At 42.6% G+C, this 144,179-nt stretch overlaps 1 protein-coding gene across 8 annotated transcripts; it reads right to left on the minus strand.

Annotated features, from left to right (window-relative positions):
* Positions 1–12,269: 12,269 nt before the first annotated feature.
* On the minus strand, positions 12,270–98,981 carry KTN1 (kinectin 1). 8 transcript variants are annotated; one of them, XM_040969927.1, is made up of 44 exons: positions 98,901–98,981; positions 77,745–78,294; positions 74,005–74,142; positions 71,108–71,278; positions 70,130–70,260; positions 65,795–65,911; positions 63,251–63,391; positions 61,379–61,485; positions 60,404–60,536; positions 58,601–58,688; positions 55,411–55,577; positions 54,973–55,041; positions 53,628–53,665; positions 52,838–52,928; positions 52,424–52,492; positions 52,022–52,059; positions 51,788–51,869; positions 50,506–50,574; positions 47,734–47,768; positions 47,246–47,336; positions 46,596–46,664; positions 46,070–46,107; positions 44,643–44,733; positions 44,423–44,491; positions 43,320–43,357; positions 42,665–42,755; positions 42,516–42,584; positions 42,067–42,104; positions 40,057–40,147; positions 37,936–38,004; positions 36,466–36,503; positions 34,964–35,054; positions 32,929–33,015; positions 29,358–29,447; positions 24,519–24,599; positions 23,689–23,778; positions 23,465–23,557; positions 22,586–22,657; positions 22,276–22,359; positions 22,028–22,111; positions 19,550–19,633; positions 17,823–17,915; positions 17,236–17,349; positions 12,270–12,580 (listed from the first exon to the last, which is right to left on the minus strand). In XM_040969927.1, the coding sequence occupies exons 2-43, from the start codon at positions 78,262–78,264 to the stop codon at positions 17,245–17,247; spliced, it is 4,050 nt and encodes a 1,349-aa protein (XP_040825861.1). In that variant the 5' UTR covers positions 78,265–78,294; positions 98,901–98,981; the 3' UTR covers positions 12,270–12,580; positions 17,236–17,244. The 8 variants fall into 8 exon arrangements, with proteins under 8 accessions (XP_040825861.1, XP_040825865.1, XP_040825864.1 ...); XM_040969931.1 differs by having other exon boundaries at positions 77,850–78,294; positions 98,901–98,979; XM_040969930.1 differs by lacking the exon at positions 32,929–33,015.
* Between the last annotated feature and the right edge of the window lie 45,198 nt (positions 98,982–144,179).

Genomic DNA, 144,179 nt, shown 5'->3' on the forward strand with positions numbered 1-144,179 from the left:
AATGGCTGCAATGATCAGAGCAGAGCTGAGCCAATCTGAAGCCAGGAGCCTCTTCCCGGTCTCCCACATGGGTGTAGGAGCCCAAGGCTTTGGCCAACCTCCACTGTTTTCCCAGGTCATGAGCAGGGAGCTGGATGGGAAGTGGAACAGCCAGGACATGAACCAGGACCCAATGGGATACTGGTGCTTGAAGGTGGAGCAATAGCACCGCTCTGTGGAACTTACCCAACCTTCTTTTAAGAGACCCTGCTAGTTAATGGTTGGTGCAGATTGTAGCAAAGTTGGGTGACAAAAGCAGCTGAGTCGAGGCTGCAGCTGCTTCCAGAGGACCCTATCACAGTATTGCCAAGTCCCCTGAGGGAGAGCAACCAGCCCCTACACCGAGTAATATTCAGTCAGAGCTGTAGGCGGCTCCCTATAAAACAGCAGTCAGACATCCTGGCACCAAAGACATCACCAACCGACTGCTGGACACATGTCTCTGGTTACAGCCTGTCAGCTCCAAGGAACCCTGTTACAGAAAGTCACAGCATCCAGATGTGTCAGTCTATTTCATCCTGGTTGTCTTTGTGACACACACAGCCTCCGGGTCATCTGATGGTCAGCCATTATCTATAGACAAGTACCCCAGATGGGGAAGCAGATAGCTTTTCCCAGAACAATTCAGATCCAGGATCTACAGGGATCTTGCTGATCCTCAAAGCCCCTGGGTGGGGCTCCTTCTGGCTTCTAGGGACCACAAGGACAGGGAAGCTCACAAGCCAAAGAGAGGAAGGGTGGAATTGATGGCTGGTGGAGAAAAAGATCCAAGGCTTGGGCAAAAGGGTTTCAGAACTCTTAGCCTGCTGCTGGTTCCTGGACCACAGCATCGCTTCTGTGCACAGATTAGCACTTCTCCCACTGCACCTGTACTGGAGTACAGGTCTTCCATCCTGCCTTATGTTCTTGCAAAGACAAATACTCTTCAGAGCATGCCTTGGCGACCACTACATCTGGAACCACTGCCCCAACATACCGTGTCTAGGCACGGGCTTCCTTGAAGACCCCCAGGGAGGGTCTATTTCAATGTCTCTTCCATTAAGGAGTAACTCCATGCACAGCTCTCATCTCTGTTTACAGAGCACTGTTCCCTCAGTGCACCTGTGCCCCAAGACTGTCTCCCTGCAGATTCCAACAGGGAAAAGGACAGCACTCTGTGGACTGAGCATTGCCCAGTGATTGGCACTGCCCCTAAGGACCTTCTGCATCTGCCCTCTAATCTGACCCAGCCCAGGCAACTTGGCACACATCTCCTCCCCAGCTAAAGTACCTGCTTTCATTGGAGCGATGCCTGGACAGTCTTCAGAGTGGACTTGGCAGCAATGATCATTAATGGTCAGTACAAGGACCCTGTCTTGGGGTTCCACCATGACAACTACACAAGAACTTGGGAACAACTTTTTTAAATCCTAAAGAAAGACAACACTGACTCCGAGAGATCCATCAGGTCATGAACTCTTAGGTGATGTTGCTGAATGAGAACTTCTAGAAAGGACGAGGCCAATGTCCTGCAGAGATGTCCAGTTTCTCGCAATGGGACCCCTCCACAGCCAGGGGCCAACCAATGGCGGCGCGACTCGCTAACCAGGGGCTGTCATTCCAGGGAACCAGGGCATCGCATACTCGACACTTTCTGGCTCCAGAGGCCAGAGACTTTGTGGCTCTCATTTTTCTGTTTGTTGACAAGATGCCCAGCTGTCTGCAAATCATCGGTGAAGAATCCCACTGGAATTTGGCAGCCACATCAGAGGGAGGGAGCGCTTTCTGAGCGATCAGAATGAAAAGGTACTGCTTTGGCTTTCTAATACCACACATTCACAGCAGAGTCCTTGGGGAGTGAGTCACCGCCCAGCGTATTAGAGAGGAAAGACGGAGGCTCAGCCAGAGGCGTTTGGCTCTCAGTACGGTAACACATAAAGGCCAAGGGCAGCCCTCCCAGGGCACACACAGAAGAGATAAGAGGAAAATGAAACTTGATGAGGGCCGGTGCACTAGTTCAATTGGTTAATCCTCTACCCTGCAGTGCCAGCACCCCACATGGGCACCAGTTCCTGTCCCAGGTGCCCCCTGCTAATGGCCTGGGGAAGCAGTGGAGGATGGTCCAAGTCCTTGGGACTCTGTACCCACATGGGAGACCCAGAAGAAGCTCCTGGCTTCAGATCGGCTCTACTCCAGCTCTTGTAGCTATTCTCTCTGTAAATAAAAAGTAAATAAATCCTTTAAAAAGAAAAATGAAGGCTGATGGCCAACGTCTTGACCCTCTGGTCACAGAGAAATGGGCCCCATGTGCATCTCCTATGTAACAGCCACTGGACAGGTCAGTCCCAGTGGACAATACAGGACTACGACCTTAGAATTGGACAATACAGGACTATGACCTAGAGAAAAGGCATGGAAGAAACTTCAGCAGCCTGTGTGAGGTGACCCTCAGCCTGGGAGAAGCCAGGGACCCTAGTCCTTGGCCCCAGGTCAAAACCTCTTCAGTCAGCAGGGCCACAGGATGAGGCGGAGCACAGCCAGGACTTTACAGCCAGGTAAGGCTGAAGTACCCGACACTCAGTTCAGGGAGCCCGTTTTCCCCCGTGCCCCAATTTCAGCACTGCCACCTTCCCTTCTGAGCTCATTGCTAGCCAGCTATGAAGGTCAGAAAGCTGGCTGTGCAGCACTCTCTAAGCGACCCTCTGAGAGCCCCCAGGACACCAGCTCCCCAAGAAACGTTTCCCACCCTGCACCTGCACGCACGGTACCGATGGAGGAATCCAGGCTGTGCCACAGAGCTGTTGACAGCTCCTCTCTAGACTCCGAGTCGATAATGGAATCAGAAAGGACCATGCATCGCTTTCCTGTGTACCAAGGCAGGTCAGCACTGAGCTGGGAGCTCCAGGCTACTCTGGCATCAGGCAGCCCAGTGCCTTCGCCCGGGATCACCACTTAACTGGTTATGTGACCTCTGTCCGTTCTCTCCTAGGCACCTGGGCCCTCTCACAGAGCCCTCATGAGGAGGAAGTGAGATCATCCTTGTAGCTTTGTTGCTACTGAATAGATGTTCTTTTGCCTGTTACTACAATTCATTCTTCTTGCTCCAGCTGCCAGAAGGCTGGGAGGTAAGGCAGGTGTCACCCACCTCCGTGTTTACAAGCTGGCTTATTCTCCCGGTTTCCCCTTTTCCTGGCTGAAGCAAGCAGCTGCTGGCCCACCTCAAAAGGGGTGGGTGCCTGGTGACAGGCCCCTCGTGGCAGGCCTGCATTCTTGGGAACTGGACAGGCCCCTCGTGGCAGGCCTGCATTGTTTGTGCCCACACTGGGCTGTGCCCCCAACAACTTCATCAGTAGGGGAGCAGGGCCAGGCAAAGTCCAAGCATCTCCCCAGCCGGAAGCTAAGGGCTAGCCGAAGTGGGAAGGAGGAAGGGGAGGAGCACTCAAACACAGATAAGCCACCACTACATCACCCATAGGACAGTAGGTCAACCGCCCACCCTGTTCCTGTCCCAAGCTAGCTAGGAGCAGACAGAGCTCTCCTGAAAACGACAAGTCCCCCTGCTCCCCCACCCCCACCACACACACACAATTGCTTTCCCCAAACCAGGCACTGTTCCTCTTGGGTAATGAACGTTCATGACTTGCAACTTCAAGCTGGAAGCCACAGGATACAGACTGCATTGCAGTCTCCTCTCCCGAGAGTCCAGACACCCAAGTGAGCTGCCTTTGCCCTCACACGTCACTCACCTGCACGGTGCCTTCTCAAATGCCACAGGGCCTGGAATTCGGAGCGTGGGGCTTGTCTGTGCTGGGACCCCTCTCCACCGTGGCCAGGCCTGCTGGAAAGGGCTCGCACCAGGCGTCTGGCTGCTGCTGATGCTGCGGCCCCAGCATGCTCCGGGCTGCTAATGCGTCTGCTTTCTGCAGCCAAGTCAGGTATTTAGCCTTTCCTCAGCTGGAAGAAATTTCCCAGCAGGTGTCTTGCATTCTGGGGTAAGGGTGGGGTGGGGGACCTCGTGCCTCTTAATAACATGCAGATGGGCTTCTCCTGTGCACCGCCCCCCCTTGGCGGCCATGGCCCAGGGCCCTCACAGTCACCACCATCAGCTCACAACTGACTGAGCCACTCGATAGTGCCAGGTGAGCTGAGAGCACGGGCTGGAATACAAGGTGGGTCTGGTGTGGAGAGGTCAGGGACTCAAACCCCAGCAAGCCAAGCACGCCCGGCTGCCATCTGCAGAAATGTGCTGCTGGCTTGCTTTAAGCTACCACAAAACCCAACAGATTACATCTAGCTGTGCAGACTTCACAGCTCCCGACTGAGATGGTCAAGGTTACCAGTAGTTTTGAGGGATACCGGTTTCCCTTCTCAACCTCCAGTCACTTGATCTTGTCACATTGAAATCAATGCTTTGCACACCAGTGGGTGTGGTCGCCAGCTCCACCATGGACCTCTCACCCCACCACTGCTTCTGGGACCCAGGGATCTTGTGGTTGGTCTCACTGCAGTAAGATAGGGTGCCAGGACCCCACAAGGCTGCCCTCGGAGCCATCTGGTTCTCACCCAAGGCTTCTCCAACTCTATGGGGCCAGCCTGTCCATGGGGAGCCCCAAGAAGCACATAGTGCCCTTGGGTTACACCAAGGGCAGGGAAACACAGTGCCTGATATTGGGGATCATCCAAAACTGTCTGGAGCGTCTAGCAGCACCCCCTAACCTGCGGCTTATCCCTGATGCACTCTTTCTCTGAAATAGCACTGCCATCAACTTATCTCCTCTCCTAAGTAAAACACCAAAGCCAAGGCAGTGTCTCTCAGGCAAGAAAAGATTTTCATTGGGCAAGAATGACTGTCCCACCATCGGCATTCATTCCCATCCTTTCTATTGTTTTTATATAAAATCAACTATGGTCCTTTGGACAATTTGATGCTTGGAATTCAAATAATCCTGAGGCATCACAATCATTTGAAAAGAGCAGCAACTTTTCCACTCTTGGCACAGAGCTGCCATCTGCCCTGCCAGGGAGCTGCTCTTGGCCTGGTAAGAGTCACTAGCAGCTTCTACCCTGGGTCTAGAATGAGAGATCAGAGGAAGCTCTGTATGTCTTTCTTTAAAAAAAAAAAAGCATCTATTTTTAAAAGTTGACACTAGAGAGATTTTCCATCTGTTGGTTCACTCCACAGACAGCAAGAGCCAGGCGAGGCTGAAGCCAGGAGCCAGGAGCTTCATCTGGGTCTCCTACATGGGTGGCAGGGCACAAGCGCTTGGACCATCTTCTTCTGCGTTCCTGTGATGTGTAGGGTGGAGGAAGCCCCGTGGCTAAAATGGGCACACCTCACTCCTGCTGCTCACCCAGCTGCCTGCGAGGCCCGAGTACCTGGGTTCTTCTCGCCCCATGTGGGTGTTAACAATGGCTAAGTCAGGCCAGCTTAGCAAATAGCACAGTTGCAATTCCTATCCTGGCATCCTGTTTTCCCTCTTAAGAAAAGGGAAGGTGTAGAATTCTCCAAGAATAAGAAGAGAACAAGTCACCACAGGATGAGAATGGCATTGAAACAGACACAGGGCTCTGCACACACTAGCCAGACGGGCTACCTCTGGCCCAGCTAAGGAGGCAGTTCCCTGCAAGGGCCGGGGATGTGCCAGGATCACGGCTGGAGTGCCATGAAAGGGAAGCATGAAGAGGAGCGTGCTCCCCCCACCAAGCTCTGTGTGGCCACAGCAAAGCTCAACCAACAAAGGTGAGAAGCCGGAGAACATGGAGGAAAAGTAGCTGGCTGGGCCCTTGAGGGGCTTGCGTTTGTTTCTTGGACCGTCCCTGCTGTTCATGTGTGCAGCCCCGTGGTTAGACACCTGCCCCAGATTGGAATCCCTAGCCCCAGGTCCAGCTCCACTGACCCTTCCAGCCTCCTGGGACGCATGGCCTTGGAGGGAACAGGTTGGTAGATTCCTGCCACCTGCTTGGGAAGGACTACTTTCCAGGCTCCTGATTCAGCCTGGCCACGCCTCAGGAATCTGGGGGAGTAAACCAAGGGATGGGAGATTTCTGTCTCCCTCTCTCCCTCACCCCGTGCTTCCGAGTAAATAAATAAGTAAATATAATTTGTGAGGCCAGTGTTGTGGTGTAGTGAGCTAGATCTCTGCCTACAGAGCCACATCCCAAACAGGTACCAGTTCTAGTCCCAGCTGCTCCATTTCCAATTCAGCTCCCTGCTTATGACCTGGGAAAGAAGTGGAGAATGGCCAAAAAGTCCTCGGGTCCCCGAACCCACATGGGAGACCTGGAGGAGGCTTCTGGTTCCTGGCTTCAGATCAGCCCAGCTCCTGCTGTTCCTGTCATTTGGTGGGATGAGCCAGTGGATGGAAGACCTCTCCCCTTCCCTCTGTATCTCCTTCTTTCAGTAACTCTGCCTTTCCAATAAAAATAGATTAAATCTTTAGAAAAGAGAATACCCACTCTTAAACATTTTTTAAAGATTTATTTATTTTTATTGAAAAGGCAGATTTACAGACAGAAGAGACAGAAAAATCTTCTGTCTACTGGTTCCCTCCCCAAGTGGCCTCAATGGCCAGAACTGAGCCAGTCTGAAGCCAGGAGCCAGGAGCCTCTTCCGGATATCTCACTTGCATGAACAATTGCAAGGCTTTGGGCTGTCCTCTACTGCTTTCCCAGGCCACAAGCAGCGAGTTGGACGGGAAGCAGAGATGCCAGGATACAAATTGGCACCCACATAGGATCCAGGCTCATGCAAGGCGAGGATCTCAGCCACTATGCTTCAGCGCTGGGCCCCAAACTTTTTTAAATTAATAAATAAATAGAATTTGTAAAGCTAAGACTAAGATGCCATCGTAGGAATTCTCAACAAAAGCAGATCAAAACTTGAGGGCAGTCACAGCCAGTCCACAGAACAAACCTCGACTTACTAATTGTAAATCCCTCAGAGTCACTTACAGGAAAAATATTCTTTTCATAATAAATTTATTTTTTTAAGTTGTTTACATAGTTGAGGAGGAAAAAAAAATCTTTTCCTTGCAAAGCAAAGCTTGCATATATGCGTTGTCGATTGCCTCCCCCTAGTGGCCAGATACGGTAACTACCGCGAGAGGCCACGGGTGGAGGCGGACAGCCGCTGCAGAGGCTGAAGGCTCACCTGCCCCTTTGAGTACAGCACTGCATGTTCCTCCAGGTGCTTCCACCGGCTCCGCTCGCGAGGCCGAGCCACCTGGGGAGTAGACAACTTCTTCTGACACTGCCTTGGAGCCTAGTCATCAAACACTTGGACAGTGAGCCAACAGATCCAAGATGTTTGTCTCCTCTACGTAAATCTAGCCTTCCAATAAAAATAAAAACTGAGAAAAAAAAGGAAACAGCCCCGGGGTTTGCAGTGAGGCTGCCACGTGCCCTCTGCGGTTTGAGGTCAGTGGTTTGAACTCTGAGTCTTGGCTTCTATCAGTATTGAAAGGGCATGAGACTGCATGGGTCGTGGCGATGCGACAGGGATGGAGCCACTTCTGAGTGCCATGCCTGGTGTGGGGCATGCGGCTGCCCTGTGAAACCCCATTTGTGGTCTCTGAGCACCCTGGGGAGGTGATGCCTCCCTGTAAATGAAGCACATGTTACTGTAACGACATAGCAACTGCTTGCTCTGGTTCCTCTCCTTTCTCAGCCTGGCTTGGCCCTGCCTCCCAGTTCATATCACAGAAGCCTTTCCCAAGCCTTGTGCCCTGATCCTAGGAGCCTTCTCTATCACTTCTGGCTTTTAGCTAAGACCAAGCATGGTCATCCAGGCTGGGCTTGGCCCAGGACAGTTCCCTTCCGCCAAATTCGTGAGCCCCTGGTTGTCCGAGAGGAGCTTAGGGTCCTAAGAACAGGTAAAAAATCCAGTGAGAAGTTTGCTAAGCGTCTGAATCAGGCTCACTGTCACTGGAAAAGCAGATGACTGACATTTGTGCCCAGGAAGGGAGCGGGGAGAAAAGAGGGAAGGAGGGAGAAAAGACAGCAATTACAGACTGGCAGCTTGGGGATGCTGGAGAGTAATTCCTGAAGTTCCTGAAGTCAGTTGCCTAAAACAGCTCCAGCACCTGGCCCTGGACTGCGCAGACATGGGGGCGGGGGGGGGGGGCAGCAAAACAGCTTGTTCCCCAGCAGACACCTCAGCCACAGCCAAGCATCTCAGGCAGGCCTCAGGCCAAGCTGCTAGTCTCTCCACTTCCCAGAGGAGTCCACGCTCATCTGCATCCCTCCCGTGTGGCAGGAGACAAGCAGCAAGAGAGAAGGCACAAACTCCTGGGCTGGCCTGCTAACTTCCTATGCTGGAACGAGACGTTGGCCACATGACGCAACCTGGTGAGTTACACAACTCGGGCCCCAGGCTCCTGGCTCAGTCCTGCCCCAGCTTTGGGTCTGCTCTTCTAGGTTCCACCAAGGACACACAACATTGTAACACACCGAGCACCTGCTCTGCAGATCCCATCTCTGGAGCCAGGGACCGTACTTGGCATCACACCTGAACTTCAACTCCATTATACTACCAGATGTTCTGCGTATTAACATGTACAGGACCACCGCGGGTGTGGAGGCATAGTGGGTTAAGCTGCCACTCTCAGGTCTCAGCAGGGTCCCATTGATCACAACACTAGTTCAAGTTCCAGCTACTCCACTTCTGACCCAGCTTCTTGTCAATGAAAAGTGGCAGATGACCCATGTACTCAAGCTGCTGCCAACCCATGTGGGAAACTAAGATGGAATTTCTGGATCCTATTTTTACTGGACTCAGTCCTGGCTGGAGTAGCCATTTGGGACACAAACCAGCAGACGGAAGATATTTCTTTCTCCATCTCTCTCTGGCACTGTGCCTTTCAAATACATAAATCCTTAAAACAAAAATCCAAGGAGGAAAAGGCGGCAGATGATGCTGTGTAAGAGGAATATCCATTGAGCACTTTCCCTGTGCCACGGCCTATCTCACAGCCCTTCATCTTCAGTCATCTTGATGAAAGTGCTAGAATCCCTGCTGTGCAGATGGTGCTGCTCAGCAAAGGACAGGAAAGAGCAGAGGAAGCAGGCCTCCAAAGGTACGGGGCTGGCTGTGCTGGGCGTCAGTCAATCCCTCCCTGTGAAATGGGCTGTGGGTGGCAGGTGGTTTAATAGGGCTCAATCCTGCTTACCCGGACCTGGCATGCAGGAAAAGGGTTCCCCGTGTGTTCTCGGCTGCCCCATCCATCATACCATCCATCATCACTGTGAGCGCCTGCCAAGCATGGTGACAGGATAGTCACATTCTTGCTGATAACCCTTTTATTGTAAACCAAGACTAAATATGCTTTTTCTGTGTGTAGTTGGTTTCTTTCTTCTGAAGTCTCCACACATTCAGGAAATTTAAGTCATTCAGGTCATGTTCACTTGTCCAACAATTGGAAGACAATCCTTTAGCAAATCTACAGAAGTGAAGCATATAAAACAAATACTGCCCAAAATCACACCAAAAACCTCTCTGAAAGGAACTTAAGATGAAATCTAACATTTCCATAAACTGGTGACAATCTGAGTGTCCCTTAGCAGAACTGTTGTATGTACAGTATACCATGGTTTCATGGGTCAGGATGAATAATGTGTGTGAACTGTCAGCTCCTTTGAAGCAAAGGCAGCACACGGCGGAGCTGCAAAGCTGCACCAGGCTTGTGGCTACACCCACAGGCATCAGTGTACTGCCGAGGACCAAGCCCAGGGTCAGGACAGCGCTGCATCTGGAGGAGGGCGCAGGAGCGGTGGGGGCTCCTTGGGACGCTCACCAGGGCCTCACTTCTACCGGAACCCGTAGCAGGATAAATCACCAGTAACTGGGAGAAGATGGAGGGTCTTACTTCCTACACTTTTTTGTTAGAAATAGTCATTTAAAAAAAAATGAAAAATAATTTTTAAAAAATATTCACACATCCTGGGAGGTTAAAATACCAATGTACGTGGATGTATTTGCATACAGTTCTGGTCATCTCCCCTGGTTTCCATGACTCACTATCCCCCGGCCCCGGAACTGCTTAGTTCTGTCACAGCCCTGCCCATCCCAATGCGAAGGACGGCTCTGGGTGTCCGCTGTGGCAGTGAACGGCTTCACGAGCTGTGGCACAGGGAAAGAGGCAAGAGGCTGCCAACACTGTTTGGCCCACAGATGAATATCTGGACCAGGCGTGACGAGCCAGAGGCCCCAGCCAGCCCATACCAGCCGTCCGTCTCTGCCCGCCCTGTGTGCTGTGAACATGGCCAGACAGCAGGCTATCTGTGAAAATATTCTGAGCTCTGACAGTGAATTCCATCCCTAGAGCACAACAAAGTGTTGGGCATTTTCTCCGTGTGCAGCAAACAGAACACCAAAGACCCCATGTGCTCACAGAGCTGACATTGTGGTGCAAGGAGTGACCCAGCCCAGGGGAGCTCTGGGTGCTGGACAAAGAGCAGCTGCATGAGCTCTGCTCTGGCCTGTCAGGCACAGCCATGCTCAGCGGCGCAAGGGATTGTTAATAATAATAATAATAACAACCTCTCTCAAGAAAGAAGATAACAGATGTTGACTCTGTAACATTCTACCTGAAAAGGAAATGGAAAAGCTGATTCCTACAGAAGAAACAACAGAAAGTATTCCTACTAAAGAAACAATAGCAAAAACAAAGCTGCCTTGGTCTTCCTGCGGTACAGATCCAAAAGCCTGAAAGCTTGTGCTCTGTAACCTACAGTGGGCACAGGAAGACCTCCCGACAGTGGGCACAGGAAGACCTCCCGACAGTGGGCACAGGAAGACCTCCCGACAGTGGGCACGGGAAGACCTCCCGACAGTGGGCACAGGAAGACCTCCCGACAGTGGGCACAGACAGACCTCCCGACAGTGGGCACAGGAAGACCTCCCGACAGTGGGCACAGACAGACCTCCCGACAGTGGGCACGGGTAGACCTCCCCGACAGTGGGCACAGACAGACCTCCCGACAGTGGGCACAGGAAGACCTCCCGACAGTGGGCACAGGAAGACCTCCCCGACAGTGGGCACAAACAGACCTCCCCGACAGTGGGCACGGGAAGACCTCCCGACAGTGGGCACAGACAGACCTCCCGACAGTGGGCACAGACAGACCTCCCGACAGTGGGCACAGACAGACCTCCCGACAGTGGGTACAGACAGACCTCCCGACAGTGGGCACAGACAGACCTCCCGACAGTGGGCACGGGAAGACCTCCCGACAGTGGGCACAGGAAGACCTCCCGACAGTAGGCACAGACAGACCTCCCGACAGTGGGCACAGACAGACCTCCCTGACAGTGGGCACGGGAAGACCTCCCGACAGTGGGCACAGACAGACCTCCCGACAGTGGGCACGGGAAGACCTCCCTAAAGTGGGCACAGACAGACCTCCCGACAGTGGGCACAGGAAGACATCCCGACAGTGGGCACAGACAGACCTCCCGAACAGTGGGCACGGGAAGACCTCCCGACAGTGGGCACAGACAGACTTCCCGACAGTGGGCACAGACAGACCTCCCGACAGTGGGCACAGACAGACCTCCCCGACAGTGGGCACAGGAAGACCTCCCAACAGTGGGCACAGAAGACCTCCCGACAGTGGGCACAGGTAGACCTCCCCGACAGTGGGCACAGGAAGTCCTCCCGACAGTAGGCACAGGAAGACCTCCCGACAGTGGGCACAAACAGACCTCCCCGACAGTGGGCACAGACAGACCTCCCCGACAGTGGGCACAAACAGACCTCCCCGACAGTGGGCACAGACAGACCTCCCGAAAGTGGGCACAGGAAGACCTCCAGACAGTGGGCACAGACAGACCTCCCCGACAGTGGGCACAGACAGACCTCCCCGACAGTGGGCACAGGAAGACCTCCCCGACAGTGGGCACAGACAGACCTCCCGACAGTGGGCACGGGAAGACCTCCTCGACACAGGAGGGAGACCCTGGGCTCCAGTGGGAGGGCCAAGCAAAGCTGTCCTGTCTTAGAACCTTGGCAGCTGTGGGACAAGTCAATGTTGATCCGGAGCATTCGGGATGGCAGCACAGGCCAATGAAATTCACAGTAAGTCAAGTTTGAATAAGAAGCATCCCTTTATTTGCTGCCATTACAAAAACAGATTACATTAGCAACAAAAAGTGTTTCTTGAGTTGAAGTCAGAGGAGTTGCTCCTCAAAATGTTAAGTAAAACAGTGTACAACATCAGTATTAAAATGTTAGATTTCACATGGTCTTTACCACTTTGATCTTCTGAACAATTTTATTGAGCAAAATAAAAGATAAACATGTTTATTTTCTCTTCAGGAATGTAAAGGTCTAATTATTCAAACAGTTTTTATTATAAAACTAAACTCTGAAGGTGTCTACAGAGTTGGCTTTTTAGATTTTCCTCTTGAAATCAGTAGTCTAACAAGGATTATAAAAGACAGAGCTCTGTTCAGTGTTTCTGACGAAGTAGAAAGGGTGGAAACATAAATAAGGCTTTAATTTGGCAAAATATAATACAATGCCTTCTGTTCTCCTCCAATGAACAGTTTCCCAATTACTTCATTCTGCAAGAGATCAGAAAGAAATCCATTTTAACAACAAAGCAACTAAAAGCAACCAGAAGACATCTGTCTTGTATTTATTCCATTTGATCTAATGGGGCCCTTTTAACTCGATGCAAACTAACTCATACTAACGGCAAGCAAAACAAAACAAAACAAAAAGCAGTATTCAGAACAAAGAAGTTTTTACGCAGACATTGAAAGATTAATTTACTTGATAGGCAAAGTGACAGAAGTCTTGCACCCAATGATTCACTCCCAAAATGGCCATAGTAGCCAGGGTTGGTCCAGGCAAACACAGGAGCTGGAACTGCATCCTGGGCTCCAGTGTCAGTGGAAGAGGCCCAATCTTCAGCCATCCTGTTACTTTCCCAGGTTCATTAACAGGAAGCTGAGCAGCCAGGGATCAAACCAGTGCTCCAATGAGATGCCTGTGTGCCACAACATTGGCCCCTCTACGCAGACGTTTTAACACGTGAGCCAGAAAGCCCCACTGGGAATTCCTTTTCATTAGTCTTACTCCAGGGAATGTAAAGATGATGAAGGTGGGCACGCCTGAAAAGGGAAGACGCTGAAATTTAAGTAGGACTCTGACATCACGTGTTTCCTGGCTCAGATAACTAGAAGAACTGAAATTTTAAAATAACTAGACAATAAAGTGACTTATTAATCAAACACAAGATTTCAATTTGGATACTGGCTGCCAGAAAATCAACAAAAAGTGATTCTGGGTGCAACCAAAGAAACTTGAATGTGAAAACAGTACTGGATATTCAACAAATCGCAGGAGGGAAAACGGGAAGGGAGGGGGAGGGAAGAATCCTTAACCTATAAAACTCGTGGTAAATGATAAGTTAAAGTAATCATAAAAGAATACTGTTTAACCTTGTTGGCTATGATGACAACACTATGGATTTCAAAGAGAATGCCCTGGTTCTGAGGTCCTCAAAGGCGCCATGAAGACCCAACCTCGCCTTCAAATGCTTTCACATCAGCAAAATACTCAGGGCCAGACGTACACAGAGTTCACGAGTGACACTATTCTGTCAGCTCAGGCAGTGCCCCCAGTGGCTGCTTCACTTTCCGGCTGCCCACCATGACTGGGGCCACTGGGAAGGCTGAGACCAGGAGCCAGGAAGTCACTGCAGGCCTCCCCCAGGTGGGGAGCAGCCCAGGCCTTGGGCCCCCCCGCACAGCTCGCCAGGAGCAGGCCACTGGCATTCAGATGCAGAACACAGCTGTCCCAAAGCACAGCTCAACAAGGAGCCCAAGAGCTGCCCCTACTCTTTCAGCTTGACGTGTGAACATTTTCACAATAAAAAGTAGAGAGGAAAGCAGCAATTAGATGTTTAAAAAGCAGTCAGCACCAGCTGTTGCTGAGGAGAGAGTCTACACAGACCAGTAGTTCATTAAACTCTGAAACCCTACATAAACACACTACAGTAAAATGAGGCCCGACTTGTGGAAAGCCAAGCATTAGGTATGGAGATAGAAGCTCATCTCCATTTGTAATACTAACTCTTGTACTTCAGCAAGAGGATGACAGCATCCTGCAAGAATCTACTTGTCAAAGGAGGCAGGGACAAACACACACACACACACACACACACACACACACACACACACACACACACACACACACACAGCCTCACCTCCATTTTTTATGGCTAATACTGTGGGTTTCCCCATTTCACCAATGACATACCAAGTATCGACTCAAGGAAAAAGAATGAACTGAAATGACCTTTAAGAGGCTGGCACCAAGAAATTAGAACATAGGAAAAAGAAAAAAAAAGATAAAAGGCACCAGGAAGTAGAGTGCTTGAGTCAGGGAAGGGGCAAGCCCAGCCAAGAGCAGGGACCAGAGCACTCTGACCCGCCAGGGCCTGCAGAGGGCCAGGGAACAACCCTGACAGCTGCCGACCTGATGCAGAGTGACTGCCCGCATGTTCCACGCACACCGGGCTCACTGGCACACCCACCAAGGGCCAGCGGCTGCGCCCACCCCTCTCCCTCTCAGGACTCCACAAACTGGGTCCAACGGGAGGGAAGCTGGGACAGTAAAGTTCCCGGATTTGGTCAGAAATACAAAAAACCAGGACACTCAGAAAGCAAGCTAATGTGAACAAGGAGAAAGAGCCACCTGGAACACAGGTAGCACATAACGAACAGGACTGCCATCAATCCACACACCTTAACCACTCCCTGTCGCTCCATACGAAACAGAGAGGACAACTTCCAAAAGGAAAACAAAGTTTAAGATTTTTACAAGTTATACACTAAACACATCTAACCCCTATAACAATCCAAAATCCTAAGTAAACATGTATCTGGGCTGTCACCATGCAGAGGAACCTAAGCCTGTGCCCGTGGCACCAGCTTTCCATGTGGGCACCGGCTCGCTCCCAGCTGCTCCACTTCTGATCCAGTTCCCTGCTAAGGGCCTGGGAAGCAGCTGAGGAAGGCTGCTGCAAAGGAGGCTCCCGGCTCCGGATCCAGATCAGCTCAGCTCCGGCCACTGTGGCCAATTGGTGACTCTTTTCTGTCTCTTCTTCTCTCTGTAAATCTGATTTTCAAATAAAAACACATCTTAAAAAATCTAAATTACTGGGCCCAGAGCTGTGGCCTAGCGCCTTAAGTCCTCGCTTTGAATGTGCTGGGATCCCATAGGGGCACCAGTTCTAATCCTGGCTGCTCTGGCTGCTCCACTTCCCATCCAGCTCCCTGCTTCTGGCCTGAGAAAGCAGTTGAGGATGGTCCAAAACCTTGGAACCCTGCACTAGCATGGGAGACCCAGAAGAAGCTCCTGGCTCCTGGCTTCAGATTGGCTCAGCTCCAGCCATTGCGGTCACTTGGGGAGTGAATCATCAGACGGAAGATCTTCCTCTCTGTGTCTGTATATCTGACTTTGCAATAAAAATAAATAAACAAATCTTAAAAAAATTTTAGATTACGATGTCTATTTTCATTTCAAACATTTTTCTTTATTGAACATGTACAGAACAATCCTGAATAAGTCATGCTTGTTTGAAGTGTGAATTAAAAAAGATTTCTGTGGGGTCAGTGTTGTGGCATAACATGTAAAGCCTACAACCTCCAAGGCCGGCATCCCATATGGACACCGGTTCGAGTCTCAGCTGCTCCATTCTCATCTAGCTACCTACTAATACGCCTGGGAAAGCAATGAAGTGCTTGGGAGACCTGGAAAAAGCTCCTGGCCTCTAGTTTTGGCCCAACCTGACCACTGTGGTTATTTGGGGAGTGACCCAGCAGATGGAAACTTCCTCTCTTTCATATAAATAAAAACATCTTTCTTTAAAAATAAAAAGGCTTCTTAACATCAGATATAAACTCTTCTCTACATCATGAAGATGAACCCATCTTATTCTCAGGAGTTGAACTACAGCACCGCTTGGGATGCTGGCATCCCACAACACAGTGTTGATTCAAGTCCTAGCCGCTGTTTCTGCTCCAGCACCCTCCACTGCACACCCTGGGAAGGTCCGTGCCGCTCACACAATAGACCCAGATGGAGTTCTTGGCTCCTAACTCCAGCATGGCCCAAGCTGCCTGTCACGAGATATTTAGGCAAGTGAAACAAGATGGGACATCCCTGTCTAACTCTCTAACCATTCAAATAAATGTATCTCAAAAAAAGATCACACACAGTGTTTTCAATTTAATCATCTGATGTCAGTTTTAAAAGCATACACAAAAAGATGAACTCACCATCAGTTAAAGGTAATGCCAACATACAAGGGAAAACAATAATTGTGTAGCCCTCTGCATACAAACCTAAGGAGTTACCATTGTCAGGATTGGCTGGAACCTAAGGAAGGAGAGCCCTCGGGGCTCAGCACAGCTCTGTTCTCACACCGTCCGTCACATTACTCATAACACACCACTGTTAGCCATCCTGCCACTTGTCACGTTTGGATTTACATCTGTCAGCTGGGAAGGTTGCTATGTTTTCACTTAGGGAAGCTGCCTGTCAACCACCTAAGTCATCAAGACTGATGTGATAATGTTAACAAATTATTGTGACTTCATAAATCCAGAATTAAAAAAATACTGTTATCAAAGAGAAGTGTTGTAGTTTCTAGTACAATACTATTAAAGCAAATGTGAAAATATGCAAACAAAAAAGGTTCACAAGACTTAAAATAAGTAGACCATCACAGCAAAACAAAAACGCTCAAGGTCATCCATGGGGCCAACTCCAAATTCAAGCAGCCTCATAACCACCCGAGTTCTCTACCAATGAAGCCAAGGCCCACTAACCAACTTCAGAGCACTTATTAATACATTTCCTAACCGCCCTGAGTCTCTCATCACAGGCTTGGGATCTCTTATCTGAAATGTTTGGGAGCAGAAATGTTTTAGATCCGAGAAGTTTTTTCAGGTTTTGGAAAATTTCCATAGTTAAACAGTTGAGTACCCCAAACCAGAAACCTGAAATACAGAAAGCTTCAAAATCTAAAATGTTGAGCATTATTTCAGTGTTGCAAAGGTTCGGGCTTTGGAGCACTTTGAGGTTAAGTGCACTTTGGTTAAGGGACACTCAATTTGCAAGCATAAAAGAAGAGCCTGATAAGTTATAGCAATTCGGGAATCCCAGGTGACAAGAGCAGCCCTGCAGGTGCCCCTAGCAAACCCACCTGCTCACGCTACTTGTCCTGGGTGAGCTGCTGGTTCACTCTCTGGAGCAACTGCTGCAGCTGCGTCACAATCTGATTCAGACTGACAGACATCGTCTCCTTCTCAGAAGAACCCTGCAAAGAAGCAAGCGATAGAGACCTCCACACACCAGGAGAAGGACCTGGCAGCCAAAACTAGGAAACACCAACATCAACCTCAAAAAGAACTTAAAAATCAAAATTGCTGAAAGCCAGAGAAATGCTGCTTGCTAACTAGAGGTGTAAAGTTGCTAGTGACAAAGAACACTATCCTATACACGTTATTCGGCCACAGAGGGAAAACCTTAAAGTCTACAATAAAGGAAATACACATCACTACTCCATAATTACCTCTCTACACAAATCTTAAAATCCACACAAAGTGAAAACGACAATAAAATCATTGCATTTTTGTTAAAAATAAGATGAAAAACAGATAACCTTCATGGAGAGTGCAACATGACTTATAGAACACATTTTACCAGTCTGAGATGGATCCATCTCTATTTTTTATGCTTCAAACAGTTAACAGGGCAATTAACCCAGAAATCTGAAGTTAAAATGCATACCACTTCTGGGGAAACATCACTGTTCTCAATAATGGTAGTGTCTTCAGCAACTTTAACTATTTTCGACTGGATTAGTTCCAATAACTTTTGGGCCTGTGAAGAAAGCAGAACAACAGCTACTGAATGAAACACCTGTTAAACAAACACAAGTACATGAAGTTGTCTCGCTACATATTTGGGAAAAATCAGTTTCTCTCAAAATACAAAGTTTCTTGAAAATAGTTCCCACTCCCCATCAGAATATACATACACATGTTCACTTTTTTCAAGAATTTAAAATGATAAAAATCGTGCATCACTGCTTATATTTTAGGAGAACCCTGGTCTAGAACAGGAGTTAGCCTGATGTGGCCCCAATCTGTGTACAGCTCACAGGCAGTTATTTACATCTTTAAAAGTTTATGTCAAAGAAAGAAAGGAAGGGGGAGGGAGGAGGGAGAGAGGGGGGAGAGAAAGGGAGGGAAGGAGGGGGAAGGAGGGGGAGGGAGAGAGAGAGAGAGCGAGAGAGAGAGGAAGGAAGGAGAAGAGAGGGGAGAGAAGAGAAACCCCATGTGGTTTACAACCCCTAAGACAGTCGGTGGGTTTGCTGACCCCTGTTCCAGCCCCCTCTCCAGGCTCATGTGCTTATTTTAAAAATCAGCACAAGTTTCACAGAAACAGGCTGTTTTATATTTGCTTGTTTCACAAAGCATTTGCTAACCTTTTTTGGTCAATAAATATTTATGAGCATCTCATATTGAATATCACACAGTATTTCTACTGTGTAAACGGAGGACAGTTAACTATTACCTATCATTACTATTTTAGCAATCAGAAATAACATCACAAGTTTACACCTTTGAGCACCTATTTATCATTAAAGTATTTTTAGAATTACATTGCCAAACTAAAACTGTACTTTGCATTTTAATCCAGATGTCAAAAATTAAAATAACAAAGTAAAAAGACATCCTGAACTTTTGACCATGTAAACTACGTGTAAACTAAAGTGTGATGGTCCAAAACTTTTCAAGTCCACATGTACAGAGAAACAGCCAAAAGCACTTCTGGATTCCTACACTTTCGCAATGCGATAGTTACACGCTACCAGCACAGGCAACAGCAAAAACTACTTTGTTCAATTTATTAAGAGGTGACTTCCCAAAAGAATTTTAATTCTAAAAAACAATCAATAAAAATATCAAATATTATGTATAACAATATTCAGTACTAGTTAGGAAACATGGAAACAGATACCCTCACACACTGTGCTTTGGGGCAGTTAATGGTGGAGTCTCTGAGACAGCAGACACACAAGCATACATGAATTGGACTAAAGCATTTCCAATCATACAACAAGTAATCTGCCACCTTAAGACAAAGAGAAACACATGAAAGCCTAAATATCACACATCTGTATATGAGATTAAGAAAAAAGTAGCTGCATAAAAAGCAAATAATCGGAACATAGTCTGAAATACGAGAAACATATATATGTTCATTTCTTCTTATTTTGTATCTATTAGTTTTAGCCAAAATACTCTTTGTGAATGGCTAGAAAAACCATAATTTAACCAGATTTTAAAGAAAAACTCCAATTAAATTTAAAATTTCACTGTTAGAAAATTTAGTTCCAAAAAACTGTCACTGCCCAAACTCATAAACAAGTTAATATAATGATGCCAAGGAACTGAGGCCCAGCACAGCCCCAGGGGCGGCAGCTCCAGGACAAGCTAGCGTCATCATACCTTATGGAGATCACCAGCTACTTTCTTTGTTTCGTTTTGCTCAGTTTTAAGTTTTGTGTGTGTTTCATTTAACTGTGTCTTCAACTGTAAAAATAAAGCAAAACCACAATTAGCTTCACTTGCACCCTTCTTCAATTATGCTGCCACTTCTAGCGCTGAAAATGAAAGTAAAAGATTGAAACCACCAACAGTTCCTACGCACGCTGGGTGAGCCGACACGCTGCACCGAGTGTATAGAGAAGCTAAGCAGTGGAGGCTCCCCAGCTGTAAAGCTAAAGATAAGAAAGCTACAGAGATGAATTCAAGTTTGGAGCAGAAAATTGCAAGTGTAAAAACAGAATCATTAAATACCAAGTAAACCAAATTAAAAAAAAAAAAACTACTCATAAAATACTTAGTGAAAGTATTCCAAATTAAAAGACAAACAGAAATTTTACCAATTCTCAAAGGTTTTCTTCATTTACTTCAATTATAAGTCAATTTGGTAATGTTCTTAAAAGACACTGACCTTTAGAAGTAGACACTATGCAAGACTAGATTGCTCTAAACTACATCAGAAAGGAGTATCTGTGACTTCTCAATGGCCGACGGCCGTCTGGCGCATCTGTGCACGTATATACATATATACATATATACGTGTGTGTGTGTGTGTATTCTTTGGGAATTGTTCCAATCAAATATAAATAAGGAAATAGACTATAATGCAAAAAAAGAAAAGAAAAACTCTTCTATTTCATTAAACTCATTAAGTCGATTGCTTTTGCCCTCTGACCAATAGATATGACTTTCCAGATAGTTCTGGCAATCCAAAAAGGAAAATAAGTCATTTAAACTGAAGAAAGGGTCCATTGCTGTTGCCTAGTGGCTAAATCCTTGCCTTGCACCTGCCAGGAGCTCATATGAGCACCAGTTCATGTCCCAGCTGCTGCATTTCCCATCCAGCTCCCTGCTTGTGGCCTGGGAAAGCAGTCGAGAACGGCCAAACGCTTGGGACCCTGCACCTGCACAGGAACCGTGGAAGAATTCCTGGTCCCTGGTTTCATATCAGCTCAGCTCCAGCCGCTGTATCTGTTTAGGGGGTGAACCACCAAATAGAAGATCTTTCTATAACTCTTCAGTATATACGCCTTCTCAATAAAAATTCTTAAAAGACGGAAAGAAAACTTAACAAGGGGGCATTTCACATGGAAACTTCATTTGACAAACTCAATGTAAATATCCCAATGGTAGTTTAATTCTGTATGTCAAGGAGGTTGGTTAATCCTCTGGACCGAAAGCACACAAAGTATGTACAGAAAGACAAAATTATCTTACAATGCGGCAACAGCTATCCTAAGCAAAGGAATGGACTGAAAAAAGCATTCCAAACTTTCAAGGTCAAACAAATAAAAAAATGCCCCTAACAAACAAAAAAATCCAAACAATTACCACTCAAAATGCCCTCTTCACAGAGAACAAAAACCACAAATCAGAGCTTTGAGTCAACACGGAGATACAAGAATAGCCCTGTGTGTGAACCTGGCTCTGTGTGTGGATGTCATGTGGTGCTCCTTAAGCCCTGATTAGCCTAACACAGCCGACCAACACTACAGGTGAACGTGTGGTTCTCCTTGGCACACGCAGCAGTCCTAGCTGGGTGAGGCAACTTTTGAGTAGGAAGCAAATTTAAGTAATCTTCCCAGAGCTTATTTTGATCCTTTTTTAAAAATCTAACCATTTATTGTTAACAATTTTAAGTCACAGGAAGACATGATTACTTAACACAGAGACCAAGACAGCCGTGCCTGTGTCACACTTACATAAGCTGTGAGTGCAAGTGTTCAGAAAGCTGAAGAACTGGAATTGAGGGCTTTGTGTATCTTGAGTCATGTAGCTAACTCCAAGTTCACATTTTTAGGATTAAAGAATTTTATAAGCTTGTCATTTATAACTTAGAAAAGCTACTGAAGCCAACTACCAGGTTGTGTAAATGCCCTTGATCGAAGGGCAGAGTGCAAGAAGGCCTGGCCAACTGCACCAGTCTGTGCTGTGAGCAACCTGAACTAATCGCCACACTTCTGAATTTTCTTCCCCAGCAGCATCCTGTCTACTGACTCCAAGAGGGATTCGTGGGGTTTGTAAATAGCTCTAACACTAAGCATGCATTACAAGTAATCTTCACAATTTAGCCAATCTTTGTTCTGCTTCAGTCACTGAAAATAACATCGCTCAAGAAATCAGGCTTTAGAAAACAGAAAACATCTGAAAAGGAATTGGAAGCCGAACATGCCATTGTTAAGAGCTAGAAAGAGAAGAAACATCTCAGGAGGCAAGCAAAGAAGGCTTATCATGGGAGTCACCAGAACAGGAAGAGTATCTGAAACTTCCAGAAGGTCAAGCTAAGAAGGTTAGCCAGGGGACAGTCCAGCCAGTGTCTCCACAGGTCAGCACGAGTGCTGTGAGAGCCTACTTGATGCCCGTGGAGAACAAACTGCTTACCAAAGTTAGCTCTTCATTCTGTCTCACTGCTTCAGAATATGAATCATCAAGTTTTTTCTGCAATTCAGTCAACAGATCTTTCAGCTGCAATGAAGTTTAGAGTTTAAGATTGATCTCCTTGAGTTAGTCCATGTTTTGTAGCTACTTGGAAGCTCTGCCACAGACACTTTATACTGAACTGAAGTAACATTCTGATATAAACTTAGCATGACTACAGAGGCAAGGTTGAGCAATTTTGTTGTTAGTACCTCTCTGACTTCCGTCACGTAAGTAGATCGCTCCATTTCTGCCTTCTCTAGTTCCATTTCCAAATGTTCTCGCTCTCTTCTCAGCTGGCAATGCAACAAAGAAGGAAAACTTAACACATTTAAGATTTCTTCTCATGTTTCCCCACAATGGAAAGCTACGGCTTTATATTCTTAAATATCATATTAACTCAAACACTGAAATATTAAGAGCATAATTGCAACACCAGATGCAAGTAACCTTAACATATCAGACAACCCTACTGCTAAAAAGGAGCTCACAGAGTACAAGCCCAATCATTAACGTACATACATTTTCAATATCTTTATTTTCTCTTCTTAATCGCTCTAATTCTTGTTCTGAAGATGTGAATGACGACTGCATCTGAAACATACAACAATTACAGGACCAAGGAAAAGGACCCAAAATGCCAAGCTTCTGTTTTGTTTCAGACGTTTCAAAACCTGTCTCAATACAAGTCAAACTACACTGCTAAAAGTCCAGAAAAGTGAGAGGTTCACATACTACTTGATTAAAACTGTGGTCAAAACCTATTTCATTTGCATGATGTTTTAATTAGGCCTATTTAAAATACATAAGTTTTTATTAATAATTAACAAATACATGTAATCCCAAAGTAGTAACATGAAGTAACAGCAGCTCTAAATTCTGCACAAATTGGCCTGAGAATGTAACAGATGGCACCATTTACTACATTGAAGTAAATGGGAGAAAAATGAAGACTACACAGTAACATTCAAGTCACACAAACAGAAAAATGACTAGTTTTTCTTGAATACTGTAGCAGAGATTAAATATGAGTATTTTAAGAACTAGTTTGGATCTAAAATTTATTTTGATGTTGCTTTTTTTATTATTATTATTATTCATGATGCAGTTCCATGGACACAGAGAATACCCCCTCCACTCTTCTCCCCGCCACCATTCACCTGATGTTATCACATACTAATTCTAGAACTACAAAGTCCTTTCTATTCTGTGAGTCTTACTCCACACCTCAGCAGTTTCCAGCACGGGAGAGAAGGCACAGGAGAAGCACGCAGAGACCTCAGCAACACACCGACCGCTGCCCTCCAGCCTCCTCTCGGGTGTGTGCTCCTCTGGGGGATGCTGGCACTGGATCAACACTTACACCCTGAGGCCCACTGCTCTAACCTCTCAACAAAATACCTGTTTAATAGTCTTCTGTGATTCATCAACCTTAACTTTCCATTTGTTTTCTTCTTGCTCTACACTTCTTTGTAGCTTCTGTAAAATTCCTTCCTACAAATAAAAATAGTATAGATGTTTTCAAAATTTGCATTCTAAGGTCAAAACAGACTTATTTCAAACATGAAAAAAGATACAAATTTAAAAAAAAAAACCCAAAATGTAGATTAAAACCCATTTCCTACTGTTTCTGCGAGTACAGATTTGTATTTTTCACACTCTAGCTGTAACAACGTGTGCATCTCATCAGCTTCTTTCAACTTGTGCTCTAGAACCTGCAAAGAATGAAATAAAGTTCTGTAATTTGTAACCTCGGAGTTTTGTGTTTCAAATTTGGTTCAATACCTAATGACTTATTACAACAAACAGTTTCAAAATGTCTTACGATGGAGCTCTGCATTTCAACCCTTCTAAGTCGCAATGACATTCCATGATCGTTTGGGCATTTGGTTCTCAACTAATGATATACTCACTACAAAATATTAATACACAATTCTAGAACAAATAGGCTTGTTACGCTTTAGTCAGATCATAGAATCAAAGCAGATCCACATGTGAAGGCCACGATCTCTAAGCTAAACACTCAGGAAAGGAGATTTCACTCAGACCACTTAAGATACAGCAATTCATAATAACAAATCCTCTAGCTTTAGCAGTTAAGAATAAAAACCGATTCAGTTTCTCAATATTTGTAATGACTATCTGTAGATGTTTCGGCAAGCCAACAAGAGTCTACCACCTTACTTAAACTGCTCTGCACTTTTTATAATAAAGCTAAAAAGCAAATACACAACAATTAGGCATTGGGTTTGGGACATGATTAATACAGAGTTGACTACAGAACTGGTAAAACATTTGCCATGCAAATAAATGCAAGGCAGAGTCACAGGATTCCTCCAGAGATCACCATTTTACAACAATGGGTCACTGTCTTCCGAAGCACACAGAGGCCAGCTGCAGCCCCCTCCTCGTTTCTGCTTGCTTGCAACACTGAGAGCTCCACTCCTGAACAAACCTTGACCTCCTCCGCCCCGGAAGCTCCAGCCACACACTCCTTCGCCTTCTTCTCGAATCCACGCAACCACTCACTATAACTCTGTGGAGGAAAACAGTCAAGGCTGTCAATTTCCAAATGTATTTTGAATTTGTATATACATGAAATAGAGTAAACATTCAAAAATAACACTCAATTATGACAGAAACCTACAAACACAAGGCACCACTTTACCAGAAATTTCAGAAAAGTGCTGCACAAATTGTACTTAACTAAATTTTCAAAATAGACACTAAAAACTGACCAATATGATACCATCAAAATGAAAATGTTTATCCTAACCAAGAGTGATGACAATTGAATGTTGGACTCAGAAATAAAAGACCCGAGTTTAAAGATGGGCTCTACCAATCACTAGCGCCAGAACTAACATATTCAATCTTTCAACACAGAAAGCTCAGAATGGTTAATTTTTAAAAAATGTTTTCTCTAAGCAAAATAGTTCTTGAAAGTTAAATGTTTCAAATTTATAAACTCAGAGTTCAAGTGAAGATATTTTATTAAGAAGATTCAAATCTCTGTGAAGGTGCTCCAAGGATTATTCCTTCAAGCTAAGAAACTCGGAACCAGCATTGTGGCACAGTGGATAAAGCTGCCACCTACCCATACGCCAGTATCCCATATGGGTACCAACTGGTCGCCCTACCACACCCTTTCCAACTCGGCTCCCTGCTCACAGCCTGGTAGAAGCAGGGGAAGATGGTCCAATTGTCTGGGTCCCTGCCCTCCTGGGGAGGGGGATGCAGAAGAACCCTCTGGCTTCAGCCTGGCTGAGCAATGACTGGTGCAGCCAACTGGGAAGGGAATCAGCAAACAGCAGATCAACATCTGTGTCTCTCTGTCTCTGTAACTCAAAATTCAGAATAAGTAAAGCTTTAAACAAAACTTCATGAATTATCTTTAAGATCATGAGACATATGTAGGCGCTTACTTACATAAATGTAACAAAACTTATGAAGACAAGTCAGCCAGTGTAAATAACACATAATATACTTTTAATCATATTCTTAATTTTTTTAAAGATTTATTTTATTTCTGTTGCAAAGTCAGGTATAATACAGAGAGGAGGAGAGACAGAGAAGATCTTTTGTCCATTGATTTCATTCCCCAAGCGGCCACAACAGCTGGAGTTGAAATGATCCAAAGCCAGGAGCCAGGAGCCTCTTCTGGGTCTCCCACGTGGGTGCATGGTCCCAAGGCTTTGGGCCTTCTTCTACTGCTTTCCTAGGCTACAAGCAGGGAGCTGGAAGGGAAATGTAGCTGCTGGGATTAGAACAGGTGCCCATATGGGATCCTGGCATGTTCAAGGCGCTAGGCTACCATGGTGGACTCCATATTCTAAATTTTAAAAATTTGATACTTCTTGCCTGAATTTTAAATTTTGATGAGGAGCGCTTGTCCATTTCTTCAAACAGCATTTTCTCTTATTCCTCCTATGTCTCCAATTTAGTTTTAAGACAAAAGAGCACATATGATTTCTGACTCTATATGGGACTGAATCAAGATTCACAGTAAACTATCAAAATCAAGTGAAAATAGAAAACAGAATGGAGGCTGAGATCACTCTATAACGCAATATCTCTAGTATCAAATTCGTTTCTAGAATCTGTTTTCTTACAAGAACTGTTTTCTCACGGAGTCAAGACTAAATGAATACTATTGAAATCCTACTTAACTGCTTCAAATACTGGCATTTAACATAAATTAAAAGGCAATGAAAACTGATATAGTTGCTTAGAGTCAATAAACTTTCCTCTAACTCTTCCAGTTCATACTTCTTCTATGCTCATCTGCTTAGTGAAAAAGGAATAGCAAACACACACACACACACACACACGCACACACAAATCTATTTCATACATAAAAGTCCCTTTATTTTTAATGACTGTCCACTTATGTTAATTAATCTGACTTTTATTATGGTTAACTAGCCTTCATATGTTCAAAACTTAAAATGCTAGGTTGTAGTAGATAGGAAGTTTAACACATTTTCTTAAATATTTATTTGAAAGGTAAAGTCAAAGAGACGGAAGGAGGAAGGGAGAGAGCAAGAGAGAGAGATAACTTTATCCATTGATTCTGTCCCCAAATGGCCACAACAGCTGAAGCTGGGCTGATCTTAGGCCTGGAGCCAGGAGCTAGGAGCTTCATCCAGGCCACCCATGTGAGTGGCAGAGACACAAGGCCTTGGGCCATCCTCTGCTGCTTCCCAGGCAGGTCAGCAGGTGAGACTTGAACTGGTGCACATACAGGATGCCAATATCATACGCAGCGGCTTTACTTGCCACACCACAACGCTGAGCCCTAATATATTCCTTAATTTTGGATACATGCAGAAATATTCAAACAATGTATGCATAAAAATCAGATAATACCTATTGCTTGGGCCAGGCGGCGTGGCCTAGCTGCTAAAAGTCCTTGCCATGAATGCCCGGGATCCCATATGGGCGCCGGTTAAAGTCCCGGCAGCTCCACTTCCCATCCAGCTCCCTGTTTGTGGCCTGGGAAAGCAGTACAAGATGGCCCAAAGGTTTGGGACCCAGCACCCATGTGGGATACCTGGAAGAGGTTCCTGGATCCTGGCTTCACATCGGCCGTTGCGCTCACTTGGGGAGTGAATCATCAGACAGAAGATCTTCCTCTCTGTCTCTCCTCCTCTCTGTATATCTGACTTTCCAGTAAATAAATAAATCTTTCAAAAAAAAAAAAAAAAAGGCAATGGGTGAAAACAGAGGTCCTGAAAAAAGTTCCTATTAAAAAAAAAATACCTATTGCTTATGATATTTAGTCAAAAAAGATTTGGTTCTTAACAGCAGGTTGTATTGCCATTAAAAAGGAATGCTATGGCCAGAGTGATGGCAGTCAGTTCACCTTTTGCCTGAAATGCCAGCATCCCATGAGTGCTGGTTCAAGTCCCAGCTGTTCCATTTCCAATCCAGCTACCTATTAGTTCATCTGGAAAAGTAGATTTTTCAATCCAGCTGCCTGCTAATTCATCTGAAAAAAGTAGCAGAAGATGGCCCAAGTAACTGACAGATATGAGGAAATCTCATAGGGAATTTTTATTCTTTCAATTCCATTTTTCCATAAATTTCTTCACACTCCCACATTAAAATTAAGGGCACTTTTAAAAATTAAATATTAGTATTTTTAAAAGGAGTTTTTAACATTTTTAAAAAATAAAAAATGTTATTTATTTGAGAAGTAGAGAATCTTCTATCCACTGGTTCACTCCCAAATGGCCAGAACTGGACCAGACCAAAGTCAGGAACCAGGAGCTTCTCCCTGGTCCATGTGGGTGCAGGAGCCCAAGCACTTGGAGCATCCTCACTACCCTTCCCAGACTCATCAGTAGGTAACAGGACGGGAAGTGAAGCAGCCAGGACTCATCTGTGTGCCAGCGCTGCAGGTGGTGGCTTAATCTGCAGCCACAGTGCCAGGACAAAATGGCTAGGGTTGGCCAGACCTGCACCAGGAGCTTCATCTGGATCTCACACATGTGGGCAGGGCCATTCTCTGCTGCTGTTCTCAGGCCATTAGCAGGGAGCTGGGTCGGAAGCAGAGCAGAGAAGTAACTGATACCCAGAGGAATTCCTACTTTTTTTTTAATTCCTGCTTTTTAGAAACACACAATGAGGGTGGGCATTGGGGCAGCTGGGATGCACACAGCCTTTATCAGTGAACTCGACTCCTGAGCCACTTTCCACACTAACATGCACGCTTCAAGTCAGCATGCTGGGTCTTTGCTGTGCGTGTAGGAGACCAGAATGGTACTCCCAACTCCTGGCTGCAGCCACGCTCCGCCCCTAAAGCCACTTGGGGGATGAGTCAGCAGGTGGGTCCACTAAGCTCCACCTGTCTTCCAATTAAATGAAAATAATTTTTTTAAATTTTGAGGGAATAAGTACTAAAACATTTACAAATAAAACACTGGTGTTTGAACTCCTTCAGAATAAGCCAGGAAGTATGTCATGGAAGGTAAAATAAGATTCTATGTATGTCATATTTCAGATACTGAAAATGCTGAAGTGGGCCCCTAATTCTGCCATTCTATATATGTTTTATTCAAAAATAAACACAATTTTTCATAAAAGTAAAAAAATCTACCATTTTAGGAAACTCATATGCCTACTCACTGGCTTTACCATAAACTTTAAACTTTACCATACTGAAGTTTTTTGAACAAAAGTAACTTTTTTCTTCCACTTAAAAAATGACAATCTTAAATAAGCAAAGCAAGATGTTCTATCTTATCTTCTCCTTTTTTTTTTTAAAGATGTATTTATTGATTTAAAAGTCTCTTCCTAGGAAGAGAGATAAAAAAGAGATATCTTCCAACTGCTGATTCACTCCCCAAATGGTCAAAACAGGCTGAGACTGCTGCTTGAAGAAGTTAGCAAGTAACAAACATTTTCAGTTTGGAAATGGAAAAACCCCAATTCACAGTACTGAATGTATGAAGAAATAAAGCACTTGTAAAACTAAGACACAATCACTTAAAATGAAGTCCTATTTTGAACACAGCCAGTAAGTTAATTATCGATTTCATTAACAATTCAGAAGCAGTTCTTTCCCAAATGTGACCTTAATAGGCTTTCTAAGATGTTTGATATGTAAAACTTAAGGGACGTAATAAAAGCATCATATGAATACACAGAATTTTGAGTCCAGTTACTTATCACAACCACTGGAAAGCACTCCCACATCAATAGTGAAACCAAGCACAGGATGCAAACGCTGCTGATTCACAACTTTCTTAATAATGACAAGAAAATGTCAAAAAAAGTAAGTTAATCTTACCAAATTGGAAGGTACAGACACTTTTGGAAACAATTTTTTGAGAACTTCTTTAGCCTCCAACTCGACAGCTGCCACATGTTGTTGTCTTTCCTAAAGCAGAAGATGAATGAAATCAAACCTATAAAATCACAAAATTTTCAAAAAGAGCTATGGTCTTTTAACAAGAGAAGAAGAAACTATTTAATAGTAACAAATGTTAACATTTCCTATTTTTAGATATTAAAATGCTTCAGAAAAAATCTGCAAAATCTCTAAAGCATCCTAAACAGAAAATAATGTCTTAGACAGTAACCAAGTCAAAATAATATTTGACAATAAGGATGTTTCCCTTGGTATTAAAAAAATCAAATGAAGTGTCTCTCTAGGAACAATTCAAAAACAAACATCCATGCAATGCGCCTCTTCCCCAACCCCAAAGAAATCACAAATTAAAACATACACAAGCCATTTTTCTACAACTTTTTAAGCTACACTACAAAAACTATGCACCTGAGCCTAACAGGTCCCTGATTACGGTAAGTCCCTACCAAAAACATAACAAAAAAGGAAACAAAACAATCACTAATGAATTGCAACACCATGGTAATTCAACAGTAACTTTCATTAGTTCCAGCTAAAAGGGCAAGTGCAGCTATTCATGATAAACAAAGCAAAAAGGACCATCAACATTTGATGGGTGACAGAATGGAAAGAAGAGCAAGGAAAAATCATCACTGCCTAAGACTGAACATCAAGACAAAACAATTCTCACATTTGCCAGCAGTCTCCATCAGTCACACATCTAAAGATAAGTATTCCCAATGTGTACGTCTAACTTGGCTGATTTTAAACCAAAGTCTAACGGATATCAATTGTAAACTCAAAACCAGGATTTGCCAAAAATAGGATGGTTTGATCTCACAGCAAAACAAACAAAAAAAAAATCTATTCAACCTATCTGTGCAACATTAAAAAACAAGACCACTATAAAAATGTGCATCTAAGCCACACCAAGATAGCATGTTTAAACAACATCATCAAGTTCCACAGGTGACAAGAGTGCACACAGACCAGCACAAAGGCAATTACATCTTCACCACCATTTAGATGTGATCTGTAAAGCTATTACCAGTGTAAGGCACGTCAATTTCAATTTAAGAAAATCTAATTACATAAAAATCCATGGCAGTGCAAGGCCAGATTTCATCATATTCTACAAACAAAATGTTATTATATTTTTTAAACAGGTGTTTTAATGGAATATTTTCAATAATTCAGTAAAGTCCACTGACTTTCAGAAATATACCTAACCACATGAGTTACATTAATTGAAAGAAAATAATTAGCTACTATTTCAGAGACAATGAAGAGCTCATTTTTATTATCTAACCAGAGAAATGTTAGATAAATCTTTCAAGGAAATCAGTCAGGAAAACAGACGCCATGGAACTGAAAACATCCCAAGATAAAACAATTCAACTAAAGCAGATAATCTGTATTTATGAGCCAGGGGAAGGAGAAGTGACTTCGGTTGCATCACACAACTTCAGCTTCAAGGCTGTACCTTGACAAGGTAGTTTGTATTATAACAACAGTTTTTATTCTAACCACTAGAAAAGGCCTAATATTATAATTCCTTACTATCTTTAGCTAAAATAAAAATATCTTGTATGCAAGCCTATCATTCATCGGGGAACAGCAATGTATCATCTTCTGTTACATTTTATGTAAACTGAACACTAGAGGCTACAAGTAGAGCAGCCAGGACTTCATCAAGCACTCCAATACTGGATAGCATCATAAGCAGCTCCTCAACTGGTATGGCACAATGCCTGGGAAGGCAGCAGAAGATGGCCCAAGAGTCTGGGCCTCTGCCACCCATCGGGGAGACAAGGAGAAAGTTCCTGGCTTCTGGCTTCATCTGGCCCAGATTTGGCTGTTATGGCCATTTGGGGAGTGAACCATCACCTGGAAGATCATTCTTTCTGATATGGTGTCTTCTAAATCGTTTTTATTTTTTAAATTATGTATCATAAAATACTAGAGGTATTTTACATAATTCCTTTTCTAACACATTTTTTGATACCGAATCAATCAGCATCACTTGACACCTATGCTATCCAGGGAGTGTCCAAATTGTGCTGAGATAAAATACTGTAAGATAAAATACTATGAATTCTATCTGTGTAGCCCACAGCCTACACAAGATGCCTTCAAGTGCATAAATCTAGTTTTCTTTTGGAATCGTAACATGTAGGAATGCCAAGAGCAGGTAGTAAAAACATTCTTTGAAGGAATGACACAGCTAACACTTCCAATATACAATCTCATTAACGAAATAATCATAAAGGCATTTTATAACAATTAAATCAGTGATAGGAATAACCAGAAACCACATACAATAACTACGGAAAGGACTGCACAATCGTGACTACTCAAAATTAAACATCCTACTTGACTCTGATTACCACTGCACACAAAATAATTAGAGAAAGTTTATCGCAGTCATATAGCATCTTCATTAGATCTGCAAAATACAATATTCCTTTTCCACACATTTATTTTTTATGTGAAGTGATACATTCAATTCCTTCCATTGTTTTTCCTTTTGCGTAAGGCTAACTTGTTTTTTAAAGATTCACTTATTTTTACCTGAAACACAGATTTTACAGAGATAAAGAGTGCCAGTGAAAAAGATTTTCCACAGCTGGTTCATTCCCCAAATGGCCGTAGTGGCTGCAGCTGATCTGAAGTCAGAAACTTCTTCTGGGTCTCCCACGTGCGTGCCCAAGGACTTGAGCCATCCTCCGCTGCTTTTCTCAAGCCAATAGCAGGGAGCTGGATTGGAAGCGGAGCAGCCAGGACACAAACCTGCACCCAAGTGGCATGCCGACACTTACAGTTGGAGGATTAGTTTGATACACCAATTCCTTGAATCTTTAACATCAACTTTCCCACAACTCACTGAAAATGTTAACAGCCAATGGAATGGCTTAAGCTCAAAGAGACAGAGTCATGTGTTCAAAGTGATTTACATACTCTGGTCAATAGAATATTCCCTTGTTACTAACATCGCACACTGTCTAAGTCCACTCCCTCTAGGGCACTATCACCAGGAGTCTTCTCAGAACTGACCACTTTCCTGTATTAAGAAGCCTTCGCATTTTTCTACCTTATCTGACTTCTCACATGCTCACAAAACCTAGCTAACTGTGCCTAAATCTTCAGTTTTCCAGCATGCTTGTTACTATCTGTGACTGGAGGCTACACTGCAGTTTTCCTGAACAACACAGCAGGTGCACTTCCCTCCGACTAGGGACTAAGGGATATCACACATCCTCTGTAACTCATCAGCTTCCAGTAGTGCTCACCAAAGCTCAAGCAATTAGGTAACCACAACAAATTAGCATGCCCACAACCCAAGAATCTGGGAGCAGATGGAAAAAAAAGCAGAGATGACAGAAATGATAAATGCAGATGATAAGGAGACTTGATATTTAAATTGCAGTAAAATCAAATGCTTTAGTCTGATTTTATGACACGCTGCAGATTTTCTCTGTTCAGGACTGTTTCTAAGAATCAGCATTACAACCTTGGAAGTCTTGTTCACTTTGTCCTGCAGCATTTTTTCAGTTGAGGCCAATGCTTCCATTGCTTCCCAGTTTTTCTCCCGAAGGTCCTAATCATTTTTAGAAAGAATGATTTCAGTTCATCCATTATTGAAAGATTTTTGCTTTTTACTTCATCAGTATTTTGCACTGCATTTAAATGCTGGTTACTGCAAAATTATTTCAATGGGAAAATATGTATATTAGCCAAAAAATAAAGAGCAATGTTTTAGAAGTTTGAATGAGAAAATAAAGATGCCCATTTCCATGTTTTAGTACACACCAAAATGCCAGCTTTTAAAATAATTACTTTGCACACGTGGCAGGGAAGAATGCACTGAGAAGTAAACACACACAGCAAGATTACCAACATGATTCAGGTGCACTGAATTGAGAATTGAAGACACCAACACTGGAAAAAGCTTTTCATGTGATTTTAAAAGCCCAGGATCAATCCGGGGTCAATCCTCCGCAGCACCCCGGTTCACCTGGCCAGTTTAGTGTAATTACCACACTTCACACCCACCAGGAGCGACGCAGCAGCAGCTCACTGTGCTCTGCGTCTTTCTCCACGTGGTCATAAAGATCAAACTGCCAGGAACTGCAGGACCGAGTTGGCAAGGCAAAGGGGGAGGCCAGCAGGCTAGCAAACATGTTCTCTCTTCTAAGAAACAGAGGCCCCTGCAAACCGAGAGGCCTACATTCTAATAGCATTTCATTAGCAAAAATAAAGGCACTCTACTACAGTTCAGTCTTGCTTCACAATGAGAACCCTAAACATAAAAACCAAAAAAGGCAAAAGTCACCATGTACTGAATGCTGAATTAAGTGCCAGACCCTGCACCTGAGGCACCACGGAGTTCCCATGAATCCTTACAACCATCCAGCGAAGCAACTGTTTGCATTTTACAGACGAGGAAACCATAGCTTGGGCCAAGTTTACACAGCGAAAGAAGGGCAGAACTAGAAGAGAGAAGTGCTCCAGTCTCCTGGCCTCATGAGTCCTGGCTCTTCCCTCATGCTATCACACTTCCAACACTACTGTTGTCCTAGACTGGCATCACCCTGCCCTCCTCAGAACCCCAATAATGAAACATCCGTTAAGGTGTTAGCAATTTTTTAGCAAGTTCACCTCAAGTTCTATGGCCAGCAATGCTGTTAGTGATGTTATCCAACGCACAAAAGGGCAATGCATGACCTAATTTTGACAAACTCAGAGGTGCAAGAAAACAAAGTAGTTAAAATTTAACATAGCTTTGAAAATATTTCACATTATAAAACATACATCCTGCTTACTAAAAATATTCCCTCAGATTTTAGTAACATTTAAGTTCTGCTCAAGTCATCGTAATCAAAATTTTGCATGTGAAAATTCTCTGTGGCAAGAGAATGCTTGGAATCTATCTGCAGGTGTTACCTCTAGTAAGAAAGAAAGTGAGGGATTCACTCAAATGTTCTATTTGTGAATTCAGTAAAAGCATTAGGACCTTTATTTCGTAACGTACCTTCTTTCCCACACTAATAACTACAAGCAGATTCTAAAGCCTCTAACACATTTAGTCGCCAGTATTTGCACTCTCAGCTTAAAGGTTTCAGAAACCTTCAAAAAATAATGAGCATACTTGGTCTGGATACTAACATTATATTCAGTCTTCAAAAATGGCTAGCATAGTCATCAGGAAATATATTTGATTTTAAGTAGTAGGTTGGAAAAGTTATTTGCCCTAATAAAAGTTCAACAAAAACTCAACTGCATTTTTAGTTAAAAAGAAAAAAAAAAAGCCTAAAGGTATAGTTTAACATCAACACCTATAATCAAATTCATGTGTAAAAACTGACCTGTTCACTTATTTTTAAAAATCTACTCTGCAATGAAACAATAAGTACTGTCCTCTCTCCAAAAGCCACACATAGCCTCAGAAATCTAAAGTCAAAGGTAGATTCAAAGAAGGATTCCGAACTGCATTTCAGTGGTGAAATAACAAAACAAAAGCCTGGCTGCGACCCAGATCTGCTTACGTTGTTTTTCTTCCTCTGGTGCTCCACAGCATCCTTCAGGGATTCTAACTTGCTCTGGAGATCAGCTATTTCTTTTTCTCTTTCCGAAATTCTAAGCCAAAACATTAATACATAGAGCAAGAGTTTAGGGGGAAAGCTAACACAGTTTAATAACCAGTACCAACATTTGTTACTCTAAGTGACCAACAGATAAATGATGCTTTGAAAAAAATGCACTAATTTAACAACTAAGCTACTAGCATTGCCACAAAAATCCCCACCTCTTGAGTTCTCAGTTTCAGAAATAATGTTTAAATTACGCTTTTACAACAGATGTTGAGGTATATGCTAATAAGAAATCTCAGCCCCTAGGAAACTTCGTGAATGAAAACTGTACAGCTGTAGTTACTTCTTTTTTCAGCTGGGTCAATGCAGTAGCTATTTTCAGAGCAGTGAAAATGATATAGAAAGTCAGTTTCTGTGTGTGCTAAGACTTTATGTGGCTAAAGAAAAATACTACTGTGACTAAGTGTCCTCTTGCCATGCTTACACATCTTAGGATTTAGTGGTTTTCTAGTCTTGACCAACAATTAGAAATTTCCAAGAAATGCAAAATTCAATGGCAAAGATCCACAATGCAGTTTTCTTACCACTGCTAATCGGTTGGGGTAAAAACTAAATTACAAATAGCTATTTCCTAAGAATAAGAAGTCTAGCCCAAAATCTGTTGTATAATGTTCAAAGTAAGGACAGTTTATTTTATAAAGTTGTTCAAGGATTATTCTAAGTAAAAGGTAACAGATATATGTTGCCCCACAAACTCTAAAATATATACAATTAAACATTTAGCAGCAAATGTTTATTGGCCTTGGCTTCATATAGTCAAATTCAAGACTTCATTTAAAAATCACAATTCAAACCTAGTAGCATTTGCTTATAGATAAGTCAACAAGAAAAATATTTACTGTTTTTATAACCTACTGACATGACTGGTAGACATTAAACTTCTTGAAACATACAACTTCTCTGAAATGATCTTAATTAAATGTAGCTTCACAGACAAACTACAAACTGGCAAGAAAAACATTTTTCAGTACAAAAATAAATTCTCCTTAATATAGCAATCACACAATTTATGCATTTCCTAAAATACCAAAGTTAAACAGAAGTTTGCATAATTCAATTCCACAATGATATCAGAAGACAGGACTCAGGAGAACAACTGAGATAACCAAGTTAGCAAAGACCCAAAGAACAGTATACTTTGAATGTTTTTTGAATGTTTAAGAAGCAAGACCAAGAACCTCGTTCAAAACAAAGAAATTCATATATACTTTAACAAGGAGAATGAGCCAGCCAAAGGAACATTTATATTCTAGTAACCTGTAGTTCAAGATATTCAAACAGAACTATAAGAAATTTCTACATCACCACTTGCAGTTACATTCACTGCTTACCTGAAAGCCGACAGAACATAAAAATAATTACCACTTCCCAAACTGTGAATCAAGCTTATTACTTACACTTTTAATAATTCTTCATGAGGGGGAAAAGATGATGTCTGTTAAAAAAAACAAGCAATATTTCAAAACAAAGCTTTCTAGAAGATTTTAAACAATTAAATTCTTAGATATAAACTAAGACAATGCCAAAGGTAAAAATATCACATTAGAGCCTTATCTTTAATCAATAAAAAATGTACATATATATATACATATGTACAAATCTAGAAGCTGCGCTAACTGCTAAATCCCATCTTGTCACTACATAAATAATTAATAAGTATTAACCAATTTTCTGTGTAAAGTACTGAGATATTTCAAGTTTTTACACTCTACAATTCATATTTGACTACAAGCATTTGAATTCTGGATTTCCAGATACTTTCAAGTCTATTCATCAATTAATTTGAAGGAAATTGTGGGTAATGTATCTTGAAACACACACTTTCATTGCTTTTTACAAAACAGAATTATCCTTGAAAAGGTTATCTTAAATAGTGTCAATGTACTACTACAATACTAACCATGTTTAGTTTCCCTACAATCACTGTTCCTTTCTTTAAGCAAAGGGCTGAATGGGTCATACACATACACTGAAACTGATCATTATGAGATTTTCACTGACTTGCTAAGAAAAGCACTCAAGGGGGTCAGAAAACTCAAACACACAAAACAGAGCTAGAGAATAGACTGCAATATTGCTGCACATTTTAGAATCACAGAATTGTCTTTAGTGGAGACAGAGAGAAACAGAGCACACTCCCATCTACTGTTTTACTCCTCAGATGCCAAATCAGAGAACCAGGAATCTAATTCAAGTATGGCACACACATGGCAGGAGTCCACACTGAGCTGTCATCAGGTCTCTCAAAGTTCCCTTTTGCAGGACGCTGTAGTCAAAAGTTACACGTGGACATCAAAATAAGCTGCAGGCAGAAGTTGTGGCATAGCCAGTTAAGTTTCTGCCAAAAATGCAAGCATCCTATATATCAGAGTGCCAGTTCAAGTTCCAGGCATTCTACTTCCCATCCAGCTTCCTGCTATTACACTTGGAAAGGCAAGAAATAAAGACTCAAGTTCTTGGGCCTCTTCCACCCATTAGAAGAGTGGCATGGAGCTCCACTGTCGTGGTCTAGACCTGATGTTACAGCTATTTGAAGAATGAAGGATGGAAGATTTCTCTCTTGCTGTGTCTCTCCTTTTCTCTCTGGGGCTCTGCCTTTCCAATAAGTAGGTTTTAAAAAGAAAAAAAAAGGGTACTCAGACATGGAAAATGGGTTTCTTAGCTGGTCTCATAACTACTAACCCAAATGTCTGCCCAAAATTATAAAGTGTTTTATAGTGGCTATGGCATAACTTTTATAAAAGACATGGATTAAAACATCAACACTTTATTCTCAATGAAAATGAAAAAGTGACAATACCTATAAACAGAAACTGGTTAAATAATTCATTACATAAACAAAAGGCAAGATATCTAACAGTACCTACCTCTTGGTAGGTCTGTTCTTTAAGCTGTTCAATTTGGGACTTCAACAATTTGTTTTCACTCTGCACTTCCTATGTAAACAAAAACTAAACATGAATGCCTGAACAGATTTTTATTTTCCATATAAACTTCTGAAAAGTTCCAAAATATGACTTTCAAAGGTAAAATAGGCCCTATAGTAAAATACAGTGTACAAACAAAGCAATCATATTTAGTACTAGTCTGGGAGTGGGCATGCTGCAATGGGACCAAACAGAATCCAAAAACGGATCCAAACACCAGCAGGAATCTCGTGTAAGATGACACTTCCAATCACCAGCAGAGCTAGGCTTTTCAGGTGTGATGCTTGTGGCATTTTATGTGAAACGTTTCTTTGACATGAGGCGCCATCCTGTAGGACATTTAACAGCATCCATGCTCTCTACCTGCCAGATGAAGAACCCTCTTACCCCGCTGGGACCAGCAAAGATGTCCCTTGGGGAGGACTACTGTTGTAATGATTAATTATTTAGCAACATGGCAAGCCCTTTTCTAAAATAAATAGGAAGTTACAATATTATGACACAACTGAAATAAAATACTTAGGCAAACAACAGTTGTCAACATATTAGAAGAAAGCATGTAAAAAGATGTTTATGACCAAAGTGAACAATACCTTTCTTCCCAAGACTTAAACCAGGTAACCACTTACATTTGAGTATAAACTTGAACAGAAAACTACCAAATGAAGAGAAAAGCCATAATGAAGCCAAAATAATTCACCTCACATAATAAAGGCTAATCTCTTACTATTTAAAAAGAATCTTATAAATGAATATAGGAAATGAAGGAAAACAAGAAAGAATGATTCACACATACATGGCTTAAACACAGGAAGAGCGCACAGTTCCTCTCAGTCAAAAGCAAATCACAGCAACCCCAACAGACGGCAATGGCTCAAGGGCTGGGGTCCTTGCCCACCACACGGGAGGCCTGGATGGAGTTCCAGGCCACTGAATCCTGGCCTAGCTCAGCCTGGCTGTTGAGGACACTTGGAAAGTGAACCGGTATACAGAGAATCAATCTTTCTCTCTTTCTGGGTTTCAAGTTGAAAATAAACATTTCAAACAACAAACACCATACCACCACTTTAGGCATAGCATCAAATATCCACATCTTTGTCACAGTTGGAGAGGAGAAAGGTATGGCTCTCTGCTGGCCAGAGGGTAAGCCAGAACACTTCTGGAGGGCAGCTGAGTAGTACTCAACCCCTAGAGACTCAGGCATTTGGGACAGGCAGTTAAGATGCCACTTGGAACACCTTCATCCCATCTGTCTGTCTTCCAAAAAAAGTACACAACTTACACACACACCTGTTTGGGAGTAAGAGGAAGTATGACATAATAGCCCCTGGAAGGTGAGATGGGAGCAAAACCGGCCAATACGTAGCACTTACGTACCAATACAAGGTACCAATACGAGGTACCCACAAACCAGCTGTCCCCCACCCCCATGTTCCCTACGTATCTTAAGCACTAGATGCATGAAGGGGGGGGAGGATTATACCAATTGTCCGAGATAAATTATTTTATTCTTCAAAAAAATAAATACAAACACCTCCATATGCCTTTGACCAAGAATTCATTTTATACATTCACTTACACATTATGCACTTAAAAGGATTTTATAATAGAGATATTCCAAAAAAAGTTATCAAAACATGTGTGCAAAAAATATTAACTGCAACATTTTTGTTACAGAAAAATAACCCAAAATAATCTAGGTATCCATCAACTACATTGCTATATAAATGATGATAAATCATAGTGCCATGACGCTAGTAAAAGTTAAAGCTAGAAATGTGCTTACAGAGAAAAGACCGCAAAGGCATTGTAACTTTGGGAGGAAACCAAATAAGTGTGGATATAATTACAGTATGTTTTTAAAGTAAGTCTAAACCTGTGCACTTATTTGATGCACAAACACTTTCTCAAAGACATATCAACAATTGATATGTTATTTCCCAGGAATAATACCCAAGATAAAAACCTCTGTATTTTATTTCCTTTTGTAGCAGTTAAATTTCTGTTTATAAACATGCAATGTTGATAATTTACACAATAACTTGAAGTAAACATATTCACCTGTAACAGCACTGTTTTGCTGGAAAGTTCATTCTCCCTCTCTTTTAGTGTAGTTTCTACTCTCTTCATTTCATTTTCTTTTTCTTTCAATCTAAATTTTTGACAAAGAACTTATATTACTAATACACATTAAAAAAAGAAAACTATATCTTAATATCACTCCTAAGTAAAAATCTAATACAAACAATACCTTCCAGCTCCTTCTCTCCACATTACACTAACTCACCCTTTTGCATAAAGATAGTACATCCGGGGTCACTAATCAAAGTCAAGTACATTCTAAATTGTTATGGCTGACTTATTTTTTATGCAAATATAGCCTTATCTAAGAAGAAACTCTAAAATAAAGGCTAAGAACAAACCTGTATGTCAATGTATCATAAAAATTACCACTGAAAAGAAGTGTTGGCCCAGAGCTGGGTTGAGCTGTTAAGATGCTTATAAAAGACGGCCAGCTGAGTTCCAGTCTCTGATCCCTTCCTGATTCTTGCTTCCGCCTAATGTACAGCCTCAGCAAGCCAACAGCTAATGACAGAAGTACTTGGGTCCTGTCATCTGCATTGTTGGAGACTTGGGCTGAGTTTCCAGTTTCTAGCTCCAGCATGGCCTGGTTCTAACTGTTGGAGGTACCTGCAGAGTGAACTGGCAGCTCAGGGCACATGTGTGTGCTTTTCCTCTTTTTCTCTATGTGTGTGCACATGCACATTTAGACACACATCTCAATCTCTGTCCCACCAATAAATTTAAAAAGAAATCAGTTTTGATCCCAAAAATCTTAGCCAAAATTCATTGGTTCTGGAAATTACAACAGCCTAATCAAGTAAGCTAAAGTGATGCTGTATGTATTATACTCTGGTTCTTCCTTATGCAGGCTAAATATAAATAACCTGTCAAGTCCAAGTGAGTGCCGTCTGCAACCCTAAGCAAGAGACCTCCACTAGAATAAACCTGACACTACCAAAGAGATCTGCTGAAATCAGGAAATCACCTTCCGCTTTTCAGCACACCCAGGATCAGAATTCACATCCTACCTCTAAAGTATTTGCTAAGTTCAACGCTAGTTCTATCCCACACGGGAGTGCCTGTATACTTCCCTTAAGTTTTCCTGCAAGTATACAACTACTCCTTTCAAAATAGTCAGTTTTAAAATGAAAAAGAAAGGGCAAAGGAAATCTGTACTTCCATGATCTATAAACATATTACTAAGAAACCACAAACAAGCTTCTAAGGTTCTTAGTGGCAAATGAGAAGTTTAGTACCTCAACATTTACACAAAGGGGTAAGCGATAAACACCATTTTCACAAACCAGCAATCCTAGTGCCAAGAATAGAGTTGCCCACTTTGTTGCTAGAAAGACAGATGATCTAGTAGCTATCTTTAATATTTCACTTTAAAAAACACCTTCAAATAGGCACTAAGACCAACAAGCATTAGATCAAAGAAAACACCCTTGCAAGTGATTTTACAGGGAGCCCAAAGGTAAGGTCCAAATACCCTTCATCAGCACTGTAAACAGGTTCTACAGATAAAATATCTTCTATTATTACCATCCACAATGACAGACATTTCCTATACTCATCAAACTAGACAGGATAACTGATAGAACAAATTCTATTTTTCTTATAAGCAAGTTACTATTACAAAAAGGTTAGTCATTATCAAGACAACATCTAAGATTATCATCTTCTAATTACTTCATAAATATTGTTCTTTAAAATACTAAAGTGGCTTTTAACTTGAAATAAATTTATTCTCTCTTTATACCTTCATTTTCTTTTAAAAAACAGATGACCATTTCATACTTGGAAAAGACAAGGTTTCTGGTACTTAAAAACATTTGAAGCACCTCTTTTATTATTACAAAGAGATTTAGCTTATTTGTCTCCAGACAATAACTCATATTTCACAATCAACATAATGGCTTAGAACAAGCTGATTTCAATACTTAAGCAAATTCTGGAAACCAAGGAAAAGTTCTTCATCAAAATGCTGGATAAAAACATACTTACACAATCTCAAGTTCTTCTAACTGTGATGCAGAACACGCCTAAGAAACAGATTTGCATTTTTAATACCAATAACAAAGAAAATCAGAATACAAATAAAGGCTCAGCAATTAAGTAAAAACATAATATACGTAAACTTATGATTGAGCCACGTATGAAACAAGATACTCCGTAAATTTTAGGATCCATTTCTTAAGGACTATTTGACCAACGCACTGCTTAAACAGACCTTCAACGATGAGCTTACAAGCTCATGCTAAAACATAAGGACAAAGAAATACACTTAGATTGACAAATTAGTTAATGAACCATGTCTGGGTCATATAAAAGTTAACCTGCATTTAGTAGTAATAACAAAGCTATAGTATGAGATCATTTTTCTGGCTCAGAATCCCACACCACGTTCCCGCCTGCCTTCCCAGCAGTAGGCTGGCCATCTGTTTCTACCATACCTCTTGCAGGTTACGCTGTGCTATCTCCTCAATATGAGCTTTTAAAGATTCATTTTCTTCCTGAAGATCCTTAAACAAAATAGACGTGAATTTAATTAGCATTCAAGTATCCAAAAAGTGACATTTTTACATTTATTTTGTCTTCTCACCTGTATCCACTTCCCTCTGTCGGCCAGGTCTCTCTGCTTCTCTTCTAAAACTGCCTTTATTGTATTCATCTGTTCCTCCTTTCCTTTTAACCTGACAATAAATTACAAACAGTAAATGAAAACGCTACAACCTTAAAAAAGCAACAATGCTGACATTAAGAACAAAAATACTATATTAGAGTAATACTCAGAAACAAAGCTAACTAAAATAAACTAAAAAAATTTTGTTATAAAGGTATACAAAATTATGAAAAATAATCAGATTGAAACAATCAAAGAAAATCACTCTAAGACTATTTAAATTGTTCTACCACTGATGATCTAAATATTAAAGACATCAGGACAGCTCCACTATCGCCTAACACCCTCTTTAAGTCAAGATCAGCCACTTCAGACATTTTATTAATTATGACTAGCTTTGGCAAAGAGAGAAGTATCTCAACTTACTGTCATATTCAGACTATAAATCATAAAAAGTTAGACTTTCCATCAAAAAACTGATTATGTTCAACAATAATGAAAAACTTAAAGACTATAAAGCCTTTTGAAATAATTTGGTATTTTCTAAAAATATTTCTTGAAATCAAATAGAATTACACTAGCATTTAACTTGTGGAAGAGGGTGATTAAGGGGAATGAGAGCAGCAGTACTTACAAGTGCTGAGGCTCCTGACTTTGGGAAGTGAGAGATAACTGCAACACAAAATGGAAACGCAAGCAATTCATGAGCCACTCAGTTTACCTAACTAAGCTTTATGATAAAAAAAAAATCCACAATAACTACATGTCAAAGTACACAGACTCTAGGGGAACTTTTCACGCCAAAACGAGATGTGTTTTGATTTCATCTTCTTTGGATTGCAATGACCATGAAAGTAACAAACTAAATATGTAAGAGGCATTGAGAATAAGGAAGAACAGTAATGAGTAAGTCTAAATAATGTTATATTTCTAGAGTTGTAAAAAGCAGAAACATTAACTAGTCATACATTTCTCCCCATCATGTCACAATTCTCCACAAAAGGCTTCAAGGCCAGTTACTCTTCAGTACTAGTGTTCATTTTTAACCTCCTCATTCTCATTCACACAGTCCAAGAGTAGCTGTGATCCCCAACTCTCATCTCACAGCCTCTTCAAACCTTCTCTTCAATTTCAGTTCCTCTGAGGAGCCTTTCTCGAACTCTCTCTGTTAGACAGGTATGATCATTCATCATGCCTCATTTCATTTGCACATCATCTTTAATCTGCAGCACAGTGTTTCGACATGGAGGAGTAACTTAAGTATTGTCTAATCATGAATGAATCATCTCTTACATGAAACTACACTTTTTTTTTTTACCTTATCAAAATAGATTCACCAAAATCTATCCATTTTCAGAGGTTATCACATACACCTCTGAAATCCCAAAGCAGAATTTGTACTTGATGTTCAACACACAGAAGTTAAGCAATACAACAACATTTTGGCGCACTTGGTTTTTTAGAAAAAAAAATCACCAAGAGTTGTGTTTTCAAAAGTTGGCAATACATCATTAATAAAAAAAGAATTTCTAGGAAACTGCTTCAAAGCTCAATATTTAAAGATAAATGAATGAGAATATCAAGAACATAAATTTAGATAAAAATAAATAAAAACCACATAACCCAATAAACCTACAGCACACCACTAAAGAGTTTTCCTGGGAACTAAAAAAAAAAAAAATCTCATAAACAACACATACTAATAAATCTGTCATGCCACGGCTCTGGGAGTTTTACCTGTTGAGCCTTTTCAAGCTGGATATTTCCTATTTCTTCTTTTAGAGCCTCTATTTCCTGTTTCAAATCCTTGACAATGACAAAACAGACAAGATTGGACAATGGAAACACAGAAATTTCACATAAAATGCAATGCACAGACAAACACATGAAATTCAATGATATTAACTGAAATTGATAGACATAAAAATGAAATTTACAGCTCCCTCTCTCCCAATACCTGAACTATTTTCTCCTTATTAGCTACTTTCAGAAGTTCAGCTTCCAGAAGCTCTTCCACAGACTTGATCTTCCCATCTTTCTCATGGATCCTAAAATGAAGAAATGCAGTATTATACTGCATAGAAATCAATAAGACATACCAACTTAGAATCAGCACACAGAATAATGAAGGCTTGCCTCCATCTTTCCATTTAAAGTAAAATAGCAGTATCTTTTTTAAAATTCTATTTCTTTGAAAATCAGAATTAGAGAGAGAGAAGACAGAGAGATCTTCTATCAATTGGTTCTTCCCAAAACAGCCAAATAGAATGGCCAGGAAAACCAATACCCATAAGCTTCCTCAAGGTTTCCACATGGGTAACAGGGTCCAAGAAATTGAGCCATTTTCTGCTGCTCTTCTCAGGGCACTAGCAGGTTGCTGGATCAAAGTGAAACAGGAGGGACATGAACCAGTGCCTATATGGGATGCTGGCTTTGTAGGAAGTGGCTTTTACTTACTATACCACAATATCATACCTTGGCACGATGGGGGGAGGGAGAGAGACTAAAATCTCTCCTAAATGAGAATTAATCAACAAGTACCAGAAAGCTGAAGTTCGTGTGCCCAAGGAATTGGTGATATGCTTAAAAAGCACACAGGTATATATGATTTGCATTCCACAGAACATAGTTTAATAAGTTCCACTTAACAATACTGGCTTCCAAGGCTCTGAAAGCTACGACAGAACTTACAATTACGGCAGCTAACTTCATAAAAGTATCTTAAAAAAACCACAGACAGTTAAAAAAAAAAAACACAGACGGAAAATTGGAAGATCTTCCTCTCTGTCTCTCCTCTCTGTATATCTCACTTTCCAATAAAATAAATCTTTAAAAAGAAAAAGAAAACAACATTATCTGCTCTTTAACAGTTCTCACAGCAGAGTCAGAAAATCAGCCATTCAATGCCATTAAAAAATAAATAAAATGATGGAAAACAATTTTATTATGTGAGAAGCAGAGGGAGAGAGAGGCAGAGACAAAGACCCTGGGCACTAGTGCATTCCTTAGATTCCCAAGTGGCCAAGGAGCCATCCAGTTCTCCCAAGGGGCAACAGGGGTCCCACTGTGCATGTCATTGCCTGACACCCTCCAGGTCTGCACAGCAGAAAGCTGACCAGGATTCCCACCAAAAATGTGGTGACCCACACAAGCAGCGTTAACTATTAGGTCGAACAGATGCTCCCAGAGACAGACGATTTTCTAAAATCATTTTAAACTTGTGTAATCATAGCCAAGCTCCCTTATCACATCAATGGAAAATTCTAGAGGATTAAACTAATGTACATTGGCTGTCCCAATTACACAATAAAACAAAACTTATAAGCACTAAAAATAATGAATCAAACAAGAAGGTCCAGTTTTAGTAATATTATTACTACTTACACTTTCTTAAGTTCTTCAACTAGAGTTGCAAAGGAAACCTAGAAACACAAAGATACTGTTCTTTAGTCATACGGTCAAAATATAAACGAGTCAGAAATGGAAGAGCACACCACTGTTAAATTTTCCTCTGTATGAAAATCCAAATTTTAAAAAAATGTATTCTTTGTAGATTTAATGAAGAAAACAATCATTTTGAAAGTAAAAAGCTTTCAGGCTAATTACAAAAATATGCCAAAGGAAAATAATTCTATCCATATAAAAGAAAACTAAAAAAACTGTCTAACTTCAGGCAGCCTCTTTCACTACTGGACACAGCTGTCACCTGCCTTTACAGAGTACGCTACACCTGCCTGGCAAACAGCAGTACTCAATCAACTCAAGTTTCTATTACTTATACTCAGAGTCCCACAGTCCACAAGATGCTCCCCAGAAGAAGGAAGACAGACGAACAGCAGATTGGTCACACTCAAACAATGGGCTTGTTGCTGGTTAGAAGAGCAGTTACGGGATCTCCCATACATATTACCTGATCATTTTGCTTGGCCTTTAAGTCCTGCACTTCTTTCGTGAGAGACGAATGTTCTGTTCTTATTGCCTTTTTCAAAAACATACAAGCACAACACATTTACTTCCTATGTCAAAACAGATCACTCCTCACTTTCCCTTAGCTGCTCCTTTTCCTTCCGAGAAGACCTGAAAGCTCCACTTGTTCTGCAAATCTCTATTTTCTATAGATATCAAAATGGATTACTAGTTTAATTATCCCCACAAGTATTTTTCCCTGTATTTTCAAAATCTCAAATGCACTCATCATGTTGACTAGTAACAGGCTCTCCTTAACATACTCTCCCAGCAAACATATCTTAGTTATGGCTAATGATAACAGTAAGAGAACTGCAGTCTCTTCTTTGTCTGGCTTTCATTTGATGACCTGGGGCACCCACCAGCTATCATTACGTGATAATTAGGACATGGATTCAAGCAGAAACATATGCTGCTCCACTTGACTAAGGACCTTTATATTTTTATTTCTAAAGAATCTTTAAAATAATGAAAGATTATCTAAATCCATTAAAATGTGAATAACAGAATTTAAAAATGATAAGAAAAACCTTACACAACCCCTTCATGTTCACTGAATAACCCCACAAAAAAGAAAGCCATAAAATGCTTTACATTCAGTTCTTCCTCCTTAGTGGCCACCTGAATAAGTCCAGTTTCAAGTAATTCTTCTACAGTCTTTAACTTCTCATCTTTTTCTTGGATGCTGGAAATTATAAGATAAAAAAATATGTCTGAGATGTGTAAATTACATCCCAAAGTCAATGATGTCATTTCAAAGTCCTATACAAGGAAGAGCTCTCTTGGTCATCACCCTTTACCAGCTTTGATTTCCAGAAGTCTGTGAGGATCACGGCTCATGGCCTCTCTTACCATTACCACAGTGTGTTCCTACGCTGCCTGTCACACAGCAGCCTAAACAAGTGAAACACTGCACCAGAGGCGCCCACAAACTGGACTGTGGCCTCAGAGCATCGGTAACACATATTTTCTTCCAGTACAAAGAGAATTTTAAGAATCCATATTATTGTAGTTAATAATTTTATTTAAAATTTGATACGAATCAGTTATCCAAATATTAAAAGAAAATTCAAAAACCTTACCATTTTTCCATCTGTTCCAAAACATCTTTACTAGGCTAAAATAAAAATAACAGAAAGTTTACTTTTAATATATTTGAATGAGGTAAAAACCAGATGAGAAACAAAATTCTATTTTAAAAAAATGCTTAGGGATTTGAATAATTTCCAAAAATCAGGAAAATGGCCCTATTTGACAGTTGCTAATGGTTGCTGAATTATGTAACTGAAAAAAAACACAAGAAATGCCTCTTTACAAAGGACACACAAAAAGCAGTATATAATCAGGCAAAATGAGTTAGTAACACGAATAATTTTTTCAACATAAATTTCTTAAATATTTACATTGCACTTGAAGGGCAGAAAGGAAGAGAGATCTATCCACTGACTGACTCCCCAAATACCAACAGCTGGGGCTGGACCAGGCCAAGGCCAAGGGTCTAGAAATCAACATATACATTTCCAGAGGAGATTCAAGCACTTGACTTATCAACTGCAGCCTCCCAGGGTGCACATTAGCAGGAAACTACATCAAAAGTGGAGTGGGGCCAGCACCATGGCATAGCACATTAAGCCTCAACCTGTGGTGCCAGCATCCCATATGGGCCCTGGTTCCAGTCCTGGCTATTCCACCTCTCTTCCAGCTCCCTGTTTATGACCTGGGACAACAGCAAAAGACAGTCCAAGTGCTTGGGCCCCTGCACCAATGAGGGACACCAGGAAGAATCTCCTAATTCTTGGCTTCACACTGGCCCAGCTCCTGCTATTGTGGCCATTTGGGGAGAAAATCAGCAGATAAAAGATCATTCTCTTTCTCTCACTCACTCTCCCCATTTCCCACTCTGTAAATATGCTTTTCAAATGAAAACAAATATATAGTGCGGCTGGCATAGTGGCATAGCACATTAATCCTCTGCCTGTGGTGTCAGCATCCCATATGGGCACCAGTTCCAGTCCCAGCTAGTCCACTTCAGCTCCCTGGAAAAGCAGTGAAGGGTGGCTTCCCTGTTCCCACTTGGGAGACCCAAAAGAAGCTCTAGACAGGCTCAACTCTGCCCATTGCAGCCACTTGAGGAGTGAACCAGTAGATGGAAGATTCTCTCTCTCTCTGTCATTCCTTATCTCTTGTAACTAATACAAATAAAAACAAATAATAAATCCTTAAATAAAAAAAGTCTTTAGAAATGTGGCCTCGGGCCCGGCGCGGTGGTGCAGTGGTTAAGGTCCTCCCCTTGCATGCCCGGGATCCCATATGGCCGCCGGTTCTAGTCCTGGCAGCTCCACTTCCCATTCAGCTCCCTGCTTGTGGCCTGGGAAAGCAGTCAAGGACGGCCCTAAGCTTTGGGACCCTGCACCCACGTGGGAGACCTGGAAGAGGCTCCTGGCTTCGGATTGGCTCAGGTCCAGCCATTGTGGCCGCCTGGGGAGTGAATCATCGGACGGAAGATCTTCCTCTCTGTCTCTCCTCTCTGTATATCCGCCTTTCCAATAAAAATAAAATAAATCTTTAAAAAAAAATGTAGCCTCACAGCACTCTGATACAGAATACAAGCATGCCAAGTGCCAACTCAATGTCTCTGCCCCAATACTACCCTCTGAATACTTCTTTAATTATTACTATGTATCAGCAGTTAATATATCGGTTTAAATTAATCCAATCATTCAAAGATAGTAATTTCAAGACTTTAGAGCCTCACAAGTCAAGTAAGAGGCAGCCACTTATTTTCTAAAAGACTGTATTACATTTACACAGCTAAGTGCAGCTCAGTGCAGGCGAGCGATTACACAAGCACCATCCAGACCAAATAGAGAGTCCTTTAAAACTGAAGGTAAACTACAAAAAGTAACCAAAAATAACTTCTCTTAGAAAAGAAGGAAAACATGAAATGGAAGCTGGTTCCCCAACACACCCCGACACTTCTCACCACACCCCCTTAAACACGTTCAAGTCCACACTGCTAGGGTTTATTTGATCCAGTGCAAATTCCCCCTCAGCACTCCCACACACAGGACAGCTGCAGGATGACAAAAGGAGTTGGGAGTTTTTACCCCTTCCCCGCCTCAACCCACTCTTTCAAATCTATCTTCTTAATTTTGTCCCATTCTTATTGTAAACATGTTTCACAAATCAATTTTTCCACTGCCAAATCCAAAGATTCCACTTTTCACTTATTTCTAAAATAAACCTCTTCTCTTCGATGCCTAAGTTTAACTTCCGTAGTTAGGATAACTTGCTAAAATATGTAAGAAAGAAAAGTGATGGCATAGGGTAGAGATGAGATAGAAAAAGCAAATACTAAAGCAAAAAGTATAAAACAATCTTAAAAGCTTCTGTAAGTATTCTATAAGTATATTCTAGAAGCTTCAACTTAACCTAATGCAACTTAAAAGATGCAAGTACAATCTCAGTGTGAATGATATATGGCAGGAGGTGTCAGAGATGTGGAACAATTTGATCAAAAGCACTCTGATTTTTCAGTGCTGATTACATCTCAAGTTCATTCTCTTAGTTAAAAGAACATGCTGCCTGAAAGAGAAAACTGAGGCTCCAGAAGTCTAAGGTAGAACCTGCAGCCTGAGAGCCAAACACGCAAAAATGGCTTCAAGAAATCCCTCTTCATCTCAGGAAGGAAATTTCCCTTAATTTAGATACATGATAAACACAAGAGGAACATAAACTCGGTTAAAAGACAAATCTAAGCTCCAGCAAAATTTCTCATGAGTAGATAATTAAGAAGAAATCCAGTCATGTTAAAGAATAAATATTTCAACTTTTTAATTCTTGAAAACTTTTACCTGTTCAGAAATAATCGTCTGTAGCTTCTGAACTTCCAATTTTAAAGTTTTGTTTTGGTCATTTAGGATCTGGAAGAAAGAATATTAATTTACCAATTGTTAAGGAAAAGGTAAAAAGCAACCATCTGAAAAGGTTCTTAGACAATCAAACCCTTATTATTGGTTTAAGTTCTCATGAAAACGTAAATTATATTCAGGCATAAGAACTCAAATCTAGGGCCCAGCACAATAACCTAGTGGCTAAAGTCCTTGCCTTGTAACGGCTGGCATACCATATGGGCGCCGGTTCATGCCCCGGCTGCTCCACTTCCCAACCGGCTCCCTATTTGTGACCTGGGAAAGCAGTAGAGGATGGCCCAAAGCCTTGGGACCCTGTACCCATAGTGGGAGACCTGGAAGAGGCTCCTGGCTCCTGGCTTTGGATCGGCTTAACTCTGGCCATTGCAGCCAGTGGAGAAATAAACCAGCAGATAAACGATCTTTCTCTGTGTCTGCTTTCCTCTGTATGTCTGCTTTCCAATAAAACATAAATAAATCTTAAAAAAAAAAAAACTCATATAATGGATACACTGTCAAACCAGTTGGCTCTGACCAGACTAGTACTACAGCAAGATGGAGAAAGGCAAAACTGTCATAAACACAAACCAGCAGCTCAAAGCTCAGGGAACATGGATAAGCACATCTCAGACACCTATCTTAAGAACAGAATCTGCTGGGAAAAACAGGTTTATTAAAAAGGCCTATTTGCACACACCCCAAAACGAGGTACTGAACCACTGTTTCAGAGCGACTTCTCCTACGAGGAACACGTCAGTTTATGGAGGAGTGGGCCCACATCCCACATCAGAGTGCCTGGACCCAAGTCAGCTTCTGTTTCTTCCACCTTCTGACTTCCACATCAAGTCAGCTTCTGCTTCTTCCACCTTCCTGCTAATGCGCCTTCGAGGCAAAGGTGACAAGCCAAGGTCCTGATTTCTGCCACACTAAACGGAGGACCTAATGGAAGTTTCAGGTTCCTGGCTTTGGCCTGGCCCAGCCTCAGCTTTGGGAGCATTTGGCATGTGAAGTACAAGGATGTGAGATCTCTTTCCCTTTTGGGCACTCTGCTTTCCAAATAAATAAATAAATATGTTTTTTTTAAATATCATGAGAAATAGACATATTTATTTAAGTATAACAAAGTTTTTAAATCTAAGCACATCTAGATTTTGAGATTCACTTCAATCAAAAATTGTAAAAAATTATTCTAAGGAAGCGGAGTTCGTAAGCGTTAATCATGTACCTTAAATTCGTCCATTTTGTTTGAAATTTCACGTTGTAGCTGTTCTTCAAGCAATCTTATTTTATCATCTTTAACATGAATACTATAAGAGAAAAACATCAATTAAAATAGTTTACACACTCAGAAATTTTTACAAATCACATACATTAGCTATGAGTTACATACAGTAATATTTTTATAACAATTACACTTAAACATAAATGTTTTAATGGCTTTATATGAAACTTTCATCACCTTTTTTGCATCTTCTCCAATTCATGAGCAGCAGTAGCCTGTGTTAGAAATGAGAACTGTATCATTTCTTAGGAAGTACTTAAAATTATTCTTCCATTTATTTTTACATATTAAAGTTGTTCTCTTAGATTTGGAATAACTTACAAGAATAAAAAAATCTGTTTTGCTGTCTGATTTTTACTTCTCACTAGTCAATTCTTATCCCAATAAAGCATGTCTCCTTTTCAGATTCAACAGCAAAAGCAAAAACAATTCAGCACATGAACAGTTTTAAGACTCCTCTGTAAACACAGAAGTGACAGCTCTCTGAACCAACATTACGTCAGCATCAAATAACACTATCCATGAAAATAAGAATAAATGGGAACTTTGAAGTAAGTGCTCAAAGCAATGAACATCCACCTGCTCAGTTGCCAGGGCTTGTAATTTCTGTACTTCAGCTTTTAGTAAGAAATTCATATTCTGTATATCCTACAAGAAAAAAAGAATACCATGTTAAAACTAATGTAACCAACTTTAAAGCTGTAATTCATCTTTAGAGCTTCAAATTATAAATTTCCCAAATCAGAAAGAGAAACCATCAATTCTCATTAGTCTTTTCCTCAAGTTATTGTGAATTACATCATGTAAGAAATCCTTTTTTCCTTCTTAGTAATCTATAGAATGGTACAGTTTAGCAAACAGATACACCTTCCAAGTTAGTTCTAAGGTCTTTTTTTTTTCCATGTCTCACATGTACGTGTTCACCTAGAATAGACACATGCGTAATTTAATTTCATCTTGTAAGCTACTGAGCTTTTATATAAATTACCGTACCTTAAGTTCCTCCTCTTTACTTGCTAAATGATCATGTTCATTTGCTAAAGAATCTTCAGTCTGTTTTATCTGCTTATCCTTTTCTGCAATCCTTTAAAAGGAAATATATTTGTATATTCAATAACCATCAAAAGTCAAATCACAAATAAAAGGTTAAAAGTCTTAAATAGCACTATCCTTAAATAGCTCCTTACAAAACTGTTGCTTCTTTCTATCATCCCTTTCAGCTTACTAATAAACACAAAGCATTAATACTACTACTTAAAACACATACTTCTATTTTAAAATTCAAAGTTAAAAAGGTTCATTAACTTAAGTTCAGAAGGCTGGCAATACCAAAACCAGATTTCAGGTTCCAAATGTCTGAATTTTAGTAATCTATAAAAAACCATACATGACATCCAGACACACACAACCATAGGACCTTGTTTTGGGTACCTAACCACGTAGTTAAACCCAGAAAGACTACAACTACTTACTAGATACAAAAATGAATTTACTAGCACTACTCAAATGCAATGACCTCTTCTACAACTGCTAACAACCTCAATGAAAGAAAGCTTCCCTTTTCTCGTAATGAATACACAGTAACAGAATATATAACGTGTAAGGAACCAACTTACTAAAAGGGGGAAAAAAAAAAAAGCAAGAAAAGAAGTTGGTCCAAATCTAGCTCACAGTGTTTTCCAAATGGGACAGAGTATCAAGCTGGTGGTAAGCACTAAACCTCGCAAGGAGCAGTTAGTGGCGACCATATGATTATAAGAGAAGTGTGGGAAGGTAGGCTTACACTTTGTGTAATTCCTCTGCAAGAGCTGAAGCGGAGTTCTAAGAGAGAAAACAGTGTCAGCACACAACCATTTGAGAGAAAGCTTAAAATTTGCATAATAATCATAACAGAGCTTCAAAAAATACGACAAATTAGTCTACAAAGTTGTCAGGAGACACATTGTGAGTGTTCAACAAAGATGAGCTACCATTCCGAAAGCATGTCTGACTACCAACAGCCAGTATCAGGGAATTAGCTATAAGACATTTAGACCAGAAGTTGATAGGCCTGGGAACTACTTAAATGACAAGAAACAAATTTATAGGAAAAATAGCCACAAAAGCATTTCATTTGATCCCTGGGCAGCTTGACTCTTAACTAACAACTTTCAATAATGAATGATCTACTTCATGAATAAGGTCATTAAATAGCCTGGTAAAGCACATCTTCATTTTTATTTTCAAAAGCAACTTATAGCATTCTTACATTAGTTGGTTCCTGAGCTTTCTGAAGCTATCTCACCACAGATCACTAAAGCCCTCGGTCCAGGGTAACTTGATAATACACCCACGTTTTCCACACCCACACTTTTGTCCCCTAGTACATCACCTATAGTTTCTACAAACAATTCAATTTAAACAAAAAAAAAAAAAAAAGGTATGCTTCTGACCCAAAGCTTTGAGAATCTGAACTTGTCTGATGCTTCTGACCCAAAGCTTTGAGAATCTGAACTTGTCCGAACTTCAACTTTCAAAGTCAGACTTGGGCTGACTAAACTTGGGCTGACTAAACTGACTAAACTAAACTTGGGCTACAAACAATGGCTAAAATTTTTGAAATTTAAATTCATGGTACGCATACAATGGAAACAAGTACTTCTTGGAGGTTTTCACCCTTTTCTTAATGTTACTTACATTCTAAATAACAGATGAATGTTGCCAAAGAACAGCACATCTTACAACACAGGTAGAACACTTCAGAAAGTTCACCAGTTACTACAGGGTAATTGTACCCTTTTGCAAGCAAAATCTCGGGATGGTTACACTGCGAGGCTTTAACTTAGTGGATATTTTAGTACATAAACTACTGTTCTAGACACCATTTGGCCAACTCCCTGTTTTATGACAAGACACAGACAAATGTTCATCATATGGTAAAAGCTCTCTAACACTTTCCTTACCTGTCGACTGGATTTTAATTTCTTTCTTCCATGTTCTCCCCAAGCCTGTGTTTTTTACCAGAGCATCATCACTTTCTAATTCACTAACTAGTGTCCCTACTATTAACCTAGACTTCAACACTGCACAAGCATACAAATGGCTGTTTAAATACTTGTGAACGATAAGCAGTAAGAAAGCACCATTACCTGAGCTGCAATCTGGGAATGGAATTGTTGAATTTGAGCTTTCAAAGCCTCATTCTGCTCCAAAATATCCTTTAAGATTTTAAATCAAAAACATAAAGTATGTTATTAATAAATATCTCAATGTATATAAACATAATGAGTTACATCTATTCATCTTCAAAGAGGCATGCTTAGATTCAAAAAGCATCACTATCAACAACTAGGAATTGTATTCAGGGTCCACTGTTAAGTTAGAAATTAAGGGTATGTTATGCCCTTCCTAATCTAATACAAGGAGCATAAACTAAGGACGAGCACAGCTGCAGGCATACTGGACAGTGCTCAAAGATTAGGCAATCATCCATCAGTACTCCAGAGTGAGGGTGAGGCACACCATGCTCTTATCTACGCTCAATCCACCTATGTGTTTTGGTTTTTTAAAGAAAGAGAAAGAAATACCTGAACTTGCATTTGGAGAGATTCTTCTTTGTTCACCCTTTTTTGCTCTGACTCCATTAACTGCATTAGTCTTTGCTCCAATTGTTGTTTTGAAACCAAGTTATCTGTAAGCTTGCTATGCAGACTCTGTACTTCATTTTCCTTCGCCACAAGTTTACTTTGCAAATCTGCAAAAACGTATTACTTTTTCATAAAATGTCATAAATTAACTCCTAGTTACTCCTAAAGAATCTTTATGATAGACATTGTTTCCTCTAGAAACTCTAATCAAAGCACCTGCCACACTGTACTAATCCATTTCCTGTCCTAGGGAGCAAGCATCTTGAAACCAGGCATGGCCTTCTTTCAGTATCTAAGACTGTCTATATATTCAATAATTATGTATTAAAAACCTGAAGAGTACACACTAAAATGAAATAGTACATAAAAACTATCTTCTGTTTCCCAAAAAGAGCTCTGACAAAGTCACTCTTTACATTTCTGCAAATTCCTTAAAGTTCTGCTACCTGGAAATATCTCATACTCAACAACATTAAAAAATGCTTAAAAAAAATCCCATTATCTAAAGATACACAAATTTTCCAACTAAAATGTTGTGATTTTTCTATCTTTAATGAGCCCAAACAAGAAGGAAAGCAGGAAACAAGTACAAATTATATTCATGCAATCAGAAAACAAATTGAAGACATAAACACAGTAACACAAACTAAATAGTGATGATGACTAACTTGGCAGAAAAAAATGAGAAAGTGTTCCAAAAAGTTATCAGCTATTTATTGTAAGAACAGCCTCATAGCCTTATAAAACAAATTAAAAACTGGGAGTTAGTGGTGAGGGCAATAGAGAAGATGTATGAGAGATCAACACCAAAGACAGAAAGACAATGCAGGAAAGAAGAGAAAACGTGTGTGTACCTGTGTGTGTGTCTCTCAAAATGTGCTTGTTTTCTCTAAACAAAACACTAACAGCAATACAACCCAATAAAGAACTCCTAAAACTTAAACACAAATGGTGATAAAATTCAGATGACAAGAATTCAGATGAGAATATTTAACACTAAAAAAATTTTAAACATTGCAAATAATTTTGAAGATATTAATACAGACTGAAAGTTCTATTTCCAATCAAAAAGTGTGAAGGCAGGAATAAAAGCATTTTCATTCACACAAAATACAACTCAACAAATGTACCTCAAGGCACACTCTCACGAAGTTACAGGAAGATGTGCTCTATTAAATGAATGAGAAAATCAAGAAAGATGGCAATACACAGGACCAATCAAATAGGGCAGAGCAACAAAAAACAAAATTTAAGAGACAGCCAAGAAATCAAGCTAACAAGCAGCACGTGCTAGGGCAGAACAGAAGCCTGTGAGAGGGAGATCACCAGGAAAAGCTGACAGACTCTCTACCTTGTGTTTATTATGCTGAGATGGGTGGGTGGGTGGATATGGCAGTGTGCAGGTCTTAACCACAGGTAAAATAATACACAGTGAGACAAAAGATCAAACAGGTGCAAAGTAAATCAGAGATTAGCTCTAGGAAGTAATCATTAGTTCAAGGAACAGGGAGGAGATTCCTCGATGGGCACAAAGCCACAGACTACAGGAGGAACGAGTTCTGGTGTCCTATTACCCGCAGTGTGAGCACAAGCAATGCACTGCACTGCGCAGCTCAGTGACTAAAAGGGAACACCATGAACTACCTCATCACAAACAAATCACGAATGTGAGGAATGGTGAGTAACTTAAATATCCTGGAGTCGACTGCTACCCAATGTGTAAACACACCAAGACAGCACACTGTACCCTACAAAGATGTCAACAAAACATTTTAAGGAAAAAAATCAGTTCTTATGTTTATCTTGGCTCAGCAATAAATTACTATCATAATGATATAAACAAACAACAAAGATTTAGTGAGTAAGTCTGTGTAACCAAGAAATGAGTAGAACAAATGGTGTGTTAAGGCCTCATTTCCTGCAGCAAAGGTGGATGCCTACGTGTGTGAACACTGCATTTGTTTAGAAATACAAAGTACAATACTGAAAGCAAAAGGCAAAATTCTAGAGCAATTCCTTCTGGTAAAAGGAAGATATCATCTCTATAGTCATATATAGCTCATCAATGTAATCTTTCCAGGAAAATCTTTATTCTTTATTGATGAAATGTGAAATATTAAATCTAGGGGCTGTTGTGAAGGTATCATAAGCTAAGCCTCCACTTGCAGCACAGGCATCCCAATCTAGCTCCCTGTTTATGGCCTGGGAAGACAGCGAAGGATGACTCAAGTCATTATAACCCTGTACCCATGCGGGAGACTGGAAAAAAGCTCTTGGCTTCAGATCAGCCCAGCTCTAGCCATTGCAACCACTGGGGGAGTGAACCAGTAGATGGAAGGTGTTCTCTCTCTCTCTCTCTCTCTCTCTCTCTCTCTCTCTCTGTAGCTCTGCCTTTCAAATAAAAACAGATTCTCTATTGCTTTAAAGCAAAACATTTTTTTAAATATCAATTTTTTTAAAAAAAATAAGCTAATGTTCTTCATTTAAAATTTACATAAAGAGAAATGGGTCATCAAATATCTTGGATGCATTGAATTATTTCAATCAGAGGTTTATTCCTGAGGTGGGAGACAGAGGAAGATGTCTAACAAGCCAAACTTGTGCATGGTCTATCCTTTCACCTGGTACTATACTCTACCAGCTCACACTTTCATAGGGAAAAACAGAGCACCAGACACATAAATGTAAACGATACAAACCCCACAGTCTCCCACATGGAGCTACGAAATCACAAGTCAGTAGTAAGTTAGTATTTACTAAGCAGGCACAGTTTTAAGTAAAATGCTAAGACTGGTAATAGTCTACTTTTCTCTTCATCACATAAAATAGAGTCTTTTCTTAGAAATGAAAAATAAAATAAAGAACTATCAAGGAACAAAGGGAATAACTACGTAAAGACAGCACACAATCGATGATCCTATCATTTTATTATGTTCCATACAAACTACTGCTTCAGTCTCCAAAGCTAACAGGTTGATTACAAAATGCTAACAAATGTCAAAAAAATAAAGATTTTTGGGGTAAAATCCGCTTTTATTGCACTATAACCAAAACACCCAACTGCACTTTGTTCACAGAGGGAAAGGAAGAAGAACCTCCACCCCAGTTCTCTACCCCGTTGACATGTTACCTTGCTGTGCAGCATCATGCTCTGCGGTTCTCTTCCTGATGTAGCTCTGAACGTCTTCCCACCTTCTCTCAGCTTCTTGTAGTTGAACCTTAATATTTAAAGGGAGGGTGGGAAGGGTGGGGAAGGTGGGAAAGACAAGGTAGCATAAACTCAAAGGTTCAAATCTAAAAAGAAAAATCTTCTACTGCTAGTTGAGTCTTATAACTGCCTAGTGCAATGAGCTTCCCATGTTTTATCGTAATTAACATAGCATGTGCTTCAAAGGCTTATTTAGCAGCCACAGTCATCATGCCTCCTAGTATACAAGACATGCAGATTAGAGATTGGTTCACACACTCAGTATTTTCAGAATTGGATCAAAATGGCTAGCTATTCCAGTGTACAAATTTGATACACTTAGCTATGACCTGTTTTCCACTGGTCTTCCAGCTGATATGTTTCTAAAAAATGAGACAGTGCCTTCATTACTAAACCTCAGCAAGTCCCTAAATTTGTATTTTGAGGTACATGTATTTTAAGCACAACACTCCAATTACGAACATAGTCTTTAAACTCATTATCTGCTTATCTACATTCATACAGAATTACTTCCATCCTTAAACACCAGCAGCAAACCTGCCAGCAGGGTTAACATGAAACAAAAGGGCATTTAATGTTTGTCAGAAAACACCAAGAAAGCACCAAGAAATGTTAAGTTCACTACTTTCCATTCAATAATTCTCAAAATCCTCAAAACTGTGCTACTCTGCAATTGGCAAACACAGGGAGGTTATACTGAACCTACACAAATTCAACTTTGCTTTCCACAATTTCTTTCCTCAATAAAAAGAAGGGATAATTTTCTATCATCTCATGCAATGTGCACATGGTCCAGAGTGCATGCAAAATGATACAGTAACGTGCTTCTCCCTCAGCTGCTCTAAGCAACCCTACATTTCTCCTTCCAGTATCAGCATCTCACTGAGCCAAACACCACTTTGCTGGCTGAAGACCCAGTGAAGTAATTTTTTGTATATCACCTCTCAAGCACAAGCCACTGGAACATTCTCTGGTCTTCTATACAAGCAAAGAAAAGCTACTTATCCAACAGTGAAAGAAAAATTAGACTCTATTGGACTTAACTTATTAGACTTTTTGCACTTATAGATGATAAAATAGATGTTAAAGGTAATTTTACATTTTTTTATAAGATGAAATTCTATTACTTACACTGATCAATCAGGTAATTTTATTTAAAAAAAAAAAAAAGATTTATTTATATGAAAGGGAGAGCGACAGAGATATATCTTCCATTTGCTGATTCACTCCCCAAGACGACAACAGCCAAGGCTGGTGCAGGACACAGCCAGAAGCTCAAAGCTTCATCCAGGTCTCCCACATGAGTGAAAGGGGTCCAAGTACTTGAGCCATCCTCCTCTGCCTTCCTGGAGCATGAGCTTCGGGAAACTGGATCAGAAGCAGAGCAGCCAGGACTCGGGCCAGCACTCCAGTAGAGAATGCCACCATTACAGGTGGCAGGGTGTGTCACTGAGCTGTAATACCAGCCCCTAATTTATTTCAAACCTAGTCTTTAACTTCAAATACAAGTGCATGCACAATTCTTTCATCAGAGTATGCATTTTTCAGCCCCACTAAGCTACAAACTATGCTTCTCAAGCTTACACACTTACACATGCAGGTCACTGAATTACATGTCAACATTATCCGTGAAATAATAAATACATGTAAAGATCTATCACCTTCAACTGAGTGACCGCTTGCTCATTATCCGTGAAATAATAAATACATGTAAAGATCTATCACCTTCAACTGAGTGACCGCTTGCTCAGCATTCTTCTTCTGCACTTCCTCTTGCTGGAGCTTTCCCGTCTTCTCAGTCAGCTCATTCACCAACCTCGCATAATCCTGGCGCAGTTTATTTAGTTCTGCAGACTGCCTAAAAACAGTAACTGGATTAGGAATTTCCCAGTATTAGAAACACATACAAGGAACAAATAAAATGGTTCTGCTGAGCTAGTAATTCCATTGACAGTCAAGTGAAAAAGAACATAATAACAACTAGCAATGAAAAGTGGGTTTAATTCCTGAATAAATGTAGCATTCACACAAATTATATTTTAAAAAAAAAAAAAATATATATATATATAGCAAGAATGGATGACCACAAACTCATGCGCATGAATAAACAGTGCATCAAAGGGTCTTCTGAAAACCTATTAAAATAAACCAGAGTACTGACTCTGGATAAGCAAAGTAGACTCTCGCAGGGACTGCTAAGCACGGCTCCAGAACTAACCACGCCACTATCACAGAGAATGTGCCTTAACACGCAGGTTCCCAGGCTCCTCCACATGGCCACTGGAGCACACTGGCCTAGAGACAGGACATAACATGCTTTTTCAACCAACACGCCAGGTGCTTTTACAGGATAAGGAAGCTGGAAAACCACTGCTGCAGGGGGTAGACGATTTAAAATTTGTAAATTCTGTCTCATAAATTTGTATGCTGTTCCACTGGTAGGGCTAGTATTTTTTTAAAAGTTTAAATATAATATATAAATACATCTATGTAAACATGTAATTTTTCACATAAAATATAAATACACAGAATTTTTATACAGCTGAAGTTCTCCACATGGAGAATTGTTTTTGAAAAATAAATCACTCTAGAAACAAATTGTAAGAAACAAGACCAGCCAATTACTATCAAATACCACTTTGAGAATTTAAGAAAATAACTCCCGTCGCTCAGTTAGAAATCGAGCAGTCAGGAACATACTTGCTCTCCAGCTGGTTCGTAGTGTTGCTGACGGCGTCCCTCAGAATACCATTCTCCTGCTTCAGGTGAGCTATCTCGGCTTCCATCTGTTCACGAACCTGCTGAAACTAATTGTTTTACACACGTGAGATTTAAAAAAAAAAAAAACATGGACAAAGCTACCTTTTAAAAATCTCATTTGATAAGACTGTGAAAACGCCATCAGAATGAAATTTTGAATCACTTTTTCCAATTAAAAACAAACCTGAAGAATTATATTTTTAGCAATGAATGCAAAGTAAATATAAAGTGTACATAACATAAAATTAGGTGCACAGATGAATGAAATAACCAACTAAGAAGCAATCTAAGCACTGATATCAAGAATAATCAAAAATAGTCTCTTTAACATTTCAGACCAAATTATAGACTGTGCAAGAGAGAACAAAGCCAAAGGATTCAAACTAGCTCATCATACCTGAAAATAAAAACAACCCGAATCACAGACAAGCCTGAGTTCTGACTAGTATTAAATTGGAGGTAATGGCAGACCTTGCAATTGAAGCATATACTAACAGATGAATAATCATTTCAATAAAACACGAGTCCAGAAAGCCCAATTAAGGAGAGCATATACACTCACTTGGCAAGCACATCTAAGTCATCATCTTCAAAACAACACCAACAAAAAAATACAAATTCGCTGATCCAGTCGTACCTGGATTCACAGGACAGTAAGAACTGAAGCTCCCGAAAAAGTGATGGAAGACAGATCAGTGAGTACAGACAGGCAGTCCCTTAGCCCAAACCCCTGAGGACCTGCTTCGCTGACACCTCTCTCCTCCCACATCAAGCTCTGTTTATTTCTCATGTCATACTTAAACTCATCCCCTCACTGACCACACAGGATTCTAGGGCCTTATTCTATGACTTAAACTCCTACAAAACCTTCCTTTCCACCTTCCTTTGCCTTATTCCACTCTCCACAATGTTCTCATAGTAATAACTTAAAACACTAATATAATCACACGGCTGGGTTACTTAAATTTCTCGTCTGGCTCCAGTCTTCAGCACCTAAAACCCTTTAAGAAGGATCCCTTATTTCTTTCTCCAGATCTGTTCTCAGTGCCAGTCCTGATTCCCAAATATTACATTTTTTAAAGAGTTATTTATTTATCTGAAAAGCAGAGTTACAAAGAGAGAGGGAGAAATGGAGAGAAATCAAGAGCTATTTTCTATCCATGGGTTCATTCCCCAAATGGCCACAATAACCAGAGCCCAGCAAGGCTGAAGCCAGGAGCCTAAAGCTTCATCAGGGTCTCCTACAAGTGCAGAGGCACAAGCTCTTGGGCCATCTTCCACGGCTTTTCCAGGAGCATTAGCAGGGAGCTGGAGAGAAGTGAAATGGCCGGACTCATACTTGGATCCATATGGGATGCCAGCATCACAGGCAGTCGCTTTACCCGCTATGTCACAATGCCAGCCCCCAACCACCACCTCTCTCACAGCATTTCTCACAAACTGTTGACACTGCACAACCTACAGCAGAAACGCCTAAAGTACATTCTTCAGGTACCCACCACACTGAGCCACCAAATAACTTCTACACACAGTGCCTAGTTTTTAACTACCTTGCTTAACCACACCTAACTGTTTCAAGAGGTTCTACATAACCGCCCTCCAACCCCACACTGCTCCCAAGTATCCAACACTGCACTTAACTGTCATGGTCTACTTGGGTTACTGCTTCCAGCCTCCCCAGCTTATCCTTACCCACAAAAAGCAGCGTACTGAGGGAAAAGAGTTCATTTGTCATTAGATGTTAATGGCAGAGCACAGGGTCTTGTACATACAAGGCACTTAAAAGTTTCCTAATTGAAAATGAAACTATACCTTTATCTGCATCTGTTGAGCCTCCTGATAACTGACACGCATTTTGTTTTGAAACACGTTATGTTCCTTTTCCAATGTTCCAATCCGATCTTTCATCCTTGCAATAACCACATTGCTTCGTTCTTTCTCTGTCATTATCTCCTGGGAGAGCAAATCAGAAAATAATAACAATAAGAACATTTTAATATCAATAAAATGATCATAAATGCAGAACCATTAAGTGCATACCTAAAAAGCCAAAGGTTAAAAAATCTACACATATCACCAGCTCCTCAAACCAGTTCCATTCAGAGCCACTGTATCATTCTGTTCCCTATTATTTCAAATGTACTACCTGGTTTAAGAGTTACATGCCACGTACTTAGAATACATCTGCATTCTAACTGGATTATAACAAAATTAGCACCGGGCCCAGCGTGGTGGCCTAGCGGCTAAAGTCCTCGCCTTGAACGTGCTGGGATCCCATATGGGCACCGGTTCTAATTCCGGCAGCTCCACTTCCCTTCCAGCTCCCTGCCAGTGGCCTGGGAAAGCAGTCGAGGATGGCCCAAAGCCTTGGGACCCTGCACCAACATGGGAGACCCGGAAGAGGTTCCTGGATCCTGGCTTCAGATCAGCTAAGCTCCAGCCGTTTTGCTCCCTTGGGGAATGAATTATCGGATGGAAGATCTTCCTTTCTGACTCTCCTCCTCTCTGTATATCTGACTTTGTAATAAAAATAAATAAATCTTAAAAAAAAGAAAGAAAGAACACTTTAAAGCACACCATCTAATTTTCTATTACTCTCAGAGTCAGTCCTTTCTAAGGTAAAGAAAAGGTCTTGGAAAAAGGTCAAGAAAGGCAAAACAGAAGTAATTTTCCCAGAGGAAAAGACTGGGACCAGTCTATGGCGGAATAAAAGCTTGCAATAAGGGTTAGTCAAAACCAAAAAGAAAAGTTTTACCATCTTCCCAAGCACTGCAAACTCCTGAAACACTCATCATCACTGTACATAAAAACCAAGCAGCTTTAAAATGATTTGCAGTGACAGTTAGTCCATGTCTCCACTCTAAGAAAATGTTTAAGAAAACTTAAAACTTTTAGTAACTTATGGCTATCTGTGTTAATTTAGACATTTATATGGCCATATTAATACATCTTTACATTGATATAAGAATACACATTTTAAGAAAAGAGTTACCTCAAAGAAAACAGTTCATCTATTTCCTTTTTTTTAGGGGGGAGGGAGTTTATTTTTCTCATCTCAGGCAGAATCACAGAGAGAATGGTTATGCAAAAAAGCGCAAGAGCTCATCCGCCCAAAGGTTCACTCCTCAAAAGCCTGCAAGAGTCAGTGCTGGAGAAGGCTGGAGCCGGAGGTCTGGAGCTCCATGCAGCTCTCCTGAGCAGGTGGCAGAGGTCTACATACTTGAGCCATCTTCTGCTACCTGACAGGATGCGTTAGCAGGAAGCTGGACTGGAAGCAGAGCAGTGGGGATGCCTATAAGCCACGATCATGCGGGATGCGTTCACCCCAGCAACAGCTTCACCCCTACCTCATATTCACCTACTCCTAATTTTTTAACTGCAGACAAAAAGTAAGAGTTACATAATTGTAAGGGACACTTACTTTCATTAGCAGCTCTGATCTTAATCTAATCAGGTAATTCCAATGACTTTATTTAGCTTCAAAATCACAGAAATCATTTACCTTCAAATAAAGTCACTCTCTGAAGTCATTACCAGCTAAGTGAATGAATCAGAAAGTTCCTTTACTATTTCTAACCTCCAAAAAGGAGAAACAGGCAGTTCAAGAAGAACATGATCACATTTGTATCACAGACACAAAATGTCTTTAAAAACAAAAACTGTGAGTGCTGGTTTGAGTCCCTACTATTCTACCTGTGATCCAGCTCCCTGCAAATGCACTGAAAAAGGCAGCAGGAGACGGCCCAGGTCCCTGGTACCTGCACTCACCTGGGAAACCCAAAGAAACTCTTGGCTCCTGGCTTCAGTCCAACCAGGCACTGGGCATTACTACCATTTCAGGAATGAACCAGCAAATGGAAGAACTCTCTCTCCCAAAATAAGCCTTTCAGATAAATCTCCAAAGAAACACAAAAAAACTTTAAAATCTTCTCAGACCAAAACTTCTTAGAAAAACTTGATTGAAAATAGCAAACAGACATCACAAGGACCTCTGTGTAAAGTATCAGTGCACAAGGCTCACTTTTATCCTATAATGAAGATTTAAACAAGATCCCACCAAGTACTGCCAGAGAACAGATCTAGGTCAGAGCCAATTAAACTCCCACACATCTGAACAGAATGCCTCTGCTATTTTGAAAGTAGGATATCTATAAGTACTGTTATCCTGAATTCATAACTCCATGATGGGATAGAATATCGTGACAGAATGAAGCACATCCCTTCCCTCCCAAAATTCCGAAAGTGTTTTTGTACAGCACAAACTTCCTATTCAGGTGAATAAATCAGGAATTGTGGACAATTTCCAAGATGCTTCACAGCCCGATCAGCAGGTGTCTGGAGCAGCAAGGTCCTCACCTGTGCCAACTGTTTACACCGATCCTTGGTGGCGGCAGCATCCTCCTTCACAGCCACCAGTAACTTGTCCTTTTCCTGAAGCTGATGTACAAGTGCAGTCAGTTCGCCCTTACTGGACTGCAATTTAAAAAGGAATTGTAGAATTTGTGAGCAAGAGCTAATGAAACCAAATGCAGTATCTGACATCAAGTTGTGGGCCAATAAAATGATAATGAAATACTATAACATTATTTATTCTGTTTGGCAAAATATATTCTGAAAGTATCAATCGAGAAACAGTTTTACAAAGAATTACAGAACTTGAAATTCTAAATCCAGAGTCAACACCATGATTTCCCCTATTTTTGTCCTAGGAGGCGAAAAGACAAACTATCAAACAAATGGAAACTTTCATCAAGGCAGCAGTTGCCGTCACCTCCAAGAAAGAGCAAAGCTGTGAAGTTCAGGCAAAGCTTTACAAAACTATATCTGCAGTGATACTGATACACAGACATTTCCTCTCCCTTGTTTTTGATTGTTTTTATTTTATTTTAAAATTTTATCTCCCAAATTTAACAACATGCAGTGTTTGTCTTCAGGGGTCTGGCTTATTTCACTCCACGGAATAAGTTCACTCCAGTTGAGTTCATTTTGCTGCAAATGGTACAATCCCATTCTTTATTATAGCTGACTGATAGTCCATTGTGTATATACACCACATTTTCTCTTCATCCATTTATCTGACGATGAACACTTGCGTTGATTCCAAATTTTGTCTACTATGAAGAGTGCTACTATAAACATGGTGGTATAGAGATCTCCTTGATTCATTGTCCTTTCGGTATACACCCATTAGTGGACTTACTGAATCATAAAGCAAGACTTTCCGGTTCCGAAAAAACATCTCCAAACCGTTTTCCACAGTAACTTCACTAATTTTCATGCACGTGAACAGTATGTACATGTTCCCTGTTCTCCACATTCTTGTCCGCATTTATTACTCTGTGTTTTGGATTTTGGCCACTCCAACAGGAGTGAGGTGATACCTCACTGTGGATTTGATCTGCATTTCCCTAACAGCTGGTGATGCTGAGCATTTTTCCATGTATTTGTTGGCCACCTGTATGTCTCCTTCTGAAAAGCTGCTTAAGTGCTTTGCCCGTTTCTCAACTGTATTGGTTGTTTCTTCCATTGCTGAGTTAAACCCACTTTTTCCATTCTTCTCTACTTTGTCCCCTTTACACAAGAGCACAAGTGACCTTTCTGCCCATCCCTCCCTAGCCCCTGGACTCCGTGTCTTCACAACTCCTAGCATTTCCCTTCCTTCCCTCCTCAGCATCCCTTGCAGTGATGTTCCTAGCTGTCCAGCCGCTGGCCCTGACCAGGATCCCTTCCTCCTCAGCATCCGCTGTGGTGACATTCCAAGACCTCCAACGGCAGGTGTTGCCCAGAATTCCTTCCTGAGCATCCTTCTCACTTGCATGTGTTGCTTGGTCTAGCATAAATCCGCTATGAATGCAGCGATGACAAAGGACTACTTTCCTAAATCACTGCCTTTACAGCCTTTGAACTCTAGAGAAATACCCACATACATGGCACAAAGGATGCACAAAATGCCTTTCACAAGCCACTACTCACAACACCGTTATCACAACATGCTACCCAGTTACTTACAAGAGGGTACAGTTACTCTAGATTCTGTTAGCCACCGTATCGAACTGGTCAGCAAGTCCTCTAACTCTTCTCTCTGGCATCTACCAGTCACTGGGCTGCCCCTGCTCCACGCCTTTACTAAGCAAGGGAATCCACTCACATCTGGACTTTGCAACCCACTGAATAAAGTATGGACAAGATTCAGTTTCTATGGCAGGAAGAGGAAGAAATTAAACTCTACTAGGTTTCCTCAGATACAGGAACACTCGAGGGTAGAGTTGCTTCAGTAGAGAACAGAATCAGCCTGCTAGAAACCAAGAACAAGATTTTAAACAACTCCAAGGAGAAGGGAAAATGGGAACAGTTTCAGAAACACTGGATCTGTTTCACTCACTCTTCACAGACCTGAGCTGCTTAGGTCTGTCTCATTTACCACTCAGTCTCCAGAACTCAAAGCTGTCTCAAACAATGAAGCACTACTCCTGCCTCCCGGGCCACTACTAACACCCTTAGTCAGGAGACACTTCAACGATTTTTCTTTCTTATTTTAAAAGCAATGATTTCCAACACCTAGATAGTAATATATTAACTTCGGCTAGAAATTTTTTTCCTGCTTAAGAGCGTTTCCCAATTTTCAAAATAAATAGCTAACAATTCTTTTTAGACAGGTGCTCACCCAATTTCAATAAAATGAGCCAAAGGACAGATTCTTCACTCAAGAAATTTCTTTGGAACAGAACAATCGAACTGTGTAGTCAAAGTCATATAGAGTTATCAATTTACTCTGAGTACCCTCAAACTCCTTGTTTAATCCAGTCAGGCACCACTGGAAGCTGTCTGACAAGCATAGTACGTTACAAAATGCCATGGATTTCTAAAGCACACTGTTAACACTTGGAAGTAAAGACAGACTTATGCTGCTATGAAAAGAAAAGTCCAAACAGTTGTAAGACAAAACAGCAGGAAGAACAATTTTGACTGTGAACTCATGTTTGCCTTATAGAAGCAAAAAGATGGTTCTGTGACACCACCCCCAGGTCCAAAGCAGGAAAAAGTTTGTCCTGGGGCAGTGGTCATTTGATTGATTGGTAGGTGGGTGGCAGCCACGTAGAATGGGGGTGACGTGCTTCCAACTCTAAACCAGTGATCTAGCTGACCCATTTCAATCCCTCCTTAAAAATTCCTGACCCTTAATCTTAAGGGTTGCTGAAACATGCAGATTCATCACATCTTCTATAGTTACTTTTTGCTGATTAGCAGCATAGGGCTTATGCGTCCTGGATTTGGAAATCTCTCTCTAATAAATCCTTCTCATAAGCCAGAAAATGTCCTACCAATGTCAACGGTTGTATACCCGGCATCATTATCATCATTGCTCTGAGAAACTGTTGACTTGTTTGCACATGGTCAGCAATGAAAGTGGCCCAATCAAGGGACGTGTGTACCAAGGCCAGACCAACATCCACAGACTCTAGTCATTGAGACTGATGATCTTGACAAGCCTGAGGCCAGTACAACTTGAAAGCATGGGCTGCTTGCAGACACCAAAAGCCATTACTGCCCCTGCCAGTAGCAGGTGCTGTGGCCTGGACCAGGGAGCCTCGATGCACCAGACTATCAAGATCTCACATTTGCTGATGGACGCAGCAGCCTGACCCAGAGAGGCCGGTGGTGCCAGCATCAATAGCCCTCAGTGAACATCACCCCAGCCTATCTCCCTAGTCCCAAATGACCCCAGCCCAGACTCAGATTATGTCTTAAGTACAAAGAGAAAGTCACGAAGATTAATTTTTAAAGTAGTGAGTAATTAAACTTGCTTTATCTGTTACAGTCACTTTATAGTTATGTGGAAAAAAAAAAAAAAAAGAAAGAAAAGAGAAAAAAGAAAGTTAAAAGGAAACATGAATCTGAATCTGGAGACCATATTAGAAGCACAGAGGCAATAGGTTGGATTACAGCAGTCTTAATGTTGAGGGAAAGAAAAACCAAATTACCAAAGCTTTTACAGCAGGTTGATGGTTATAGGGTGGAATGGGGCCTAAGGATGTGTACACTACACATCAGAGCAAGAACAGTTAAGTCCATCCCCTAGTACTAAATACTACATACCATGTCATCTTATTTTAATAAGTAATACTGGAAACCTTATCACCTTTCCCAGTATTTAAATATACAAGTGGTATTACAGTGAGCATGACTCATAGGAACAGTGACGTTAGCTTCAGGGGACTTTTGTTTTGAGATATTTTACAAATTTTTCATTACAGTAGTGATTCTGGCATCTAAAAATCATTTCTTTTAAAACGGTACTATTACAATCACACACATACACACACACCAAACAACAATCCTTCAGGTTTTAATGTGCTATATTCAATCACAAAAACATTCTACAGGTATTATTGATACCACCTGACCTTGACATTAGTCCTTCAGTCAGAGCAAAGCAAGTTATACAATGTCCAACTGCCAAAGGCTAACATCTTCTCACTTAAAGCAATGATTCAAGAGACACTTGATTCAACTGCAGTAGTACACTTATTAGGAGACACGTGAAATAATTTCCGAAGTCCTAGGGAACCTCTAGGGGTAATTACATGCTTTGGGGCATTAGGGATGAGAGCAGACCACCATCCCTCTGGCAAAAGTTGTTTGATGAACTTGTAATTACTGCTCACAAATATAATCAACAAACACGTTTACCTTCTTGAAAGCCTCTTGTATCACACCAGACTTCTCCTTCAGCAGGTCCACAACACACACGGCCTCATCTTCAGAAAACATCATAGTCTTCAAGGACAGAAGAAAATCTTTAAATTTCACTTCAGCATTTTCTTAATTAAGAAAAAAAACAGGGAATTGACATTTTAAAAGACTTAAGTAGTGACTTCAACAAAGGTAAGCACTAAGAATTTCTGGCCCAGGAATTCATTACCAAGAGAAAGTACATTTATATCTTTGGTCAAATAATAAATGCTCAAATCAAGAGCAGGAGAAGTGTTTATCACCTATAACATGGGATAATTACATTAATCAAAATGCCAGCATGTCTTCACTTATATAACATATGCTAGTATCTACACTAGATATATAACAATATTCTTAACTTAAATAAACCTGCGACATTTAAACCAAAGTACACGGATGAGAAAATAAACTCTAAGATAATGGTAATAAATAAATCTGATTCTAAAAAGATTAAATACATACATACAAACATGCATTCACACACATATACACAATCCTGACAATAAAATCCTTGGGGAGGGCACTGTGGCACAGCTGGTTCCACTTCTAATTGAGACACCCACATCTTCCAACCCAGCTCCCTGCTAATGCAATCTAAAGAGACTGCCACTCCTCAAACCAAAACACATTAGCTGCATCATAAGCTGTAAAAACCTACTGGTTGCATGTGTAGAGACTAGAAGCACATAATTTTATGTCATCCTAAAACAGCTTTAAAAAAAAAATCATGCTTTTCAAAATAGATGAAGGCAGTTGTGAGTGATTAAAAATCTCATAGGAGGCCAAGCAGCTGAGGGACCCTGTGCCCCACCCCCGCCAGAGTCCTTCAGCACCGGGATTCCAGCAGCATGCACCATGCACTGCTGGAATGTGAAGATGCACTTGGCCCTCTCAGAAGTCAAGTGTTTTGAAAGCTTTCCATTCTTTAATTACCTTTGTCTGTCTCTGTCTTCAGTTTTTTAGCCCCAGGTTTCTGGATCCCTTCTACGTGGTCGGCTTTAATCAGATCAATAACCTCTCTCTTATCCATCCCAGGATTTGAGTTAGCATTGTCCATCAAAGGAACATAAGTGGTTGCATGAATAAGGGGTTCATCTATCAAGACTGCAATTTAAGTTCAACAAAACCATAATAAGAATTTGTAAGAACCAAAGAACTAAACAACATGCAAGAAAATGGTATATGCATTTTTTCAAAGCTCTAATACTAGCCATTTTAAGTTTCTATTTCATCATTTAACAAAGCAAAGCATTTCTAAATAAGCAGTATCGGCTTAATATTTTAAAGTAATGTTAAAATTTTAATAATCAAAAAATGTGTAGTATCTCCCCTCTAATAGTATTTAAAGCCTTCTTTCATTTCTTTAACATTTAAGTTTTGTTTTAATGGAAGTATCAATTCACATTCAATCAGTGTTCAAAAAAACAAATATTTATCTGTGTTGGTACTTTGCCTAATCCTTCATGCACTTAAGGAATTTATTAAGTTCCTTTTAATTACTAACTATAAAAGTCACAGTCACTGTTTCTTGAAAATATCTTTTCATTCTAACAATTATGCTTCTAATTCCCAAGGTACTTCTTACTACATCTGCCAAAACTTCCAGAACAATATTAAAAGCAGAGGAAGGAAGCCTACTAATTTTATTCCTGAAAAACTTCCAAACCTGATGTTTCTTGGTTAGAGATCCAAATTTCCAGGCCTAAAAGCAAATCTCTACACCCTACCTTTTCAGAGACAGCTTTGGTGTGCATATAATTCTCTCATATAAAATTAAATGCATCAAACACTTGTGGCACAGTGAGTTAAACCACTGTTTGCAATGCCCACATACCACATCCAGGCCAGCCCTGGCTGCTTCTGATCCTGTTTCCTGCTAACGTAGCTGGAAAAGGAGCAGAGAATGGGCCAAGTACTCATACCACTCAAGTGAGAGACCAAAATGAAGTCCTGGGCTTCTCGCGTCAGTCCAACCCTTTAGCCATTTAGTGAGCGTGACACAGTAAGTGGAAGAGTTCTCCTTCTGTAGCCTATCTTTCAAATAAATAGATCTTCTTAAATTTAAATACTGGGGCTGGTGCCTCAGTGTAATAACTAAAGCTGCCTTCTGCTACACAGTATCTCATTTGGACATCAGTTCAAGTCCTGGCTACTCCACTTCCAAGCTAGCTCCCTGATAAAGCACCTGGAAAAGCAGCTGAAGATGATCCAAGTACTTGGAATTCTGTCCCCACATGAGACTCAAGGAAGTACCTGGCTTCAGATGGGCCCAGTTCCAACCTTTACAGCCATTTCGGGAAGCTGACCACTGAAGGGAAAATCTTCAATCTTTCTACTTCTAACAAATAAATAAATCTTAATATATTCAGGTAATGTTTCTTACAGACCTGATTGTTTTACAAATTATAATTTTAATGCAAGTAATAAAATTTCACTTTTCTTCTTTCCAAATTTAGTGTTTCTAACACTGGTTGAAACCACAATCCAGTAATATCTGAAAATCACTGCTTTCTTTTTTTTTTTTTTTTAAGATTTATTTATTTATTGGAAAGGCAGATATACAGAGAGGAGGAGAGACAGAGAGGAAGATCTTCCATCCGATGATTCACTCCCCAAGTGACCGCAACGGCCGGTGCTGTGCCGATCCAAAGCCAGGATCCAGAAACTTCTTCCAGGTATCCCACATGGGTGCAGGGTCCCAAAGCTTTGGGCTGTCCTCAACTGCTTTCCCAGGCCACAAGCAGGGAGCTGCATGGGAAGTGGAGCTGCCAGTGTTAGAACCGGCACCCACATGGGATCCTGGGGCTTTCAAGGCGAGGATTTTAGCCGCTAGGCCACGCTGCCAGGCCCTGAAAATTACTGCTTTCTTTAGAAAATTCCTCACAAAAAAGACTGTTCCATTACTGTTAAATTAGATGCTAACTATAAACCCATGCATACCTTTCCTAGGAAATAGCAGAGAATGCAGAGTAATCCAGTTAGCATCCTCAAGTATAACATTTGAGTGGTATTTAAAGGTAAAAATATTCAGAGACTTTTTCTTATATATGGTTTGTATGCTACTCACATTTTTGAAAAGAAAAAAAAACTGATGCATTTAACTTAAAAACCAGTGAGACAGAAAAGAGAGCACTTCCACTTGCTGGCTCACTCTCCAAATGGCTGGACAGTCTGGGCTGGGCCAGACTGAAGTCAGGAGCTTGGTCTCATAGCAGGGGCCCAAGGACGCAGGACATCTGCTGCTGCTGCTTCCCCAGGAACTCTGCCAGGGAGCCCGACTGGGAAATGGAGCAGTCAGGACTCAAACCAGTGTTCATTCAGGATGCCAGGATCACAAGCAGCAACTTAACCTCAGTTTTCTAAAACTGAGTTTAAAATGAATATAGTTTAAAGGCTTGGCATTTTTTAAGATTTCAAATAATCTTTGCATCACAAATTTAAATTCTGCCCATCTGTGAAAGCACTACAAAGCCACAATGCTTTGTATTGTACATTACAATTAGCTGCTACAGCACAGATTACTGGAATGCCTAAGTCACAGCTGTACTGCCCTAGGTTAATCCTAACGCAGACCTGGGGACCCGGCAGGTGGTGGGTCAAGCAGCTGGGCACCCACAGCTCACGTGGTACTGAACTCTCGGCTCCTACCTTCACCCTGGTCCTGCCCTGCATACTGCAGGCACTTGGGGAGTATACCAGCACATACAGGATCGACCTCTACGCTATCTGTTCATGTCTCAAAGAAATAAATACTGAGGACCCCACAAGCCCGGTCCTACCATATTTTTCTAAAATTATCATTTATAAAACAAATATCTACACATTTTCACCATTTTCTGTCTTCTGCTTCTTTGACGAAACTTTCTTCTTCGCCGTTACAATTTCTTGCTTAGTCTCTGGATGGGGGGGTAACACTTCTTGTTTTTTTGAAGGTGCCATGATAGTTTCTACCTTTTTTTCCTGGTCATCTTCAGCAAACAAAAATGGAAACAATCATCATAGCAAACCATGAACACAGCACAAAACATGCAATTAATAATAAATCTCAGAATGCTTTACCACTACAATTTTAAAGTCTGACATAACATTCACCAACAACTTACATTCTAAATTTTTTCTTACTCTACTACATCACTTCTTCCATGTAACTGCCTTTCTTTTATAACTCATCCCAAAGCCACTTCCAGCTCAATTCTGCAACAAGCCTAAAAAATTAAAACTCCCCCATCTTGTTATCCCTGGCTGCCAACACCCTGGTCTGCACTGTTTCAATCAATCATTTCTCAACTACTGAAACCTTATTTTTATCTCTTGCAGTATATAAAAGGATGAACTCAGAACCCTCATGTTCCAAACACCAATACTCTGCAAATAAATCTCATTAATCCTTACCTGACTAATCATTAGCATTTCCTTCTATTGGTCTCTAGCTCTTAAAATTCTCTCCTCCCCACTATGTTAAGTGAAATAAGCCAGTAATAAAAGAGTAAATAATGTATGTCTTAATGAACCTCCTACAGGATGGGATTCATGAAGTCAGAAAATAGGGGTGGAGAAAAGGGGAATGAGGAAGTAGTGTTAACTAGTGCAGGGAGCTGAGTTCAGAAGACAGCAGGAGGTGGTGACTACGCAAGCATGTGAATGAACAGGACACTTAGGGGAAAATGGAGGCAGGCATTTGATGCAACGGTTAACGTGCCTAATGATACATCCACATGTCCATAACAGAATGTCTGGGTTCCACTCTGGCCTCGGATCCCTCTTGTAAACTCTAGGAGGCAGCTCTTACAGCAGCTGCAGCCAATGTGGGAGGTCCAGACTCAGTGCTCTGCATCGCCCCTCACCCAGCTGCTTTGGCTACTTGGGGGAGTAAACAAGTAGGTGACAAACCCCTGTCCTATCTGCTTTGCAATATATTTTTTTAATGATTAAAATGGTAAGATGCCATGTTTTCTTTATCTTCCACAAGAAAACAAAAAATTCCCTATCAGCTCCCCTGAGAATGCTACATGGAATATTCCTTTGCAGCCTCCCATGTATCGCCCCTACAGAACACCTCATATCCTCATCCCCTTGGAGGATCTTATCCACACTCACAAGTACAACTCCCTTTATGCTAAGGCCTCTGAAAATACACTGTGACCTTAAGACTCTGCCCCAACCTATCCTATCCTTGTTGCTCTCCAAGTGGATGGTCCCAAAGGCACTTGGAAGACAAACTGAAAGCTTTTATTTCCACAAACACATTTAGCCTTTAACAGCCCCTAAGCTAGTGTTTGCTGCAACCAGGGATTGCCAAGGTTTTTTTTCTGTAAAGGGATACAGAATGAGAAGGTTAGGCTCTGTGGGCCACACAGACTCTGTCACAGCTATTCAAGTCGACACTGCAGTGTGAAAGCCCTCACAGATGGATGTACTTGAACAACTGCTACAGCACACAATAAACTTCATGAGGACAGGCATCTTGTCTAGCTATCAAGACATCCATCAGGATGCCCACGTCCCACATCCAAGGGGCTATCTGCAATGGCCAGCTCCTGTTCCTGACTCCAGCTCCCTGCTAATGAGGGCCCTGGGAGGCAGTGGTAACAGCTCAAGTGGTTGGGTTCTTGCCATCCTCCCGGGTCCTCTGAGGTGGGTTCCCAGATTCCAGCTCCACCTCCAACTCCTCAGGAACTGAGGCGTGAATCTACATGAGAATGGTTTAGCTCTTCCTCTTGGCCTCTCAAATAAATTTTAAAAATAAAAATTACAGAGGTTTGAGTCAGAATTTCCACATTTCTCCAAATATTCTTTTGGCCTTTCTTTACCAACAACTTAAAATGTAAAAGCTATTCTCAGCTCATAGGCCACTGAAAAAGAGAGAGGCTGGCCAGATTTGACTCACAGATTTCAATTTACCAACCTTGACCCTTTGTCTTTATTTTCCACACTGTATATAACGAGGTTAACCATATCATTTTCCCTTTGTATGCCTAATTCATACCTTTTAGGTCTACATCCTAACTTTGAGCAACTATAATTATCTCTTAAATGGTTAACCTATATCAAATAATGTCCCATGAAAACTATTCTCACAAGTTTTCTGACAAGGAAATCTAAGATACAAATATGCTTGGAAATATAAACATGGCTACAACCTATAAATCCCAGCGCCTTAATACAATCTACAAAAACCATGATCTAGCCACTGCTACCTTTTCCGTAATATTCCCTACCACTCTTCACACTTGCTCTTAGCCATTTTACATGGCTCAATAACACGGTACTGCATTATCTCTGCGCTTTCACTCAATGCAAAACAAGACTCCACTATTTGCATGATGAAGAGATTCAATCTTAATGACCCAACTCAGGCACTGTCCCTGTAGGGCATAGCTGCTTTGGCTTCTCTGTTTCTCCTCTACTGTGTATGTCTCTTATATAAATCACTTTTTATTAATAGCTTTCATGTCCTGTTACCCCACTAAAACATGGGGTGCTTACTTTTGCATGTGTATTGCCTTGCCTTGGTTATAGCTGGCAAGCCAATATCTAAAATTCAATACACTTAATTTTCACACTCCCCAACTTAACAGTAAGTTCTTTCATACAAGGCCCACACAGCACCATTCACAAGCCCTTTCTACTGTATAGCTGTCCCTTGGAATATTAGTCTCAGGATCTCATACCCCGGACATGAAAACCCATGGGTTTTGAAGTCCGTTATATAAAAGCATCTAGAATTTACACAGAACCTACATCCATCCTTCCATATACTTTAAATCATCTCTACCATTACCCTGAGCACCTGATACAACATGAATGCCAATGGTGGTTTTACTGTATTGCTTAGGAAATAATAACAAAAAAGAGAAGAGTTTGCACACATTCAGTATAACACTTTTTCCCCAAAATATTTTTAATCTGGGGCTGACTGAATCCAATAACGTAGAATCTCATGGATTCAGAGTGATGACTAAAATAAGAAAATTAGCTCATACTTAAGCAAAATCTAAAATTACTTTTAGGTGGTCCATACTATAACTGGGTACACCTCAGAATTCTTACATTGGTGCAGACAAACCTAGATCATGATACTAAATGTTTTTTTATTACAATGACCTATGTTTGTGCCTACATACCATTTCCTTTATAGCCATACTATTTAGTATCCTATCAAAAAATAATTACATGACAAATGCTTGTAAAGTGAAATCAAAGAAACTATGACTTATCTTTTCATCTTTAATTCTAATTACATTGATTATAAATTGTTGGTTGGAATAAATAGACTTTTAGCTTACTGATATTTACAGGTCCTTGGTAGCTTTAGTAAAATCAGCTAAGCTATATTTTATAGCATTTCATTAAAAGCTTTCTTTATATTTACAATATCAAGTTTAGTTTTAAATGCTGTTTTGTAAGCAATACTAATTTCTACCACTAATCAATATTAACGAGAACAGTGAAAAGAATAATCCTTATTTCAGACTCCAACATGCTCATGTCACCAACTATCTGAATTGCAAAGACCTAAAGTTATTAAGAGAAACGGAATCATGCAGTAAAGTCAAACAGATTCTAATACCGCTTCCATTTTTAGACTTCTTCTGCCCTGGTTTCTTCTTGAAGATGGCTGCTTCAGAGGGCGGGGTGGGCTGCTTAGTAACTGGGACGGGCTCTGCTTTTTTACCAGGATTCTTCGATGCATCTCCTTCTTTGATGACCTGATCTTCAAGGACGGGCTTTGCTTTCTTTTCCTTCTTTTTTCTTTCCCGAACACTAGCAGTTTCAACCACATTCAGTGGAGCAGGTACAACCTGCTCATCTTCTACAGCCAAAGCATCGGATAATTTAAAATCTCGAGCCACGCTCTCAGAATCGGACTCATGGAGGTTTCCATTTTGTATTTCTTTCTTTTTATTTTTCTTCTTTTCTGCTTTCTTTTTATCTGTTTTGGTAGGAATAAGCTTTTGTTCTCTCTTCTGTTTTGCAAGAACTTCATCATACAGTGTTTCTTTCATGAAAAGCCAGAAGAAGAGGAAAATTACTGTAATAACAACTGAAGGAATAAGGACAATAAAATATGTTGACTCATAAAACTCCATGGTGCTTTCGTTACCGTGATCCCATAAAACCTAAATGGGGAAGGGTGGGAGACAAAAAACAGAGAAAAATCTCAATCTCTGAAAACAAATTCACACATTATTTGCTCTTTTAAAGCAGAGTTTCAGAAATACCTGCCTAATCTACAAATCTACACAGGTTACTAGTTGTTTAAACCACATACTTGATCATGCTGTCTATTACAACTCAAATCACTGTGAAAGAAATATGAATATGAGTGGTAACTATGAAGATAATTTTAACAAGCCCTTCCATTTTCAAGTTATGCAAAAAGACCTTAGTACAAAGAAACGAAACTTAAATGTTCATTGTCCCCACCAAATGTCCATTTTTGGCTGGAGTATTTAGCTTTTTCCTTTTACTCCATAATGATGATAAATCCAACATGAGAAAATAAAGAGGGATTAACTATTACCAACATTTGTATAGTCATCAGAAATACCTACTCTTGAAGGCAAACATAAAATAGGTAGTTTATTCCTTCACTAACAGATTTAAGACTACTCACAAACAAGTAATGACTAGATAAAGAAATCAAATTCCACTTAAACAGAGAAACATTATTCAAAGGATTATTTTAGGCTTTCTAAAACACTTGCTTTTAAGTTGGATAAATCTGTGTTTGTGCATTATGAACTTTACCAGAACTCATGAATTTTACACGACAAATAAAACTACTGTCACTTGTCTGTTAACAACCAAGACAGTGTTAACATTATGAACTTGAACTTACTAAAGCCTTGTCTTTCAATTAATTTATATCTCATTGAAAAATGTGTTGCAAACATGAGAGCAATAGTTCTCAACATGCGTATTATTAAACTTTGTGCATGCACTGTCATTTAACAGTCAATAGTTCCCTACACAATTTCTATAATAGCATTAATATATCCTGAACTTACTAAGCCAAGCTAAAGAGGGAATCATGTGCTAATAAAATGCTAAAAGAAACCTTACTCAACATTGTTCTTCTCTGCTGATTCACATTATTTAATACAAACTATCCAGGCTTCACATTGATTAAACATATTTAATGCACCTAATTAAGTACTACTGGTCAACAGGAATGCTCTTTTTGTTGTTGTTGTTGTATTACTGGATTTTTGTTTTGGGGGCTATGTATTTGTTTGTTTGTTTTTTACAAAGAGACTGTTCCAACTTCTCTAAGGAGGGAAAGGTGAGAACAGTGAGTTATTCCAGTTTTTTGCTTTAAGGAAATAGAAGGCTAAAGCAGTCAGAGAAGGGGGGGGGGGCGGGCAGGTGAAGCCAGAGTTAGAAAAGCATGATGAGTAACAGCAAGCTATAGCCCCAGGAGCTTAAGAACAGACTCTAGGATCAAGCTGAATCAGAAAAGTCTAGGAGGGCCCCATGTGGTGGCGCAGTGGTTAAGGTCCTCGCCTTGCACGCCCAGGATCCCATATGGGCGCCGGTTCTAATCCTGGCAGCCCCACTTTCCATCCAGCTCCCTATCTGTGGCCTGGGGGAAAGCACTCGAGGACGGCCCAAGGCCACCCGATGGGAGACCCAGAAGAGGCCTGGGAAAGCACTGGAGGACGGCCCAAGGCCACCCGATGAGAGACCCAGAAGAGGCTACTGGCTTCAGATTGGCATAGTATCGACATCTACCTTTGTGCTCACTTGGGGAGCGAATCATCGGACGGAAGATCTTCCTCTCTGTCTCTCCTTTCTGTATATCCGCCTTTCCAATAAAAATAAAATCTTTTTTTTTTTAGCTTTTACTTCTTTATTTCTTTTTTTTATTATTGTTAATAACATTGTATTATGTGATACAGTTTTATAGGTGCTTGGATTTCCCCTGCTCCTCCCACAACCCTCCCCCCACGGTGGATTCCTCCACCTTGCTGCATAACCACAGTTCAAGTTCAGTTGAGATTCCTTCATTGCAAGCACATACCCAGCATTGAGTCCAGCATTTTATTGTCCTGATAACTTTCACGGCTTCTAGGATAAGACAGGCCACAAGACCACATGAACCCTGAGACCAGAATTCCTCAAATGTTCTAATAGCTTTCTACTTTACTTTGTAGGTGCCAGACCGGACTGGTGGGATCAAGCTTTCTGTCTCAATCCATGAGATTCCCTTCACAAAATCCAACTTCCTCCTGAGCTCACCTGAGTAACTTCCTGAAATGAAGCCTAATCCAAAGGCCAAAGCATGAAGACAGAAAATGTCTTTATTCCTATGCCACGATAATCCCAATTCTTTATCCCATCAGCATGGTTTATGAAAAAAGTACATAAAGTTGTTCAGAGCAACATTATACTCAAAATTGAACCTACATAAAATACATTAAATTTACAAATATTAATTCATAATAAACATCAGAAAAATTAGAAACACTAAGACTGTTAAATTCGGTGTTGCTAAAAGTCAATAATGATTTTTCTTACATGATCAAAACATATTTAATAGGTTCAATAACCTAAAAGTTAATAGAGTTGTGCCAGAATCAAGTGTATGGTCTTACCTGCCTTAAAATTTGCTTTAAACTGTTAAACAGAAATGCCTAAAAACATTCCATTCTTTTAAAAATGCCAACTATTAGGTTGTTACACATGCTAGCACACATGAGAGCCAGAATGGGTGTGGGTCAGCTGGGTTAGGCCACAGCACTAACTGGTAAGTGCCAGGACTGGGTGGGAGTCACGTCAGGCTGGACCACAATATCTCCTGGTGGGTGCAAGATCCAAACCTGGGAGCATGCCTGGTAGAACTGTGGGCACTCCCCTGTTAGACTGTAACTACCACTGGTGAGAATGAGAGACAAAGCTGGGTGCCGGCCACACTGGACAGGGCACCTGTCAGCATACATGAGGACTGGATCTGGGGGCTGGTCAGCTAACTCTCAGCACCTACGGGTATGCATGAGAGACAAGTGGGATACAGGTTGGGCTAGGCTGAGCTGGGCTGGGGTAGGCTTGGGTAGGCTGGGGTAGGCTACAGCATGTGCAAAATTCAGGGCTGAGGGTGGACTTGGTGGAAGTTAGTAGAGGTCACCCCGACTAGGCCATGGCACCCGCTAAAATGCATGAGGACTGAGTCTGTGGCAGGATGGCTAGGCTAGGCCACAGCACCCACCAGTTCATGTGAGATACAGGGCTGGGGCAGAATTGACCAGGCAGTTGCATCCACCTGTATGTACACTGGCTGTTGCAAGTGATAAACCAAATCTGACCTTGTACTGGCTGTGGCACACAAGAGTCAAGTCTGAGGTAATCCCAAGCAAGATTTCCTGGGAGATTCAACTAGACTGCTGGACTCAGACTCCAGCCACAGGGAAAATCACAGGATGTGTGCTCCAACCTTGGAGTGCATGTGTCAGCACTGGGCCACCTCAGTTGCTGATGCCTGTACAGTGCACAACACGCTCAGATTCACATCAGGAACAAGACAGCCAGCACATCTAGGCCAGCAGGGAACATCAGCTGCCCCATTAGATGATGGAGGGTAGAACAGGTTGGATAATTCTCATGGTTAAGCTTTGTAGCATGTTCCTGGGCCTGTAGCTGCACTAAAGGTGGAATTGGTCAGCCAACAGACTGGGAGGGATTTCCTCAACCATGCAGTGATGAAGCTGACAAACAACACAACTCCTCAGGTAGACCCTCGGAACACTGCTCCCCACACCAAGCTCTCCCAAGTGTCATCAAATGCGTGTCTCCCATCCCTAGCTTCTGATGTTGTCCGACAGCAAGGAGCAACCCCCAACCCCCCTCCCCTGTGGATCTATGAGGAAAAAAATATTGAAACATTTATCCCACCCACCTTTCTCCATACCTGACACTCTCCACCCTAATCAGAGGCCCCCATGGCCATGCATTCCTCTCAACTACGCAAACAATTTTTAAAATATAAGATAACTCAAGAAATAGCAAAGTGAATGCTTAAGGCTTAGTGAATAAATACAGTATCAATTAATATATCTGCATGATTAATCATGGGATCAGAGTATTTTAAAGAAGAAAAAAAGAGAAGGCGAAAGGACTGAGAATGAAATAGGAGAATTCTCTGAGGGGCAAATACAGCAAGATATTTAACAGTTCAAAAGCAAAGAAAAAACAAAAGGAAGAGGAAAGAGCAGTAGAGGCAGAGTCGGCTTAGTTCTAAGTGTAGGGACTAACATACTAACTTTCTCCTAAGTCCACACTAGACTGTACTACATTGTTTAACTGACAAAAGTGAAAACCCACAGAGATGAAAATAAGTGAAACTCTTCATAATTTCTCCCACATTATCACACATCCTTTGTTTTAATACTATCTTTTTAAATCTAATCACATCTAAAGCTTAATAGATTCCATTGTGGATAAACAGACAATGTTGGCAAAGGGATTTCTCTGTCAAATGAGGCAGGAGTGAAATATCCTGGGATAAGAGATCAAGTCCAAACTATTCTCAAACCGTATTCTAGATGCCAGTGACTTCCATCTTGTACTCCTAAATTCTTTAAGCAATCAATGAAAGACACAGACCCATTTTTCACAAAGATTAAAAGGTATACACACTGCCTCCGGTTTGCACATAATCACGGGCTCTGGATTTGCTAGAGAGGCTTAGGTTGAACGCCCTGCTCTAAGAGTAAGCATTAGTTCTCCCCCTGCCCTAAGCTTAAGGAAATCCAGCAAGTCAACAGTATGGGGGGAAAAAAAAGTTGCATGTTAACAGTATTATTATGAATGCTAATCAAATGGGTTTAAAATTCTTAGGTAGGGATTGTGGCACAGTAAGTTAAGCACCTTAAGCTAGCATCCCATATCAGCACACTGGTTCAATCCCAGCTGCTCCTTCCAATCCAGTTCCCTACTAAAGTGCTGGGAAAATCGTGGATGCCAGCTAGCCCAAGTACTTGTACCTCAATAAGCCACCCAAAAGAAGTTCCTGGCTTGAACCTGGCACAATCCCAGTTGATGCAGCTATCTGAAGAATGGACCAGGGCATGGAACATCCACCTCTCCCTCTCTTTCTGGGTCACTCTACCTTTCAAAAAATAAAAACATTAAAAAAATTATTCACCTACCTATGACTTACAATTGTTCATACAAAGCTCATACTACATCACTGAATTAAATTATGTAAACTTCTTGGAAGGAACAACAATCTGTTCCTATTAATAAAACAAATATGTGAAATCTAAAATCTAATATATAAATCTTAGGCGCAGGGCCCAGCATAACGGCTCAATGGCTAAATCTTCACTTTGCATGCACCAGGATCCCATATGGGTGTCAGCTGATGTCCCAGCTGCTCTACTTCCCTTCCTGCTTATGGACTGGGAAAGCAACGGAGGATGGCCCAAAGCCTGCACCAATGCTGGAGATCCAGAAGAAGCTCCTGGCTCCCGGCTTCAGATTGTTCAGTTCCAGCCATTGCAGTCATTTGGGGAAGATCTCTCTGGCTTTCCTTCTCTTCATATATCTAATCTGCCTTTCCAATAAAAATAAATATATCTTTTAAAAAAATCTTAGGGCAATTATTAAATTCAATCACCTGCTTAACCAAGAAGGTTAAAACATAAAGGTTATTTTATGAAGGTAAAAAAAAAAGGAAGTATTACAGTGTAGGACACAGAAACAGTACACAATATAGACTAATTCAACAACAGATAATACAGAATTAAAAAACTAAATTATCTTATGAGCATAATTATATATATAGTATAAAATTACATAAAAAGATGAGAAGTACATTCACACGCTGTTAATTGTTCAACTTTTTAGATGCCTTTCACACAAAAAGAATTTTAATTATTCCCTAAGTGCATGTTACACTTTTAAAGTTTTAAATATAAGAGGGACAGTTCACGTCCCAGCTGCTCTACATCCAGCTCCCGCTTCTGGCCTGGGAAAGCAGCAGAGGATGACCCGAGTGTCTGAACCCTGCACCCACACGGGAGACCAGAAAGAAGCTCCTGGCTCCTGGTTTCAGATCAGCTCAGCTCTGGCCACTGCGGCCATTTAGGGAGTGAACCAGCAGACAGAACATCTTTTTCTGCCTCTCCTCTCCGTAAATCTGCCTTTAAATAAGTAAATCTTTTTTTTTTTAAGTTTAAATATAAAACGTTCAAACATAAAAGCGAAGAATTACTGCTTACGCATTACAAATAAAAAGATCAGTTCCTTACATGTTAAAGGAAAAACCTGAAGGTTTATTTAGTATGTTTTTAAATGTCAAGCAACTGTTAGAATGTATATTCTATTTTCCCACTGCTGGAATGTTTCCAATGCTCTTTGTTTTTAAGAAAAAGCATTTACAGGGCCAGTACCGTGGCATATGGGGTTAAGCCACTGCTTGCAGTGCCTGCATCCCGAATCGGCACCAAGTGCTCCACATCTCATACATCTGGGAAAATCATCGGCAGATGGCCCACTTACCTGGGCCGCTGCCACCCACGAGAGACCTGAATGAAGCTCCTGGCTCCGGGCTATGTGGTCAAATTGGGGTGCACCAGAGGACAGAAAATCTCTCTCTCTGCCTCTCCTTTTAATAAATAAATCTTTATAAAAAAAGAATAGATCATTTACAACAGAAAATACACAAACTAATTTTACAAATCTTTCGATCCTTCCATTGATAAAACTCTGTTTTCTCTCTCTCATTAGGACTGGCTTAACAATTCAAAACGCAAGACTGCAAAAGTCAGTCTTTTTCCACTGGTGTACAGCCTTTAAGCACTCAAGCACAGCAGAAAATACACTGAGGGAAAAAAGTTTGCAACCTAGGAAAATAAATCACATCAAAGTTCTTGTAAAACAGTAACACACTGCTGACCAAATGAAAACACATTTTAAAAGATATAAAGGCTTGCAGACTCATCTATAAGAGCTTTAGTCAATATCCCATAAGTTAAAATATTACTAAGGCTTTGAGTTCTAAGCTGAATGCTATTGTAACACGTTCTTTGTTTAAAAAAAAATTGAAAAGCCTATTAAAAGGGAAGAATCCTTGTAATCTGATCACCTGAAACTAGATATTTTGCATTCCAAACATGCCATTAATCACACCAAATTTCCCTTCCTTTAAATCAACAAAAAAAAAATTGTATGTTGCTTTTTTTTTATTGTAAATAGGCAAGTTGATCTTTTTTTTAATGATTTATTTAATGGGCAGAGTCTACAGTAACGAAGTCTGTAGCTGGTGGCCAAGTATCATTTAATCAGATTCTCATTGTCCATCAGAATTCACCAGTGTTTTATGAACTCCTTTCGCTAAAATTAAAGATGAAGCACTGAATTGCTGCTAACCTTCAAACAGAGTTCATGCTATCTATCTATCCAGATACATCCTGAACAAAAGTAAACAAAAGACTGGTAAATAGCATGATAATAAAGCACTAAAATCAAAGTCAACAGTCTTGGGGTTTGGTCAAATTTTGCCTTTGCTCGGGGTCTTCTCTAAATTTGGTGCCCGAAGATTTCTTCTTACACGATGTTAGGGCCCAAACTTCTTTCACCCGCTTGGTAAAATCCTCCCTCCTTAAGCCAGGATTCTCCAGATTTTCAAAGATTATTATCCAGAGTGAGTGCCCAGCCAAGTGAAAGAAGTCACCGTGACTTCAGCCGAGCAAGCTAAAGAATTAGATCCCCAAAGACTCAAGATGCTAGAATTAACAGGCACAGATTACAACATACATACATAGACAGACAAGAAAGTACAGGGGACAGTTGTTCAATGAAGCTATTAATATGGCAGTTGGCATATAATATGGCAATACAGCACACTGGCATGCCTGTATTTGGGCACCAACTGGGTTCTCCTTTCAGCTTCCTGCTGATGCACACCCTGAGAAGTAACAAATGGCATTGCAAGCACCCATGGGAGACATCATCAAATTCCTGGTTCTGGTTTTTACTTAGCCCAGCCTGAAGGTCACGGCTGGAGGATGAACCAGCAGGCAGGAGATGAATCTTTGTTTTTCAGTCTACTGCCTTCAAACATAAAAAAAAATTTACAAAAGAATTGGAAAAATAAGCAAAGAGACAGGTCAGATATGAATGAGGACACTCACAAATAAAAAATAATAATAAACAACATAAAACCCAATAGATAAATTAAAACCAAGTGAAACCAATTAAACTAGCTTTCCATGATTCACATATATCTAATGAAATAATATTTGTGTGGGACAACTAGCAAGAAAGGCAACAACCTAAGAGTGAGAAACTTGATAATGCCCACATTTCTAGCTTGGCAGACTTCCATAATCAATGAAACTACTTGATCTGGGAAAGCATCAGAGGATGGCTCAAGTCCCTGAGCCCTACACCCACGGGGGAAACCTGAAGATGCTCCCAGCTCCCATCTGGGGTGTAAGCCAGCAACTGGAAGATCTCTCTTGCTCTTGCTCTGTAACTCTTTCAAGTAAAATAAATGAATCTTTAAAAAAAGAAAAAAGATGTCAGAGACTTAAAGGAAAACAAAAAGTAACAGAAAAAAAAAAAAAAGCAAAATCATTTTAATCAAATCCAGACATGGTCACTAACTAAAAAATGTAGGTATAGCTACATCAAAACTCATCCACCATAAAGCAGTAAATATGAAAAAACTATCCTACTTCTTTTTTTAAATAAAAGCTTTATTAAATCAGAAAAATCCAATGCATAATAAATAACATCTGATTTTGGCAGAACAAATATAAAGCAGGACATCTTTGGAGACAAAATAGCTAACACCTGAACACTAAATAACACAAATTGGAAAGCATTCTACAGATTGGACAGTCATAACCCAAAGCTGTCACTTAATGGTTTACAAAGTATCTTAGTCATGTATCAAAAAGCTCAACATGTTCATTTCCTCCAGTTCCTGCACCCGCGTCCAGAAGCCCAGAAGCTCCTGGTCCTGGCTTTGGATCAGCTCAACTCCGGCCGTCCACCACTCGCAGAAGATCTCTGTCTCTCCTTCTCTGTAAATCTGACTTTCCAATAAAATAAATCTTTTTTTAAAAAAATGAATCCTAGTCAATAAACAAATGATTTTCAAACTTCACACAAAAACCAGTAAGAGTGCAGATGACAAAGGATACCAGTCCTGCTCCTTAAAAGAAAAAAAAAAAAAAAAAACCTCCTCGTCTTGAGTTGGACTAGTGACTTTCAGACCGGAGAAACATGAGCGAGATCAACTTGCACCAACAACAGCACCTAAAGCCTCAAAGATACGAGTCACAATCATAAATCAGAGTGATTACTAGAATCAGATTTCCACAAGAGTTAAATAACATCTAACGAGATTTTAAAAGGACACATTTGACCGAAAGAAGGAAATGACATTACCCAGAATGTATCAAGCCAAGCTTCAGGAACAATACAGATACAAATGAAGATGAAAAAACTTCAAGTATCCTTCTATGCCAACACTTAATAATTGCATGAAACATTACAATTATTTAAAAGATGGCTCAACTCAAAAGTAAGATAAATATCTCCCTGAATCAAACATGTACTAAAAAAATATATATATCAACACAATAATCCAGGCCTATATTGAAACACAAGAAAGAACTGACATAAAGACTGAATACTGGCTCTCCAAAGAGAACGGACTGCTGGCAAGCCAGAGGCACAGCTCCTGAAGACACCCAGGCTCACTGCGTGACACTAAGTGCTGAAGGTGGGGCGTGTGGACAGCAAACACAGGAAAGCAGGGCTGGCACTGTGACAGCCTCCGTGGCTTTCCCAGGCCATTAGCAGAGCGCTGGATGGGAAGCAGAAACAGCTGGGACTCAGCCCAGGGCCCTTAAGGAATGCCAGTGGCACAGGCAAACGGTTTGACCTGCTGTGCGACGGCACCAGCTCCACGCTCTTCATCGTTCTTTGACTACTGCTGTCTAATTTTACCTCTACTTCACTATTCAGTTCTTGGAAATCGGAGCTTTGGAAAGGAGAAGACGGTTAGTCCTCTAGTTTCCAGGCTGAATTTCTTTTATTATTATTTATTTGTTGTATTCACCTAACAGACAGACAAAAAGAACTCCCCTCTGCTACTTCACTACCCAGATGCCCTCAACACACAGGGCTGGCCAAGCCAAGCAAGACCCAGGTTTGCACTTAGATGGCAGGGAATCAACTCCTCGGGTCATCACCTGCCTCCTCCCAGACTGTGTTTGGAACAGGGAGGGAGCAAGGACTCAAAATCAGGCTCTCGGATACAGGAGACAGGCATCCTAAGTGGCTTCTTCATTGGTAAATGTCACCCCCAAATCTCAGGTTTTTTTAAAAGAATTATATAATTTTATTACAAAGATATACAGAGAGGAGGAGAGACAGAGAGGAAGATCTTCCATCCGATGATTCACTCCCCAAGTGACCACCACAGCTGGAGCTGAGCCAGTCCGAAGCCAGGAGCCAGGAGCCTCTTCCAGGTCTCCCATGCAGGTACAGGCTCCCAAGGCCAGGGCCCTAAGGCTTTGGGCTGTCCTCGACTGCTTTCCCAGGCCACAAGCAGGGAGTTGGATGGGAAATGGAGCTGCCAGGATTAGAACCGGCACCCACATGCGATCCCGGGTACGATCAAGGCGAAAACCTTAGCCACTAGGCCACTGCGCTGGGCCCCAAATCTCAATTTTATTAATGACAGCCCAGTAGCCTTTAACAAGTGTTGCCATTTTTTTCTGTCTGCTTCCAATTGCTACTTAGGCGTGCAGACTCCATCAATATGCCTGGGTTTTGATTAGGGAGCAGACCTAAAGTAGAGCTGGTGTGTCATCCTTCCATTCAGAAATACACCACGTTGGATCTGTGGTGTTACCAACTAATGCTCATCTTGACCAGAAATCATTCCTTGAGAGATTGAAATGGTGATTTTGCTTATTTATTTTTATTAGAAAAGCAGGTTTTACAGAGAGGAGAAGAGATGGAGACAGGTTTTCTGTCACTTCTTTTCACTTTCCGAATGGCTAAAATGGCCAGAGCTAAGCTGATCAAAACCAGGAACCAGGAGCTCCTTCTGGGTCTCCCATCTGGGTGCAGTGTCCCAAGGACTTGAGCCATCCACAGCTGTGTTCACAGATCTTAAGCAGAAAGCTGGTATAGAAGTGGCGCAGCCAGGACTCAAACCACTTTCCACATGGAATACGTGTCAGAGGTCAGAGGATTAATCTGCGTGTCACCTTGACTTTTTTATAATCTATGTATTTATTTAGAAGGCAAAGCAACAAAGAGGAGTGAGACAGATCTCTTTTATGCTCTGGTACACTCAGCAAACACAATACCTATTAGCACAATGTTTCAGATCTGACCAGGGCATACGATGGTCATATTTTTACATCATACACATGCCTTATAAATGCTTTTTTTCAAAAGATTTATTTATTTTTATTGGAAAGGCAGATCAGATTTATGGAAAGATGGAGATGCAGAGAGAGGGCTTCAACCCACTGGTTCACTTCCCCAAATGGCCTCAACAGCCAGAGCTAAGCCAATCCAAAGCCAGAAGCCAGGGGCTTCTTGTGGCTCTCTAACATGGGCGCAGGGGCCCAAGGCTTTAGGCTGTCCTCTATTGCCTTCCCAGTCCACAAGCAGGGAGCTGGATGGGAGGTGGAGCAACCAACACATGAACCGGTGCCCATATGGGATCCCGGTGATCCATATGGGATCATATGAAGTAAAGATTTAGCCATTGAGACATTGTGCCTAGCCCTAAACGCTTCATTTAAATAAAAAAAAATTAAAGCTAAGAGAAGCACAAACTGGTGCATAAAACACAAGTACTCATATTTAATCTTTCAACTATATATGAACAATGATGGATATCTATTTTTATATATGAATCTTTCGAAGATTAATTTTATTTAAAAGGTGGAGGTACAGAGAGAGAAAGAATCTTCCATCTGCTGGTTCATCCCCCAAAAGCCACAATGGCAGGAGCAGGTCCAGCCTGAAGCCAGGAGCTTCATCTGGGTTTCCCACATTGAGTGCAGGGTTCCAAATCCTGAAGCCATCTTCCACTGCTTTCCCCAGCATATAGCAGGACAAACAGTCAGGAATGAAACCCATGTCCATAAGGGACACTGGCTTTGCAAGCAGGGGCCTTACCCAATATCCCACAGTGCCAGTCCCTGAATCATATATTTTTAATATTTATTCATTCAAAGAGAGAGAGGAAGACAGAGAGAAATCTTCCATCCACTGATTCACATCCCAATGACTGTAGCGGCTGGACCAGGCCAAGGCCAAGAGCTTAACACAGGTTTCCCAGATGGGTCCAGCACCCAAGCTCATTGGCCATCCTCTGCCTATTTTCCCAGGAACATAAGCAGTGAGCAGCCTTGAACCAGTACCCATATGGGATGCCAGAATTGCAAACAGCAGCTTAACTTACCATACCAAAATGTCAGCCCCATGACTGAAACATTTAATATTTAACATTCAACAAAATTGTAAAGGCAAGTAGGGAAAGATAAATGTAAATTAAAGAAGGTACAGAGTCATAAACTTCATCCCTAATTTATACCTTTACAATACTGAATACTCCTAGACTTTGGAACAGATTTCTCCTCCCAAAAAAGAAATAAAATACTTAAAGAAATCCATAATAAAATTTTTTACAGAAAACTTCTTGGGTTTTATCAACGGTTCAAAGCAGTTTTAAGAAACTGCATGGGGCCCGGCGCGGTGGTGCAAGTGGTTAAGGTCCTCACCTTGCACCCCCGGGATCCCATATGGGCGCCGGTTCTAATCCCGGCAGCCCCGCTTCCCATCCAGCTCCCTGCTTGTGGCCTGGGAAAGCAGTCGAGGACAGCCCAGATCTTTGGGACCCTGCACCCGCGTGGGAGACCCAGAAGAGGCTCCTGGCTTCGGACATAGCATCGGCCGTTGCACTCACTTGGGGAGTGAATTATCGGATGGAAGATCTTCCTCTCTGTCTCTCCTCTATGTATATCCGCCTTTCCAATAAAAATAAAACAAATCTTTTAAAAAAAAGAAATTGCATGAAGAGGCCAGTGTTGTGGTTCAACGAGCTAATCCCCCACCTGCAGGTGCCAGCACCACACAAGGGCAGTTTGTGTCCCAACTGTCCCACTTCTCATCCAGCTCCCTACTGTAACCTGGGAAACCAGCAGGATGGCCCAGGTCCTGCAGGGTCCTGGATCCTAGCTTCAGATCAACTCAGAACTGGCCACTGGCGGCCATTTGGGGAGTGAAACAGCAGAGAAAATCTTTCTCCATTTCTCCTTCTCTCCGTAAACCTGTCTTTGAATAAAAATAAAACAGATCTTTTTTAAAAAGTTTTAAAAAATAAATCGGATTAAGTATGTTATTTTAAATGTTGTTGGGACTTTATTTTTGCTTAAAAAGCTTATTTTTTTTTCTTCCTGTTGTTGATTTTGTTTTGTGGCTTTTCATTTAAGTGGTTATATAGTAATTGTGTAATGGAGTCTACCATATCCAGTTATGACACAATGCAGTATGCATCTCTACTTCCAGATCAAAGATGGACTCCAAATGAAATTGTTTACTATATTTGACAATAGGATGCTGGACTCTGCCATTGTCCATGCCTGCAATGATGGACATATGACTGTGTATGAAGAACTATACTACAGTAATGATATAGGGGAACCCAGTGAGTGGGAAGGGAATTGGGGAGGAGATAAGGGAAATCCCAGAACCTATGGAACTGAATCATAAAATCATAATAAGAAGTTTGTTTTTTTTTTAAAAAAAAAGCTTAGATTAACACTGGGGGAATAGGGATACCTATTCGAGCCAGATAATCTGCACTAAAAGAGTAGGTAGGGAATTAAGTCACTGCCTGACACCAGGATCCCAAATGAGCGAAGTTCAAGTCTTGCCTGCTCCATTTACAGCCTCTCTACCTTCCAATGCAACTGAGAAAGCTGCAGAAGATAGCATGGACCCTTGCCACCCAGATGGGAGACCCAGATGGAGCTCCGTGCCCCTGCTTTTGGCCTGGTCCAGTCCTGATCTTTGTTGCCACTTGCACAGTGAACCAGCAGATAGACAATCTCCCTCTCTGTAATTCAGCCTTTCAAATTAAAAGAAAGAAACAAAAACAAATTCTTTTTTTAAAGAGCTTGCACCTTTTATAACTAATTTACATTTATTAATTATTTCTCTCCTCCAAATCCAGACAATGTAAACACATGGGCTATATTTTACACATAATTGCAATCTGTAAATATATGCTTTATTTGAAAAGTGTTCCAAAAATTTCAAGCTCTGAAACACTGTCTCTAAGTCAAAACTCAACTAAAGTTGGTCTCCTGCCCCCAAGAAAATAGAAAGAATTAGGCCATTTTTACAAAGGGTCCAGGTTAAACTTAAAATTAGTGTTAACACTGAAGTCAAACTGGAAGCTATTTGGTAAATGACGCCCCTCTCATCAGCAACAGTACACCAGTCAAAAACACTCCACAATGCAGTGTCTGAAAGGATACCTAGAAATAAAAAATTAGAGCACTAATAACGACAGCCTCAAGAAGCACACTTTAGGGCCCAGCAGGATAGCCTAATGGCGAAATCCTAGCCTTGCACATACCAGTACCCCATGCAGCCACTGGTTCATGTCCTGGCTATTTCACTTCCCTTCCAGCTCCCTGCCTGTGGCCTGGGAAAGCAGTAGAGGATGGCCCATTGCCTTGGGACTCTGCACCCACATAGAAGACTCATTGGATGCTCCTGGCTTTGGATCAGCTCAGCTCCGGCCATTGCAGCCACTTGGGGAGTAAACCAGCAAATGGAAGATACTTCCCTCTGCCTCTCCTTTCCCCACCCCCGCCCACAGATTGATCTGCTTTCCCAATAAAAATACATAAATGTATTTTTTTAAAAGCGCTGCCTGGAGTGCCTAGGTTTGAGTCCTACATCCACTTCCAATTTCAGCTTCCTACTAATGCCCTACTCCATAGACAGCAGGTGAGGGACCAGCATGGGCAACCGGGATTAGGTTCTGGGTACCTGGCATCAGGCTGACCCAACTGGCTGTTTCAGATATTTGGAAACTGAAGCAACAGATGGGGGATGTTTCTCTCATCCCCTTCAAATTAATAAATAGAAGAACGTAAAACATTTTATAGCATTTGGTTTTATATAGTTGTTATTATTTTCCCCATTTGCAACTCAAGTCTCCTAATTTAAGTCATTACTGTGAACATTTAATCTTCTAACTTCAGAAGGAAAATCTTATAAATTCAATTTACAAGATCACACATACAACAAATGGTACTAAATATGAAGGCCAAATTCAAACTCCAAGGACCAACAAACGCTACGTAATCAAAGAACTAAGTAATAACTAACTTGCATAAGGGACCAACGCAGTGGTAAAACAGGTTAATCCTCCACTGTGGTGCCTGCATCCCATATGGGTGCCAGTGCAAGTCCAAGCTGCTCCACCTGCCATCCAGCTCTCTGCTTGTGGCCTAGGAGAACAGCAAAGTAGACTCAAGTCCTCGGAACCCTGCACCCCGTGAGAGACTCAGAAAGAAAGCTCCAGGCTCCTGGCTTCAGATTGGCTCAGCTCCAGCTATTGCGGTTATTGGGAAGCAAACCAGCAGAAGGAAGATCTTTCTCTCCTCTCTGTAAATCTGCCTTTCAAATAAAAATAAGTAAATACTTTTTAAAATAATTCGCATAAAGTCAGAGTTAACAACACCCAAGACCTGTAGGTCACCCAGCTACTGACTTAACTACACCAAATCAGATCGTTTCCTTGGCAATTCAAATGACTCATACATAAGAAAAACAACTGTCCCACATTTCCCTGTGAGAATGTAGCCTAATGTCACATCTCTTGATCGACAACATACTTAAAGCTCATGTAAATTCTGATAATCTAATTGTACTTGAAAATATTATTCAGTCAAAATAAAAGAGTAAATGACATTCTCATATTCTGCTTAAATTCTATGGCTCCTATGGAGTTCATTCAAAGGAGAAGCTACTTAAAGGATCTTTCCCACTTTGCAAAAATTGGCCTATCTACAGAAAGCTGTTTCTGGCTAACAGCAAGCTCTATTGCAATTAAGTGTACACTGACTTATGTAAATAAACTAGGAAAGGAATGCCAAAAGGTGTTATTTCTAAGAAAATTAAGCTAAATCCTAAGGAAGACCTTAATGAAGATTGCTAGAATCTAGGATTCTGTACCTAGTTTCCCAGGGCCTACATTTTCATCCCACTTTCAAGAAACCAATACTAGATATCATTGACAATGCCTCTGGCATACAATTTATGGAAAGATGACCAGGAAACTCCATGGTCAAAGAAAGAGATGGGGCCAGTGTCAGGTGACAGTGAGTTAAACCGCCATCCGTAGTGCCAGCATCCCAGAGTGCCACCTGAAGTCCCAGCTGCTCCACTGCCACTCCAGCTCTCCATTAATGTGCCTGGGAAAGCAGGAGAAGATGGCCCAAAATTCCAGATAAAGCTCCTGGCTTTGGCATGGCACAGCCTCTGCCATTATAACCATATGAGGAGCAAACCAGAAGTGAAAGACCTGATTCTCCTTCTCTCTGTAACTCTGCTTTTCAAATAAATGTATCTTTAAGAGAAAGAAAGAGCAGGAGGGCGGGAGAAAAATTGGTCCAAATAAAAAGACAATCAAATAAAAATAAAATTGAGTGTATTAGGTGAAAAACCACTTAAGGCACTCATGTATTTTGAGTCCTTGTGAACTGAGGTCCTAACCATGTGAGGTGGGAACAAGGATCTCAACCCCACTCTCACGTCACTCTCCCTAGCAATGGGTTCCCAACAGCCTTGCAGCCACTTGCAGCCACACTGATGGAAAGAAGCAGGATGAAAACTCTGCATCCAAGAATGAGGCATTTCTCAAGGAACTGCAGGGCAGGAATGCACGCAACAAATCCTTACTGGCCGTCTACTCCTAAACCGTCCATGCATCCTAAACAAAAATTCCCGCCCTCACAGAGGTTGCATGATAGTGTTTGGGATTAGGGGAAGAGACCACACATGTAACCAACATGGAAATTATACTATGACAAAAGGTAGCAGCAAGTGCTATGGAGAAAATAGCAGAGCCCAAGGATTGAAAGGGGAGGGGATGCAGTTGTATTTAAAAGAGTCAGGAAGAACTTCACGGCAGTGACATCTAAAGAAGCAAAAATGAAAGCTGACAGGAGAGTCAACCATGCAAGAATCTTGGGGGGCCTGGGAGAGGGGAAGGGGCAGGCTGGAGGGAAACAAGCAGGGGAGACTAGCTTGTTAACTTGAGTAATCCGGAAAGATGGAACTAGTAGGATCTGGCAAGCTTCTACAGCCACAGCACTTGTCTTTATTCTGCAGGAGGAAGCGACTGCAGGAGTTTGAGGACAGGATGATTTGATCCGGCTGCTGTGATGACAAAACAGTAGAATGCCAGGACAGAAGCCGGATGATCAGTCAAGAAGCTAAACAGGACTGGGCATTAAGCCCAGTGCAAAGGCACCAGTTAGGAAGTTTAAGATCTCCATCCAGTGCCTGGGTGTCTGTCCCTGCCCAAACTCCCACCTTCAGCTCCCTGCCAAAACAGAAGGGGGGAAGCACCAGTGGTGGTTCAGATAGCTGGGTTCCTACTGTCCACCTTGGAAAACTCAACTAAGTTCCCAGCTCCCAGCTTTGGGCTTGGTCCAGTCCTGGACATAACAGGCATTTGGGAAGTGAAACAGCAAGTGACAGCTAGTGCTGTTGCCAGCATATGTGCTGATAGTGTTCTTAAAAAGTGGCTACCTGGAAAATTTAATCAAGACACAAAGAATGCCTTGCACCAGGATTCTGGATTTGTTTTCAAGAAGAGAAAAAGCACAGACTCCTACTTTTGAGGAAGTGCTGGACAGAGCTGCCATAAGATACAACCGTTAGACCACACCTAAGTTTTAAGACAAATTTGGAAGTTTGGGTTGACAACTGTTCATTCAGCTGGACAGATCGAGCAGGCTTTAAGGAGTGTAGGAGGAAGCCCTGACACAGGAGATGGCCAGAGGAAAACGATGCCATATTTTTCTCAGATACCATACCAGAGCACCTGAGCTCTGGCTCCAGCTTTGCATTAATACAGTCGAGATGACTCAAGTGACTGGCTTCCTACTTCATCACGGAATACCCAGCTGGAATTCCCACCTCCAGCCCGCCCAGCCTCGGCCATTGCAGGCCTTTGGGACTGGCCCAGCAGATAGGAGCACTGCTCTGTCATCTGTGACACCAGTATCCCATAGCAGCACAGGTCAGAATCGCAGCTGATTCACTTCCAATCTAGCTCCCTGCAAATGGCATGGGAATGCTGAAAGCAGTCAGATTACTTGGACCTCCACAGGATGGAGTCCCGAGCCTGGTCTAGCTCCAGCCACCGTGATTATTTGCGAAGTGAACCAACAGACAGAAGGTATATCTCTATCTGTCCCTTGCCCTGCCCCTCCCCGAAAAAAAAAAAATTACCAAAAACTCTATATGGGGTTTGCAGGGGCAGCAAGACAGCTCAATTAGTTAATCCTCCATCGGTATCCCATGCAGGTGCCAGTTCATGTCCTAGCTGCTCCACTTCCCAGTCAGCTCCCTGCCTGTGGCCTGGGAAGGAGACGAGGGCAGCACAAAGCCTTGGGACCCTGCACCCACATGGGAGACCTGGAAGAAGCTCCTGGCTCCTGGCTTCAGATTGGCTCAGCTTGGGGCACTGAGGTCATTTGAAGAGTGAACCAGCAAACTGAAGAGCTTTCTCTGTGTCTTTCCTTCTCTCTATAAACCTGCCTATCCAAAAAGAAAAAGCACTCTACATGGTAATATATCAATAATGCTGCTCCTTATATATATATACATAGATACATATATTTATATGAATCCAACGGGAAACTAATGGGTCTTTTATTAATACTGATGCCTAATCATCATGAAAGGGTTAAACACTTGGAATCCTTAACAATTTTGAAGAGTTTAACATACTTAAGAAAAATGTTCAGTTACAAAATGTTTAGCCTGTGACATGTTAAGTGGCAGTTTAAGATGAATGTAACATCACGTCTCAGAAAGGTAAATGTAACACTATATTCTGCTAACTGTAGTTGACAACTGAGAAAGTTAGCTCTGTTACCAGCCACACAACTAGAGGAAACGTCTGGGTCAACGTCAGGATGGTGTGGTAATGCATTTAGAATCTACAAAAACATGCCCACCCATTTCAGCTGCGTCTTTCGGGGGGGGGGGGGAAGGGTAGCTTTTATCAGAGAACACATCCAATATGAGTCTACGCAAGGCACCTCCACCAAAAAAAAAATTTACATATATCAGCTTTAGGCAAGTTTAGCTCAAGTCTCAGGCGACTTGTCTTGAGCCACACCGAAGCTGCATTTGCTGCAGCTACCCGCGAGCCTACTAAGTGAGGTTGTGAGAACAAGTGCCACCTAATTCAGCCAAGTTCAAACTTACAAGTGAACGCCCACACCCTTTCGAGGGTGGAGTCGACCCGAGGAGCTTATCTCTGGCAGGGCTACTGGACACCCGCATTTCTCAAGGCGTCCCACAAAGCACCTCAAAAAAAAAAAAAAAAACCCACAACTTCCAACACTTCACGTCAAGATTAGGTCGCTCCGCACGGACTGCAGGCAGCGCTCCTTCAAGCAGCAGCTCAGGAATCCGCTCCCGGTTCAGGCCCCACAGTTAGGAATCCGGTCCCTCCCTCCTCCCGGAAGGGATGGCTACCGAGGGAGCGCCCGCTTCCAGCCCCTTCCAGGTGCAGCAGGGCGAGGTTAGGACGCCACGCCCGCGTAGCGTCTCCAGCGCACCCCGTCCCCCTCTGCCACCCAGCCTCCCCCAAGCCGCGCCGCACGTTCCACACCAGCTCCGATGGCCCCGTACAAGGCTCTGAGCTGCCCATTTGGTTTTGCGGCCCAGGTCCCCAACACCAAACATCCCATTGTTGGGCGCAGAGGGGGAGGGGACGCCCGAAGAGGACACACCCCTCGGGGAGAGGAAGGCTAACTTGGGCCGTCTCGCGCGGGGCCGTCCACTCATTTTTTTTCCCCAACTCCCCCATCACGCTGCTCTGCCTGCCACGGCGAGCCCTGCTGTGCACAGGGCAGGAAGGGCCAGGGAGAAGGCGGCCAATGCCCCCCCAAGGACCCGGAGGGCGCGGCGAGGAGCGAAATTCCAGCATGGCGCAAGCGTGGCCCAGCTCTCCGGCCGCCCCAGCCACGGGACACGCACGCCCTCGGGCCCCCGGCGGAGCAGGCGGTAATCCGCCTTCTCTCCCGGGGGCCCTCGGGCCTAGCTAAAAATAGGCGCCTCGGTCACCCCGGGGCCCTCTCCCGACCTCGCCCTCAGGAGCCGTGCCCGCGGAGAGTCCCCGGCCACGCTCCCTGACGCCGCGACACAACTGGGGTCGGGCCCAGCCAGGCCCACGCGGCCCCCGCCAAGCCCGCTCGCCAGGGCGGCCCGGCGTGGGCGGGAGCCCGCCGGCGGCCCCGAGACGCCCAAGGCCTAGCCGGCGGGCGGCGGTGCTCCTCCGGCTCCTGCCCGGGCCGCGCCCCCCACCCCTGCCCGGCGCGGCCCGGCCGTCCCGGGTCGCCCCCACGCCCAGCCCCGGGCGGAGCTGCCCTCCCTCCGGGATCCCCGCGCCCAGGCCCCTGCGCGGCCTGCTCGCCCTCACCCTGAGCGGCTGAGGAAGGAGATCGCGAAGACGCGGCGGCGCCGGCTCCGCAGCCCGAGATGCCTGCTCGAGGCGCCGCCGCCGCCGCCGCCGCCGCCGCTGCAGTCGCTCAGGTGCCGCCGAGCCGCCCCGCAGGAAACAGGCGGCTTCGGGGCGGGGCGGCTCCCGCACGTCCCGGCGTCTGGGCCGGCGGGGCCCGGAGACCGGCCCCTTAAAGGCACAGGCGCCCGCCGCCTTCGGGGGGACACCCCGCCTCGCTCGTCTTGCTCCCGCACCCGGGACGTGGACCGGCTCGTGGCCCCCGCGGTTTCCTCACGGCGAGTCCACGGCCCTCAAGGGGAGGACTGAGGAAACCGGAGGCTCGGCAGTCTCTCCTGTTCCTGAGGCCGGCTTGGTCTCACGCCGCCCCGTCCCCGGAGCAGACCTGGCCCTCCACACCGGGTGATTTCCTTCAGCCAAGGGCCCCGTCAGGCTTTCTCCACAGAAATCACTAAAAACCGTAAATCCTCCGCCGTCCTCCTGCTGCTCTTAAAGTTCTCCTTCCGGCAGAGAGGGGAAAAAAAAAGAAACCGACACAGAGAAAGTGTGCAATATAAGGGAGCTGATGTGTCCACCTGCAGGGCTTGAGCCGGGGGTGAAGCACTGAGGGCTTAGCGGGAGGCCCCCCGGTTTGCTGCTCGGGGAAAGGGGGCGACGGTCCTCCCGGCTGATTCCCATCCCAGGCTTCTTGCAGGGGAGACCGCTCGGTCCTGCCCCGGGGCTGCGATGACCCGCGGGGCCCCACACACTTCCAGAGCGCGGCTCAAGATCCAGACCGAGCGTGGACCAAGTGCGGACGGACCAGAGCGGCCCTGCAGTTTCTACAGTTTGAAAGGGGCTGCTGTGCCGTGCACTTGCACTCTGTGCTAATTGTCGTCGGAGTTTCCAGGAGCACCTGCAAAGTGCAAATAAAAACTGAGCCATAAGTAGTGGCAGCCCCCGAATTGCAGAGTGGCCTGCCCATCTCTGTCACTGTATTCTCCAGAAAGTCTGTCGTTGAAACTCCACCAGCTGCCTCCTTTTCCCTTCTCGTTAGATCACTCGGGGATCCACTGGCTGCGCTCCAAGCGGGTGCCGTAAAACCCGCTTAGTTGCGAGGGAAGCCACCAGATTCTGAACCTAAAGGGAAAACAGCATTTCTTCAGTAGAGTTCAGGGCTTACAACCAACCGTGACCGTGTCATGTCCTCAGGTTAGTACTTAAAAGCACCTTTTGACTTAAATGCACACACACACACACACAATGTAATTTCAGAGATGGTATTTAGATACAAGTAAGTCAAGAATCACTTCTGCATTTCACACTTTTTTTAAAGATTTACTTATTTATTGGAAAGTCAGATATACAGAGAGGAGGAGAGAGAGAGAGGAAGATCTTCCGTCCAATGATTCACGCCCCAAGTGAGCGCAACGGCCAGTGGTGCACCCATCCGAAGCCAGGAGCCAGGGAATCCCACGTGGGTGCAGGGTCCCAAGGCTTTGGGCCATCCTTGGCTGCTTTCCCGGGCCATAAGCAGGGAGCTGGATGGGAAGTGGGGCTTCCAGGATTAGAACCGGTGCCCATATGGGATCCTGAGGGCTTTCAAGGCGAGGACTTTAGCCGCTAGGCCACGCCGCTGCTGGGCCCTGCATTTCACACTTTGAAACAATGGCTACAAATGTGTCAACTACAAAAGCACTTCAAACATTTCTTGTAAAACTAATCAAAGGGCCTGGCGCAGTAGCCTAGTGACTTAAGCACTTGCCTTGCATGCACCAGGATCCCATAAGGGCACCAGTTCATATCCCAGCTTCTCTACTTCCCATCCAGCTCCCTGCTTGTGGCCTAGAAGAAGCAGAAAAGGATGGCCCAAGGATTTGGGATTCTGCCACCGAAATGGGATACCTGGGTTCAGATTGGCTTGACTCCAGCCATTGTGGCCACCCTGGGATGTGAACCAGTGCATGCAAGATCTTTGTCTCCGTCTCTTCATCTCTCTGTAAATCATGATTTCCAAGAAATATTTCAAAAAGAGAAACTGGGATTGAAAAACAAACTGGTTTTTGTGCAAAGGAAAAGTTTTAATCCAGGCGTATTTTTTCCATGATAAACATTTTTCATGAAACTTTTAAAGACCTGTCTGTTATGACTGAAAGAGGTCCCTGAAATAAGGCAGACTTTGGAAGTTTGAACCCCAGGGTTTTGGTGGATGGTGCCGGGAAGGGGGAAATCCTGAGTTGGATGGTTGAGACAGTTGGGCTGTTGGTAGACCTTAGGGCACCGAAGCACTCCTTGGTCAGGTGGCCTTCCTGGAGGGAAGACCTTAGGGCACCTAAGCACCCTTGGTCAGGTGGTCTCCCTAGAGGGGTCTCTGAGGGCCTGACCTGCCCAGTTGTCCTCTGGTTCCTGGTTCACCCTGTGATCCTCTCTCCCTCTGCACAGGCTTCATAGAGCCATATTGGGCTTCATCAGACAGTCTGCTGAGTCCATGAGGACCCCTAATCTTGGACTGTGAATCTTCAAAACCGTGAGCCAAAATCAACCTCTTTCATCCATAAGTAGCTTGACTTAGGTATTTATACTGAGGAAAAGCTAACACTTTGGTCTTGCAGCTTTTCTGGGTGAGCGAACTTTGACTTTTAAAGGAAAGTGCTTGATTGCCTTGCTGTTTGGAGGCTTTCTGTTTATTCATATCAGAACAAAAAGATTTACTAGCCATGCTCTACATGGCAAGCCTCATTAGATATTAAGAAAAACCCCTACGTTTTGAAGTATAGTATAATATAATTAACTGCAATTAATATGTAATTAACCTAAGATATAATTAGCTTTGGCTACTGTTTACTGCTCTCCAATGTTATTGAAACCAGTAACTAATTGTTCAAAAGATTAGCACACCTGGCATCTGAGTTCTCATTGCAATAGCTAATAACATTAAATTTTATTGAAAAGTGTAAAGCATGACACCTTTACTTAAAAAGTGCTCATCTCTCTTCTTTAAAATGTAACAAAAGTGGACTTCTTTCTGAGTTTTGGGAAAGTTTAGGAGGAAAGCAGATGGAAAGAAAGCAACCTACTCCGGTTTGCCTGTAGATTTCCCAGAAGTGCTGGGTTATAGAGCGATTTCATTAGCACATGAGTGATAGATTGTAGCTCCTGGCTCTGCCGGGTCAGGGCTGAGCAGAGAAGCCACTCCCAGAGAAGCAGAAGCCATTCTCAGAGTTAGATGTGCAAGGAAGACTCCAGGTATGCCTTGTCTTCACTCTTGGCATGAGGCGGCTCATATTTTCTCCAATTGCAGACCTAGAAGTGATTAGCTGTTTTAACAGAATATCTGGTGTGTGAAAGGTTCCCTTGTGCCCCTTTGGTAGATTCTTCAAATATGGTGCGTTCAATTGTGTTTGTAACAGGTTAGAAATGATGAGGAATGATTTGCACCGTGCTCATGAAGTGAAGGATCTATGTCCCCTCCTTGTGAATCTGGAAGTGCTGGGTGATTGCTGTGACCCATAGGATAGAGCAGAAGTTGTGGGCTGTAAGAGATAGGCAGTTCCACTTCCTGCATCTTAGAACCATTAGAGCCCTGAGCTACCATGAAAAAGTTCCAATACCTTACTATAGAGACCACATGGGAGAGGCCCTGAGCCTGCTGAGGAGGGAGACAGGCATGGCCGAACCCAGCCTTCCACCTGTCTTCACTAAGAACCAGGTAGATGAATGAGGCCATTGTGGACCTCAGACCAATTACACCACAAGTTACCTCCTGCCAGGTGACCACACAAAACACCAGAGTATAAAAATCACTAACCTAAACCCTGTTGGAATTTCTGGCTTAGTAGATACAAGATAATTTTTGTGATTTTAGGTGGTCATGCAGCCATAGATAAATGAAACAGTTTTCTCCCAGTTCCCTAAAGAGGTGCAAGAAATCTCCCATAATCAGGAAGGAATTTTGGTTTTGTTTATATGACCTCAAGACATCGCTGGAACCTGCCAGGGAAATATGAGCAGGAGTGGATGGGTAAAGTTAGAATGTGGCGTAATTGAGCATGCTTGGAATCTCCTTAATGCCGGCTCTCTTCAAAGGCTGCCTGATGAGTTGGAAACGGGTGGGTAAAATGGGGAGAGAAGGGCCAGCCCATGCTTCCTGTGTAGAAACACTGAGTCAGTGTGTAACGTACGATAGCTCACCTAGTGTGTTGTAGTAAAAGCAGCATACAGAATAACTGAGTAATGCCAGGACACATGGCTGGCAAAATAACACTTGACCCCAGATCTGTTTAACTCCCAAACAGATACGCCATGTTTGAACACCTACATGTAAACTACTGGCATGTGAATATATACATTTTTACTTACTCGTGATATCTTTGTCATTACCACAATAAGATATATGACATGAAATCCAATCTACAGTGTTACTTCAATAACTGACAGATTGGCTGAATGTAATGCTGAAATATGTACCTTTTTGTCTAAGTACCCCTAGCAATTGAAAGAAATAATTAACTAATAGAGGAAGATATCACCACTTGCTGAGTCTAAGAGATAAGTGTCCAAGTGTGCATTACATGGTTATTCGACCTTTCTGTGCTTGAAATTTTTCATGATTAAATACTGAGGGGAAAAGTCCAGAAGAAACTTATTACTACTGTATAGCACTTGCAGAAACTAAAAAAGAACACATACGGACAAAAACAAGTGTTGTTTTCTGCTTTTTATCTTGTATGATGGTCACATTTCTTAGTGAATAGAGTTTGTGAAAATAAACCTTACAGTATTCTTTTTCTCTAATGCAATTGCTCTCAAGTCTTCCTTTTCCAGTTCTCAACTCTGCTTTGGGGTCCTGTCATAACCAATTGTTATGGCTCTTTTATTTGTGGGTGCTATCCTTTTATTAGTAGGGTGCATGGCCTGGGGAGTAATGGAAAATTACTCCATCATTCTTTCATCCTCACATCACAAGTTGTTGTTTGATAGGTTTTATCAGTTTTGATTGTTTATCATTAGATCTTCGGTAAGGCTTAAATAAAAAATATGGTCACCATGCGAGCTGCTCAGTGTCCCACAGCCTTCATGCTGACCATCCCTGCTGAGCCATGACACATGGTTTATGGATTCAGGCAAAAGGACATGAATGGGTCAGCACAACCCATCACTGTTACTTAAGTGACTGTTAAGAATATGACCTTACAGGTCCAATGTGGTAGCATTGCAGCTGAAGTCTCTACCTTGAACATGCCAGGATCCCATATGGATGCCAGTTCTAATCCCAACATGTCTGCTTCCCATCTATCTCCCTGCTTGTGGTTTAGGAAAGCAATTGAGGATGGCCCATAGCCTTGGGACCCTGCACCTGCTTGGGAGACCTGCAAGAGGCTCCTGGCTTCGGATTGGCTCAGCTCTGACCATGGATGCCACTTGGGGAGTGAATCAACAGACAGATTGATTCACTGTCTCTCTGTGAATCTGTCTCTCCTCCTCCTGTGTATCAGACTTTCCAATAAAAATAAAATAAATTATATTTTAAAAAAACCTCTCCTAGTGGTGGAGAGAGAAGAGAGCAGATGGTGTGGTGCTCGCTGGGGCTAGGGTAGGACAAGCATTTAAAATTTTCTTTTCAACTTTGAGTATTGGTTGTTAGGATATATCACAGAAACCAGAACCAAAGGAGGGAGTATGCTGCCAGAAGAACCTCAAGGAAAACTACCACAAACAATAGAAGTAACGTGCTCTAAAGGAAAGGGTGGAGACATTCAACCAGTTAGTATGAGAGTTGGAAATAAAGTTCTACCAGAACATGGAAACAGGAAAGTAGTCCTGAAGAAAAAGGATTATTATTTTATTTAGAGATGGTGATATTTGGGGGAAATATGTAGATGGAATCTATTGGAATGGTATCACATGAAGCTACTCATCCACTGAAGTTCTGAAATCTTTCATCATGTAAATAATTTGCATTTCATTTCTAATAAACAAATGCTGTCTAACAGTAGAATAAAATAGACTATGTTCTGATTAGGGCAGACCCATAGCAACAAATCAAATCTAGTCAGTAAATATTCCATCATACTAAATGTTGCAATAGAAATGTACACTTAAAATTTTTATTCTTCAAAATTATGTTCTCTTATTTTTATTTGGAAGACAGGGAGACAGAGAGACAGAAAGCAAGTATCGTCAGTAGCATCCTACCTGCTACGCCAAACACCACCCCTTCTTCCCTGTGCTCGCTTGTTCAACCATGCTTGGGGTTATTAGCTCTTGTTCAGTTCTTCTATGCTAACTCCTGGTCCCAGGCAGTCCTTGCCCACCATTTTTCTCCCTGTGATACAAGCCCATGATTCACCTTTGTAAGCTCTGTTCCCTTGACATCTGACTATAGTTATAATTTGCCACTTCATTTCCATCTGGGCCAACAATTTTTTAAAAGCTAACTTTTAGTACATCTGCATGTTGTTTGGTAAATTTTATATTTGTGAAAACAAGTAAACAGACTTCTAGTTCTGTGACAAACTGTTATTCTATGAAAGCTCTAGAATAATTTCTCTGAATGCCAAAGAACGTGACTCAGAGCACTGGATGGCAGCGCTCTCGGCCTCCCCAGGGACGTCACCCATCAGCAGCAATGGCCCTCTTGTCTATCTCCAACCCCTTGTTCTCTCTCTCTGACAGCCTTGAGTGCATCCAGGACTCCCTCTACTTAATGGGAAAAATGTTCCTTCAAACTCCAGACCTCGTCTTTCTACTTCATCTCCTATAAAGACATGTTTTCACTTGGTTGATGGGCTAGCTAATAGACATTCATTTGACTATTTTCACTACCCCTTCAAACCTATCTGCATTTATATCTGCAATTCGGTCCTGAAACATTTCCTACCACATTTACCCATGGCATGCTTGCTGCTAACTCCAGCAAAATGTTTCAGTGTTTCAAAGAATCTCTCTGTTGCACATGACACCACTGATTACTGCTTGAAAAGTTTCTCTTCCCTTGATTTCAGTAACATCACCCACATGGTTCCTCTGAAATGCTGGGCAAAATTGCTTCTGACAAGGGAACTCGTTCTATAGCAGAAAGCGTGAGGCAATGAGTTAAGGCCTAAAGGACTCAGCGAAAGTAGCAGACACCACAGAATGGCTGGGATGGCTATCCAGATTGAATTGGGGTGACAAAAGAGAGACCAAAACAGTGCTTATGAAGATGAGAATGTGGTTCTACCAGAGGCAATACAGGCCACAAGTTAGCTTCCCATACCTAGACAGAATCTGTAGGTACAGACACCAAGAGGAAAAGTAAGAATGGCTCCTCCATTGTTATGCCCAATGATCTACTTAAAATTTTTTGGCTTCTGATTGTTGCAGATTTCAAGGTCTTAGTTCTCAAGGGAAGAATGTTTCTAGCAGGAGACATAGTCCTGTTTAACTGTGAGTTGAGGCTTCCATTTCTCACACAACTGAAGCGTATTACAGCAGTGGATTGAGCCGCTGCATACTTCCCTCACAATGAGGGTAGCAAACTTGTGCCAGGTTGCCTGAGATTCTTCCTGTTTAATAATTCAAAGTCTCGCATCTCAGGAAATGCCTCCGTCAGACCCTGGCAAGTAGGATCACTAAACCAATGTTCCCGAGTCCTTGAAATTACTCAGTGGAAAATACTCAGTAAACTTCCTTCCAGGGGAGCTTACAGCAAGCAGAGTCTGTCCCCAGACTCCCAAAATACATCCTGCGGGACACTCAAGCTTTCTTTGCATCCCAAAGAGAAATTTGTGGTATTAAGACTAACTTTTCTTTTGTTTTCAGACAATATCTTCGGGGGCTTGGGTGTATCTGAGCGACAATGATGCCCCTGGACAAATTGGAGGGAAGGGGCAGAAGTGCCGGCTAACATACACTCCAGTTAATTCTTTGTAATATACTCCTGTTGTCTGGAAATGATGCGCCACCTTGATCTTTACCCTTCTAATTGATTCTCATTCATCTGATCTTCCCAGCAGTACAAAAAAAGTTTTTGTCCTAGAGGGACCGTAGAAATCATCTAGTCCAACCCAAATATTTCATTTTTTACTTGTAAATGTTCTTTTTTTTAGCTTTCTATAATTTTTCTAATTTAATTTTTAAGTCGTTAATGAAAACATAAGTGTGCGTGCATTTAAGGACTACCATGTGGTGCCTTGACACATGTACAAATAACATAACTCTGTCCTCGAACATGTATAGTTTTTTATGGTAAGAACATTTGAAGTCCTTTTTTCAAGTTTTTGAAAGAAGTATTGTCATAACCCGTAATTACTCCACTCTATTGTTTGTTTGTTTGAAAAGCAGAACGACACACAGAGATGTTTATGTGCTGGTTCACCCTGCTGTGCCACGAAACACCAAAGCTTACTCTCTGACCTATCACTTAATACTTATTAGTCAGCCTTTTCCTCTACTATATTATTGCCCTATAATTTTGGTTTGGGTTTGTGATTTGTCATGTTTCCCAGGCATTTATTTCCTCAAGTGACCGAAAATTACACTTGGAAATTTAGCCCACTGATTATGTTCACGTCTGTACTGATTTTGAACTTCAGCTTTCACAACCACAGCGTTCTCTAGCATCTCGTAAAAGTCACTACTCAATGAGAGCTTGTTGAGAAGGACCGTGATCTTGTAAGTACTGTACATTAGTCTCATTTTCTATTGTGTCTTCGTAATGAAATCTGTGATTGTTAAAAGATCTGCTTCCATATGGACTGGGCATATGGTGCCAAACACGGAGTAGAACTCAAAAATCACGATTAAGATGCATTTCATTTCAGAAGAGAAACAACTGTGATAAAACAATGCCCTCCCACAAAATTTCCACTTATTTGGTGCTACTGTTCACCAAATAATAGGGGAAATAGACCACCGGTCTTGCATTCCATTCTTATGAACCAAGGGCAACAGTAAAGAGAGAAGAATTTGTCAGAAACAATCAGCTAAGGTTTTAAATACTGTGGAAGCAAGAAATAATCACTGTGCCTAAAATCTCATGTTAGTTTGTTAGGATTTACCTTCCATATATTTGCCAGGAGAAAAAAAAGGGGGAATTTATAAAGAGAGATTTATTTTTTAAAGATTTATTTGTTTGTTTTTATTGGAAAAGCAAACTTAGAAAGAGAAGACAAGACAGAGAGAAAAATCTTCCATTCGCTGGTTCCCTTCCAAATTGGTCACAATGGCTGAAACTGAGCTGATCAGAAGCCAGGAGCCAGGAATTTCGTCCAGGTCTCCCAGGCGGGTGCAGGGTCCCAAGACTTTGGGCCATCCTCTGCTGCTTTTCCAGGTCACAAGCAGGGAGCTGGAAGGGAAGTGCAGCATCCAAGATACAAACTCATGCCACACCCATATGAGATCTGAGCGCTTGCAAGATGAGGATTTAGCCATTGAGACAATCATTTCAGACCCTACAGAGAGATTTTTTTAAATCCATTTTTTTTCCTCCTTTGATTTTTAAAGTCACTGTACTATGCCTTTACTTCTCCTATTGCATGTATTAGGCTTGCTATAGGAGATCTCAATTCTCATTGGCTCAGGAGTTTGTAAAGAAAACAAGTAGAGAAATACAAATGTCAGCAGGAACTGATTCCTTTCAGCTTCTAGCCCAAGAGTAGAATACACAATGCCAAAGCCTCCATCCCAGCAGTAACGCTGCACCAAGAGGTTCTACAAATGCTTCCATTTGAAAGTTATTTAGTATTGAGAAAGGAAAAGTAAAAGAGATTTCTGAAAAGGGGAAAAATGAATTAAGAGGAGTTTGAGAATGTGGAGAAGAAATTGGAATTCATGTGCATTGTTACTGAGAGTATAACATGATGCAGCCTCTGGAATATGATGATGCCATAAAAATTAAACATAAAATTAGCACATATTCAAACATTTCTACTTCTGAGTCTATGCTTGAAAAGATCGAATGCAGAAACTGAAATAGAATATGTGTACTCCAGTGTTCATAGCAGCATTATTTGTAAGAGGCTCAGAATTATAGAGAAGGGAAGAGAAGGGAAGAAAAGGGAAGAAAAGGGAAGAAAAGGGAAGAAAAGGGAAGAGAGAGAGAGAGATCTTCCATCTGCTGGTTTAATCCCTAGATGGCTACAAAGAACCAGGACTGGACCATGCAAATGTAAGGAGTGTAGAGCTTCTTTCAGGTCTCCTATGTGGGTTCCTGGGACCCAGGTAGTTGAGCCATCTTTATCTGTTTTCCCAGGCCACTAGCAGGGAGCTGGATTGGAAGTAGAGTATCAGGCTGAGATACAGGGACTAAACATCTGATGGGAAGGGAGCTCCCTACTTGGAGATGCTGTAAAGGGAACCTTATTACATTCTGCTGGTGCCCTGGAGCACTTTGCTGCATGTCCCAGCTGGCATTTCAGAAAAGTAGCAAGCACCTGGGTCAGAGATTGGCTCAGATGATTGTGCCCTCAGTGTTGGCATGAGATTTGTACTGCCCACTCCCTCCCTGTTTTTGTCCAGAGGCCTCATAACATACAGCACTGGCCCACAGTCTTGTATTGTGGCTTTTTATCATATTGAAAAATTATGCTGAACAAGAAAGAGTCATGTTCAGCTCACTGGAAAGTTGTGTTCCCAAGAGTGAGTGCGGTTGGAAAGATGAATCAAAGGTCTATATTTTGGTTTGTGGCTCTGATTGCTGCCTGCCTCTGTACCACTCAAGCTGCTCATTTCAGTTCAAAGTAATCAGTGTTTCCCAGACTGTACGTGCCAGCGTGCTGTACGTGCAGCTGCTGCCTTCCATCCATCACAGCCTAACTCACCCTGTTCCAAATTCCAGGTCAGCATTTCCTGATTGCATTCCTTGTCCCCGTTATGCTTCAAGCTGCCCTACTTCTAGCCATTCATCATCCAGCAATTGTTGCTGTTAGCTTTCTTGCATGACCAGTCCTGAAAAGTGTGCCACAGAGGAATGCTGTATGCTAGGATGGCACCCAGGATCTGTCAGTGATATTAAGCATCACAGACAAATGCCACTGGTGAAATCTGTGCTGAAGCTACATGCAAGCTACATCCAAGGACATTGAATGCTCAGTTTCTTCTCCACAGAAGCAGAAAGTATCCTAGCTTCCAACTCCTGTAATGGACTAGTGGTTAACATCCAGGCTTTTAAGTCAGGCTGCAGGGGGCCTGGCACACAGTTGAGAAGTTAATTCAACTTTCCTCTGCTAAGCACCTCTTGCAGTCATTCCCAGGACTGGAGGAGTTAATGCAAATAAAATAATTAGCGGATGCCTGTCACATTGGTGTTTGCAATTGCATTTTTCTGCTCACTCTGCTTACCTATGCTTGGGCTGACTGCATCAGATCATTTATTTATTCCTTCGATCAATATTTACTGAGTGGCTGTGATGTTCCAGGCACTGTGGTAGGGATCCATCTGCTTTACAGTAAGCCTTGACATAGTCATCAGGGAGACCCCCTTCCCATTCAGGGCTGTGCTACGGGAGAGGCAGTAAGAAGGAATCCTGGGCAAGGTCTCAGAACAGGTGGAGTCAGAAAGCAGCAGACCAGGTACCACATGCGTCTGCCTAGAGGCGCATCATCTGCCTCCTGGAGCCTTGACATACTCCGAGGCAGGGGGAAGCTTGCAGGAAGGATGGAGCTGATGGAAGGGGAGGTGCACAGGATGCTTGCCAATGACTGAGCTTAACTTTCTAGCCAGTGTGCCAAGGTCGAGGTTCAAAATAGAGTTAAATTGATTTAAAGAAAATTACTAAAGTGAAGCATATGAAATAGTGGCTATTTGAATGTTTTGGACAGGCAAAAATATCAAATTTCATATGGCTCAACATCCAAACTGTGATATTTCTTGTACCCCTGAATTTGTAGACTATATTCAAAGGTGTCACACCTGCTTTAAATTTATTAATTGTCTGAGAAAATTTTCAACACAAGAATCCTTATCAGGAGCCTTTGATGTTAAAAATCAAAACAAGCCCAATTCGTGTCCCAGCAACCCTGTTTCCCATCCAGCTCCCTGCTTATTGCCCGGGAAAGCGGTTGAGGACGGCTACCCGCATGGGAGACGCAGAAGAAGCTCCTGGCTCCTGGCTTCAGATTGACTCAGCTCTGGCCATTGAGGTCACTTGGGAAGTGAATCATCAGACAGAAGACCTTCCTCTTTGTCTTTCCTCCCCTCTGTATGTCTGACTTTCCAATAAAAATAATAAATCTTTGGGGAAAAAAAAAGCAAAGATAAACTGGCCACCTGTGTGAAGAATTTAACAAAAGCTGACCTGTAGGAAGGCTTGCTTATTTGGTGCTATAAACCAGTATCTACTGACCAAATTTTCTTCCAACTTCTTACCTGGATAATATTTCTTCACAAAACAGACTTATTAAAAGCTGAGGTTTGTAAAACTTTTGAAATATCACAATACATGGTGGTCTGTATTCCTTGCCAACTTCCTTCTCCTTAATAGATCCTTTAAATATATCCTCATCTGGTTGGATCTAGGGTGCAGCTTACACATTTTGGAAACAATGACTTTCAGTATTGTGAGGATCATAGGTAGTTGATCTGAAATGAATGTCAAAACATGTATCACATATCTTTTAAGCAAGTGTACTCAATGCTCTAGAAATTTCTCTTTATAAAAACTTATTTGAAAAAAATAAAGATATACATAGGTATTTAGGTGCACAGGTTAAACCAGTCAGAGAATAATGGCCACGCTCGAAATAAGATACATGAGGTCCAATGGTGTGGGAGAGTTTCAGGAAGACCACAGGAACGGTGTAGGTAACCAGGGCTAACAGCAGCAGCAGCAGAGCTGGTCTCACCATTAAGTCCAAAAGAAAAGGACCAAGGAGGGTCCTGACCGAATGCAGCTAGAAGCCGCAGGCATAAGAGCCTCAGAAAGTGGCAGAGCAAGGAAGTAGAGGATGTATCTGAGAAGCAGCACCACATTTTAAGACTCCTGGATTCTTTTTCTCTTGAGGCTAGCACTGGTTTAGTAGACTGTTTTCAGCTTGCTGTTAAAGATAATGAATTAAACAGGCCCAGCACGGTAGCCTAGTGGCTAAAGTCCTCGCCTTGAATGCCCAGGATCCCATATGGGCGCCAGTTCTAATCCCAACAGCCCAGCTTCCCATCCAGCTCCCTGCTTGTGGCCTAGGAAAGCAGTCAAGGACAGCCCAAAACCTTGGGATCCTGCACTTGCGTGGGAGACCTGGAAAAAGCTCCTGGTTCCTGGTTTCTGACTTCGGATTGGCTCAGCTCTAGCCGTTGCGGCTGCTTGGGGAGTGAATCAACGGACGGAAGATCTTCTTTGTCTCTCCTCCTCTCTATATATCTGACTTTCCAATAAAAATAAATGTCTTTTAAAAAGATAATGAATTAAACAACAAACAAAAACTCAAAGTAATAATACACCTTGCAATGAGATTGCTTCAAATATAATGCAGCTGTTGCTTGGTTTCCATTACCCATTCAACCCTGATTGTCCAATCCAGCTAAAATTCTTATCTCCTGCAGAATCATATGATAATAACAGGCAAACAAAATAAAAACTGTACAATTCCGATCTCTGAAGTTTCTGAATCCACAGTATATTCTTGGACTGTGGATTAATCCATCCAAATTGAGCTAACCGACCCGGAGATGCCTCGTGCCTCACCAGCTGTTGCAGCAGCTGCAGCCAGACACAGTATTGTCTGTCAACGACATCAAACTCCAGCAGGGACAATGACAAATTGAATGGCAGAGCTGAAGTCTTAGCACGCTCAGCAGCCCTGTTTGTGACTTGCCCTCTGTCAGCGTACTAGCCAATCAGTAATAAAAATTCAGCTTTCACTGCTTGGGACGCCACAACTTAAAGGAGTGACATTTAGTGTTTCAAACCTAAAATAACCATTTTTGACAAATATCTTTCAGCATCTAACTTGTCTTTCATTCTCAACCCTGGATGGCCATAATGCCAAAAAAGAAAAAAAAAAAAAAAGTCGCTTCCCTTTTGAATTTTATGAAACAGCAGAAGTGCTGCCACTAGCAGAACCAGCACATGGCCTGAGAACACCACACCCAAACTTGTTCACATTCACAGTGCATTATCTGTGTCACAGGGAGAGTAAGATTCCCTCTAAAAACATCCAGTTCCTCTGGAGTGAAAACCTTCTAGCGACAATGACATGAGTGAGAGTGGAGTCCGCTCTGGTCTCCTTGTCACCTGGGGCTGTCTAACCTGTCATGCCTCTTGTGTCTCCTTTCATGTAGATCTGCAGGCAGAAGGCCGTCACTTCCTGGCATCTTTGGCCCTTTGCAGGAACTCTCAAATTTGGATTGTTTCCAATTGGTCTTGAAGAAGGCTGCAGGAACTCAAAAGATAACTACTCCTCTCTCTTCTCATGGCCTAGGAGCTCTCTCTTCTCTCACACAGGAGCTCAGTTCTCTCTCTGGTCACCCATGAGAATATGCTCTTGTTTCAGTTACTTTCTTTCTGCCCATAAAGCGAACCTCATAGGGTTAACTTGTGGAAAGAGAAATTTCCTGATTGAGATCTGAGCTGAAACCAAGTGCCTATTTGGGCAGGGACTCGTGTTATGTGACCTTTGAAGTTCAACACTTCAACATTTTTTCCTGGCTGCTAAAGCTTGAGTTATTTTTAATTTTTTATTTTTAAACATGCATACAGTAAAATTTACCTCCCTTGGTATGCAGTTTTATGGCTTTAACAAGCACGAGAGTATTTAAGCCACCATCACAATCAAGACTCAGAAGTTTGTCACTCCAAAATAATTCCTTTCAGCTACTCCAGGGCGACTACCCGGTGGCCCTGATGGCCACCAGTCTGTTCTTTTTCCCTGTGCACCTTACTTGCAAGAATGCCACATACGTGAAATCAGTGTGTGGCCTCTGCATCGGATTTGTTTCACAAAGCGCCTGTATCTGTGACTCATTTGCATTGCTGTGTACCACTTGATCATTCCTTTTCATTGTCAGGTGATAGCCCACCGGTTGGGATATTACTATCCTATTTCTGCTATTACAAATGACCACAAACATGGTGGCATAAAGCAACAGGAATGTATTCACCTCTGGGGAAGTCAGACATCCACTGCTGGGTCAAAGTCAAGGTGTGAGCTAGGACCCTAGGTCTTCAAGGTCAAAGCCCTTCCTTGTCTCTTCCATTCCTTGACTTAGAGCCACATCATCTGCCTCTGAGGGGCAGCGCCTCCCCTCCGGTCTGCTCAGAATTAGAACGCCATGTATCCTCCTCATAAGCACAAATGTGAGTCTCCCCATTCTAAGGTCCTTAGCAGTATTTCGTCGGAACAGGCTTTTGTTTGTTATGTTTTGCTGTATATCAGTTCTGTAACTGTTGTACAGCTTCTTCTTCAGGCTTCAATGTGCATATACTACAGAGAATATCCATTCTCCCACACAAGATACTTGAGATAGTTATATAAAACTGAAATGAATATTTGTATTTGCGATTTTTAAGAATGTCAATTTTTCATTTCTCTTGGGTAAAAACCTGAGAGTTAGATTGCTGGGTCAGAAACTAACATGAAAGTTGATGAAAAAAATAAAGAATTGAGTTTATTTTGGTGCAAAAAAAAAATTTGAAATGCATGCCTACAGGTCAGTAAGTTCACAAAAATGAGTATCATGAAAATCTGCGTGGATTCTAAACAATTTAGGACCAAAATAAGCTTATCTCTTAATCTCATTTTCCAAAAGTGAAACACATGCAATGCATGTTCAACTTCGTAAATTGTCAAACTGTTTGACCAATATTATATGAGAATTTTAATTCTTCCTACAGCCTGGTCAATAGTTACATTGTCAATTAACAGATTTTTTTCTTTTGTTTTAGACATTCTAGTAAGTGTATTTTCTTTGTGGTTTTAATTTGCATTTCCTACTATGAGCATTTTTTCATGTGTTGAAATTTTAATGTTGCATCATTTCATGTCCTCTCTAACTTGGCTATTATTTTAATTAGCTGCTTAGTTGCATAGTTATTGCTTAGAAACAATTAACCACTGGGTAGGTGAAATTCTTAGAATTATTAGCTTCTCATTAAGTTAAAACTACTGGGTAACTTTCTTTTAAAAATTTTTATTTTTTATTATTTTATTTTATTTTATTTTTATTGGAAAGTCAGATTTACAGAGAGAAGGAAAGACAGAAAGATCTTATATCCACTGATTCCTTCCCGAACTGGCCACAATGGCTAGAGCTGAGACAATCTGAAGCCAGAAGCTAGGAGCTTCTTCTGGGTCTCCCATGTGGGGGCAGGGTCCCAAGGCTTTGGGCCGTCCTGGACTGCTTACCCAGACCACAAGCAGGGAGCTGGATGGGAAATATAGCAACTGTGACATGAACCAGCACCCATGTGGGATCCTGGTGCATGCAAGATGAGGATTTAGGCCCTGGCACCAGGCCCTAAGTAACTTTCAACATAGAGGAATTTTAACTGTCAAAATCAACTGCCATGATATTCATAAACTATACCTGAGGTGAGTGTTTAGTGTAAGGTGATTAATAATATTGGCGAAGAATATGTCTGCAAAACACATGTGTGCTTTTACTTCCTTGCGAACCTTTTTCGATTAACAATCTAGTTCCACCAAAATAATTTAAGGAATTTTTCCTTCAAAAAATGTGGGTGTAATGTGATATCTCTCAATCAGGAAGTCCATGTAATTAGATCTTTGGGGCATGCACAGGCCTGAAGTCCAACAAAGTAAGCTCTCTTAGCAAGTTTCTTAACCGTGGGAATACTGCCCCGAAACTGCCAGGAATTCGAAATGTCAGCAGTGAGAGCCATTTGAATAAGAATCCCCTTCTCTGGAATGCCAGATCTCCCACTGGCTGGTGGCTGGTGCTCACACTCCCCTCTCAGGCTTCCTGTAGCTCCAAGTAGAAATCCTGTGCCAAGTTCACAAAGACAGGGTCATTGCATGAGGAGACCTGAAGGACAGCCTTGGTGCAAAGGATCTAAGTGTAACAGTCTACTCTTCTTTTTAAAGATTTATTTTTTTATTTTTATTGGAAAGGCGGATATACAGAGAGGAGAGACAGAGAGGAAGATCTTCCGTCCGATGATTCACTCCCCAAGTGAGTGCAACGGCCAATGCTATGCCGATCCGAAGCCAGGAGCCTCTTCCAGGTCTCCCACGTGGGTGCAGGGTCCCAAAGCTTTTCCGGGTCTCCCACGTGGGTGTAGGGTCACAAAGGCTTTGGGCCGTCCTTGACTGCTTTCCCAGGCCACAGGCAGGGAGCTGGATGGGAAGCAGGGCCGCCAGGATTAGAACCAGCGCCCATATGGGATCCCGGGCGTGCAAGGCGAGGACCTTAACCACTGCGCCACTGCACCGGGCCCTACTCTTCTTTAAAAAAAAAAAAAAGCTTCAGAATACTTTAAGTAGCAGAAATCATGTTCATGAACTCTAGTGATATATGTGTTGATAAAGATAATTATAGAGGCCAGTGCAGTGACATAGCAAAATAATCCTTCACCTATGTCTCTGGCATCCCTTATGAGCACTGGTTTGAGTCCTGAATGTTGCACTTCTGATCCAGCCTGCTGCTAATGGCCTGAGAAAGCAGTCCTTGTGCCCCTGTACCCATGTGGGAGACCTGAAGGAAGCTCCTGGCTTTTGACCAGCCCAGCTCCAGCTGTTGAAGCCATTTGGGCAGTGAACCAGCTAATGGAAAATTCTCTCTCCTCCTCTCCCTCATGCCCTCTCCCACAGTAACTGCTATTCGAATAAATACGTAAATCTTTTAAAATAGTAATTGTTACTATAGTAACTATTTTATTGGGTGTTCACACCATTAAGCCAACAGCTTGAAGCCAACATTGTAAGTAGTTCAGAAGCTTGTCAGCTGATGGGGCTTGTGTACCTGAGTCATGACCTGGCTGACCACAGAACTTCTCAAAGCTCTGAGTCTCAGATTTTGTGCTGGGACTCTGGTTCCATCAGTCTGTTCTTTGAATTGCCTCTGTGGATTCCCCAGGTGATTCTGAGCATTGGCTGGGTTGTCAACATCAGCCTGCTTTCTCATTTAGCTGTGCTGTTTGGATGGTTGTTAAGGTTAGTTTCTCCTTAAGAAGATGAGGGGTTAGGACTATGTGTATTCCAGAATAACGCAGATGGGATTTGTCATAAGCAGGTGCCTAATTCTTGTAAAAGTCTCAAATGCAATGAGCAGGAGTCAGAAGAGTATTTCACTTGCATGCAGCATCTCTCATACCTGGATTCATCTCCTGTTACAATGAGTTTTATTATGTATAGTGTTCACCTGTATTCCTTCAATAAGATAATCTCATTTACTTTCATGGTTTCCCCCAGATACCAGTAATGATCACATTTATATTTCTATGCCAGACTATGAACCCCTGGCCTGATTATCAAATCACATATTGGACTTTCTTCCTGGAAGTAATTCAACTAAACAAGTCTGAAACTGATCCACTCCACCCCAGCCAAACCTGTTATTTCTCCTACATTCCCTTTCTTGGTGATTGGCCCCGCCACCCACTCAGGAACACCTGCCAGAATGCCAGGAGTCATTTGGATTCCACTCGCTCCCCTTTTTCATGGACTGTTCCATGACCCAAGCATCACCTCCTTGCTGTTTCTCATGGCCTCCCTCTTCCCACAGCCATGGCATCAGTTCACAGCCCTGGCACCCCCTGCCACGCCCTGGTCGTGGTCTTCCAGCTCATTGTTCTCAGGCTGCATTGCTGAGAAAGCACTTTCTCTTTTCATCCTTTCTTTTTTTTATAGGAAGTATAGACTTTTGGATTCGAACTTCTCAAAAATGTTATATTTCAAATATACATTTAAGTGTAGAGAATAATAAGCAAGTGTTTTCTGACCGCTAGTTTCTATCGGTCTTCGCTTGATCATAGCCAAAAGGCTGAGTAGCAGTAGTTTTGTCAGCCATAACATTGTTGCAATTGCCTTAAAAAAAAATAGACAGGGGCCTGGGTTGTTAATACCGGGTAAAGCCACTACCTGTTAACACAGGCAGCCCATATGGGCTTGTTATCCCAGCTGCTCCACTTCTTATCCTGCTCCTTATTAATGGCATTGGAAGGCAGTAGAAGATGTCCCAAGCACTTAGACCCCTACAATCCATGTAGGAGACACAAATGAAGCTCCTGGCTCCTGGCTTTGACCTGAGTCGGTACTAGCCTTTGTGGCCATCTGGGGAGTGAACCAGCAGGTGGAAGAATCTCTCTTTCTCCATTTCTCCCTCTTTCTGTAATTCCTTCAAATAAATGAATACAACTTTCTAAAAAAGAAATGTAGACATATGAAATATATAACATATTAGCACAAATTATGTTTAAGCCCACCTTGACTGGCCTGGCTCCTCGATCCAAGTCCCTGTGCCCCAGCCTCCCTGATGAATTTGCTGTCATTCACACATGTTCTTTGTTGTCTCTAGATATTTATATAGCCACAAAATAATTTAAAGCCTTGCTTTTAAGATTTAACACTTTACTAAAAAAAGGACATCACAGAGAGCATATCCTCTAAAACCTTTCCTAATTTCTTCTTCCTCTTGACACATGTTGCCCTAACACAAGCATCTCAACACCATATGGTGTTCCATCATGGGCCTGAACTACAACTGACCTACATACTCTGTGTTGAAGGGCGTGAAGCACTTCCTGTGAGCACAATGCTGCACGGCTCTCACTGAGCGTGTATCTGAGACATTCTCTTGGCTGCACTCCCTGCAGCTCATTCTCCTGAGCTGGGCACAGACGCAAGCTTTCCTGCCTGTCTTGCTTTAGCCCACATTGCTGCCATATATCATTCTGAGAGATACACTGAATCTTGTCCCTCCTGGGTTTGAATGCTTCTGATGGGAGAAGCCCACCAGTCCGGTGCTCTGGCTCCTGCCCCCTCCTCCACAGCTGTGTGCCCCGGGACTCGTCGTGGCTTCCCTGGGGATCCTGTGTCCCATCCCCTGGCATATTCTTTCCTCTTTCCAGGAATGTCCTACCTCCCCCAACTCCCCCTACAGGAAGCATCCCATTGTTTTTCATGGGTCATCTTCTCACCAGCGTGTTCTCGACTGCCAGAGGTCCTTGGTTTGAACCCCAGTGCCACTACTTACTAGACTTTGGGCAAATCCTTAAACTTCCCTGAGCCCAGTGTCTATAGAAGGAGGGTGATACTACTCTACCCACGTCACATACCTGACATGACATGACAGTTCAATTTGCTGATACTGACTTGGGTTATCGATCCTGATCTTTGACCTAGAATATGTCCTCTAGTACTTAACAGTACAAGTCAGCTCTTGTTAATTCATCTGTTAAAACATTTTCCACAATTACTTTGCTGTTGTTAAATATTTCTTTTATATATTTCTCTCCCTGTGCTAGCAAGAAGTTCTTCAAAGTCAGGGACCATGTCTACGTCACAGGTTCCTCACCAGTCTAGGAAAAGCACATAAAATCAATGTTGGGTAAATCAAGGGATGATTTCTGGGAGCTCTCAAGCTACTAGTTAGAAAAAATTTTTAAAAAGATTTCATACTTTGTTATATAGATGGCATTATATTTCTATAACAAATGCTAACTTTTGGGACCATTGAACTTATTTCCCCTTCTACAGTCAAAACTTTCTTTAAAAATGGGATTTCTTTTTAGGTTGGTAATGATGTAAGCATATTGCTAAACAGTATCCGAAGAATTGAGGTTGTCATTTGGCTATTTTGCTTTAAAAAACAACAAAAGCATTATGATTCATTTGGCTTTGTTGCTGATTTAGAATCTTATTGAGGCGTGAATTAGTACCTAGAATTGCCATGAAAAAGCAGGACTGGGATAGCAATTTATCCTAGTGGTTAAGACACCTACATCCCACCTCTGATAGCCAACGTTCAACAACCCAGCTCTGACTCCTGACTCCAACTTCCTGTTAATGCAGACCCTGGAAGGCAGTGGTGATGCATCAAGCAAGTGGATTCCTTGTACTCACACGAGGGACCAGGAGTGAGTTCCTGGCTGACTTTGGCTTGACCTGGCCCTGACCATTGCAAGCATTTAGGTAGGCAGTAAGCCAGTGGACAGGAATGTGTTCTCACTTGCTCTGTCTCTTAAACAAATCAATATTTAAAAATCCCAGGGACCATTTCTGACATTGAAGCTCTATGAGTAATGTAGATTTACTGGTAGAAAATATACACAGAATGCTTCTGGCCTAACAGGGAGCGTGATTGGAAAAGAGAAACAGGAGTTGGAAGACAGCATGTTTTTAGACTTGCTGCCTTTGTCTCCAGCTCCTTCGGTACTTGACATCCAGGGCCCAAACCCCGAGACTAAATCTTGCAAGGCTCCTCACGTAGTCTGTGCTGCCAGGCCAGCTGAAATTCACCCTGACTCTCTGCTCAACAGCCCTGTGCTAGCATGCTGCTGTCTTCCTGCAGCCTGCAGCCCAATCTGCACCCCATGGGAACAGAGGCTAGCTGGCAATGTCTGCTAACTGCCTTCCTCAACCTGCCACTGCCCCTGCTCCACTAAGCAGTGCCTGCCACTGTGACTTCTGCACCTGCTGCCCTGCTGTCCTGTCATGCTGGGTCTCCTGGGACTAATGTCAGTGGAACTTGCCGGAGGTGCTCCCTGCTTACTGTTCAGGGAGGCCTCCCTGGATCACCGCACTCTCCCCATGCCAGCTCTTGGGGCAAAAGTGGTGTCCAGGCAGGGGACTCCTGCTCATTGTCCTTCTCCCTGCTGCCCCAGGTGGCTAAATCATAATACATAGTGTTCAAGAATTTGCTTCATCCACAGTGATCATGCTGTGGGTGGATCTTGGATGGCTCTGAGAATGCTCAGGACCATGACTCCCCCTGCCACCACCATGTTGGTGGCCAGAATCCAAGTAAGTCTGGACAGAGGCATGGGTGTCTGAATCTCTCAGCCACGTGGCTGTGGCTGGGGCAGTCTGCACTGGGCCAGGCTTCTTGCTGGGGATCCTCCTTGTCCACTACTGCCAGGTGGTGGGCAGATCCTGAGCTTGCAGGCAGCCAGAGCATCAGTGGCATCGGGCTTTGCCCACTGGTCGCCTGACGATGAGCTCTGGAGTCTTGGGGTGGAATTACTACCTAGGGACATTCGTGGATAACGCCACTGTACATGTAGGTGAGGAATGAATCCAGAGGGACAGCCAAAGACAGGGCCACTGTGCTTGCAGGTAAACGAGGGGACTGAGACCTGGTGGTTTGGAGGAGAGAGACCTGAAGATCTATAGGCGTCAGACTGATGTACCAGCTCACATGGGAGTCCTGAGAAGGGCTTGTTAGCATAGAACATGGCTGACTACCAAACATCAGTACATGTGGAAGCTAGGGCTGGGGCCTGTCTAGCACGGCTAGATCCCAATACCTGACTGAATGTCAGAATAGGGGACGGGTCACATTAGTCAGGGCCATGACACTGACCAGCATGTGAGAGAACCAGCTCCAGGGGTAGATTCTGTGGGGATATGTGAACCAAACCCTGTGAAAATAGAAGTCCTGCTGATTAGCTCAAGAGTTGGGATGGTAAGGTAGTCTGTGTCAGCCAGTGGATTCTGGTGAGATTTAATTGTGTTTGGAATGGCAAGACTGGCAGCAATCCAGAACTGTTGAACTATCTAAACCACTTGAGCAGGACCCTCAGAACATGCCCCACACTGGGGACCTGGGATGGGTGGGAGGCTGGGTGAGGCTTCTCCCTTTATTCTCCCCTTACCCTAGATCTAGAAAAAAAAAATAATAATGTGGAAACAGTGATCTTACCAACTTTCTTGTAGCCCTTGACCCTTTAAATATAAAGATTATTTAAAAAAAAAAAGTTGGGATGTTGATGGGCTGAGCCAGGTGTGACCATGGAACATGGCAACATTCATGTTTACAGACTGATATTAGTCTGAACAGGTTTAGGCTGCAGCACCCACATATATATCCTAAAACTGGGTGTGGGGCAGGCCAGGCTGCAACATTCACCAGTTCATACAAGGTCAAGATGGAGGGGCAGGCTATGCCAGGTATGGGCACTGCACCCACTGGCAAGCATAAGATCTGGGTCTAGGAGTGGGCCAAGTGGGGGAATTTGGGAAACTCTCCTAATGGGTCATAACTCCTGCTGGTGATCACATGGTCCAAGCCTGGGGACTGGGAAAGCTGGGCAAGGTAGTTGCAACTGTTGGCAAAGGTGTGGGTTGGTTTTGGAAGAGGGTGGACCGGGCAGGGCCAAACAAACCTTAGCTCACTGGCAAGTGCAGAAATCAGGCTGGAGTGCAGGTCATGCTGGGATAGGCTGTCACACCTGCCAGTTTACATGAGCCAGGGATGGGAGCAGACTGAGCAGGGCCAGGTTGCAGCACCCACCAGTGAGATTTGGGACTGGGGATAGGTTTGGTCAGGCCAGACTGTAGCATCCAGAGCAACCACTTGGACACACGAAATCTATGACTGGGAACAGCCTGGTTGGGGAGCAAAGGTGATACCCTGGCTGGGTTATGGTTCCCACTGATGCATGTGAGGGCTGGAGTGAGGGCTGCTGTCTGGTCTGGACATGCTATCTGGTCTGGACATGGTTGCAGCACAAGAGTGAATTGGGTCTGGGGTGAGCCAGACTGGGCTAGACTCCAGCACCCACTGGTGCTCATGAGAACCAGGGTAGATGTAGGACAGGCTGTGCTAGGTCTGTGCCCTGCTGAGCCATGTGTGAGCTGTGTCTGGGTGTGGACCAGGCTTGACTGGGCTATAACATACAACTGTTAAAACCAGGATGGGTGAAGGCTGGTCAGGAATGGCCACTGTTCCTGCTAGGAAAGGAGGTTGACTAAGTAGGCCTGGCCCATGGACCCACTGGTGTGTGCAACATCTGACATTGGGAGAGGTTCTGGTGGAGGAACTTGGGAAACTCCTCTGTTGGGACACAGTCCCTGCAGGTGAGCGCAAGAACCAGGGAAAGCAGCAGACCAGACCAGACCAGAAAGGTGCCCACTGGCATACATTTGGCATAGGTCGGGGGCTAACCAGGCTGGGCCAATTCATATAACCCGCTTGGCAAATCTAACCATCGGAATGAAGCGTGAGTCAGGTCAGGTTGGGCCACAACACAAGCCAGTTCACATGAGGACTGGGAATAAGGGCTGGCTGGGTTGGGCTAGGCTGTAACCCCCACAGGCATTGGTGGGACTGGAATTGGGGGTGGTCTGCGCAAATGCCTAGGTGAAATGGGCCATGCCAGACTGGGCCACAGCACCCAATCATCACATGAGAGACCCAGAGAGGAGGAATGAGCCAGGTAGGGGGTTGCATGGGGCTCCCTTGCTGGACCACCACTTCCACTGGTGAGCATGAGAGTTGGGATGGGGGCAGACCAGGCTGGGCAGGGCTACAACACCTGTGGGCCTCACATGAGCTGGATCAGGAGGAGCCAGGCTGGGTTGACTGTGCTTTCTGCTGCATGCATAAGTCAGAGTGATTGTGGGTTGGTAGGGCTTTGCTGCAGCATCAGCTGGCAGATGTTGGCATGGGGGGTAAATTCTGTCAAGTTCAACTGCAGAAACACCCGGAGTGTATAAGATCCAGGAGTGGGAGTAAGCCCAGTAGGGAAACCTTCCTCTTGGGTTATCACTCCCACTGGTGAGCAGCAGAACCAGGACTAGGGCAGGCATGACTAGACAGAGAGTGGTACCCGCTGGCATGTGTGTGGACTGGATAGTGGTTCAACTAAGCTTCAGTGTCCACTGACATGTATGAGAGCTGAATAGGATGTGGACTAGACTGGACCAGTCAGCTGTACATACTGGCAAGCATGGGAACAAGGGCAGAGGTGGGCCTGGTGGGTGTTACTGTGAATTGCTCCAACTAGACTGCAGCTCCCACTGGTTTGTGTGAGGGCCAAGTATATGGTGGACAGGATCAGGCTGTGCTACAACACCCATTAATTTGCAGAGAAACAGGGCTGGAGACAGAAACTGACCCAGCAATTGTAATCACCAGCATGTGCATAAGCTGACTGGGGCACCAGACTGTGCCAGATCCTGTATGGGCAAGCACACACACAGGTCTGGGATCACCTCAGATGAAATTTCTTTGGGGATCCCCCTAACTGAGCCACTGGACTCAGAATCCCAACCATGAAGAGAAGTGCAGGTTTCATGGTCTGACTGTGGAGTGCCTGTGTCAGGGCTTGGCTGCCTCAGTGGCTTAGATGGAGCAGTGGACAGCATATCCAGGTGCACATGGAAGATATGGCAGTGCATTGGAGTCTGCAGAGGACACCTGGTACCACAACAGAGGACAGAGGATAGAACAAATCAATCAACTATTCCAGCCAAGTGTTGACAGTGAATATCTGGGCAAGTAGAGACTCTAAGGTGGACTATGTCAGTCAGTGGATTCTGGAGAAATTTCACTGTATTTAGAGTGGCGAGATCAGCAGTAGTTCAGAACTGTTGTACTATCAAAACCTCTTGAGTAGAACCCTCAGAGCATGCTCCCACATCGGGGATCCTGGGTTGGAGTCAGGTGGCTGTCCTCCATCCCAGGGTACAGAGGCACTTGGTAGGCTAGATGTGACTCCTCCCCTTATTTCCCATTCCCTCATATATAAGAAGGAAAAAAAGAGAATGTGGAAATAATGGTCTCACCCACCTTCTTATAGCCCTTGACCATTATTACCCTACTCAACTATGTAAAAATCATCAAAAATAAAAATAATTACCGTAAAAAGTAAGATTATTTATTTGAAAGTCAGAGCTACAGAGAGAGAGATAGACAAGTCTTCCATCCCTATTCATTCCCCAAATGGTCAGAACAGCCAGCGCTGAGCCAATCCAAAGCCAGAGTTTCTTTTAGGTCCTCCACATAGGTAAAAAAGGCCCAAGCACTAGGGCCACTGTCCGCTGCTTTCCAAGCATCATTAGCAGTCAACTGGATAGGAAATGGAGCAGCCAGGATTCAACCAGTATCCATATGGAATGCCAAAGCTGCAGGTGGTGGCTTTACGTACTAGGCCATAGCACTTGCTCTTCTAATGCAGATTTCTACTAGTGACTGCTGTTATCTCTAAAGATTTATAATCCAACAATGTGTAGGCACTCATGATGCATTATTTAAAGCAGATCAACTGAAAAGACAGTTTTAATCTCTCATGATTATTGACAAGTAATAAGACAAAGTCATCATATGAGAAGTCCATGGCCACGTAAAGAACAACATCCACAAAAAAAGAAAAATAGAAATCTCTGAGGTGCAATAGATGACTTTAAAATGTGCCTCCTGATTTTCACTTACAGCCTTCCAATATCTAGGGAAGTTTGTCTATACTGAACACTCAGGACTTTCCTTCAATATTAAGAGCAAAGTTTGTAGCACATAGTCCCCACCTACGAAGTTCACCTTGAAAGCTTCTGTGACCTTGTGATACGGTGCACCTGGTCAGTTAGTAAAAGTGTAGGCGAACTGAAACTCTGTTCCCCTGCAAAGTAATGTTTGCCTCTAACAGCCGGCTTCATAAGTCCACACACCCAGGTTGTACCCATCTCGTTGCGGATCAGGCTGCAGGCTAAGACCTCACCCTACTGTGTAGCTGGTAGACAGGATCACTAGCCCTTGCTTCATAAAAAGAGGTGGAGAGCAGGAGAGAGTTCTCTTCACCACCGACCATTGCTCTCGGTTGCTCTCTTTCACAGGCAACGATGTGGCCTGCTCCTGTTAAGTAATCATCCATGTGGGGTGGCAGGCCACACTCAAATAGGAAATCCTGTTCCTATGTGCTTACATTGCTGGTCTCCACATAGACGTTTTATCTCTGTGTGGATTGGAAATTAATGCCCATGCCCAGATCACTTGTCTGGATTCTTTGCTCTTGGCAGTTTTTAAATTACCCATAGCATCTTTATCTCTTGCTTTTGACTCTTTTGAGTGCCTTACTCATAGCATGACATAATTACCTTATTCTGCTCAAATTCATACTTTTTAGACATGCACCCTCTTCATGAAGGAGCACATATCCATGTCATTTTATCAGGGAGACTTAAATGTCATCCCAGAACATTCTATAGACAATCTTTGATCATTCAGCCCATTTTTAAACTTTTTTTTTTTTTGCTTGCTCATTTATTTGGAAGACAAAGTTACACAGAGAGACAAGACATAGCAATATAGATCTGCTCTCTGCTGATTTACTCCCCACATGGCACAACAGCCAGGACTGGGCTAGGTTGAAGCCAACTCCAGGAGCATCATCTGGGTCTCACATGTGTGTGCCAGGGGCCCAAACCCTTAGGTCATCCTCTGCTGCTCTTTGCAGGCCGTTAGCAAGGAGCTTGATCAGAAGTGAAGGAGCTTTACTCACTGTGTCACAATGCCAGCCCTTCATTCCTTATTTTCAAAAAAGATTAACTTTATTTGAAAATCAGGGTGACAGTAAAAAGGGAAAGAGACCGAGAAAAAGATCTAACCACTCATTCACTCCAGAAATGGCTGCAATGGCCAGGTCTGGGCAAGGCAGAAACCAACCAACATAACTCCATCTGGGTCTCTCAAGTGCCCAACAGATGCCCAAGTCCTTGGGTCATTTTTCACTGCCTTCACAGGAGCATTAATAGGGTTCTGGATCAGAGGTGGAGCAGCAGAAACTCTAGCAGCCACACTGCCATCATTCCTCATTTTTAAAAAAGATTTACTTATTTTTATTGGAAAGACAGATTTACAGAGAGAAGGAGAGACAAAGAGGGAGATCTTCTTTCCACTGGTTCACTCCCCAAATGGCTGGAACTGAACCAATCAAACCAAGAGCCAGGAGCCAGGAGCTTCTTTTGGGTCTCCTATGCTGGTGCAGGGTCCCAAGGCTTTGGGCCATCCTATATTGTTTTCTTAGGCCATTAGCAGAAAGCTGAATTGGAGGTGGAACAGCTGGGACATGAACCATCACCTCTATGCGATGCAAGTGATTGAAGGTAGATCAGCCAGTTGAGCCACTGTGCCAGCCTCATTATTATTCCTCATTTTAGGAACAGAGGCACAGTGACCAATGACCTCCTGTCACCAGAACAATGATGGAGGGGAGAGTAATGGAGAAAAGCAATCTTTGTGGCACTTTCAGTAAGTGATATTAAAGATAATATGAGATATGATGGGGAAGGTTTTGTAGCACAGCAGTTAAAACTTCACTTGGGATGCCTACATTTTGAGATTAGGCACATTCAGGATGGTATGGCCATAGATGACAACCAATGGATGCCCACATTCCATATTGGAGTACCTGGGTTTGAGTCTTAGCTCTACTTTCGATGGGAGCCTCCTACATTAGTGCCCAGGAAGCAGCAGGTGAATGGTTCCCCACATGGGGATCCAGTTGGAGCTCTAGCCTCCTGGCCTCGGCCTGGCCCAGCCCCATCCATTGTAGGCATCTGAGGAGCAAACCAGTGGGTGAGAGATACCTGTGTGTCTCTCTGCCCTTCAAGTGAAATGAAAAATAAATGAATAAATCTGTTTTAAAGGAGATCAAGCCATTCTCGATTTTCCTGAAAATAGCCCACAAGGGTATTTGCATGGTTTGGGATAAGACAGGATGAAGGCTTGCATAGTGTTTCTGTGCTTATAAAAGATGCCTACCATCTGAAAATGTGCTGACTTGGTATACTGACTGCTTTAGGTTGGAAATGACTTGAAGAATTGTAACTGCAGGAAGGGCTGTTTGGCCTGTCCTTGCCTACATTCATAAACAGAAGGCTTCTTGGGGAAGGCATGTCTTCCCTTTAGTAGGGCCAGAGGACAGGCCTGAGCCCCAGACTGGGTTACTGGGTTGTGTGAGCCTCACAAAACTCTGAGAAGTCACCTGATCCCTCACTCACTTCTACACCCCTCCCATCTGTTATGGCATCCCTAGAATGGATCACCCTGGTAAAGAGATCCATTTGTTCTGTCACTCCTTTACAAATGTGTTGTTTTTCCCCCAGCCTCTGCAGGCACAAGAGGGAGAGCTAAAACATTGATCTCACCCACCTTCCTTGCCAACTCCCACTCTCTCCATTGTAATAGGGGCTCACATGGGCCTGTGACCCACTCCCTTTTATAATAAATATTACAATTTTTTAAAAATGTATTGTCCTTTGTTTAAGAAGTATAAAAGCATCATGCTTTGGTTATTTCTTCACATTTCACTCTCTTGAAGACTCCATGTACATATAAATCTAATAAAGCAATTGTGCTTTTCTTCATTAATTTTATCTTCCTCTGACTCCTGGGTCCAGCCAGAGAGACCACATAATAATTAACAATAGAGGGGTTCTTTCTCCCCTACAAATAATATAGGATTCACTTCTTAACCATTTATAAGTGCACTGGTAGTATTAAATATGTTCATATTGTTACACAACTATCTTTAAAATTTCTTATCTTGCGGTGGGTATTGTGGCACCATTGATGGAGAACGTGACCCCAGAGTCCCCACACAGCTGACAGGTGCACCCCTGAAGTCAGGATGACACCAAAACCCAACTGCAGCTGCTGCATCGTGCACCTCAGTTCAGGGTGTGGAAGGAAATCATCCACTGCTCAGTTATGAATTATTAAATCGCACACTGTGGAACTGCCAAGATTTGCCCGATTTGACAAAACAGCCCTTCCATATCATTCAGCCTAATGAAACTTTTTCTCTGTCATGTGTCAGAGTATAAATGTCTTCCTCTCTTATAACGGAAATCTTACCTTAACAGTGAAGGGTGCCAGGAACAGATTCAAAAAGCACTCGAATGAAGCCTGGCTCTGTTTCTCTGTAGATGTGTGGACTGGGCGCAGTTCTTGCACCTTCCTCCTCTCCCTACCTACTTTATAGTGAAATAAGAATAGTGTCTTCCTTGGAGGGTTGTTGTAACAACCACTGGGACAAGATAAGAGAGAGAAGCATTGAGTGCAATGTATAGCATGTAATCCTCGCTCAATTAATGCTGCTTGTTACTCTCATCACAATAAAAAAAAAAAAACTGAAAAGTTTCACAGATTGTGTAATGGTGATTGAACTCAATTCCCCAACTCTTGCATGGCTAGAATGAGAAACACTGAATTCAGAGCAGAGCACAGCAAGGCCCTGCTTCAAGCTAATTTTCCCAGCTCTCTCACTGGCCTCCTTTCTGGAATGTGTATCCTTTGGGATGTAGGTGCTGGATTGGCGTGTTAGTGCCGACTTCCCACATGCTGACATGAGAAGGATGTGGAGTGGAAGGCAGGAGTGGCTCTGTTGCAGCTTTCAGGTCTTCTCTTTTTGTGGAAGTCAGCTGGCTTCTACATGTTGGGCACCATCCAATACAAAATGAAATACCCTGTTAGGATCTAAACATTCAGCATATCTCAGAGGGCCCGTATACCCCGTGCCTGGCAATGTGTAACAGACAACCTGGGACCAACCCCAAGGACCCACAGCAGCCTGCAACCCTCTCCAAGGTCAGAGCTAGTGTAGGTGAATCACAGATCATGTTCACTTAGCTTCATGTACTCCACGGGAAGGGAGCGAGCAAGCACCAGGGTGCTTCAAACTGTTCATGGAGAAATGAATTACAACACAGTACACATATTCCATGGATTTCTTTGAAGGCCTCTTGTATTTTCTTATCAGGGCCTTTCATGCTGGCATGATCCCCATCTTAGTATTTTGCGGGGTGGAGAAGGCTGTGAGCCAGTGAGCTGACCGGCAGAGTCTCTCTGGCCACCCAGCTCTGATTTGGATGCACAGTGCATTTACTGCATGACCCTTTGCCGGGTTCCTTGACCTGCCTCTGCCTCTGTCTTCTTAGCTATAACTGGAGGTGATGATAGCAGCTGTGCTATGGCAGGGTTGAAAACATTGAATAAATGCAGACCAAGCCCTGAGAAAAGATCCAGACAGAGCCTGGAGTGTTTACCACTGCTGTTACTAAAATTTACATTGCGAATTTATTTTTTTTTATTAATAAAATTTATTTTGATATTCTTTACATACTTAGTTAGAGTAAGAAGGTTCAAGGGCTACAGGAAAGTGGATAATACTAGTATGTTTTCCATATTGTTACCTTCATGTTTAAAAGGCGGGTATTAAGGGAGAAGGCCCACCCAATTTCCCACCCTCCCCAAGTCCCGGGTGTAGGGCATGCTCTGAGGTTCTTGCTCAAGTGGTTTTGATATTGCAACAGTTATGAATCGCTGTCAATCTTGCCACTCCAAGCACTATGAGGTCTTTGAAAAATCTACTGGTTGACATAGAATTTATTTTTAAGATGGATTTATTTGAAAGACAGAATTGTGAAGAGAGACAGAAAAAGAAATCTCCCTTCCACTGATTCACTCCCCAGATGGTCACCAGGCAGGAGCCAGGAACATTCACTGAGTCTCCCATACAGGTGCATGAGTCCATCTTGGGCAATCTGATGCCTTCCCAGGCACATTAGTAGGGAACTAAACTGAAAGTGGAGCAGCCAGGACTCAAACTGTAGCCCATATGGGATGCCAGTATCACAGGTAGTGGATTCACTTGCTATGCCACAAAGCTGGCCTTTTATAATATGGGGATAAATTAGTCAGATCAAAATGTAAATAATATTGTTTTATGGGTCTTTGGTCTTTTTTTTCCGGTGAAAATATGCTCATGATCAGTGGCTCAGATGGAGCAGAGGACAGCATATCCAAATGTACATGGAGGATAGGGCAGTACATTGGAGCCTCCAGAGGACACCTGGTACCATGGCAGAGGATGGAGGACAGAACAAATTGATTAACTACCAAACCCAATCGTTGGCAGTGAAGATATGGGCAGACGGAGACACTAAGATGGACTATAGCAGCCAGTGGATTCAGGAGAGATTTCATTGTGCTTGGAGTGGTGGGTTCGCCAGCAATTCAGGACTGTTGAACCATCAAAGCCTCTTGAGAAATTCATGGCATTGTAAATTTCTAGTTTTCTTCCTGTTGTTGATTTTGTATTGTGGCTTTTCATTTAAGAGGGATGTGAGGTGACTGTGTAATGGAGACTGTCATGTCCAGAGGTGAGGATGCAATGCAGTGTGCATCTCTACTTCCAGGTCAAAGATGGACTACTAATAAGACTATTAGCTCTATCTTGACAATGGGAGGCTGAACTCTCTGCCATTGTCCATGCCCGCAATGATGAACATGTGACCGAAGAGCTATGCTATAGTAATAATATAAAGGGATTTGGTGTGGGGAGGGAATTTGGGGAGTGGGCAGGGGAAATAAAAATAAATAATTAGTTAATTTTAAAAGAAAAGCCAAAGCCACAGTGTCTGAATTCCCAGGCAGCATCCGAGATTTATGAGGATTCAACAGGCAGCACTTTTGAACTCCTCAGACAAAACTGCATATTGATGAAGAACTCAGAGAGGCAAGCAATAATGCAATGACACGAGTAGCAGGATTAGATCACACAGTGACTGGCCCACTCGATGAGGCACTGCTCTAAATGGTTGACAATGAGTCCTCACCAACAGTCCTAGCAAGTAGCCAAACAAGCAGTGATTGTGCAAAGTGAAAACTCAGGTATAGATGTGTACAGAGGGTCAGCATTGTGGAATAGTGGGCAAAGCTGCTGCTTGGACACTGCCATCCCGTATGGGTGTCAGCTCAAGACCTTGGCTGCTCCATTTCCGATCCAGCTGCCTGATGATATGCCAGAGAAAAATGGCTGAAAGAAAGTGACTGAGAATGTCAAATGCTAGTGAACATTCATGTATTGCTGGGATGGGAGGGAATCAAATGTTATGGTCACTTGAGAAAATGGTTTGCCAATAGCCCAATAAGTCAAACATGCCAGCACATTTACCATAGCACCTAGTAGTCACACTGGGAGAAATAATTATTTTTTTTTATTCGCAAGAAATAAAAACTTATGTCCACATGAAAGCCGATTACCGATAATAGTATATTCTTCATAATTACCCCAAACTGGGAACAACACAATGCCTTCCACCGGTGAATGGATACCATGGAACATCACTCAGTCACTGAAGCCAAGAACAGATTCAGGCATGGGGCAAGAATCCAAACTGAGCCCAGTCTTTGAGTCATCCCAGCTCAGTCAAAGGACAACCGAAAGAAGCTACCAAATCAACCCCAATCCCCAGCGAGTGTGTTCCAGCCAAGGCCACCAACGCCACAGTTCGGAAACAAGCCTTTTCCCTCACCCACAGCCCCTGCATGCATCAGACAAAACTTCACATCATTAAGAAAGGGGTGGTGTGTTACACAGCAGTGTGTAAATTCTACACATAACAAACAACTAAATCAGGTCCTTGAGAATCCAGGTAGTAGTCATTGGATTTAGAGGGTTTTTTTCTGGCTTATATTTCCCAATTTCTCTGTAATATAGATTACATGTAAACCAAATAACATTTTAGAAATAATTTCAAGAAGAAAACCTTGAGGATATTGTCTTCTGACTGATTCTCTACTTCTTACCCAAGTTCTCAATTCCGAACCAAGACTGGATAAACACTACAGTCAATTCTGAATTGCACAATGCCTGTGAGAGTTGCTTTGCACCTACATGTCATTACTTCCTTTTATTTTAGATCCCAAATGATTAAACTTGTTTTTTCACAAATTTTTAAAAATACAAATGATTAAAACAGATAACTCCTGCATACCCAGAAAGAAGAAAATTATAAAGTTACATTTGGCACAGTAAATGCCATCAATTAATTATGCAAACAAGATAGGACACGCCTCAACTTATGTGAGGAATGCGTACAAGCTTGTAAACTGTCTTTAATTACTATCCAGACTGTCCCAAAGGGAGAATTTGTGTATCATTCTTGGAGCAAGAGCTTGGCAGATGTTTTTTAATACTTAAAAAAAATAAGTTATACTTGTTAACTACTGAGCAATTTAAAGATTGCTTTTCTGTGCCTATCACATTTAAGCCTCACAATACGGGTGCATGCATTATAAATGTTACCTTAGAGGGCCCAGGCTCAGTGGCTAAAGCCCTTGCCTTGCATCTACCGAGATCACATGTGGGCACTAGGTCATGTCCCAGCTACTCTACTTCCCATCCAGCTCCCTGCTTGTGACCTGGGAAAGCAGTTGAGAACGGCCCAAAACCTTAGAACCCTGCACCCATCTGGGAGACCCAGAAAAAGTTCCTGGCTCCTGGCTTCGGATTTACTCAGCTTTGGCAGTTGCAACCACTTGGGGAGTGAAGCAGTGGACAGAAGATCTTTTTCTCTGTCTCTACTTCTCTCTGGAAATCTGCCTTTCCAAGAAAAATAAATAATTTTTTTTAAAGTTACCTTAGAGACTTTTAGAGAGTTGGCCAGGGTTATACAGTAGCAAGTAAATGACATAAAACAACAAATTTAAGTAATCTGACCTGGAGGAGGGATATGGTTCTTATCAGATTTCCCACGCAGACGGCTTTCCACAGCACCTGCAGAGGTCAGACTCCATCCAAGGTGGAAAGGAATGTTTCCTGCCCCGGCCTGTTAAGGCTGAAAAGTAAAAGGCATCTGCTGTACTTCAGGCAAGGAGTGTCAAAAGCAAGAGAAGTCTCTCAATCTCTCTCTCTTTCTTTCTCTCTCTCTCTCTATTTTTATTGGAAAGCCAGATATAGACAGGAAGTTCTGTTGATTCACTCTCCAAGTGGCCTCAATGGCCAGAGCTGAGCCAATCCAAAGCCAGGAACCTCTTCTGAGTCTCCCACGCGGGTGCAGGGTCCCAAGGCTTTGGGCTGTCCTTGACTGCTTTCCCAGGCCACAAGCAGGGAGCTGGATGGGAAGTGGGCCCACCGGGATAAGAACTGGCACACATATGGGATCCCGGGGCATGCAATGCAAGGACTTTAGCTGCTGGGCTACCGTGCTAGGCCCAAGAAGAGACTTGATTAAGTAGGAGCAGAAATCTGTAGGGGAGAAATCAGCCCTCTGATGGAATCTTTGGAAGGCCATGAAGCAGACCTGGAGCAGCTCAAGTGAAACAGTTCACATGTGAAAATCCAAAATGCTCTGAATCCAAAAGCTTTTGAGAGGCAACCTAATGCCACAAGTGGAAAACTGCACACATGACCTCACAGGATGGATCCCGGACACAACGCAGGTGCCTGAAGACACCTTATACCATTACCCTCCATTGAAATGTATAAGGTGTCTATAAGGCATCGTGCATTTCATATTTAGTTTTTGGGTTTCATTCCGAAGATAACTCATTAGATAAATGCGAGTATTCCAAAATGTAAGAATAATAATGATCACCGAAGATGCTACTTTTGTGCCTCCAAAAAGCTATCAGAAACACTTCTGGTGTCCAGCACAATGGCACAATGACTAAATCCTCACCTTGCAAGTGCCGGGATACCATATAGGCACTGGTTCATGTCCCAGCTGCTCCACTTCTCTTTCAGCCCCTTGCTTATAGCCTAGGAAAGCCGTAGAGGATGGCCACAACCTTAGAACCCTGCACCGCACCCACCTAGGAGACCCAGGACAGGCTCCTAGCTTCAGATTGGCTCAGCTCTGGCCATTGCAGCTATTCTGGGAGTGAACCAGGTGATGGGAGATCTGTCTCTTCAGTCTCTGCTTCTCTCTGTAAATCTGATCTGCCTTTCCAATGAGAAGAAATCTTAAAAAAGAGAAGAAGAGGAGGAGGAGAAGAAATAAAGAAAGAAGCATTCTTTTTTGTGGCATTCATTTTCAGTTTGAGATCTTGGACACATGTTCTGATTGGTAGGCATTGCGCCTCTGCCCTGGCTGCAAAATAGGCTGGAGATCGCCTACAGATACACTTACACCTGAATTCTCTTTATAAAAAGGTTGCTGGATCCAAGGGGCCAGGACAAGTGAGGGGCTCTGCCAAGCGGAGACAGAACAACCACCGGCCTACACCTGCTCTATGGCAGGGAAGAGGCCCGGTTGGGGAAATAACGGGACACCCTAGCTGGGTTGAGTTTCCCACCAAGGAGCGCATGGGCTGGAACTGAGGCTACATTCTGATCAGGATACGATCGTAATCTCACTTGGCACAATTGTGGACTGGGATGGGAAGCACCAAGCCAGGCCAAATTCCAACACCATCTGGTGCTCTGGAGGACCGGGGAGGGTTGTGTGACAGACTAGGTTAGGTCTCAGCCCTTACTGAACCATGTGTGAGCTGGGTAGGGGTATGGAAGAGCCATGGATGGGTTGAAATATCCAACAACAAGAACCAGCTTGGGTCGGAGGCCAGGCAGGAAAAGCCACTGTTCCTCTTAGGATAGCAGGCGAACTGAGTAGTGCTGGCTCATGGACCCACTGGTATGCGCGAAAACTGGCATTGGGAGAGGTTCTGGTGGAGGAGCCTGGGCAACTTCTCTGGCAGGACACAGTCCCATGCAGGTAAGCGCAAGAAGCACAATAGGGAACAACCCAGAACAGGCAATGAAAATTATCCCACTGGCATACACATGGCATGGGTTGGGGGCAGACCAGCCTGAATCTGTTCACATTACCTTCTGGTGAATCCGAGCACCAGAACAGAGTGTGGGCCGAGCCAGGTTCGGTTGCAACACATACCAGTACACAACAAGTAATGCCAAGGTGAGATGAGCCGTACCAGATGTGGCTGCAGCACACAAACAGCACATGTGACAATCAGGGAGGAGGCAAAGCCAACAGGGGAACGTGGGCACCCCTGCTGGATAACTACTTCCATTGGAAAGTGTGAATACGGATGGGGGCAGTTCAGACTAGGCAGGGCTATAGCACCTGTGGGCCTCACGGTGAGCTGACTGTTCTGACTGGTGCAAGTTAAAATTAGAGTGGGTTGAGGGGTGTTTGGGCTTAGCCACAGCGTTAACTGGCAGAGGCTGGTACTAGGAGCCAATTCTGACAAGTCAAATGCCAAAACTACCTGGAGACGGCATACTCTGGGAGTGGGTGTGACCTAGTAGGGAAATAGTGGGCACCTCCCTCAGGGTTACCACCCTCACTGGACAGCATGAAACCCAGGCTAGGAGCAGGGGTGGCTTGACAGAAAGGCACCTGCCAGTGGGTGTATGGGCTGGATAATAGGTTGGTTGGGTTGAACCAGGCTTCAATGTCCATTGACGTGTGCGAGAGCTACTTGGGATGTGGGACAGACTGGACAAGCCTGCAGTGCATACTGGCAAGCATGGGAACCAGGGTAGGGGGCAGAACTGGTAGGGGTTTTGGGGAGTCGCCCCAACTAGGCTGTAGCTCCAACTGGTTTGCATGAAGACCGAGTATGAAGTGGGTAGAATCGAGCTGGACTACAACACCCATTGGTTCACAAGGAAGACAGGGCTGGAAGCCGAACGGACCCAGCAATTGCAACGACCAGCATATGCATAAGCTGATTGGTGTGACGAACAGTGTTGGAGTCTGTACTAGCAAACTCACTCAAGAATCAGATCTGGGATCAACTCAGATGAAGTTTCTTTGGATATTTCTCGAACTGAACTGCTGATCTTGGAACCCCAACCATCAAGAGACTGTCAGCCAGTAGACTCTGAATAGGTTTCATTACGGTTGGGACGGAGAGATTGGCAGCAATCCAGAACTGATGAACTATCAAAACTGTATGAGCAGGACCCTTGGAGCGCGCCTCATGTTGGGGATCGGGGATGAGTGGGAGGTAGGGTGGGGCTTTCCCCTTTGTTACTCCCCTAACCCTAGATACAGGGCAAAATGATTATATTAGTGTGGAAACAATGATATTACCCACTTTCACCCTGTAGCCCGTGACCCTTTGTACCCTAATAAACTAAGATTATTAAAAAAAAAAAAAAAAGGTTGCTGGGCTCATTATCATTCCCAGCTTCCCTTACAATTGTGTCAATCAGATCTGGCTGCCTAACAACTAAGTCCTAAAACTAGGTGGCTTTCCACAGCAGAGCAGCAGACTTGAAGGTGAGATGCATCGCTCAGATCCCTCCTGGAGGGAGAACTCTGCTGGGCAGCCAGCAGTACAGTTAGCTGGAAGCTTTTGCAGTCAGTCTTTCTCATCTCCAGGGAGCCCCTAATCAAAAACTGAGAGAGGCAATGGTACAGGGGCCTGGCCATTTCTACCCGGTGTCGGACTCTTTGATGGAGTTTAGGATACGCTACTCAAAAGATAGCACCTTGGTATTTGAAAAAACAGTAGAAGCAGAACAGTCCCTGACCTTCGCCCACTCTTCCCCCCTTGACGCAGATCATAAAAGGATTCTCTGACCTTCTTCCGCTGCAGCAGGTCAAACCCTTCTCTAGTTCTTACTAGGAAAAGCTACAAACTCACATGAAAAAGGGCAAAATGAAGGACTGTGGCCAATGTGCAAATTACTACATCAGACGCAGTCATTTGATCAAGTTGTCACCAACAAAATATTAGCAGAAGCGAAGTGTTCATTTACGAGCACTGGTCTGGTAACAGCTGTGTGTCCTCCATGCCTGCCCCTTCCCTCTGGAATTCATCTGCATTTGTTCAGCGGATGAGGTCAGTACAGAGTGTTGCCTTCCAAAGAACCTGGGTCAGAGCTGTCTTGCTGACCAGGAGCATTTATATCCTGGCTGTTGAGAGAGCACCTTTTCTTTCAAACTACTGCATTTTCAGCCTCTCTAAAGAGCCTTTGCATTCCCTTAACAAATACCTAAATAAATTAATGTAGGTACTGAATTGGGGATGGGAAGTAAAAATGCCTAAGGGAGACTTTTACTATTTTTTTTTTTAACTATCTGAGAGACAGCTAGGCAGGCAAAGCTCCTAGCAACTGGTTCACTCCCCAAATGCATATCATAGCTGGATTTGGGTCATGACCAAAGCCAGGAGTCAGGAACACAGTCCAGGCTTTCCATGCGGGGAACAGAGATGAAGCTGCCTGAGCTATAACCAGGAATCAGACCCAGGCACTCCAGTGTGGGGTGCAGATGTCTTGGCAGCTAAGCCGAATATCCATTCCTAAACAAGAGTTCTAGAAAAACTTGCTTCTGTGAGTAACCTTCAGTCAAGGTCTTTATTATTTTCCATGCAGATTTTAGCATATTCTCCCCCCGCCCCGAAATGTCAGTACACTGAGCTGAATCTTAAGTAAGCTTGGGATAATTCAGCAGAGCCTGTTTGCATGTGGGTTACAGGATTATTAGTGCAATTTCAGTTAGGGAAATTGAAGTTACACAGCAGACAAGTGATGAAAACAGGGTTCCAGTCGTGACTGGCACAAGCCCATTTCCCAGCTAACCACTGATTAGATTTACTTTTTAAACAGATGAGGATAGGAGAGGCTTTATTCCCGGCCTTATCATCTTTAGAGAAAGAAGGAAAATCTCCCACTCTGCCTGTGTCAGGCAGCAGGCCACTGGGAAGCAATCCAGCTATGTGGACAGGAATCCAAGACCCGTATCCTCCTGGGAGAAAGACAAGTGAGAGAGTTCAGCCAAGTCATCCTAACTATTTGGATCAAATTATGCCTCATTTGAAATCCTTATTAATTAATGTGATGAAGGAAGCACTGGGCTGAAGCCATCTCTGTACAACGATAAAAGTGGCCCATGCTTCAGCCAGAGCTCCAAAGAAGAATGAGAACAGGTTTACAATGGACGCGGTGTTGCAGGATGCTGTCACGGAAGGCTGTGTTTCAATCCAAATCGGTGTTACATTTCACACTATTAGCATATCCCTTCAAATGATTTATGGGTGCACATGCACAAAGGGTATATAAACTAGATAACATTTTATAACTGTACTGCTAGGCTGAGGTTTTTAGTATTTTATTTTCTTCTGAAGCTGAGAAGGAAAAGAGGGGGAAAAAATCAAATGCCTGACACTAAATTTTGCTTTCAAATCCTGAATAACAGTTTTAAATCTTTCTTTTAAATTTTTTATTATATTTTTGACAATATTTACATAGTTAATTAGGGTAAAAAGGTTCAAGGGCTATAGGAAAGTGAATAAGACTATTATTTCCATATTGTTTCCTTCATGTTTAAAGGGGGTTATTAAGGGAGAAAGCCCACCCAATTTCCCACCCTCTCCAGGTCCTGGATGTAGGGTATGCTCCGAGGTTCTTGCTGAAGTGGTTTTGATAGTTCACCAGTTATGAATCGCTGCCAATCTTGCTACTCCAAGCGCTATGAGGTCTTTGGAGAAGCCACTGATTGACATAGTCCATCACAGAGTCTCTGTTTGCCCCGTATTTTGCTGCCAACATATAACAGTTTTAAATCTTAGGGGCCTACACAGCAATGTATTAAAAACAGAAGTTTATATGCATAATTAACCACATAACTGATTAGACTTGCCTGAATAAACACTTGATTAGTGTAGTCTATCTCAAGTATACTGGTTTCTAAGCTGCAAAACATGTGGTGAATTGAAACAGGAATAAAGAATAAAAATTCACTGACAGTTAAAACAAGCTTTTGTAAACATCTTCATTTAATTCAAACTTACACTCACAGAAGTAATTCTTTTCATGTATTTTCTGCAAAGCACTAGAAGCAATAATGCTTCCAGAAATATTTCTCCTAGACCAACACTGAAGTTAGTGTTGACTAATGCTTAAAGCTGGGTAGTAAGTGTCTTGAAGCATTCATGATATGTAGCACAGCTCATCATATTCACAAGGAAGAAGCTGAAACTCAGAAGCACAACTGGTCAATCTAGGATTATTGGTTTTCTCACCAACCCTTATAATCTTATCTCTCTGTGTCCTTAGTTCTTTGATTTCAACATTTTCTTAACTAGTTACTGAAATAAAGAGGAGAAATGAACTCTACAGGCAGAAATTATCTCAGAGGCATAAAGTGCCTATACAGTTGAAGAATATTTAATACAAGTTCTTTTCAGCTGCAGGATTTTAGCTGTGCCTGCCACGCAGCAAATTCTGAACAATGAGCAAATTCCTCCCAGCTGAAGGGAAAAAAAAGAAAAAGAAAGGAAATTCAATCTTCCCAGCCTATGGTTTCAAGTCTCAGTCTAAAATAAAAGTCATTGTTTTAAGAAAGCCATTGCCATCCCAGTCCCCAATCCCAAAACGAAGGCAATTGTTCTTCACAGCATGAGTCACAAATTCATTTTAATTATGTCCCTGTATGTATACATCATACATTGCTTCACAATGAGTTAATTTCTGAGAAATGCTGCATTAGGTGATCGTGTCATTGAGAAAACACCATAGAGTGTTCTAACATGACCCTAGGTAGTGTATACCCTAAGCTGTCTGGTGTATACCATCGTATATGCTGTCCATATATGCTGCCTTGCCTGGAGGTGTTTTTAAAAAATGGTCAGAGACACTTTTTAAAAAATCACAATGGAGCTTTGAAACACTGAGTCTCAGATCGGGCGAGTACAGCCAGAATTGTAATGAGGAAATAAAATGGTTCTAAGGCAGCATATCCAGAAAAATATGACTCTGGTAGGACATTGAAAAAAACAGCTGCATTTCCCACAATAAAAAGGAGTAGGCATCTTTCAGGCAAGCATAACAATGGTGAGGCAGTGAAAACACCACACAGCAAGTGCATAGCGTCTCAGGACAGGCGTTAAACTGAGCAGTTAAGACCATGTGTCCCACATTGGAGTTCCTGGATTTGGTATCTGATTTGACTTCTGCCTGCAGATTCACACTGAGGCCGATCCTGGAAGACATGGGGGATGGCTCCTGCCACAGGTGCCTGCCTCCCACACAACAGGTTCAGTTCCCAGATCTCAGCTTTGCTTCAGCCAGTTATGGGCACTTGGGAAGTGAACCAGTGGATGTTTTGTCTCTGTCTTCTTATCTCTTAAATAAATAAATAAATAAATAGTTTTAAAGGAAAGTCTTGGGTGCATTTTCCTTCATCCTCTGTGTTGACAACCTCTACAGAGATCAAAGAGGGTCAAGAATAATTTGAAATTAGGTTTTAAAGGCTTTAAGGCAAACTGTTGTTGAAAAATCTCCATAGCTACTCAGTTGACTTATTGGTTGGCACCCAGAAGTGAATTCAACCTCATAACTGTATCCATAATAATAAGTGAGACAAGAAATAGGAAACAGCTTGTTAAAGGGAAGCCTAAAGCTTCCCAAGTAAAAAGGGAACTCTAAGCCAAAAATTAAAGGCTTTGACAGTGAACAAAACCACGCTGACTGTTCTTTCATGAACTACAAAAATAAACAAGAGGAAGCAGCTTACAATGGTTTGTATACACTCTTTAACACAGACCTTGAAACAGGAAGAATAGAGATCAAGCAGAAGAAATTTATAGACAGAATGGAAGTTTCCTCATCAAAGGCAGAAGCAGGCTCGTTTTATCAAGGCTTTTAGAGGCAAGGATCAAAGAGAGAATCCCCGAATAAAGGTCCCTCATTATGTCATCAAAAGGAGCATTATCCAAGAAGACAGGTTTCAAAAAGCAGCATGGGAGTTGGCGTTGCGCGTAAGATGCTTGCATGCCCCCCCCCAGTAGCGCCTGAGTCCAGCTCTCTGCTCAGGTCTGTGCTGATTGTGGACCCTGGGAAGCAACAGTAAGGGCTCCAGTAATGGGGTTCCTGCCAACCACAGGGGAGACCCAGGGAGCTCCTGAACCCCAGTTTCAACCCGGCTCAGACTCAGCCCTCATCAATCCAGGGCACTTGTGAAACAAACCAGTGGGTAGTAGTGTCTCTCTCTCTCTCTCTCTCTCTCTCTCTCTCTCTCCTCCCCTTCCTATCTGTTTCTCCCTTAGCCACGCTGCATCTCAAATTAGTTGTCTTTTACAAGATGAAGTTATTGTAATAACCTACTGAGAAATGCTAAATAATGAAAAAGTTTATAGTTTGTTCTTCAATGTTTAGGATATTTATTGTGGTGGGAATGAAGAGAAAAAAGAAAGAGGGAGAAAAAGCACCTTGCAACCAGGAAATATAAACTTCAATCTAGTGAAGTGTCATCATGCTCTGCTCTGGTTCACGTTATGCTTCTAAAAACAGTTCTCTTTCTTTGTAGTTTATATATTCTTCCAAACTCTACGTAAGACATCAGTGACTTACTGGCACTCTGGAAGTAGCCAAAAAGAAAGCCTTCTATTTTATTATTTTAACATATCTCTTTAAAAGTACATTTATCTATATTTATTTATTGAAAAGGCAGAGCATTAGAGATGGAAAGAGAAAGATCTTCCATCCACTGGTTCACTCCCTACAGGACTGCCATGACTGAGGCTGAATTGGGTCAAATCCAGGGGCCAGGAGGCAAAGAACTCCACTCCAGTCTCCCACATGGGTGTCAGGGGCCCAAGCATTTATCTTCCTGCCGCCTTCCCAGGTGAATTAGCAAGAAGCTGGATCTGAAGCAGAGCAGCTGCTCTGATATGGAACGCTGATGTCTCCACTGGCAGCTTGACTCACTGTGCCACAGCACCGACCTCAAAAGAGAAAACAAAAATCTTTAAAATGTGTTTGTTTATTTGAAAAGCAGAGTTACAAAGAGACAGGAAAAGACAGAGAGAGCACTTCCATCTGCGAGTTCACTTCTCAAATGGCCAAAATGACCTTTTCCAGCCAGGCGAAAGCCTGAAAGCAGCAGCTTAATCCAGCTGTCCCACATGATTGGTAGTGGCCCAAGCAATTGGGCCATTTTTCATAGATTCTCAAAGAACATTAGCAGGGAGCCAGATCAGAAGTGGGACATGTGAGATAGGAACTGGTACACATATTGGATGTCAACTTGCAATCCGAAGCTTAATCCACTGTACCACAAGGCCAACCCCAAGAGAACCCTATTAAAAAGAATTTACCTTAAAAAAATAAATAACATTGAGATACCACTCCTGATTTAGCCCTAGTCTAAATTTCCCTGCATGTCCAGATGACCAACAAACAAACCAGCATGATGCTTTGTTTTCATAAAGCTGATTCTTTAAGTGTTAAAAAACATCGTACTTGGGCCTGGTGCAGTAACCTTGTGGCTAAAGTCCTCACCTTGCACACACTGGGATCCCATATGGGCGCTGGTTCATGTCCTAGCTGCTCCACTTCCCATCCAGCTCCCTGCTTGTGGCCTGGGAAAGCAGTATAGGATGGCCCAAAGCCTTGGGACCTTGTACCTGTGTGGGAGACCAGGAAAAAGGCCCTGGCTTCAGATCAGCTCAGATCCAGTCATTGCAGCCACTTGGGAAATGAACCAGTGGAGGGAAGATCTTCCTCTCTGTCTCTCCTTCTTTCTGTAAAATCTGATTTCCCAATAAAATTAAATAAATCTTAAAGAAAAGATCATGCTATACTCTCAAACCGTTGCCTTTTCACACATTTATGTCTGTGTATGAGAAACAATGGAGAGAGAAGAGATGTATTGAGATTGTTTTTGTCTAGATGCCTTTGTGTACGAGTTATTGAGGAATGGCATAAGTGATAAAGGCATTTGTTTCATATAGGGGAAGTCTACACGTCCGCTTTCACCACCACACTGTAATCCTCAGCATGTTGGCTTGTCCCCTACAGCTGCCTTGCCACACGGTCCCAAGATGGCTGCCATGGCTCAGCGTAGCATGAAGACAACAACATACAAAAATAGAAAGGCTGCAGAGACTGGTATACCATGACACCAAAGAGTGTAAGCCTTAGAGCCCTCACTGACATAGGTTCCTCCCAAGGCGCAAGTCAGTCCAGCAAGGGACAGGGAAAACCCTAGCAATGCATTCACCTGAGAGAGAGAAAACACGTGCTCCCACCTGCTGATTCATTCCCCCAAATGCCTGCAACCACCAGTGCTGGGCCAGGCCAAGGGCAACTGCTGGGAACTCCATCTGCATCTGTCAAATGGGCAGCAAGGACCCAAGCGCTTGGCCCATCCCTGCTGCCTCTCAGGGTGCCCATTGGCAGAAAGCCTGGCATTCATAGCAGAGCTGAGGCTCAGACCCAGCCCCTCCCAAACACTGCACCCAATGCCCAGTGTGTCTGTCTTTCTAAGCAGAAAACTGTTGCATCATATCTCATTGGCTGAAACGGAGCCTTGACTCACTGCTAAGTAAGTCATTGGCAAGGGGGCTGGGCTTCACCTCTTGCTGCAGAATAGCCCTGCTGAGCCTGAAGCTTTGGCTTCCTGACACCCACACAAAACTGGGATTCTGTGATCAACAAAGAAGAGTGTGAGGTTTTAATACACTACTAATGGTATTTTTGCTAACCTCATATTCGGCCTCAAATCCCTTTTTTAACTTCACTGACCCATGAAATTAAAAACTCCAGGAACCTTCAGGCAAATCAATGAAAAGAACAAGCATCATTGAATCTTTTTCAGGAGATTTTCAGGTCAGTGTGCTCCACATGT

The sequence above is a fragment of the Ochotona curzoniae genome, unplaced genomic scaffold (genome assembly GCF_017591425.1).
Source record: "Ochotona curzoniae isolate NIBS_2020 unplaced genomic scaffold, NIBS_Ocur_1.0 scaffold_4701, whole genome shotgun sequence".
NCBI lineage: Eukaryota > Metazoa > Chordata > Mammalia > Lagomorpha > Ochotonidae > Ochotona > Ochotona curzoniae.

Coding starts and splice junctions, on each gene's coding strand:
- KTN1 (XM_040969927.1), bottom strand. CDS start 78,264: ATGGAGTTTTATGAGTCAACATATTTTATTGTCCTTATTCCTTCAGTT. Junction 47,769..50,505: donor AGACGATTATTTCTGAACAG/GTAAAAGTTTTC, acceptor TTTTTATTTTAG/CCTAGTAAAGATGTTTTGGA. Junction 29,448..32,928: donor AAGTGAACAAGACTTCCAAG/GTTGTAATGCTG, acceptor CTTCTGCTTTAG/GAAAGACAACAACATGTGGC.